Genomic DNA, 144,179 nt, shown 5'->3' on the forward strand with positions numbered 1-144,179 from the left:
GAGCAGGCCTCCAACTGTGTTGGTCTTTATCTCAACAAGACAAAAACTGAATACGTAAATTTATGCAAATCCAACAATAACCTTATCAAAACACTTAACAACACTCCTTTGAAACAGTCTGATGACTACCTGTACAAGTACTTGGGTTCATATATTAGGGGTGCACGATTATGAAATTATGACCGAAATCCGATCTCTGATTATTTGCAGGGTCAAGGTGAAGTCCATGTTTTAGCACGTATACACTCACAATGGGAAGCTGATGAGAGGAGGTATGTGGCAGTCGAGGTGGAAGACCTTGGGACAGCCGTCACAGCAGAGGAGCTCCCCTCCGTCCAGACACACGCCACAGAAATCCTCGCTCTCCGTCTCCCCTCGCACACCAGCAGCCTCAGCACAGGTCTTCTTAGCAGCACCTGCAGTCTCAACACCAGCCAAAACATCAGCCTCAGCACCAGCCTCCACGGCACGCAGTGTTGATTTCGTCGACTAAAACTATGACCTTTTTCTTTTTTCATCGACTACCTTTTTTCACTGACAAAAACGAAATGGAAACTAAATGAAAACTAAGCTATGATGACTAAAACTAAGACTAAATATATTGACAATTACAAATAAAAACTAGACTAAAATGTTAGGGAGGGACTAGTGGTCAAGAGACAGTAAAAGACAGGAGTAAATTTACACTTGCATGCACTTGCATGCTGACAATAGCCGATCTACAAGCTCCCAAAACGTCGTGCTGTGACACGTTGGGAGCTTGTATTATTTATTTTCAGCAACTGTAAAATCAGCCATTACAACGGCATCAAATATATTTTAGTCGACTAAATCAACTATAGATTTAGTCGACTACAATCGTATGATATTTAGTCGACTAAAACTAGACTAACACTAAAACATTTCAGATGACTAAAATATGACTAAAACTAGCTAGTTTTATTCAAAAGACTATGACTAAAACTAAAATCAAAATTTGCTGTGAAAAACAACAGCTGGCTCCACGTTAGTCTCACCATCTGTCTCAGCAGCACCGGCTGCAACACCAGCCTCAATGCCTCGATCCTCGCCAGCAGCCTCAACAACACTAGCATTAAGCTCAGTCTCGGCTCCAAATCCATCCTCGGTCTCAACCTCAGTCTCTTCTTCTTCAGCTCCGGCCTGCTGGCGCAGCGCAGCAACAACCCCCTGGTGTCGTGTGGGCGAGCAGCAGTCCATACGTTGGCCCTCGCTGTTCTCCTCGCATACAGGTTCCATTTCCCATGATTCACAACTGGATTCGGATTCATGGTCTAGGTCGAGGGCAAAGGCACATCTTCTCTGGCCCGGTGGTGTCAGCAGCAGAGAGAATTCTGGTCCCGGATCTATTTCAATCACCATATCCTGCTCTGGTTGTGGATCATCCAGCTGAAATGGCTCTGAAATGGCCTTCCATCCAGATGGGAGCAGAGAGTGAGGTGTATCTGGGGTAGGCTGACGGTCCTCGTCTTGTTCTGGGCTGTCGAGGTTGAGAGGCTCTGTCCAGGATGATGCTGTTGGTTCTGACCGGTCCAGATCTAAGCATGGAATGGTTGACCATGGAGATGTTTCTTCTCTGATCTCTGGACTGTCCTCCACGCTTTGCTTGTGTCCATTCTGTGAGAGGAAACGAGGCCATAAGGGACCACCATTCTTGATAACTAAGCTTTGGTGGACGGCTGGGTATGTATGTCGGGGTAAGAATGGTAGTCCCTTATAGGCTGTTGATGGTGACGTAACTACTAAGGTACGTTTCAAGGTTGGTATAAAGTCAATAATGGGTCTAAAGGATTTAGAACAGCAGTTGTAATAGACATTAGTTAGTAGCAGTACTTGCACTTGTCTGCAAGGCACAAGTTGGCACCTCGACAGAGTGCATTTCTAGTTATTTTTGAGTGGTGTAAACCACTCCTACAACTGGCTTTTTTTGTGCAGAAAAAATGAGCATGGTTGCTATGTTCACCCTGTTGTAATGACGTAATGAAATCACACCCGGGTGAACAGGGTGAACATAGCAACCATGCTAATTTTTTCTGCACAAACAAAGCCAGGTAATGAAATCACACCCGGGTGTGATTTCATTACGTCAGACATGATTTCATTACGTCAGACAGACCTTACACCACTCAGTTCACACGGGTGTGATTTTTCCTTTAGAAATGAACTATAAACTAAAGCGTGTGATACGAATAATAATAATCATAATCATACTAATCATTATATAATAACTAAAAGGTTAAAAACAACAAGGATTAATTTTGAGGAGCACTAGTCCCTCCTATGTCCAGCTTTGAGGGTTAGGGTTAACATTACAAACAGTAAATGCCATTGATAATGAATGGCCAGTTTTACGTCATTGTCCCAACACCATGCCATAGAAAATTACTTTACGTAAACACAAACATTGAAGACAAAAGTGAGGATGCAAAATGTGATTGGTCAGACAGTCGGAATGAGATGATGTATGATGATGTATGATGATAAGAGCACAGCTCACTTCACACGGGTGTGATTTTTATCTTCTAATATCCGCTAAATGAAAAGAGTCGTCATATATTAAAGGTTTGGAAGGTATATACATTCATACCTGGTGAGCATGATCCAAAGAGGAAGAACTGTCAACAGCTGTAGTCCAGAACTTGGATGTTTGTGGAGCATGCAGCCGTACCAAAGACACGATTGGTTGGAATGCTGCCATGGACAGAGACTGATCAGGTTCCACCTGGAGCTGCAGGCGTTCCAGACACACCACTGCCACACAGGAATTACCCAGAATCCTCTGGGCCACTGGATCAGTCCTACAGAAACAAATCACCAAGTTCAATAATGACTATTACATTTTTAATTTAAAGTACGGTCATGAATGATACTTTCCTCACATCGTTAGGCTGTGACTTATTCTCCTCTACTGATGTCCTCTGCTAAAATGGCATTTGAAAATTGCTGAAGAATGATTTAATTATTTAAACCCCATATTTCCATAATACAGCATTGTCATTCATATTTCAACACTATCATCACTCAATATGAAACTAAAATAATTGGAAAAACATGATTTTGAAATCTTTATCATTTTCATATACGTTGATTCAAAACATCATGATGATGCATGATTTTCATCTGAAGGAGCCAGCAGTTCACATGATGTTGTTACCTAATTCTCCTTAGTTGTGTTGCTATGTTTGTGTCAGCGACAGATGAGACAGGAGGATGCCTTTGCCTGTTTGTAAACAAAGAGCCCACCTGGGTTTCCCCATGGCATGCTGTTTCCATCCCACAGGACACAGCGGGGCTGCCATGCTGTTATATTGAAAGAGAAAGAAACATGCGGTAATTCCACCAAGACGTCTATAGTCATTACAAACAGTTTTACTGTCAATTTACATTTTCAGATACACTTGATAACACAACAAACAAAATATAGGTATCATTATTCGTTACTGTTATAATATATAACAGTATGACGTATATTTATATATATCTTTCTTGTATTACCTAGAATAGATCATTGCATGTCCTTTTCCTGTTTTAGTTGCTCCTTTTGTTTTTGTTATTACTATGTAGTTGATGCTCTCTTGTTGTGTTTTTTCTCTTTCTTGTTTTGTTTGCTCTTACTGTAAAGCACTCGTTGTCTGAAATGTGCTATATAAATAAAGATTGATTGATTGATTGATTGATTGTATTACTTGCTGTATTATGAAGCTGTGCTGCGCTGCAGTGGTTGCCAGGTCTGCAGATGTTGTGGGCTCTGGGTCAGTATCAAGGGACAGTGCAGTGGTTGCCAGGTCTGTGGTTGTTGGCTCTGGGCCAGTATCAAGGGACAGTGCCACCAGTGCTCGCAGTTTAGCCTCTCGTGGCAACAGTGTTGCCCGCCTTTGGGGAAAGTTAGTTGCCATGGCGCTCGCAACACAATCCTTCCATCTACCACCAGGGCTTCTCTGTGGGGATAGGGGAGAATATAAAGCAGTGGTTTTCAACCTTTTTCATTAAGGTCCATTATTTATTCAGCATTTGATCCACGGACCATCATTTGATGATATTTTAGCCTCTCAGACCCAAAACTGAAGAATATTTTTGTTATCGTTGACACAGAAGTCCATGCTGTTGGCAAACGTTGATCAAAATAACAGTTCTTCTACATTCTCTAATTGTGTAGACTTCTTGTAAATTAAGTAATGCAGATGTTTATAACAACAATAAGGTAAATCTTGAGAGAGTAAAATGAAACCAAATGGACCCATTTGGTTTAATGTTACACTCTCGAGAGTTAAAGATATATATTAAGGGTCCATTTGGTTACCAACTCTCCATCATTTAGCTCATGGGGACCACCTGGAACCCCCTCAAGGACCACTGGCAGTACCTGGACCACTGGTTGAAAACCACTGGTATAAAGAAAGAAAGTAATAAGAACACAAATTTATAGTGGTGAAGTCAAACAGCAGAAAGCTTTCCAAACAAGGAGTAAACCCCCCCCAAGAAGTGCTAAAATACAGCATTCAATGCTTTTAATTTTCCCCAATATCCAGCCATTACTGACTACGTGTTCTATTCTGACAAATAGGCCAACAGCATAACAATAACATTGTACTTGTTAAATATGTAATCGTGATTACACAACACAGTCACAACACAGTACCGGGGTTCAGACATAAAGCCACCTCCTACTAAAATATCCCTTACCTGACTATGAGTTGTAGTCAAAGGAGAAACTAGATGTTTGCTTTGTAAATACAAAAGAACATTTTGTCAGGGTAGGGTGTGAACTGAAGTGAGGCTAAAGCGGATGGGTTCTCTTGTGTGTTCAGCACTGAGGGGCACGTCAGAGATATGATTGGTGGAGAGAGGTGGTGATAATAATACGTATGTCAGTCAGTGTCTCCAGACATTTCGACTTGTTGTGCCTCTGCAAGATGGTGAAAGACAGAATATAGCATATACTTTCAACTGATGTACATGTTCAGATGCTGTCGCCCTTCACAATCCCTCAAAATCCCATATACTATTATTGTAATACATTTGAAGCTTATGTTGTGTATAGTTGAGGTAAAGCGTATGCTGTTTTGTCTCGACCACAAATTACCCCTAGCCTACAGATTGATCTCCCCACAGTCTTCTCTGTACCTATACACACACACACGCACGCACGCATGCACGCACGCGCACACACACACACACACACACACACACACACACACACACACACACACACACACACACACACACACACACACACACACAATCTGAGGGAAACATTTCTTGACATTCAGAAAACAATAATACATTTTAAATTACATATTCCAGAAATTTGGCATCAAAAACATTTCTTATTATGTCAACAATCTGCAAATTAACCGACTTCGTTCAGTTCGTTCCAGTCTACCCCGCCCTCCAGTAAGCGTCGCTGTAGACTTAACTCTCCACCTATCCCAAAAGAAAATCTCGCACAAAACCGTGAGACTTTGAGTTCCCTTTCCTCTTTCAACTCTCCTCCAAGATGGTAGGTGCTGTGATATACTGCAGTGCTTCACTATTTACTTTAATCTACGTCCATCCGCACTTTATTTATCTACGAAAATACTTGCCGAGTGTAGTTCCAAGTATATTCTCGACTTTCCTCTGGTCCTGGTATAATATTATCGACAAAACTAGCACAAACACGTTAGAAATGGGAGAAGACTCATAGCGTTTCACAGTTCGCTATATCAGGCTCTTCCATGCGACTTGACACCACTGACTGCCCACATGTCTTAAAAACACAAAAAGCACAAATGCAACGCGAGTGTAATGGCTGTTCTAGAACACCAATGAGCTTGTAAATGTGTCCCAGTCTGTCTGCCGAGGCAGGGGAGCTAAATTGGGTTAGCATGAGTCTGATACACCGGTGGTGTTAGCATTGAGCTAACGTTATGTATTTAGACTCAAACCCACCATTTCTAGAACTAACAAGCGTGTACCCGGTAGCTATAAAATGTAGTGACCATCACTGATATTGGGTTGACATTGGCCGAATAAAGCATATTTGGTTTAAGCAGGTGTCTGTCTGCTTAACAAGATAGACTAGCATGTCAGCTAACTGCTATACTCTGTGAGATGTTCATCTTATCGAATGTGTTGACAGCCCACCAAGAAGACCAAGACCAGGAAACTCCGTGGTCACGTCAGCCACGGACATGGTCGCGTTGGTGAGTTGGATAGTACTAACGCCTCATATAGACCTTAAACTGTCCCGTAACTCCCTTTTGCTGTGTATTGAACAGGCAGGTAGAACTGTCTGTCATGTCATAACATAACCTACCTCTCCATTTTACCTACCACAGGCAAGCACCGAAAGCATCCTGGAGGTCGTGGTAATGCTGGTGGCATGCATCACCACAGGATCAACTTCGATAAATAGTGAGTTGTATGAATTACTTTGTTTTATTTAGTAGTCTAGTCGAGAATTTGTTGACGCTTGAGTGGAGAGATGCCTCTTTATGTGGAGAATGCAATACATTGAAGTGCTGAACTACAACCAGTGGGAAGTTCTAAATTGTTTACATGCATTTTATAAATGGCTTGCATCCTACATATCGGGATGCACTTTGTTTTCAAAATGCTTTGTTACATTGACTTATATCAAGTTTATGCATTTGGGTGCTCGGATATTAAATGTATGGATACCCTCTCTTAACTCCTGACAACACCAGACATCTGTTGTCTTAGCCTAGTGGCTAATTGCATTCACTTTGAGTCTAAATTAATTCCTCAAAATTGTTCAAATCAAAACCAGCCATACTTCTATTCATTCTAAACATTGCTCCGGTTAGCCCCTACTTAGTGCATTGTCCCGACCAGTGACTGGTCGGAAAAGCTTACGAGCCCCACTCTAGGCATCTCTGAGTGGTTAAATGAAAGACCTGAGGTCGATTTCTAGTTTTCTGAAAACCTAGGTTTCTCTATCAGTGTGGTTCTCAAAATGTATTAGTAGGAGGTGGCTTATGTCTGAACCCCGGTACTGTGTTGTGTTCGTGTTGTTGACTCCCAAAATACAAAGATGTATTTGGCTGCCAGCCCCCATCTTGACATATGTTGTTCCAGGGACCCCCAGAAGCACAGATTTGAGTTAAAAACGTTTGTTGTGAAAGAATATATATATATATATATATATATAGGCCTAGATTTGCACACTTGTTTACGATATAGATATGCTATTTTTCAACAGCTAAAGTTTAAAATGACTAAAGTGGTTTGAAAGCTATAAAGTGACACATGTGTTCCAGGTCTTAATGTCTAAATTGAAATGAACCGGTTTAGAGACTCTAGAGTCTCATCTTGACACTCCTCATTGTCTTGGTGTGCTTGAGTTCTCTGAGAGTGAAGACTGTTCCTATTCACCGACTAGGTCCCTGGGAGGCCAGTCACCCACATGGGCAGTTACAGTCGGTGTCGATACAACCTAGTTGTTGTGATATTGTACATTTTAGCGTTAAACAGTGACACGCATGACAAACCACAGGGCTTAAAGTTCTCAATCCTGAGGATTTCTTAGGGGTCATTAATGAGATCAGTGCAGATTTGCAAAAAAAAAATTCAGTCTTGGGATTTTTTTTTATAGCTTTAAGCCATGCAAACCAGTTATACATTCAGAAAGCACAGAAGCAAAACACTTCCTATGAACTGCAGCCATGTCATTGAATAGTGGTATTAATTATTGTGGAGCCCATGCCACCGGCTCATGTTGTTGAATATTTTGCAGTAGTAGTTATTTGCCTAATCCTCCCTTCACCCTGTGTTAAATCTTCAGCCATCCTGGGTACTTTGGTAAGGTGGGTATGAGACACTACCATTTGAAGAAGAACACAAAGCATTGCCCCACCATCAACCTGGACAAGTTGTGGACTCTGGTGAGCGAGCAGACTAGGCTCAACTATGCTGACAAGCCGGAAGGCGCTGCGCCCATCATCGATGCCGTCCGCGCCGTAAGTATTAACCCTGTGTGTGGGATGTGAGGATGTCTGAAGAGTGATTTTGTTTGATATGCAGAATTGGACTGCAATAAAAGCTGAGTGCAGGCACTGCAGGGATGTAACTGCTTCTACGCCAGCGCTTGTGGCCAGACATGATACTTTACTGGTGGGACCATTTGGGGGGTAAAGACAAGTACCTGCAAGTGCCCACCTCTGTTGAGTCTAGAGTGAACTTACAATACCAAAATGTCTGCCTCTTCCGTCATCCAGCATGGCAGTGTTTAGGTGAAATTGGCATGCGTCACCATCTTCTGAACTTAACCTTAACACTTAGATGTTTGTTGGAGTACAGTGGAGGTGAGGAGTCAGAAGTTACTAGCATTGGAATTTGGCTTAAGGGTTTGAATGCACGTGGTACATCCTGCTTGCTGAACATGTACATTCCAGATGTAGACAAGGCATAAATTGGCAAGTACAAGGACTACATTTATAACAAAACTGCTTCACAGCTCCTAGTATGCCACAGATCAGTACTGAACTTTATCTGTTCATCTATACTTGGCAAGTCTGTATTTGGGATTTGTTTGTTTTTTGTCATACCACTTTAAAGGGATAGTTCAGATTTGTTTAACTTAAGCTGTATAAAATACTGTATTCATTCAATGAATGCTGTGTGGGAGTTCTGCTCTGGTTTTGGTGAAATTAATCCACAAAACTAACGTCATTTATATTGCTGACCTATTTCTAAAATATTAGTTCAACTTTTGTTCATTATTTACCCCTCTATCACACGGAACTATGATTATTTTTTTGTGTCCATATCACTACGCCCAAAAAATAGTTCCATGTGATAGAAAGTTGCGCTAATATTTTAGAAATGGGTCAACAATACAAATGATAGTTTTGTGAATTAATTTACTTTTACTGCATGGCCCCAGTGCTCCCCACAAAATGACCGGAACTACTTAATATTGACCAAAACCAGAGCAGAACTCCCACCACAGGACTCGGGCAATCAATTAATACAGTTGCAACCACTATATTTATGGCAAGTATTTCATACAGCTTAAAGGGGAAAACCACCCATTTTCAACATTTTACTATGTCATTAATACACCTTAGAGCTGTTGTGTGGAAATAATAAAAGTCCCCCTATTTTGTATTTCCTAGAACTGTAATTATGAAAAAATTCATTAACATGGTGAAACACATCTTGATGACATCATCAAGATGTGTTTCACCATGTTAATGATTTATTTCAGACCTCTAGTTCTAGGAAACACAGAATGGGGGAACTTTTTTATTATTTCCACACAACAGCTCTAAGGTATGTTAATGACATAGTAAAATGTTGAAAATGAGTGGAATGCCCCTAAGTAAAACAAAATCGGAACTATCCCTTTAAGACACATGTAGATTCTGTCAGAGGCGTCAGTGTGTGTAGGGGATACTGTAGTCAAGACTCCCGAATGGTGTTCGTAGTCTGTTGCTTAAACAGTAAGATGAAGCATTAACAATGTAACATGTAATGGTGAATGTAATCTTTTTCACAAAACCTTGGCACTAGTGTGTAGGGTTGAATGCAGAGTGCATTGGCTTTAAATTCCATCATCTACTGTTAACTCTTGGCATCTCTGAGTGGTTAATTGAAATGAACCAGTTTAGAGACTCTAGAGTCTCATCTTGACACTCCTCATTGTCTTGGTGTGCTTGAGTTCTCTGAGAGTGAAGACTGTTCCTATTCACCGACTAGGTCCCTGGGAGGCCAGTCACCCACATGGGCAGTTACAGTCAGTGTCGATACAACCTAGATGTTTTCTAATGCAGTAGTTTTCAACCTTTTTCATACCCGGGTCCCATTATTTATTGTCCACCATTCGATGAGATTTAGCCTTGTAGACCCAAAACTAAAGAATATTTTATTGTCGTTGGATTAGATTTAGTCCACAACTCCATGCTGTATTGATGTTGGTACCATAGGACAGATAAGGCAAACGTTTGATTATTTGATATGCTCCAATACTTCTTGAATTAAGTAGCCTAATGCAGGTATCTAACAACAATTTAGCTCTTGACAGCGTAAAATGAATGCACCCTGATGGGTCCATTTGGTTTCATTTTACGCTCAAGAGTTAAAGATCTAATAATTTTGTTGCCAACTCTTCCATCATTTAGCTGAGTTCTGACTAGGTGTTAATATGCGTACTACATCAAATGAACTAGACTAATTGTGTGTTTCGTTCGCCACAGGGTTACTACAAAATCCTGGGGAAAGGTAAGCTGCCCAAGCAGCCAGTGATCGTCAAGGCCAAGTTCTTCAGCAGAAAGGCAGAGGAGAAGATCAAGGCAGTCGGAGGAGCATGCGTGCTGATGGCATAGTGTTTTTTTCCAAGAATAAAGTTGTTTGTCTGACACATTGTTGGGTATTTGTGGGTCATTTGTATTTCTCCTGGAATGTGGAATTTATAATCTTATTTTCTGCAAGATGGTTGCATCATAAATTGAGCAAAAACAAACTGTTGTACAAAATAAAATGTAAAAGCCTAGTTCGGACTAGCTAATATCTGTCTACCTGTGATTTTAAATTGAATCTTTTGAATATAAATTGTTTTAGATACATGTGCAGGAATTGTGGTTGATCCCACTTGTACATGTTTACATTATACTTTTGTGGTACACATGTTCAGTAATGGTACCTCGGCTCATACTGTGCAAGGAAACCATTTAACATTTGTGTACTTACTATATATATATATATATATAAAGCCACCTCCCATCTGGGCTACAGCGTTGGACAATGCTGTAAATCAACATCTTCAAGGTTCATGTTGATGGTCAAAATTGTGCTTAAATCTTAAGTGGATCATATAGAGAACTAGAAAAAGTGCCCTTCTGGGCACAGGTCTCCACCAGGAGGATAGGACTGTGAGATGTTTGGCAAAATGTTTAGGATTAATATAAACATGTCTTTGAGGCATTTTGTTCCAAAAATGTGTTTTGCAAAAATCAACCTGTTGGTGGCGCTATAACAGGCCAATGTGTAAAGGGTGGGATATATTCCTCAGCCTAGTAAGAAAATGTGTGAAAGATTTCACGTAAATTGCATGCTGCGTTCATGATTTGAGGCTTTTGTTCAAAACGGGGCAATCTTGCAAACTGTGAAAGCTAATTATAGCCAATTAGGATGGAATATGAAATATCGGACAGATCCGACTTGAGCACATGACCATAGAGATAGTGTGTAACGATTTGTGAGATTTTTGGACAGAATCTGGAGGAGTAATATAAAAAAATGTGTTTTACAAAAGTCGGCCTCCTGGTGGCGCTATAAAAGGCAGATGCGGAAAATGCAGGTCAACGGTTTGTCCTTGGCCTCTAGGGAGTGTGCATGCAACGTTTCACACAGATCGGTGCAGTTTTAGGTAAAAAATGTGAAAAGCTGCCTCATGGTGGCGCTATAACAGGCCGTTCTGGAAAATGTGGGGCAGAGGTTCATCGTTGGCATCCAGGGAGTGTGTGTGCAAAGTTTGGCATCGACCGGGTTAACGGTGCCGGAGATTAGCTGGTAACAGACGGACGGGGACACACGGACACACGGACGGAGTGCAAAACATACTCTCTCCCCATGCCTTCGGCCTGGTGGAGACAAATATTACTTGTAGTACATTAAGGACTGATATATTTGTAATTTAAATATGGCCTTTGACTTTCGAGATAGGCCTATATGTATATCAAAAAGAAATTACCGGTATAGCAATAGCCAAACAAAATAATTTGTGTAGTGAGGCAAAACCATAGGGCAGTGGTTTTCAAACTTTTTCACATCAAGGCCCAGTAGTTTAGCAGGTGGGGTTGTGGGGTGGGAAATTTGGTATAGCATATAGTAAATGTCTATATACATGCATTAATGAATCCACTTACTGACCAGCTGTGGGTATTGAGCAATTGTTTTTATAGGTGTTTATGTGACATACTAGACATATACTGTATAAGGCAAAAATGTAAATTTCATTAGCAGTATTATGTTTTAAGTAGCACATGTCAAACTACTAGGTTTTCATGATTCTGAATCCATTCCAAGTATTAGTTTTGTACAAAAACACCCCTTGGGCTAAAAACGGCCATTTCAATCATCACAAATGTGATGAGGTCAGCACATTTTGGGGAATTTGGGCAAGTGGCATATAGCCGTTTTATTGGTCCATTTGGTTTCATTTTACGCTCAAGAGTTCAAGATCTATAAGGGTCCATTTGGTTAACAACTCTCCATTAGCTGGGGACCACCTGTAATCCCTTCAAGGACAAGTTAACTGGTGGTCCCCGGACCACCTAGGAAAGATGCTGGTGATTGGTGAATGAATGAATTACGGAGGGGCGGAGTGTCGGCTCCAGTCTCCAGGACTTCCTGTGAGAGCAAAACAAGTAGCATAATATGGAATGGTACTAGATAGCAAATAGAAATGCGCGCAAACGTAATCCGTTTGGCTCTGATTTGTGATTTCTCAATCTCATTCAAATTGCGACACTGTTAAATTCCACGTTCCTACTACGACTCATTAAATACTTGCTTCTTCGACACGGTGGGTGGACAAACTTTTCGAATAACTTGCTGCACACTGTTATTGACAGACATAAGATAGACTAGACATGGTTCACATGACGATGATAAATCATCATGCCAGTCATGTTTCAGGGCTAACGATAGACATGTATGATCGATGTCATGGTTACGCTAATCGACGTCTTTAATACAATCACCGAACCTATAGGTCAAAGCATTAAAGGCAAAGCGAGTATCTAGAAATGACCGTTGGTCAGGGCCGGGTGTAGTCTCCGAGATGACCATGACAGACCAACCCCTGGCCAACCAGGCCTTTTTGGAGTCTTCCCTTCGCCGCTCGGCTCAGCTGGGACGGCAGGTCCTGGAGAGAGCCTCCAGACGCCGGACAACAGGGGACGAGGACTGGTCCAGAGTCAGACCATCCGGACGATCCAGTGCCGCGAGTCAGTCCAAAACTCCCAGCACGGATGACGTTGCGAGAACCTCTTTACAGGTAGGGGTGTGTGGGGGGATTAAAATGGAAGAGATTTATATATTGCACTGGCCTAAAAAAAAGTGGCTTCTAAAACTGTTTTAATATTATGAGATTTGTGATCAGTTTATTAGGCCACCAGGTGGCGTCCATTGTTTGATCAAAGGCTACAATACATCCAGATATTAATTTAAACCAAAATTAAGGTACCAGTGAGTAGCAATATGCCTATTCACTGGGGACTATGCAAGGCAGAGGCGTCCACCCCCCTGAGTCCAAGTTAAGCGTTATTCATAGTCTGGATTTTCGGTGGTGAGGTCCACCGGAGACAAGGCTAGACTTGTGTGAGTGGTGTGTGTGTGTGTGTGTGTGTGTGTGTGTGTGTGATGGCACTAAAGTTGACCCCTAGCCTAGGCCTAGCCCCTCTCCTTTCTCTCTCTCATACAATTATATTTAATTTCCCTACAGAGAACCTATCTGGACAGTGCCTTCGAAACCATTGCTGAGTTCATGGTTCAGACTACTGATCAATGCAAGGTCAGTTTATTATAACTGTAGATTCAACAATGTGATGTTATAATATACCATATTATGTATACAACATTGTGCTGGTTTTGTATAGTAAAAATATCGACTTTGTTCAGAATCTTTATCAATCAGACTGCTGCTTTGATCCTACTGAAATGGAGAGAAGCCATGTGCGCAGGTTCCATTCACAACCGACCACCAGGACAGCTACACCTGCACTGCCAAAAAGGATACAGGTAAGACCAGTGGTGTAATGGTGATTTTTCCCGGTACCACGACATCTTGACGTCATGCGCACGCACTTGCACCTAGCCTAGCGTATATTGTTTATAGTATATGAGAGTTTTAGACACACAAACACAAAAGTAGACTTAAAATAATCAGACAAACTTCTTTACTGTGCTGCAGTAGCGAAACTAAAACGTTTGCTTTGGAATTGGACGAATCTCTTCTTTGATGGTGGAGGAGGCATTATTGTTGCGTGCAGAACACCACAGAAGCAGTAGCCTACTGGAAAATTGTCACACTTTTTTCTATTAGATTAGAACCTGGTAAAAAAATTTAGTTGTTGAAGTGCTTTATCACTGACAAGCCATTTAGACCTGAGGATGCATCTGCGTCATCTTATAGTTTTTAACCACTTTAACCATTATTTTAAAATGTAGCTGTTGAAAAATGGCAGATCTACAAGCTCATAGCTATGAGCTTGTAGATCTGCTATTTTTGGAAAAATGCAAATCTTATCTATCTATCTATCTATCTATCTATCTATCTATCTATCTATCTATCTATCTATCTATCTATCTATCTATCTATCTATCTATCTATCTATGTGTGTGTGTGTGTGTGTGTGTATATGTGTTTTTAACTCAAATCTTAGCTTCTGGGGCTCCCTAGCTGGAACATATTTTCAGATGAGGGTCAGTGGCCAATTACATACATGTTTAATTAGGATCCTTGACATGAAATAATTTGAGAACCACTGATGTACTGTGGAATATACTGATATACTTCTGAAAACTGTCAGGATCTGGAAGACATTTTGTAGAATCTGGTCTTGGGTATAATGGTAATGGGTTTAATATGTGCCGTGTCTTCAGGGCCAGGTATCTCCAAGAGAGGACTTCTGCATCGAGGTGTCCCCGGGGACGTACGCCATCACCGCTGGCATGCAGGACTCACTCCAACAGACCCAGATGGTCAGCATCAATGCCGGAGAGAGTATCAACCTCACCTTTAACCTCTGATATACATACCACTCCCTTTACCTTCCATAGACCTGAGGCCGCGACTGTGTCGTCTTAGCTTTTAACCATTATTTTAAACTTTAGCTGTTGAAAAATAGCAGATCTACAAGCTCATAGCACGGCACCGACCTTTTAACCTACAAGCTACGAGCTTGTAGATTTTTGAAAAATCGTGAAAATGTTTGCAAAATGCAAATCTTTGAATATATATTCTTTCACAATCACAGCAAACGTTTTTAACTCAAATATTTGCTTCTGGGGGTCCCTGGAACAACAGATGGGGGTCCGGCGGCCAAATACAGATAATGCTGGGGGTCCTTGACATAGTTCTGTCTATATTCTGTTTGATGGTTGCTGTTCTCTATGTAAAGCTGTCATTATATAGAACACTTATAATTACAGATGTGACTACATATTTTATTGTAGTTCATAGTTTGATCACCACTGATATAGAAACAGGTTTTTCAGAAAAATGTCGGGATTTAGAAGACTTGTAGAATCTCAATGGGTTAACAAAACGGATAGATAAGAACTGTAAGCTGTACAGTATGTGTGTAATGTGTATATAACATTGCTTCAGGGGCCTTTGAGCTTTGTTTATTGTTTGTATATTTTTTAAGCCCAATCTACAGTGCCATAATTTCTCTTGGTCATGCCGAAGCTCAGCTTGTGAGTGATGACGTGATGCTGTGTGACTCAGTTGCAGGGCCAGTAGAATTATTGTCTGCCGGTGAAGTGGCACAAAATCTTTATAAGAGCCAATCAAGATTCTATGGTATTGTGTTTCAAATAGCCACAGGACTTATGGATTCGGCCTTTGAACTGTGCTAACAGCAACAGTTTACATTTTATTGTCGTTTAAATGTTTATTTGCTGCACAATGAGAAGCCATATTTTTTACAAATGTCTATGTGAACATGCAGGAATTCTGCCATAGGACACCACAGAATTTATATGCACAAGACCACAAAATAAAGACTATTTAAGTAAATACTTGTTTGGAGGTACTGCTTCGATACAGTAATTTCAAGTGTTTGTGTTCTTGGATATCATTATGTTTCAAGTCTTAAATACTGCATGGTAGGGTTGTCCCAATCCGATCACGTGATCGGAAATCGGGGCCGATTATGTAATTTTCAAATGATCGGAATCACATCGGGAGCAAAAAAACGTGATCGGAACATCTCTGATATATTATCTGATATTATATCCATATCATCATATTAGACTGGATATTGTCTGTGATTTGGGATATTGTGCTATTGTGATATGGCATAAACGTGTTCTATAAAAAATAATACCGGATCGGGAGATACTCAAAATCAAATGATTGGAATCTGATCGGGAGCAAAAAACGTGATTCGGGACATCCCTACTTGGAAGTTATGTGGGAACGCCTACTGCGTAACAAAAAATACTTTCTGGCCTTGACAGACCATGCATCCAAACAAAAGTCCTGTCTGATTGCATTAAATGACGTTAAACAACGTTAAATAAACTCACTTTGCCACTCGATTTGCCACTCACTTTATGCAGGTGCATACCCTCTATAATAAAAATATCGGATCGGGAAATATCGGTATCAAATCAAATGATTGGAATCGGATCAGGAGTAAAAAAAAGTGATCGGGACATCCCTACTGCATGGTCTTCCTCTTCAGGTGTAAACAGCAGTGGGGGTGTTGTCAGAGAGAGACTGAAATCCCATAGGAGGTGGTCGACGTTTTTGATCCAAACCAAACATGTTGCTCATGCTTGATTGTCTTCCTCCTGAAGCAGGAAGTGATTGGAACAGTGAGCTGTGATTGGGCGAGGCGCTGAACTGCAGGACAGGGTAGCTGAATCTCACAGGCTGGTAGGTCCTTGGCCCTGTTTTGGCTGCAAAAACAAATTTAAGAAAATGTACAGGATTTGGATTTATTCCGAGAGGTTAAATAAAGGGCTAAACATTCAGATCTACTGTACACCGCATCCTGTATCCATTTGAATGTATAATGTAAATGTCTCATTGAGTCAAGCAGAGACTAGTTTAGATTATACAGTGGTGCTCAAAGCGGGGTCCGGGGACCACCAGGGGTCCTTGAGTGTGTTCCAGGGGGTCCCCAGCAAAATGGGAACCAAATGGACCCTTGTGGGACTGTTACATTTACATTGATTTTACAATATAAATCGGGGTCCCAGTCAGAGATAGAAATGCTGTTAAAATGAGCTTAATGCAGAGGTTCTCACCGTTTTTGGCTGTGGACCCCCGGAAATGCTTTGGCCATGTCTCGCGAACCCCGCCCGCCCCCTCCCCACCCCCAATAGAAATTGACCGCTGCAATAACCTTAATAATAGAGAAAATACATCATAAATAAATACTAAAACCAGATATAATCATAGGGAAAGTTTACTTTACATGTACTATGTAAACTCTTAATTCCCAATTTCCAGCCATTCAGCTGCAAAGAAAATAATCTGGGGCCCCCCTAAAATAATTTGGCGACCCCCTGAGGGGTCGCGACCCCTGGGTTGAGAACCCTTGGCTTAATGCATGTCAAACAGGGGGTCCTCGAAATGAAAACTGTTGAAAATGACTGCTAGAGCCGTACAATGGGGGGGTCTAATAAATATCCATTTGGGGGTCCTTGACATGAACATGTTTGAGAACGAATGGTTTAGAAAGACCGTGATTTATACAGTATACCTGGCTGGGTGTGCTGTGGCTCCTGAGTGTTGCGTCTCCAGTACCTCCAGGGAGGTCGCTCTTGTTCTTCATTCTAGTGTTGATTTTAACAGCAAATTTAGATTTTAGTCTCTTGAATAGTTTTCATTTAGTTTTAGTCACATTTTAGTCAACTGGAATGTTTTAGTGTTAATGTTGTTTTAGTTGACTAAATATCATAAGATTTTAGTCGACTAAATTTTCAATTATATTCTAGTCTTAGTTTTAGTCATCATAGCTTAGTTTTCATATAGTTTCCATTTAGTTTTTGTTGGTGAAAAGTAGTTGACGAACATTTTTTTGTCATAGTATTAATTGACGAAATCAACACTGCTTCATTCCTCACCTTACCAAAGGCAGGCCGCTCCAAACTGGCCTCACCCTCGGACAGAGCTGAAGAGGAAGAAGAAGATGCCACCTCAGGTTCACTACTCCTCACTGTGTTTCTGAGGCCCTCAGGAGGTTCAATAACGCTCGCTGTGTTTCTGAGGCCCTCCAACTGCAGATCCACCTGCCTCTCCAGCTCAGCTCTCTCAAACCCGTCCCGCCATGATGCGGGACTGCACTCGCAACAAGTGGTGGGCGGCGGGTATATTAAGGATGGCCATGGACGGAAGCTTAATGGACAGTACTGGACTGAAGGAGCTGCTGCTGACTGGCAGTGCTGTTCACAACAGAGTTGGGGAGAACATGAGGAGGAACTGGGAAGGCAGAACCAGTTACTATGGCATGGTCTGGGGGCTGCTGCTCTGGGGAGCTCCCTGACCATCCTCTCGTGGTGGGAGGCATGGATGAACACAGCCAGGTCGATGGGGACCTCGGTCACACTGCCGTCCCACATCAGCACCTGCAGACCTGCACCACATTCTGTTGTTGCTGTGGATGGAAGAAAGACACAGACCATAGTGTTGTATATATGGAAGAAAGACACAGACCATAGTGTTGTACATATGGAAGAAAGACACAGACCATAGTGTTGTACATATGGAAGAAAGACACAGACCATAGTGTTGTATACTGCTGGTGATTATTTTAGTTACGTCCACAGATGTCCACAGATAGACATGCCTATCTGTGGATGTAACTAAAATAATCACCAGCAGGGTGCAGGGAAAGGAAAAATAATTATATATATATATATATATATATATATATGTGTGTGTAACACCCAGGATTCAAACTCGGGTCTCCTGCATGAAAGTCCAACATCTTAACCACTAGAACAAAGGGATATCCCTAATGGACTAGGGGAGATATTAGACTTTTGAGGCCATCAGGCAGAGGCTCTGAGACTGCTACACATACACACACACACACACACACACACACACACACACACACACAAACTCTTCAGAAGTCAGTATTACATATATATATATATATATATATATATGCTTTAGCAGACAGTTTGAGGGTGCAATGGAGTTAAGAGGTTTTGTCTGAAGCGTTTTTTTACTACTTTTCATTGGTTCAATATTTTTTTAACCAACACATAGATGTGAAGGGTGTTCAATAGCACTGATTTATGCAAAAAAAAACTAAAAAGTTCTCCCGACAACGATATATGAATGTTTGTAGTTGTTCTCTGTCCACATAAACGTACTGTATTATGCGGGAGAGGAGGTATGCAAAGACGCCCATACTTGCATATAGATTTATGAACAAAAAGTTCGGAAATTCACATCAGAAACTACAAATTCCATACAAATGTGCTTCAGGATAACACAGCAAAATACCGTATATACAAAACATTCAAGTGTAAATTCACAAATTGATTAAAAAGTATGCTGTGCAAAAGTGCAAAATACAGAACGCAGCTACAGAGATCATACCTTTGAGATTGTCTCTGCGCTCCATGCCTGTCAGCACTCTCCCAGGTCCATATCTCTTTAGGGTCGGTTCCCACGGCGTCAGGACAGTGTCCCCGGGCCCTAGATGGTGTGAGTGAGCCTTGGTGTGGTTGATCATGTCCGGAGAACAGACAAGCTGTTGACGAAATGCCTCAGTGAAGCTAAAGCCGGCAGGAGCACTACCTGGGTGGTCGAACTCCACTACCCACACTCCTCTGCGACCCTGTTGTGGGATTCATTGGAAAAGGTCATTTGTTTTATTTAACCAGCACAAATTTATTTTGTGGGTATTTTATCACTGCTTCACTACTTTGAACTAAACTACACAAAAATATGAAACTTATGTAGAGTACTTCATATCTCTGCTGTCAGGAGAAAACCACCTAACTCCAAAATGTTCATTTTTCAGGAAATGAAAAATATACATTTTTCAGGAAATTAAGAAAACCTTATATTTTGAAAACAAGGCAATACTGCCCCATCAAAGTTGGTGTTGTGACTTTATATATTGTAAATTACTTGCATAAGAGGGGGCAGAGGAGGTGGAGTTAGCTGCTTTAGCAGACAGTTTGAGGGTACAATGGAGTTAAGTGGTTTTGTCCAAAGCACTTTTTACTACTTTCCATTGGTTCAATATTTTCGAAACAACACACAGACATAAAGGGTGTTTAATAGCACTGATTTATGCAAAAATGGAGTTAGGTGGTTTCCTCCCGGCAGCAACAAATATGCAGTATGTGCCCCCCCAAATATGCTAGGTGCTGACCTAGTATTGTGAAACCCTGTAGTACTGCGTCCAAATATAAATATGTGTATCTACTGTATAATAATAACATACTTTCTTAAATTATATGGCAAAGAGATTTAGGATGTGAAATAAGTGAAGAGAAATGGTTGAATATAATTTCCAAAGTTGGGTGGGCCATATTAGAAGAAGCAAATGTAATGTTTTTTTTACTACACCCCTGTGAAACTGTTGAGGATGGGCTTGGTTGAAGACAAAAGATGTTGGAAATGTAAGGGAGAAAATGGTACATTTTTACATGCTTTTTGGGAATGTCCTTTGGTTTTACCCTTTTGGAAAGAGGTACTGAGAAAACTTGGTGAATGGTTGGGACTGAAATACCAGAATCTCCAAGGTTCTGTCTCCTGGGTGATAACACACTTTTGCCACAGGGGGTCACCAAGGCACAACATGAATTGGTGACTGCAGGCTTTATCACGAGGAACTGGAAGAGTTTCTACACCAGAGCTCACAGACTGGACCCGACTTATGACTGAAACTGCATCTTATGTCAAAGGAAAGTTCCATTTAATATGGGACTACTTTTATTTTTATATAAAAGGATTGGTGTATTAGTGGTATAATACATTACAGATGATATACGGTAACCACTGACTGAATTGAGGGGTGTTGTCCATTTGTCCTAGTTTTTGACTGCTTGTTATGTTTTGTTCTTTGTCTTTTTATTTTTGTCCTCCTTTTATGTATGTCATGTGATGTTTGTTTTTGAAATTTTGAAAAATCTATTAAAAAAAACTTACAAACAAATAATAACATATACGGGCCATCAATTTATTGCGCCTTTTGGTAAAACTATATGGAGATAAATCACTGATAATATGTAACATAATACAATATACTGCCAGCTATATGGCTATAGCATCTACCGGTAATTAAATACATTTTAAGTCTACCACTAAATTACCTGTACTTCCTGTACAACAGTGCCCAGGTAGTACAGGCCATCGGCTTCCCTCCTGGCTAACACTCTGCAGCCTGGTAAGAACTCTGTAATGGCCAGGGTGCGACCGGACAGCACACAGCAAGTTGTTGGACAGAACGGATTGCCCAGACTGCACCTTCAGAACCACACAAAGTTCAAACTCAAGACATTATTTTCCCATAGAATTACATAAAATTGGACGAGAAAATGGGGAGATCTCGAAAGAACGGCTAAAAGCCGAGTGAAATGGAGGACATTTGTCAACGGCCTATGCAATAATGCACCCTAGAGCAGCAAAGGGTTAAGTCAATTAAGTCAAGTGTGGGTGGCGGTGGCTCAGGGGTAGAGTGGCCGGATGGTAACCACAAGGTTGCCAGTTTGAACCCGGGCTCCCCCAGAGTTAGTGTCAAAGAGCAAGTCCTTGAGCAAGACACTGAACCCCAAATTGCATGGTTTCCTCCGCCATTAGTGTGTGAATGTAATGCACAATCTATGTAAAGCGCCTTGGATAAAGGCACTATATAAATGTACCATTTAAGGGTTATTATTATGCTGAGCTTCACAGGACAGGACGGGACCACAATGTACGGATGATAACACATCCCGTATGTCACTTTCATGCAGAGTACGGGTGTTGACCCGTCAGTTGACATTGACAGCACCAGCCTGACACCATTATCAACTGTGTTAATGTTTCTAATCATAAAAAAACATAATAAAAGTGTGCAATGATCTCTTGAATTGTTTGGAGTGTTACCCAGGACACTGACCTGAGCACAGGGAGAGGCACGTGCTGGTGTGGGATGACAGGGGTGGACTGACTGCAGGGTTTTACTGTGGAGACATTTGGTACTGATGTAGGGTTCTCCCCAACGAACAGTGGAATCACCTGTCAGCCGACAAGACAATTTACACAATGAACAGTGGAATCACCTGTCAGCCGACAAGACAATTTACACAACGAACAGTGGAATCACCTGTCAGCCAACAGGACAACATTTACACACAGTGATTTTACACTTTTGTTTCTTCATTATTATGATTTATTTTCATCTTTTTTTAATTAATTGATTTACTTTATGCCATATTTTATTATAGAGGGTATGCCGTATGCGCATGCATAAAGTGAGTGGTAAAGTGAGTTTAACGTTGTTTAACGTCATTAATGCAATCAGATGGGACTTTTCTGTTTAGATGTATGGGCTGTCAAGGCCAGAAAGTATGTTTTGTTACGCAGTAGGTGTTCCCACATAACTTCCAAGTAGGGATGTCCCGATCACGTTTTTTGCTCCCGATCCGATTCCGATCATTTGCTTTTGAGTATGCCGATACCAATTTTTCCCGATCCGATATTTATATTTTTTATAGAACACGTTTATGCCATATCACAATAGTACAATATCCTAAATCACAGACAATATCCAGTCTAATATCATGATATAGATATAATATTGATACTAGGGATGTCCCGATCACATTTTTTGCTCCTGATCCGATTCCGATCATTTGAAAATGACGTGATCGGCCCCGATTTCCGATCGGGATGTGATCCGATTGGGACAACCCTACTTCCAAGCATGATGATGATGTCACGCAGGCGCATACCCTATATTTGTTTGAAGTCACTTTTATTTCCCCCCAGGTATAAAAAAAGGGATCAAAGGTCACCTCCAATGACCCATCTGTCCCTATTGGAAGCACATAACAGCTCCCTCCGGTGGTGTGAGTCAGACACTGTAGGAAGTCCCGTATTTTGGTATCTAGTGGTCCAACGTTTGAATCGGACAGGTAGAAGACGTTCAGCGGCCTCCCGGCTGTCATGGTGGGCAGAGCTTTTAGGACGGCCTCGGGGCGGTCCGGCAGGTCTCTGGTGACCAGATGGACGGAGTGACAGGCCGGGTCGCTGAGGGCCGTGCTCAGGACAGCCAGCAGGTCCCTGCCGGGGCTGCAGCTTAGGGAGTGGATCCAGGAGAGAGCTTCGTACACCGTGTCAGGAGCACAGGGGAGCATGTGGTGAGACCAGCAGTTCACCTAGACAAAGAGTTGCTGCGTGTGTGTTTTTTTTTAACAGTTAAAAACGAAAACAAATAAACATGGTTATTTTATTTGCCAAAGTGGCCAGTACAATGGAGGACAGTCTAACAACATCATTTTTTTGCGCAGACGAAAACGAAAGCCTGGTACCGAGGCTAGAAGATACTGGTCTCCCCAATCTTGTATGAGAAGGTGGTGATGTTAGTGAAAAAGATCACCTGCCACTTTCAACATTTTTTGTATTATTTTTTTATCCCACGATTTTGTGGTTAACCCATTTTTTCACCCAGTGTCAATTATCTAATGTGGGCTCTACACTCCCTCCCTTCTTTTCACCTGACAGGGGTTGGACGTAGCGTGTGGAAGGAACACGTTATTCCAACCAGTTCCTTTCCCTTCCATCAGGCTGGCCAGCTTTTTTTTCTTTTTCTTTTAAATTTGTCTTTCTTACACAAAATCAAGATCTAGTAACAAATAGCTAGCCTAATGGTTGGTGGAGCTTCTGAAGTCGATGTTTCCCTCACTGGCAATCCTCCAATATTTATTGCAGGTGTTATACTAGTCCCATATTACCTTGTATGAAAAGGTGATGATGTTGAAGAGAGAGTCCCTGAGCGAGGCTTTAGTGAGCAGGGTCTGTATCATCAGGCGTTTCACTGACCCCAGAACAGAGCTCATGGCCTCGGAGGTGTCCACCACAAAGGTAATGTTGTGGCACCGCTTTCCCAGGAACAGTGGGATCAGCCTGTGGACCCCTGGCCCAGCCCCCTGGACCCCTGGCGGTAGCTGGATGTCTGATTCCATGTTGCTCTATAAGCAGAGAGAGTGTAGCAGAAGTGGAAAAACCTAATGTCTTGTCAAAAGTATTGTCGCCCTAGCATTTATGGGTGATGTACCGCTTTTGGTCTCAGCAACCACCAAGCAACCAACCAAATGTCTAGCTGTTACTGTATATTTAAATGTAAATGTGATTTGTAATGTCGGGAAATTATAATTATACTTCTTAAATGAATCTGTGAACAAAGAACCATACAGTGTTTCTGTTCTGAAACAGCAAAGAAGCAGCTAAATGCATCTTTGTTCTCATGTTTATAAGAGAAGAGAATAACACTGATGACGGTCTTTTGATGGAATATTTTCTATTTAACATATGCATTGAGAGAGTTTGAGAGTTACAGCTCCATTTGGTTCCTAACAATCAAACATGTAGTTGGGGACCTGAACCCTCTCAAGGACCCCTGGGGGTCCCTGGACCCCACACTGAGAACTATAGTTCTAGGGACCCTGGTCTGAATAATGACCATAGTGTAAGGTAGTGTCATTTTCTCACAATGCATTAACACCATCTTGGAAAGGATTTTGTCAAAATGTTTTCCTGCATGCATGTCCACTGCATCTTCTAGCCAAGCAGGCTTAAAATTCACACGTTAAACAAAACTTTCATGTTATGAAATATATGGCATGAATACATTACCTGTAACGTTAGTTCTTAAATCCCCAGAGAGCCCTCTCTACCACAGTCAGCTACTTTAACTTCATTGTTAGGCTGTGGGTTGCTATGGCGACAGATCCACCAATGTATTATCATGGCCACTGTCTGGAGGGGGTTGGTTCAACTGCCTTTCAACGCTCACATTGTGCTCCAGCAAAAAGAGCACAAAATATTATACTACACTATAGTAAAAATGTTTCCTATTTTTCTTATACTGCTTAATGTAGGCTGAAGCACTTTGACCTACATGTTTTGAATGAAAGGTGGTATACGTTCAGTACATGTTGGTATTTTCTAAGTAAAGCAAAGGAAAGAATTACTTATTGAAGGTGTTCTCAATTAATTTCGGGATGGGGTGCATGAGTGCATGAGTCCGGAGTCGTGTTTTATCATAATCAGTCGGAATCGGACGTATCCCCCTCGGAACTCAGGTCTGTCAATCATTATGTGTAATATCCGAGTGGATCCGAGAAGACCCGTAGGTAGCCCCTCTCGGGACCCCCCGGTTTAGCTCTTGTCTTTCGCTACCCCGGAGGGTCCCTTAATTACCATCGGTCAAAATATATATGGTAATTAGAGAATGCAGACGGACTTGGCCTCGCATATGTCCTTGCTGCGCTGTTTGAGTGATGGTTATATGTCTCTAAAGAAGCATATATCGGCAATATAGTAATCTCAGCAAGGCAAATGGCTTCTTGGTTAGAGTGGGTGACAATGTTATCACACGTAAAGATGAAATTACCTACCTAGGTTCCATCCTGGAGGCTAATCTTTCCGGTGATAAAATGGCCACCAACGTAATCAAAAAAGTCAACCATAGAACAAGATTCCTCTACAGGATCTCCTCACTGGTCAACAAAAACACCTTGAAGACCTTAACAGGAGCCCTTGTACAGGGTTTCTTTGACTATGCATGCACCTCCTGGTACCACAGCACCTCAAAGGCCCTTAAAACCAGGCTCCAGACTTCCCAAAACAAACTGGTCAGGCTCCTACTTGATCTAGCCCCCCGAACCCACCTCACCCCTGCCCACTTCGACAGGCTGGAATGGCTTAGGGTCAACGACAGAGTACAGCATCTTGCAATGGGTCTGGTCCACAAGATTCGATACACCACCAAGATACCCATGTACCTGTCTAGATACTTCCTTAATGTTAACGAAGTCCACACCCACAACACCAGAGGGAGTGCAACGAACCATGTACAACCCAGATTCGGCACAAACAAGGGACTAAATTCTTTTCGCTCCTATGCCACCAAAATGTGGAACACCCTACCAACTGTCATTAAGACATGCGAATCCCTTGACTCCTTCAAAACCGCTCTCAAAGGGCACCTACGGATGGCTGCAATTCGAAACTGGCCCCCGTAAAATCTGAATCCCCCCCCACCGCCCCCCCCTTTTCCCCCTCACTGTATATATTTATTTTCCCTTTTTACCTCCTTTATGATGAATTCCTGTTCTGTCTATAGAAGTGTCTATTTGTACGTCTCTAAATGTTTTGATGATTTGAACATGGTGGACCCTATTGGAAACAAGTGTAATGCTTAATTGGGTCGTCCACTCACAGTTAACAGCCTTTGTATTGAGTTTGTGCTTGAAATGTACTGTAATTCTGCAAACTGTTAATAAATTCTTCAATCAATCAATCAAGGAGACAACGGAAACCTCAGCGAACGGCGCAGAAGCCGTTAAGTATTTTTTATCTTTGTTAGACCGTTTTGGCAGCTCTGAAATTCTCTCTTCCTCACTTCCCATGTCCCGCCTCCCGAACGGTGGCTGGCTAGCTGCACGTCCTAGTTACTGCCTCTGATTGGCCGACCGCATACATGCAGGATGTTTATAATGCTGTTGTGTCGTGGGAGGCGGGACATGGGAAGTGAGGAAGAGAGAATTTCAGAGCTGCCAAAACAGTCTAACAAAGATTAAAAATACTTAACGGCTTCTGCGCCGTTCGCTGAGGTTTCCGTTGTCTCCGTTGTCTCCTATTGCCGATATATGCTTCTTTAGAGACATATAACCATCACTCAAACAGCACAGCAGGGACATATGCGAGGCCAAGTCTGTCTGCATTCTCTAATTACCATATATATTTTGACCGATGGTAAGGGACCCTCCGGGGTAGCGAAAGACAAGAGCTAAACCGGGGGGTCCCGAGAGGGGCTAACCCGTAGGCTACTGTGTGTGTGAACTGTCTGTGCTTTTTTGTTAATTCATTCAGTGTGTGATTGTGTGCCAGTCTGACTGAGGCTATATACTCTTTTTCTCTGTCCGCTGCATGTGCGCTCATGCTCCGCATCGCTGCGGAGGAGAAAAACGGGGAAATAAGTTCTGTTTAAAGTGTGATCATTTAGGCTGACCTAGGTTCAGGTTAGTGTTGCAGCGACACGAACGGCTGTGTTACGTGTGATGATTATACTGGTTTAGGATCAGCAGCGCAGGCCCGGTTCTTCCTACAGGCCGACGAAGCGCCATGGGGGGGGGGGGGGGGGGGGGGGGGGGGGGCTGCTCTGTCCCAACTCTGTCTGCCAGTGTCCCCCCAGTGCCCCCCCAGTGCCTCCCCAGTACCTCCCCAGTGTCTCCCCAGTGTCTCCCCAGTGCCAGTGTCCCGCCAGTGCCTCCACAGAGACTCCCCAATGTCCCCACAGTGCCTCCCCAATGGACCCCCAGTGCCTCCACAGTGTCCCCACTGTCCCCCCAGTGCCTCCACAGTGTCTCCTCAATTTTTGGGACAGAGTAAAAAAAATAAAATAATAATAATTGCGGAACCATTTTTTTGGACCCGTGAAGAGCTCTACTCTGTATATGCTTGTGTGTGAAGAGGGCAAACTGCCTGACTGTGAAAAGTGGACTCAGTTTACCCTCTTCAGACACAGGCAGATATACAGTAGAGTGAGTAGACTGTGAAAAGTGGACTGGTTAAGTAGGCTAATCAATTGTTAGGTGTGGGGTTGGCATGGAAATCAATTGGCTGAGGCAGAGGCTGGAAATTGCACAGGTGAGGGGATTTAGGCAGAGCCTGAGCAGAGCCTTTTGTGGTGGTTCTGGAGAACCGTACGTGGGTCCGACCGACTCGAGCACTGCACTCCCAGCAGGGGTGTGGAACGCGTGTGTCGAATATGAAGTCGGTGGGGCAAACGGTTCTCGAGTTAAGTGCATTACAACCATACACGTACACACGCAGACACCAGACACGCATGCACGCACACAGAGACGTGACGCATTTATTGTAGGATGTGCACTGTGCAGGTTATGCCTTGCATTGTTTCCGCCACCATCGTTGTATGAATGTGTGTGTGAATGGAATGTAATGCACAATCTATATGTAAAGTGCATTGGATAAAGGTGCTATATAAATGCACCATTTATTATAGGCTACTTGATTATCTTTTTTTTTATCTTGTATGATGGCTGAAAGCAATTCAATAAATCAAATCCAACTCAAATTGACTTTTTTTAAATTACACGTAAAACCAACTGCCAAACTAAAAGCATTAATTTGTTTTTCAGCATCTTGCTGTTAGGGCTGGTCATACTTTAATAATATTTCTTAGATGAAAGAATGCAGTTTTGGTCACTGGCATTTAATCTCAAATCGTAAATAACAGACTTGTTACTTCTGGTTTGATCAAAGGCGTCAGGTTTAAGATTCCAATGTTATCGTCATTTGATTTTAGAAAGTTTCACCAACTTATTGATTGATGAGTTAATCAGGGAGCTTAAAGACAGATATTTTTTCACAGATATACAATTGTGTATCATCATCATTATATTTATGGAAGATTAGTGCTTGTTTTCAAATAGCAGTGGAATAAGGCGGCAGTTAAATAGCGTCAGATTATCATGTAATAATAACAGAAATGTAAGGTGCATGCATCACACCTGCAGTCACATGTAAACAGTGGTTTAAACCAGTGGTTCTCAAACTTTTTTCATGTCAAGGACCCCCACATTGACACTAATTAGCCCACGGACCCCCATTTGAAAAGATATGCCAGGGACCCCATAAGAGAAGATTATTACAGCTCGAGCAGTGATTCTCAACATGTTTAATTTCAAGGACCCCCAATTTGACATATAGTCTACGGGCCCCCATTTAATGGCATTTCTATCTCTGGGACCCCAATTTATATTGTAAAATCAATGTTAATTTAACTCTGACAGTGTACAACTACAATTAGGGTCCATTTGGTTCCATTTGTACACTCAGAGTTACAGACCCATAATAAGGGTCCATTTGGTTCCAAACTATCATTTAGCTGTGGACCCCCTGGAACTCCCTCAAGGTCCCTGGACCCCACTTTGCTAACCTTAATTATATGTTACATGGGTTTTAAAAGTTTCAAAGTCAGGCAGACAATTTGTGTTTTGTATTTTAACTACCAGCATGGTCATGGTAAAGCTATGTTTAGGGAAAATGTATGTTAAATGTGTTGATAGGCCAGGCCTATGTAAAAAATAAGAAGAAATAATTATTATTATTTAAATTATTATTTAAAAAAAATCGAATTAGACTTAACGTTTAATAAAAAATATATATCAAATTTATTTCTGTTGAAATGTACCTGCCGTGATATATCCATTATGCATTGGCAATAGATGCAGGCCTATATTCATTGGTAGACTAGCTACCTTGTAGCAGCATTAGCTAAAGTAGCCTACTTTTATTTTATCTTAATTTTATTGGCTCTTATTATTAGTCTTATTCTTGCATACATTTTAAAACGGTTTGTGGTGTGATGTGCTTCTTTTTTCTGATTAGGCTGAATACTTTGAAATAGTGTGATGTGCTTAGCTTCTTCTGTAAGGTTATAACTGCATGTGTGCTGCAGAGCAGCTCTCTTTGAGTCCCTCCATAGTTCACTTCACTGCATTGCCCACATACCCCTATTTTTTCCCACACGACCTTGTTTTCAACATGGATGCCGACAATTTAACAGACTGTGTTGTTTACATGTCAGAAATATAAAGGTAACCATGTCCCTAAAACTATTTGCAAACTAAAAGTGGCGATCTATTGTCTTGTTTAGTCATGATATGCAGATGCTAATCGTCCGTTATTAATTCTTCCATAGCGAAGCTGCACATTTGTAGTCAAAAAGCACATAACAATGCGAGACACAACGCGGAATGGCGTCTGGCAGGGGCCCGCGACACTGAATAAATAAATACATTGAAACATACGTTTGAAATTCTCTACAAGTGGGGGGGGAAAGTGATGGACGTAGGCTTTACCCAATAGGTACCCCGGGAATTTTAGGGCTGGCCCACTGGCTGTATATTAGCCAGTCAGATTCCGTTATTCCGAGTTATATAGGCCCACTGGCCCAGACAGTGAGATGCATTCAGCATTGATGATAGATCCCATAACACGAGAGACCACGGAACCGTCACCGTTGACGCGATACGATTGGCTAGTTGTATGAGCAGCCTTATGAGCAGAGCTGCCAGAGCAGCCTACTATTACACATTAGTTTATTTCAAATTCAGTATATGTGGTCACTGGTCAAAGTCAAAGAAGAATCAAATATTAGTACTATAGTGATAATACGATGAGACAATATTTGGGTGAAGTGAAATGCATTCTCTTTCGTGTTTAGTCCTATTTGGGCAGACCTGGTAAATAAAGTCAGTACTACTGACTTCTGAAGAGTTTGTGTGTGTGTGTGTGTGTGTGTGTGTGTGTGTGTGTGTGTGTGTGTGAGGATTGAGGACCTCCAGTCTCCAGAACCATTCTAATGAGATTAGCTCAAACTGACATTTCTCCATTTAACATGATTCAAACTCTAAATCAGTGGTTTTCAACCAGTGGTCCCTGAGGGGGTTCTCCCCAGCTAAATGATGGAGAGTTGGTAACCAAATGGGCCCTTATTAGACCTTTAACTCTTGAGAATGTAAAATGAAATGTGGTCATTTTACACTCTCAAGAGTTAAACTATTGTTAAACATCTGCATTACTTAATACTGTTAAGTTAATTTACAAGAAGAGAATGTAGAATAATTGTTATTTTGATTTTTTACATTTCTATTATCACTCTTATGGTACAAACATCAATACAGCATGGAAATGAAATGTGTAGGCCTACAGATTCTTTGGTTTTGGTTCTGAGAGGCTAAATCTCATCAAATGGTGGTCACCGTGGTCCGTACACACACACACACACACACACACACACACACACACACACACACACACACACACACACACACACACATACACACACACACACACACGGAGAGAGAGCAGCGACCGTACCTTCCAGCGATGGGACGCAGATGTCCCATACATGTTCCAGGGCTGGGGCACATGATCCCATCTCTGCAGCGTTTCCTGCACTGGTGCATGGTGGTCGAACAGGAGGGATTGTTGGAAAATTTTCCGAGGTTAGTGTATAAATTGGTTTTTACCCAGTGTGCATTATTCCTACAGCCATCTCTCTGACTGGGTTGGATGGATGTGTGTGTGCGTGTTTGGGGGATTCGAATGCAGAACGGGGGGAGAATGCTGTCCTGGATTTGTAATAAATAAAGCGGATCTTCATGCAGTCCAACATGCTTATGTTATCATTATTTTTCAGCTAATGGATTCCTCGTTCTTGTTGCGTTAGCCATAGCTAGCTGCGTTAGCGTAGCCGGTTGAATGGACGCTTCTGTCAAATAAACGTAGAACTTTATACGCTAGCAGTCGGACAGACGCTGCATATTTATTTATTCTGAATGTCAACGTGAACACGGGTTGTCACAGCGAGCTTTAGTAGCTTCAATAATTTTGCTTATAATAAAGTTGACATCGTTAGCACGACGTAGCATGCGTGCTAACGTCATGCTAACGAACCCGCTTTAAGTTAAACATGCTTTTTGCTCAGCTGAGCTAACTAGTGTGTAGCATGTTTTTGCTGTGAAGTCACTGACTAGTGACTTTACTGACTGGATAGACAAACAACCAACAGATTATTTTGTTAACATCAGGAGCACAGTTCCAACATTGTTACACAAATGTTGCAAAAGTTTCTAAATTCGTTACAAATGTTGCAAGTCATACTTATGGGTACAGTAGCCACTTAGCTCCCCCCAAGCACTTCTTGATGTCATTCGAGTGACTGTATGGCCATGATCGTACAGTAACATCCCCAATCTCACAAATTGTCACAATAAAAGTAAGATAGAAATGGATAGTCATTTATAAAGAGGATGTTACTGCGTAGTTCTATGAACGTCATAATAATACACAATGTCCATGCATGACGTGTTCTATACGTATACTGCTGCTATAACACGAGTATCAGCATTTTATAGCAAACAGCTTACAGTACACAAGCCTCATGAGAAAGGCAATAAACTACTGTACAACACCTATAGACTGCAAACGTGTGCTTCCTTATAAAAACTAACATTCATAAGTCATCACAATCAGTATAAATGGAAACGTGTTCTGTGTGAATGCACCTGTTTGAAAGAATTGGCAAGACGCCTTTAACAGTTTTAACTGCAAGTCATGCGACAATCATCATTTGCTCGCTCCTTCAGCATTGTCATCATCGGTAGTCATTGCAGGCACACAGTGTGTGTCAGTGGTTCCCAAACCTTTTCATGTCAAGGACTCCCAAATTGACACTAATTAGGACCCCATTTGAAAAAGATATTCCAGGGACCCACATAACAGAAGCAGTGATTAGCAACCATTTAATTTCAAGGACCGCCAGTGTTACATGCATTAATCTATGGACCCCCCATTTAATGGCATTTTTATATCTGGGACCCCGATTTATATTGTAAATTCAATGTTAATTTAACTCTTGAGTGTGTACAAACGGAACCAAATGGGCCCATTTGGTTCCATTTGTATACTCAGTTACAGAACCATAAGGGTCCATTTGGTTCCTAACTATCATTTAGCTGGGGACCCCTGGAACAAAAGGACAAATTAATTTGTATTGTTGAGTCTCATGTATCACACCTTCCTCTTGACAATACAACCTAGATTCTCTGTGGGGTTCAGGTCAGGCCATTTGGCTGGTCAGTTAAGCACAGTAATACCATGGTCAGTACACCAATTACTAGTAGTTTTGGCTCTGTGGGCAGGTGCCAAGTGCTACCTGAAAAGGAAGGCGTGAGACATGACAACTCAACAATACAAATGCATTTACAGCTGTTATCAAAGCAAACCTGGGCTTCCATAACACCTCAACAGTGCCACAGGCTGGCTGATCACCTCCATGCCATGCCCCATTGATGAAATAATGTGTTCAAAATTAGCCCAGACCAAGTATTGACTGCATACTGTACATTATTATACTTTTCAGATGGTCGACATTTCTCGTTTAATTTTTTTTAGTGGTCTCGTAAAATATTCTAATTTGTTGAGATTGGGTTTTTTGATTTTCATGAGCTGTACGCCATAATCATCAAGATTAAAACAAAAAAAGGTTTTAAATACTTCACTTTATGCACAATGAATTGAGAATAATATTGAAAGTTTCACTTTTTGAATTATATCATGGAAGAAAATGAAATTTTACACAATATTCAAATTCATTGAGATGGACCTGTACATGTGTTAATATCATCCCAGCAGCTAAAGCATGCTCTTGGCCCAGATCAGCCGGGACTCCCAGGGGATGGCAGAGTTTCAGGATGCGGATGGTCAGCAGGTCACCCTCTGCCTGGCAGAGGCTGTGACCGTTGGAGGTGAGCTCCTTAATATTATTATCATGGGTTCTTCTCATACCTCCCACTCTGAATAACTGACAGTGGTTTTCAACCCTTTTCATATCAAGGCCCATTATTTATTCAGCATTTGAGAAACGGACCACCATTTGACGAGATTTGGTCTCAATTTAGGCTCAATATTTTGCTTGTCGTTGGGTATGATTCCATGCTGTATTGATGTTGGTGGTGCCATAGTTAGTACCGTAATTATTTTACATTCTCAAGTTCTTGTAAATTAAGTAATGCAGATGAGATGCAGAACAATAATTTAACTCTTGAGAGCGTTAAATGAAACCTGACAGGTCCTTTTGATTTCATTTCATGCTCTCAGGAAAGTGTTAAAGATCTGCAAGGGTCCATTTGGTTAACACCTTTGCATCATTTAGCTGGGGACCACCTGGAACCCCCTCAAGGACACCAGTGGGGGGAGTGCACAGGCGATGGAGACCCACCAAGAGTTCCGTCGAGCCAGCGAATTTAACACTTGGTTTACTTCCGGGTTGTGAGCTGGCGAATGTAACGGCTCACCGAGCCTAGGGTGTTTATGCGAATAAGACAAGGTGGTATATGCCAAAAGTTGATTTTCTTACTCCTTTTGTGGCATACAGGATGAAACATTAAACGTGCTACAAAGTACAAATGGTGAACAATGTGAGCAGGCTTGAGCAGGACCGAAAGCAAAGAAAACAACAAAAGTATCCTAACACTGTACCCTATACTAAACCCCTCCCCAATATCTGACTGGTAAACAAAAGAAAACCCTAACTGACTGACTAATCTATTCTTATGCCTACCGTCAAACAAAAGTGCTTAACTAGCTGTGGGTGATAACAGTGAAAATACTAAATAGGAGGAATACTTACTATACTACCTGCTCGATTATTCACAGTTCAATGGAAAAGCACAAAATGACTTTATGTAGCAATTTGTAACAATATATACTCTCTTAGGAGGTTTCTTAGTAAATAGTAAATAGCTTAAAGGTTCAGAACTCTCTTTCCCTGCACGGAGGGCGCGCTGTCACTACTCTACTCTTAGAGCGACAATGACAGACTGACAGCGGCCCGGAACACAGTCTTCAGTGGGACTGCAGGGACGAGACAGAACAGGGCGCGCGCACAGACAAACGCGGACATATAGCAGACCCGCGCCCCTACATCCGTAACAGCGAATATAAGGGCTTCAGAATAAGACTTCGTAAATAATGTTTAAGTAATACATTTATTTAAAAAATGCATTTATGATATGTCTTTTTAAATGGCGTATACTAGAGTACTTATCTGTGCCGAAAAGGTTGTTACCGATTTAAATTGGCACTTTGCACATGTTCCTACCATACGTGTGGCGAACTAAAGCAAAAGAGGGCGCTGTTTCTCCTTTATTTGCCGATGGATTCTCAGATTGGCAATTATTATAGTGGTTTTATTATAGTGGTTTTCAACCAGTGGTTCGGGGACCACCAGTGGTCCTTGAGGGGGTTCCAGCCAGGTAGTCCCCAGCTAAATGATAGAGAGTTGGTAACCAAATGGACCCACTAATCATAATGTGATTAGTGGATGGTGGTAAAATGGTTTTGTTTCTTGCACCTATATTTAAAATATAGTTTGTATTTTTATATCATATTATTATGATTATAAATAATACAAATTGCCCCACAGCAAATGTAGGTGCACTTAATTTATTTGAATTGCATGTACTGTAGCCTAAAACCCTGATCATAACCTTGTAATATGATCACGATGACTATTTTGGCCCTAATTGTGTGGTGTTTGTTTTCCCTGCCTCCCAGATGGAGATCAGATGGAGGGCATGGACACAGTGAGCCTCCAGGCGGTCACCCTAGCTGACGGCTCCACGGCCTACATCCAGCATGACTCCAAATCAGCTTTTTCAGACGGTCAGATCATGGACGGCCAGGTGATCCAGCTGGAGGATGGGTCTGCTGCCTATGTCCAGCACGTGTCCATGCCTAAAGCAGGTATTACACCTGAAAACACCACGTGTCCATGCCTAAAGCAGGTATTACACCTGAAAACACCACGTGTCTATGCGTAAAGCAGGTATTACACCTGAAAACAACATGCGTATTACACCTGAAAACACCACATGTCCATGCCTAAAGCAGGTATTACACCTGAAAACAACATGCCTAAAGCAGGTATTACACTGAAAACAACACTGCCTATAAACAAGTATTAGACCTGAAAACAACACTGCCTATAAACAAGTATTAGACCTGAAAACAACACTGCCTATAAACAGGTATTAGACCTGAAAACAACACTGCCTATAAACAAGTATTAGACCTGAAAACAACACTGCCTATGAACAGGTATTAGACCTGAAAACAACACTGCCTATAAACAGGTATTAGACCTGAAAACAACAAACGCTCAGTGCCATAAAGCGCCAAAGTCCTGATGTCACTCGCTCATCCCCTGGTTCCAAGGGGTTCGTGGAAGTTTTCCTCTATGGAGAATAACATTGGGTCATCTTAAAATCGTCTCATATAAAGAATTGTGGTGCAAAAATAAACAAACTGTCTCGGCGATATTGTCGGCTTTTTCAGACGGTCAGATCATGGACGGCCAGATGATCCAGCTGGAGGATGGGTCTGCTGCCTATGTCCAGCACGTGTCCATGCCTACAGCAGGTATTACACCTGAAAACACCACGTGTCCATGCGTAAAGCAGGTATTACACCTGAAAACAACATGCCTAAAGCAGGTATTACACCTGAAAACAACATGCCTAAAGCAGGTATTACACCTGAAAACACCACGTGTCCATGCCTAAAGCAGGTATTACACCTGAAAACACCACGTGTCCATGCCTAAAGCAGGTATTACACCTGAAAACAACATGCCTAAAGCAGGTATTACACCTGAAAACACCACGTGTCCATGCCTAAAGCAGGTATTACACCTGAAAACAACATGCCTAAAGCAGGTATTACACCTGAAAACACCACGTGTCCATGCCTAAAGCAGGTATTACACCTGAAAACAACATGCCTAAAGCAGGTATTACACCTGAAAACATGCCATAAAGCGCCGAAGTCCTGACGTCACTTGCTCATCCCCTGGTTCCAAGGGGTTCGTGGAAGTTCCAAGGGGTTCGTGGAAGTTTTCCTCTATGGAGAATAACATTGGGTCATCTTAAAATCGTCTCATATAAAGAATTGTGGTGCAAAAATAAACAAACTGTCTCGGCGATATTGTCGGGGATATGTCTCTGTATCGTTTACTACAGTCAGTCACTCATATTTGATATTTTTCTAGCGAAGATTCAGCAGCAGTAACATTAGCGATTTTCTCCCAGTCAGTTGATTCTTCACATCCATATGAGTGAATCTGCCAGGATAATTTTCAAACACAGTTCTCATTTGAGGCGATCTAAAATCCCTCTATGCAGATTATAATACAAATAAAAAAGTGCACTTAAGTGCGTGGACTTAGCGCACTCTAGCGATATTGATGTCAGACTTTGGTGCTCTATTGCACCCCCAAGCTTCACTAGCCTGTGTTTTATTTTTGAGTGGTGCTAGCCACTCCTATGAACAGCAATGTGTGTCCCTGGCTGGCTGGCTGGCTGGGTCTCTATCTGTCTGTCCGTCCGAGCACGGAAATAGCGTAATAGCATTAACCAAGTGTCACTGTTGTGCAGCCGCACGCACGCACGCACGCACGCACGCACGCACGCACGCACGCACGCACGCACGCACGCACGCACGCACAGGCTAGGGAGGAGGGCTTGTACTGGCTCTGTAGGGACGAGTGTTGTCATCCTGGAGGATGGCATTAGGTCCCAGATCCTGAACATATGGGATCACCACTGGTTCCAGAATCTCATCCCGATATCTCACTGCATTGAGATTGCCTTCAATGATGACAAGTTCTGTATTGCCTATGAGAGCGATACCGCCCCATACCATACCAAGTTGTTGTGGCTGTGTATGAATCTTCCACATGCTACTGAGTTCCCTAACACTGAGTGTGAAATTAATGTGTAAAAATGGCCAATATGTGTTTTTTTCCCTTATTACTGTGGGAGAGTGCAATCAATTAATCCACCACGCAACTCAAAGCAAGGGTGAATACCAACCATTTGCTTTGGATGCGGACATTATTTTGGGGTGCTGCCCACACGTTTAGCATTCATTCCACAAATGCCTGGTCCTTACAAGCTTTACCTTGTTGTAAATGTGACTAAAATGATAAAAGAAAAATATATATACAAATGGTTTTAATGGGGAGAAATGATCGACCAAAGTTAAGTTTTCAAACTTTTTGTGGGTATAGTTTTGTCGATAGGTTAACAAAATGATGACATTCTGTAGGAGGAGACAGCTTACAGCTTGAAGATGGACAGACGGTCCAGTTGGAAGACGGAACCACGGCCTACATCCACGCGCCCAAAGGTACCGGCGGTTTACATCTCGACATCCCCACCGGGTTTCTCAATGCATTCTCTCTAAGACTTAAGCAACTCTTTGATCCTTGTCCTGGCCTCATGGCCTGTATTCAAGCTAGAGTCTTGTTTGATTAATCGTTATTTTCAATTTTATTCCATATCTGGTTCTACCTCATCTCTCCTCATCTCCATCCAGATACGTATGACCATAGTGGTCTTCAGGAGGTGCAGCTGGAAGACGGCAGCACGGCTTACATCCAGCATACTGTGCACATGCAGCAGCCCAACACCATCCTGGCCATCCAGGCCGACGGAACAATCGCCGACCTGCAGACTGAGGGCTCTGCCATCGACCCAGAGACCATCAGTGTCCTGGAGCAGTATACTACCAAGGTACTGGGCAGTGTTGTAGTGTCCTGGAGCAGTCAGATAAAAGTGGTTTGTGTAGACAGTAGGCTACTCCTTTTAACCTACCAGATTTATTTATGTATGTAGGCTTTAGTAGCCTAGCCCTAGCCGCTACTTTACAAAACAAGTTGGTAAAGTTGTAGCCATCCGTTATTGCGCACGCACGCACGCAACGTCCAGTCCCCGACAACACACACTGCAACAACGTTACCAACACATTATGTCCTAAAGTCCTAGCTATTACTCAAAGTATATATTTTTAACACCATATATATATTTCACTGTATAGTTTATTAACAGTTCTACTGCGTACTACGCGTTACCCGCATTATAATCAAATATTCTACGCTGCCGGGATTGTTTTATTACCTTTAGATCATACGCTGAAGTATCTGGGCTTTGATCGTCCAAAATCGCGGGGATGTCGTATTAAGCAGGGCATATCGTTTGATCAATCAATTTAACGCCCTCAAAGTGTTAATTGAACACATTGATGAAGTTCCCTGCTGTGGTTTGACACAGCCAGTGTGAACGCAAACAGAGCAAATAATACAAGAATGATACAACTTCTCCGCCCATTCACATCGAGTATACCGAAGTAGAGGTGTGAATGCAACTTTAATATTACATAATTTTCCATCTGGCACAAATTAGCCACCTATACACATTGACTGTGGTCCTTAACGTGCAAAACAACAACACGTGGACTACAGGCAGCTATTGTTAGTGAGAGAAAAACTAAAACTAAATAAAAAAGAAGGGAGGAATATAAGTTTGGCGTGGGACTGGGAGTGATTTAAGTCGTGCCGGCGACGGCTGGTTATACCTTATGAAAAGACGTTGCGATGTGAGAACGTGAATGAAGACCGAGCGGACTGCTTGTTGCCATGGATATAAACTAACTACGTAACGTCGGTGAATGACAGTGGTTAGTAACATTGTTCGTAAAAGTACATACTTGTGCTTCCCTGCACTGCGGTTGGCGGTTGGTGCGGTTAATTAATGATGCAATTAATGAGGTTGGATAACGGGCGATAATAACAGGTTTTCGGACAGAGACAAAAATCAGCAGTCAGATAAAAGTGGTTTGTGTAGACAGTAGGCTACTCCTTTTAACCTACCAGATTTATTTATGTATGTAGGCTTTAGTAGCCTAGCCCTAGCCGCTACTTTACAAAACAAGTTGGTAAAGTTGTAGCCATCCGTTATTGCGCCCGCACGCACGCAACGTCCAGTCCCCGACAATACACACTGCAACAATGTTACCAACACATTACGTCCTAAAGTCCTAGCTATTACTCAAAGTATATATTTTTTAACACCATATATATATTTCACTGTATAGTTTATTAACAGTTCTACTGCGTACTACGCGTTACCCGCATTATAATCAAATATTCTACGCTGCCGGGATTGTTTTATTACCTTTAGATCATATGCTGAAGTATCTGGGCTTTTGATCGTCGAAAATCGCGGGGATGTCGTATTAAGCAGAGCATATCGTTTGATCAATCAATTTAACGCCCTCAAAGTGTTAATTGAACACATTGATGAAGTTCCCTGCTGTGGTTTGACACAGCCAGTGTGAACGCAAACAGAGCAAATAATACAAGAATGATACAACTTCTCCGCCCATTCACATCGAGTATACCGAAGTAGAGGTGTGAATGCAACTTTAATATTACATAATTTTCCATCTGGCACAAATTAGCCACCTATACACATTGACTGTGGTCCTTAACGTGCAAAACAACAACACGGTGGACTACAGGCAGCTAATGTTAGTGAGAGAAAAACTAAAACTAAATAAAAAAGAAGGGAGGAATATAAGTTTGGCGTGGGACTGGGAGTTTTTTAAGTCGTGCCGGCGACGGCTGGTTATACCTTATGAAAAGACGTTGCGATGTGAGAACGTGAATGAAGACCGAGCGGACTGCTTGTTGCAATGGATATAAACTAACTACGTAACGTCGGTGAATGACAGTGGTTAGTAACATTGTTCTTAAAAGTACATACTGCGGTTGGTGCGGTTAATTAATGATGTAATTAATGAAGTTGGATAACGGGCGGATAATAAGACAAAAATCTCCATCTGCAGGTCTTACTACACACGCTCCCCAAGACCAGCAGTAGGGTTAGCAGCCCAACTTTGGGCATAGGCCTCGAACAACCCTGGTCTCCGGGTATACCAGTCCCCATGTGTGCCACCCCATGGGTGGCCACATCTCTTCACATTCTGCATCCATGACACTTTTCGGGGGGAGAATGGAGAGGGGCAGACCAAGAGTCTGCCCCTCTCCATTCTCCCCCCGAAAAGGGTGTATTATATATATACAGTACGAGCACTGGCGTTTCATTGTATTCCTTTGTAAAATGCCAAGGACTTCAGAGATGTAACACTGAGTTGCTTTTCCTTCTTCCCCAGGTGGAGAATGTAGAGAATGCTCTGGGATCCTACGGAAGAATAGACACAGACAGCGGCGTCCACATGAGGGTAGAGCATCCTTAAACTTATCACAACTACTGTATTAACTACAATTATTTGTCTCAATACTTATATTATCCCACCTTTTCTGTGTTATATAAACAGAAGAATATACCCCCCCCCCCCTGTTTATTCTCTTCAGTGTTAAATTAAGACTTAGGACTGTGTATACTATACAGCAGTGGTTCCCAAACCATTTCATTTCAGGGACCCCCAAATCGACACTCATTAGCCCGTGGACCCCCCTTAGAAACTATATGCCAAGGACCCCCAAAAGAGAAGATTTTCTACGGCTCTAACAGTGATTTTCAAACATTTTCATTTCAAGGACCCCCAGTTTGTCATGCATTAGGCTACGGACCCCCATTTAATGGCATTTCTATCTCTGAGACCCCAATTTATATTGTAAAATCAATGTTAATTTAACAAATGGAACAAAAACGGGTCCATTTGGTTCCATTTGTACACTCTGAGTTACAGACCCATAAAGGTCCATTTGGTTCCTAATTATCATTTAGCTGGGGACCCCTGGAACTCTCTCAAGGACCCCTAGGGGTCCCCAGACCACACTTTGGGAACCACTGCTATACAGTAACACATTCGATTCTAATTTAAATGTAACTTTCAATGTTGTCAATGTGCTGACCTGTTACTTTCAATGTTGTCACTGTGCTGACCTGTTACTTTCAATGTTGTCACTGTGCTGACCTGTTACTTTCAATGTTGTCACTGTGCTGACCTGTTACTTCTTTAGGCTCTCCTAGGCTGGCTCGGGATGTCTCATAGTGTTGTGTGTTGTCTTTAAAAGATCGTGGTCCAGGGTCAGGATGGGAGGCAAAGCAGGGTCTCACACGTAGGAGAGAAGTCATTCCGCTGTGAACACGAGGGCTGTGGGAAACTCTACACCACTGCCCATCATCTCAAGGTAACACACACACACACACACACACACACACACACACACACACACACACACACACACACACACACACACACACACACATTTTAAAACTACACCACTGCCCATCATCTCAAGGTAAGACCGTGGCCCTTTTTAGAGCTGCCTTTCTGCACGGCTACATGCACAAGCCCCCCTTCACCTCCCATCCGCTGGCTATGCTTGTACATACTGTATATAGACCGTTGTACGATGAAAATAGCAGATCTTCTCTCACACACGCACACACACACACACACACACACACACACACACACACACACACACACACACACACACACACACACACACACACACACACACACACACACACACACACTTTAATCATTTATTTATGTCCACATAAGAGATACAATACAAGGACGCACATTTTATGTTGTAGTCGACGCTGGAGTACAAACAAAACAATATATATATATATATATATATATATATATATATATATCATTCTTTTTTTTCCTTTTTTTTTAATTAGACCAAATGACTAATTTCACAATTTCTCTAGTAGCAGTACCGGTAGTCATAATGTGCAGGGTTGCTGTACCATCACTGAATAAACACAATGTACTAGTCGGGGGATATTAATAAAATATACATACATACATTTCTTACCAAGAATTAATAATAATAATAATCTTTATTGTCCCGAAGGATATTTGTCTTCACAATCTGTTCAACACCCACATCAAAAACAACACAGAGCACATAACACCAAGACAATACAAAAACAAAACATGAGGTCCCCACTATGTACAGAACCATCCTATCGGCGGGGCAGTTTGTTTAAAGCCGTGATGGCTGATTGGACAAAGCTCCTACTAAAACGGACCTTTTTCCATAGCAAGGTTCTGTATCTTTGTCCAGATGGCATGAGGTTAAAGAAGCGATACAGGGGATGATCAGTGTAATTTGATATCGAAAGTGCTAGCCGTGTGATGGCCTTATTGTTCATATCAGAAAGTGTGGGTGTAGGAAGTCCGATGATCTTGGAAGCAATACGGGTGATACTGAAAAGTTTGTTCCTGTTAGGCATGGACAGTATGGTGTAGAAACATGCAGAACAGTACAACAGAACAGGTTGAATAATGCTTTTGTACAATAATAGCAGAAGATGAGGAGCAACAGATAATGATCTTAATTTACGGATTACATGGAGTCTTTGCTGAAAGCGTGACTGGATAGATGTAATGTGTTGATCAAACCTAAGTCTATTGTCCAGTGTGAGTCCAAGATATGTGAAACTGTCAACCTGTTCTACTGTTTTACCATTAATGAGGAGTGGGTTAAGTCCAGTGTGGTTTGTTTCAATGACCAGTTCTTTTGTTTTGACCACATTCAACTCTAGATAGTTGTCAGTGCACCACTGTGTGAAATGAGAATTAGGTATTCTGATAGACCGTAATAGAGTTATTGTCATGGAGCAGTCCGAGAATGGCAGTGTCATCAGAGTATTTAAAGTCATCAGAGTATTTAAAGTATGTGATGTTAGTGGGTGAGGGGCTAATACAGTCATTTGTGTATAGAGTGTAGAGGAAGGGACTGAGGACACAGCCTTGAGGGGCCCCTGTGTTGGTGATAACAGTTGATGAGAATGATGTACCTACTTTAACTGTTTGTGGTCTATTGCTTAGGAAGTTGTGAGTCCAGACAGTGGATGAGAAGTGGGGGGATGTTGAGCTGATGCAGTTTCTTATTATTATTTTCTTCACCAATGTGTTTGTAAGGGTGTCTACTAACACATCCCACCGTGGTTTCTATTTAGCCACCATAGGGGACATTTTGACAGCTGATTAACAACCAATAGGAGGCAACATATTTTAAATTTCATTATGTTTAAAGTAACATGTGACGTGTCAAACTAGGGGGATTCATGATTCTGAACCCATTCCAAGCATTAGTTTTGCACGAAAAATACTCCTTGGGCTAAATTTGGCCATAATGTGCCCAAATGTGCGGACCTCATCACATTTGTGATGATTGCTATGGCTACACCAAGTAGGACAGTGGCCGCTTTTGAAAATGCGCGCGCATCCACTTCCATTCTAAGCCCTGCATTCAAAGCCCTGTATCTCACGACATTGAGGGGCAGTTTTTGGCCCAGACAAGCCTTTTCAACAGCCTGTAGCAGGCGCTGTGATACTCGCGGTCGGGTTTTTCCACCACCGACCAAGAGAACAACAACCGGTCAAGACACCACACACAGCAGTTTGTCACTGTAACATGCGATTACGGATATTTGGCTCTTCAAAGTAAGTGTTACGCGTGATAAAGCCCAGGCAGTATGCTATTAATTAATGGCGGCGGATTAAGAGTTAAATTGGTTTGTCCTCTTTTACGTTTCTGTTAAACTGTCTGCGTTGGTGTCTGTCCTCCCCCCCCCCCCCCCCCCCCCCCCCCCCCCCCCCACAGGTACATGAGCGCTCCCACACCGGAGACAAGCCCTATGTGTGTGAATACATTGGCTGTGGGAAGAAATTTGCAACAGGTACAGCGAATGGGGGGGTTTCTATGTTATTTCTTTCCTTTATATACTGGATGACAATAATATATTTTCTGATCATATTCTCAACTACATGATACTCGGCACACAACATGTCATCAGTTGGATGTACAGAAACGTTAATGCGGTCTTGCTTTTAAAACCGCTGTATGAATCTAGTGGCTCTCAAGTTGTGGCTCCTCGCTTCATCCGTTTTGTGTTTTCAGGGTACGGGTTGAAGAGTCACTCCCGCACGCACACTGGAGAGAAGCCGTATAGATGTCAGGAAATGAACTGCCGCAAGTCCTTTAAAACCTCTGGAGACCTTCAGAAGCACACTCGGACACACACAGGTAGAGCAACATGCACACATTGGGACAGTACAGCTCACAGTCACGGTCACATGCTGTATAATATAACACATAGAAACATACCGTATGAAATTACAGTGTAAAGGTCCTTTCAGACGGGCATTGATTAACGCAGACCATGTCGCCTGGATCAACGGCAGGTCTGCTCCAGGTTTGCTCATGAACGGCCCGCCAACACAAGCGTAAAAAAAGGCTCCACAGAGTCCAGGTCTAGTCAGTCGCGGGCGTGTGCACGAAACGAGCACGCGCACGACAATTTCACGGGACCGGACCCACGTAAATACGCTTGCGTTGTCGCCCCTCGACTCCACGCGTACAAAAAAACCTGCATGTCTCAATGAAAATGAATTCCTAGGCGCGTTAATCGCTCCTCATCTGAAATGACCTTAATGCATAGTGAATGAATGAATGGTTTACTTTATTTAGATCTTTTTTCAGTTAGACATTACAAAAATAATTTTTTTCTTTTTAACGTGATCGAAAAGGTATAGGCAGAAGCTTATGTTGTCGCATTCTTTGATGCTGGTAGATGGAGAGTGGACAAAACAGGAAATCGCAGGACTCAGGATCGGTGTTCAGGAATCCTCATCATTCTTTAGTCAGAGCTCTCAGTCGGTTGACAGTACAGCCGAATGGTAGCATGGTTTCTGCAGCACTTTCCCCCAGCACTCCCCTTCATCAATGAATCAACCCCCTCTTATTAACAGTCAGTAACAGATGGTTTATTCAACATCTCCTTTCATGGTTGCAGTTAAGAAAAGCAGAAGACAAACAAGCGTTCTAAGATGAAAGCAACACACTATTAGTAACACCTTTGTTGACAGTGGTCTAGTGAGCATGGGGACTTCAGCTGTCAGATTGACAGCTGTCGTTGGTGTTTGTTTGTGAAAGGAAGGCATAGGTACTAGTCTCCTTTCTGTTACTTCTAAATGGGATAGTTACACAAATACACGTTTGCCGACGTAGTGTTATAGTAAGCATGGAGATTCAGCTGTCAGATTGACAGCTGCCGGTCAGTTCGGATGAGCTCAATGGTGAGAATAGATTGAATCGAAGGATGAGAAACACACAATATGTATATACTGTGGCGATCTATTTGGCATTCTAATATTTCCATTACACTTATTAATGCCTATCCTTATAACATATTAACAACAAAGAAAATGTAAACCAACCTACAAAACAAATGTAATGTAAAAACAAAAACAAGAACAAACAAAAACACTAACAAAGAAAAACAAACAGAAAATGACAAACACAAAACAAGTGCATACTTGCGAAATTGTAACTAATTCAGTAGCAGTAACATTACCGTTTTCTCTCAGTCAGTTGATTCTTCATATCCATATGAGTGGAATGGCCTGGATGATTTGTTCGTTTTTCAAACAGTTCTTATATGAGGCGATATAAAATTCCCCTATGGGGATTACAATGCAAATAAAAAAGTACATGAACCAGTGGACTTTAAGTTGGCGCCCTCTACCGATATTGACGTCAGACTTCGGTGCTCTATAGCGCCTGTTTTAGACTCTTTTTTAATTGGATTAGGTTTATACTATGTTACAAAGTCTCGGACAAGCCATTTCACAGCTTCACCCCACGAACAGAAAATAGTGATACAGAAATGCATACAGACTCGGGTTCCATTTTCAAACAAAACTAACTTAACATTCACATCACACTGGTTGATCCAAACTATATTTCCTCTCTCTGTTTGCAGGCGAGAAACCTTTTAAATGCCCTGTGGAAGGCTGTGGCCGGTCGTTCACCACCTCAAACATCCGGAAGGTTCACATCAGGACCCACACAGGAGAGAGACCCTACTACTGCTCTGAGCCCAGCTGTGGGCGATCCTTTGCAAGCGCCACAAACTACAAAAACCATATGAGGATTCACACTGGTAATATGCAAACCTTAGTAGAGACTTGTTCATTTTGTGTCAATAAAGGTGAACGGGTTACGTAATTAACTCATTATGATTACTAATGTTTACTAACTTTTACTAACTGCGAGACCACTGCACAGGAGATGGATTCATGTGTTGACTCTTTACGTTGACAACTGTTCCCCAACAGCACCTGTCTGAGCGTTTCATTGCATAGAATCTGGGCTTGAATTTCAAAAGGACACTTTGACTTGTGGAACTTGTGGATAAGTCTATATATATATAAATAATGGATAGGTCATACACACCCTTCGTTCTTGTTCACAACCGCCTACTTTGTTGACACAACCACCGCATATCGGACAAACGCATCACAGAGTTCCTCTGGCGTCTGGATCGATTCGATTTCTCTTTCGTGTTTGAGACAGAAGCACAGCCTTGCTATGAGTGGAAATGTCTCTGTCGTTTCTCCGTGAATGTGGTGTGTCCGCTGTGTATTGTTTAAACCCATTTAGACCTGAGGCTGATTTTTTTTTTAAAAAGCTTCTAAATCATGACCGTTTTCAGATGGTGCTCAACCTTTTTCATGTCAAGGACCTCCAGAATTATCTGTATTTGGCCGAGGACCCATCTGAAAATATGTTGTTCCAGGGACCCCCCAGAAGAAAAGTTTTGAGCTAAAATCGTTCGCTCTGAAAGAATATATATTCAAAGATTTGCGGTGCGCCACATTTTCACGATTTTTCTAAAATACCCGATCTACAAGCTCGTAGCGTGACACTCGGTGCCGCACTATGAGCTTGTAGATCTGCTATATTTCAATAGCTAGAGTATGACATAACGCTTAAAACACCAAAAGGGGTTCCTGTCCTGAATGGGTTAAGGTTGTGATTCCATCGCATCACGGAAAGGGAAACCACAGAGCTGGGTTGAAAACGCAGGGGTAGGGTCGGTCGGGTGACGGCACGGGCATAGGCGGCACTTCCTTCTGCGTGCTCCAGCATGCGTCACGGTCTATGACTTGCCCAACTGAACTGTGCACGAAGTGTGCGGTGTGCTCACAACTTGTTCACTTCTCAAATGTAATAATTAATACACTAGTTCTAATGCTTTTTGTCCATTCCCGTGTCTCCAGGAGAGAAACCCTATGTGTGTACGGTGCCTGGGTGTGAGAAGCGCTTCACTGAATACTCCAGCTTGTACAAACACCATGTGGTTCACACGCCGTGTAAGCCGTACAACTGCAACCACTGTGGAAAGACCTACAAGCAGATCTCCACGCTGGCCATGCACAAACGCACCGCCCACAACGACACAGAGCCCATCGAGGAGGAGCAGGAGGCGGCCTACTTCGAACCACCCACAGGTGCGTGTGCGTGCATGTGTGTGTGCGTGCGTGCGTACGTGCGTGCGTGGTGTGTGAGTGAGAGAAATTTAGTATGTTTTTAAGCATGTCCTTATCTCATTTTATGCCTAAAACAACTTTTATTAAAAGCCCCAGATCAGCTAGGACGACATTGAACGAGTTATATAGTTTATAATGCATCCAGCATCGCTAGTCTTATATTTAACCGATTCTTGGCGTCTCCGTCGCCCGGCAACGCTTTGCTTCCGCGTTGTGACACACTATCTTTAGAGACGATCTTTAGCTGCGTTTTTCTCTGAATTGAGGCTCAGACTGAGGTGATCATACAGAACATCCATGGAGCTCAATAAAAAACCATGATTGCGACTAAAATTCAGCTGCATGCAAAGAATACAGTCTCCAGAACATCCTAAATTTTTCTCTCAATTCCTATGCGTTGAACGAACCCAGACGCCATCGATGACCCTAACGTGACCTACGCAACGACGGTGGTGGAAGGCGAGGAAGACGGGTGTGAGCATATAGCCATGGAGAGCTCTGAGATGCTGGGAACGCATCACGTTGCCCTGGTAACGGCGGAGGATGGAACACAGCAGCAGGTAATGTCAAATAATAGCTGTCCTGTATCCTGAGTCTAATTCTATTGTTTGTGGTGTTAACTCATTTATCGCTGGCATCGCCTTTTGGCGCTCGGTGCCGAGATCGCTTTTTTTAATATAAATTGATTACGGTGACCATTTGTGTCCTGTGTGTGGTTATAACACTCCCGTTTCGGTGCTCAAATAATAGAAACGTTATATCTTATCTTACCTTTCGTAAATTATGATTTCAAAATAACAAAACGTTTTACACTTTCCGTATACTGCAAAAACGATCCTACTGACTTTTTCTGTTTTTAAACCTATAATAATGCAAAACAGGGACACAGCGCAGCTCCGACCGTGCATTCTGAGTCATAGGCTAAATCGCTTATTTTGAGCACTCCGTTTTATTATTTGTATCTGTCTTTCATAATGAACAAAGTCGTTGCACAGTGTTTTGTCTCAAAGGAGCTTCTGTAACAAGGCGAACGAGCCTAAAGCCCAAACCACACCAAAGGGTCGAGACGAGACGGTTTTAGTGTTCGTCCCCAGCGGTGAGAAAGCGCTGGTCCGGAATCCTCCTGTGTGTGTGTGTGTGTGTGTGTGTGTGTGTGTGTGTGTGTGTGTGTGTGTGTGTGTGTGTGTGTGTGTGTGTGTGTGTGTGTGTGTGTGTGTGTGTGTGTGTGTGTGTGTGTGTGTGTGTGTGTGTGTGTGTGTGTGTGTGTGTGTGTGTGTGTGTGTGTGTGTGTGTGTGTGTGTGTGTGTGTGTGTGTGTGTGTGTGTGTGTGTGTGTGTGCGCGTAGATGGTGATGAGTGCAATGCCCCACTTAGCTACATATGACATCGTCATTTTGCAGCTCCCAAAGGCACATTGGAATCCTAAAGGTTTTTTTCTAGTCTAGTACACTAAATCAGGTTATGTTTTATTTTATTTTTCATGCCATCATGTACTTTTATACACAGATGACTGTATAGCAAATGCACCCTACATTTTATAAACATGACCCTAGATTTTATACAGAGTGGGGTGGGGGGAAATATTGCACCCTGACACGTGTAAATTGCCTATACTGCTGTAAAACAAGCGAGTGGTAATTGTTCTGAACTGTTTGTCATCAGGTCAGTATCTCTGAAGCGGACCTGCAGGCCATGGGCGGTACGATCACCATGGTGACCCATGAGGGGACGACCATCACCATCCCTGCCCACGAGCTGACACACCATGGGCACGCTGTCACCATGGTGACCGCAGACGGCACAGAAGGACAGGTAACGTCCGAAAAATGTAAATGTATGATGAAATAAATATGTCCACAATTGTACAATGATGTTATCCAATAGAGCAGTGGTTTTCAACCTGTTTCATCTCATGGTCCATTATTTATTTGGCTTTTGAGCCATGCACGTACCACCATATAATGACATTTAGCCTCTCGAAACAACACTGAGAATATGTTGTCGTTGGATTAGATTCTGTTCCACAATTCCAAGCTGTATTGATGTTGGTACCATTAGGAGAGATAACAGGGAAATGATAAAAATAACAATTTTCTACATTCTCTAATTGTGTAGACTTCTTGTAAATTAACCAATGCGGATGTTTAACAATAATGCAACTCTTGAGAGTGTCAAATGCAACCTGTGTGTGCGTGTGCGTGTGTGCGTGTGCGTGCGTGCGTGCGTGCGCGCGCGTGCAGTATCTCTATAGCCATTAAACAAAACGGGTCTTTCAGATTTGTCATACGCAATCCTGAATCAATGGCTAAGAGTGGCTTCCAAAGTTTGCAGGAGTGCTCCGTTTTGAACAAAATGCCTCAAATCATGAACACAGCGTGCGATTACTCTTTCAGATTTAATCCAAATTTCACGCAGATCGGTACATATTATCTCTATGTTCAAGACAGATCGGTTCGATTTTTCCTATTCCATCCTGATTGGCTAAAATTGACATAAAAAATTGACATTTGCAGGATTGGTCAGTTGTGAACAAAATGCTGCAAATCATGAACACAGCGTGCGATTGCGGTGAAACTGCACGCACATTCCCACTAGGCTGAGGAAGAAATGCCACTTGACATTTTTAAATTCAGCCTCATGGTGGCGCTATGACAGGCTGAGTCGCGTCTTTACCTATAAGTGCACCGATTAGTCCTTCAGGTTTTATCCATAAATGATGCACATCGGTACACATCATCTTTATAGTACTTTACTTTACTGTAAGTTTCTGTGGCCAACGTGGGCAGAAATGCCTCTCGGCTACAACAACTGCAGACTAGACCTACATATATAACTCTATGGACTAGACCTACATATATAACTCTATGGACTAGACCGCGACAGAGGCCCGCCGTCTCAAGTGAACTTGAGCCACGTGAGACACCACCAAGCGAGCTAAAAGCACGCGAGTTTCCACCCGATAGGCACAGAATAGTAAATCATGTTCTGGCTACAGCGTTTTCCCCGACTGCCACTCGAAGTGGCTACTGGCCAATCACAGCGCGTCCTTGTACAACCCGGGCAGGAGTTGGAAGGACGCAGTGGAGACCTGTGCTCCAAGGAGCACTTTTTCTAGTCTCTCTCTATATATATTTTTAAACGTATGATATTCATGGCATGGGTGTGTCTCCCCCAGGTGGCTATCATGACACCATACCAGATATAAGTCTATGATGTTCACTGCATGGCTGATTGGCTGTGTGTGTGTGTGTGTGTGTGTGTGTGTGTGTGTGTGTGTGTGTGTGTGTGTGTGTGTGTGTGTGTGTGTGTGTGTGTGTGTGTGTGTGTGTGTGTGTGTGTGTGTGTGTGTGTGTGTGTGTGTGTGTGTGTGTGTGTGTGTGTGTGTGTGTGTGTGTGTGTGTGTGTGTGTGTGTGTGTGTGTGTGTGTGTGTGTGTGTGTGTGTGTGTGTGTGTGTGTGTGTGTGTGTGTGTGTGTGTCCGTGTCCCCTTGCAGGTGGCGATCATGACACCAGATATGACTGCCTACCAAACCGTGGAGGAGGGGGTCTACAGCCATGACCCCCAGGACCAAGAGTGTCATCCTGTCACGTTAGTGGCCACATCCAACGGCACTCACATCGCTGTACAGGTCGGTAGGCTAACGGCATACAAGTTGACATTCTGTGAACCGAACGTATTATATAGGCTCTGTTGCATTTTAAACCCATTTAGACCTGAGGAAGCACCTTATAGCTTTTAACCACTTTAACCATTATTTTAAACTTTAAAGCTGTTTTTTGAAAAATCGTGTGCCACACATCTTATAATATATATTCTTTCACAGTGATCGCTTTTAACTCAAATCTTTGCTTCTGTTCGTTCCTGGAACAACATATTTTCATATGAGGGTTTGCGGCCAAATACATATCATTAGGGGTCCTTCGTCCTTGACATGAAAACCTTTGAGAACCACTGACATAGAAACCTAAGGTTTTTCCAGAAAGGATTTAGAATACATCTGTAGAATCAGGTCCTCAGGTCTTCATGGGTTAAACACATGGGCATCAGCTTTTCATGTTAACCTACCACACCAAAATCATTCTTTGTAGATCTGCTATTTTATTTCGTATAACTTCATAATTTTATATTTTTGCCTATAATAACCCAAAAATAGGGACGCTAGGTTAAAAGCAGTTTAGAACACAATCAATACTTGTTCATATGATACTAACAGCAATTTCTGTTATGGCCAATTCAATGTGGACCTTTGCCCCCCTGATAATCCCCCCCTTGTAGACCCCACCCAAACTGATCTGTTTGTTTAAGCGCTCAGGTAATGATCATGGGGAAGGTGGGATTCAGTGGCGATCGTGGCTTTTAGCGGACCGTGCTAACGGTTGTCCAAGTCCCTCTTGTTGAGGTGTAGGGCGTCGTCTCATCAAGAAGTCTGAGAAGTGTACAAACACGGAATAATGGGTTTACAAGTCAGCCGTTTACACAGCGCCCACACAGAGCCAAGTGTATGGCTTGCTGTTTGACTCAACTGTTATGTAAACGTTTTTTCCTTTATGCATGAATACATAGTTCATGTTAACATCTTGACTAATTTGATTAAAATGAAATGAATTGTATATTGCTGGTCTTAAGCAGCCCTAAGGTGACTCCATCAACATGACCATGAATTTAACACAAAAGAATCAAATAGCTCACTGTTGTAATATTATCTATTGTTTTTAAACCTTGATAGACTAACAACACATCAAAGCAGGTCTTAAAATGAGCCAGTGTTCGGGATAATGACTTTGTAACAGAGGCAGTTCCCCCATCTGTCATGATCTGTCTGATTTACATTGTAAATAACTCCCTCCCTCTCTTTCACACCTCCTGTGTTAATGTGTAAAGCAGCCATTTCCATACCCGATGTGTCCCAAAACTACTAAAGAGAGCAAATAAGATTGAATCAACATACATCACATTACATGGTCGTTAACATCACAATAGTTGGTAGTTGGTACCTAACGATGATGATTTATTAGAAGGGTTTAGCTAATAGATGTCAGATTTGGGGGCATTGAAGCTCACCAACTAGCTGACAACGAGAGCAGTAGTGGAACAAACTTAATTTACTAGATGCAGCCAGATGCTAGAATGCAAGCCAGAGCCATAGCACACAGACAATATTCTTTTGATTCAATCACCATCAAGAATAATAGAGAATCATGAATATGCAGTTCAAACATGGCCTAGTCCAATGGACAGACTTCCTGCATGTCCTTGGGTTGATCTGTTTAACTTTATACCAATGAATGATTGGCCTGTGTATTAAATGGCTATACACTACACATACACATACACATACACATACACATTACACTACACTACACTACACTACACTACACATACACATCACACTACACATACACATTACACTACACATACACATTACACTACACTACACATTTTCTTCCCTTCTTGATTATTGTAACGGACTCTATACCACTCTAAGCAGCTCCTCATTATCCAAACTTCAACTTGTACAGAACACAGCAGCCAGAATTCTCACCAACACCAACCGTCGAGCACATATCACCCCGGTGTTAGCCACACTCCATTGGCTGCTAATCAAGGCTAGAATAGATTTTAAAATCCTTTTAACTACTTTTAAAGCCCTACGTGGACTGGCCCCACCCTACATTACTGATCTTCTTCAAGGTCAATGTGAGATCCCTGCGGTCCTCTGACAAAGGCCTCCTAAAAGTTCCTGGGACTAAGCGAAAGACAAAGGATGACCGTGCTTTTACAGTAGTTGCACCTACATTATGGAACGCCCTACCTTGCACTTTAAAAAACGCTGAGTCTGTCAATATTTTTAAGAGTTTGTTGAAAACGTTTTTATTTCGTAAACATTTTCCCGATTTTATTTGACCTTCTTGATTGTGTTCTTATTGCTTGTTGTTGTACACTGTCCTGTTGTAATTTTGATTGATTCTATTGTGTTAATTGTACAGCACGTTGTAACCTTGTTAAGAAAGGTGCTTTATAAATAAAAAAACACAGAAAGCCTTTTTAATCCAGAAATGGGGAATGATCATCATCATTACCAAAATGTCAATGTGTTGTCAAAATGTCAGCGCCGTGATATCTTTCAAAATAGAAGCTCGGGGCAGATATGGCAGCTTTTACTCTGAAAGCCGGGGGCTTCTGTTCCGTACAAAAACCGGGAGGGATGTTGAAGTCAGAAATGAAGACCGAAGTATATAAAACCATGGAGAGCTCCCTAGATTACGTGTGGCGAGCCTTTCTTTCATATAACTTTTATTTTTTATTGAAGACCAGACTGTTGATTTTTTTGCACTGTCAACTCATTGGAAGAACTGGAATGCTGCTGCTGTGATACATTTGAGCTTTAACTTTTAAAGTAACCACCCACTGACCCAGTTTTTTTTTAAATGCCGTACCCAATCAATACTTGCTTGTTCATATGATACTAACAGCAATTTCTGTTATGGCCAGGGCCCCCATGAGGAATTGGACCAGGGATCTCGGCTCCCATGAGGACTTGGACCTGAATATATATATATATATATATATATATATATATATATATATACATATATTCGCATATTCGCCTCGGTTCGTCCCGTTTGTACCGCATTGTACCGCATTTTTTTCGTTTGATATCAATGAAAAATCGCTAGGATTTTTTAGCAATCCGTCGGTTGGATTAGCTATGACGTTTACACACGTCGTACAGTCTGTGTTAATGAACTAATCATTGCTTATTTTTGTTTTTGCTTCTTGTAGCTCAGTGATCAGCCATCACTGGAGGAAGCAATTCGAATTGCATCTAGAATACAACAAGGAGAGTCACCAGGCCTGGACGAATGATAGTATGGACGTCACCAACCCCAGATGATGGACTTGCGTTCTCTAGGATCGAACCCCATCCCTGACATGGATTCAATGCATGTAGACCTGAGGACGAGTCTACAAAGGCCTTCTAAACTTCTAAAGTTTTCTGAAAAACCCTATATTCAGTCAGTGGTTCTCAAGGTTTTTCGTGTCAAGGAATCCCAAAAACTATATGTAATTAGCCGCCGACCCCCATCTGAAAATATGTTGTTCCAGGCCCCCCCCCCAGAGCTTGTAGATCTGCTATTTTTCAATAGCCAAAGTATAACATAATGCTTAAAACACCAAAAGGGGTTCCTGTCCTGACATGGATTAAATGCATTTCAGGGATGGGGCTTGGAATCGAGAGTGAAAATCACTGGTCTTCCTCCATTTTCCATGTCCCACACAAGAACGTTAGTTTTTATGTGTATATAGTTAGATTTTGATAACTGGAGTTCCATTATGCGATTTTGTCCCTCGTCCAAATCGACGTTGGAGAGGGGGAGGATACTGATTTCTAATGTTTATGGTGCACAGTGCACACCCAGCAATGTACAGCTAACGCTATTTCTAATAAAAATAAGAGATTGTGTTTAATAATTTCCTCCTGAGTTTGAATATCTCAATCATGTTCACTTATTTTTGAGCAGCCTAGTTTTGTGAGTTGGTATGAATTTGTTAACTTTAATCTACAAGCCGTAACTTTCATGCCATATGCAGGGATCCGTACCAAGAAACCATAAATGCTTGCCAAAATTTCTCATAACATTTTTATGTCAAGAAAAATCAAGAATCCTCTTTATTGTCACATCACAAGTTTACAGGTGAAAAACAGTGGGTTTGTAGAAAAAAGTCCCTTTGCACACCTACAGGTGCACGACTGGTGCGTCAGAGCAGGCAAACCAGTATGAATAATGAGAGAAAAGAGGACCTGCACACTGTCTTCACTTCGGCTACTGACAAATGCAACGTTTCGGTCTCACAACCTTCATCAGGTATCAGTGGGTGAAATTTGTTTTGCTCATATGCTCACTGCCTACTCGTCAATAGAAGAGCAGGGAAAGTACAACCACATTTGTGTTAGGCATATTAAGATAGCCTGCTAGTAATCGAAAATATAAAGATTGGTCAAATTAATATTTTATTCACTTAAACAAGTTATGGGTTCCAGCTTTAAGCAACTTGTAAAGTTGTCGTTCTAACATTTCTTATTTCTCCATGTAAAAAAACAAAACAAACAACAAATGATATAATTATTGAAGCAATGGGCAAGGCCAACAATTGATTCCATATAATCATGTGAGTTCTTGGCTATTACAAGATATTTACATGTACAAATACAACATGTATAATATTTCCCCTGTGATAAGGGAAAAAGACATTCAAATTTCAAAGCCACATTTCTAATTTAAAAAGAGACCACACTTATGTAATTAAATCGGCAAACAAACGTAAGTTGCCTTTAAAGCGTTTTTACAGGTATTTGGTGCTCAGCAGCATCTCTTAATTGTTTTGTCATGTATATAAAGGTCGTATTAACCAAAATGAATGGCCCCTTTACTCAATTGTAACTTCAAACTCAAGAGTAAGACCAGCTTTGCCTTTGATCATCATGCGTGCCGTCTAAACAATGGGCGCATTGTCCTAGGCTAGCTAATGTTAATTGTTTGACCCAAAGACTTGACTTCCCCCATCCATCCATCCAAACACAAGGGGATGAAACTGAAAGCAAAGTAGCAAACTAGCAAAGTAACATACCGGTACGTTCGTTCGCGCCAGACTGTTGCGTTCACACACACGCAGACGCAAAGATGCAGTCGACCATTTATTGTCAATTTTGGAGCAGATGCATGCATCATTGCGTCTTTGCATTTTCATGTCGCTGGCTTCCATTGACAATGAACGGTAGACTGCGTCTTTTACATCTGCCCGTGTGAACACCCATCCCCCCCAATGACGTAAAGCTCTCCGAAACGCCTATTCATTAAACCTCTGGGAACGCCCCCCGTTTCAAACTGTCGGTGCGCGCTGTGATTGGCCGAGGACGATCACGTTGTCCCAACGGTCGCGGGAAGTCATTGCCACGCGCGTGATAGCAGGAAGACAGACAGGACAGGACAGAAGTTAACTGAAACTCCAGTCTCCGCTTCATTCAAAAGCTTTTAGTAAACATTACAAAGGCTTTACAACTACAAAGACGTTGTTTCTAAACTGGAAAGCGACCGGCGAGGCTTTGATTGGCGTTGCGTTGCAGTTTAACTGTTAATATGTTAACGTTCTTTTCGTTGTTTTAAAGTTAATTCACGGGAAGGAACGGCTCGGACGGAGGAACATAAAGTGGTGCCATCTTTTTTTAACGTTGGATGCATGGGGCGTGTTTTGGTTAGCATGCTAAGCTAACATGCTAGTAGCAAAGTTTTGAGGATTTTCGACAGCGGTCACTTTTCTTCTTTATTTTTTTTTACCTTGAACACATCAAGGTAGTTTAAGGAGTCTAAGTTCTAACCGGTTGATTTGTGCCACAAACTACGGACGCTTCGATCTTCAATCAATCGTTAGTAGTTCGTGTCGAGGAGGCTCGTGGTGTTTGGTTTGCGAGAAGAAGCCAGGCAGGGCAGGGGGCTTTGAACCCCAAAACATGTCGACCACCTACAACAAGACCACAGGCTGCCTTCGGTCTCCCAACAAGCCGGGCCGACCGATGTTGATCCGCCAGAAGCTCCAGTTCACGTCGAGCAGCGACGGAGAGGACGAGGAGCTGTCCCTGGAGGACGTTAACAACATAAGCACGGGAGCAGAGTCCGGCTTCGCGGAGGAGCTGGACACCAGCCCGGTGCGGGGCCGCCTCCACCAGCATCACCGGGACACAGCCGCCGAAAAGCAGCGACTCGAGGCGGGCAGCAGCAGCCCGCTTGAGGATCACCACCGCACTGGGGGCGACGAGGAGGCCGAACTCTGGGACGAGGAGGACGGAGAGAGCTTCACAGACTCCCCGTCTCGGTGTTTTCAGTCCCGCGGCAGCGGCGTGACTTTTGCCAACTGTTGTTCGCCGTCGCCGAGGAAGAGCTCTGCTCGGCTGCTGTACGGAGACTGCTGCTCCCCTCCGGACGACCAGGACGACATGCAGGGCGAGCCGACCAGCTCCCCCACCATCCCGGATTGCCCCGACACTCCTCCGCACAAGACCTTCAGGAAGCTGCGGCTGTTCGACACGCCGCACACACCAAAGGTAGGTTGGTTGGTTTGTTTGTTTTGTACTTCTGTTATACAGTTAAAACCATAAAGATGTAGACTCTCGTAGATGTTCTTTTATAATCGATTCTGACTTTGAAAATGTCAGAATCTACGAGAGTCTTAATCTTTAGGCTATTATCCATCCAAAATCCATGAATAAAAACGTTAAAACACAACACGAAATTCCATTACTAGTAAGTGTATAACAGGATCTCTCTGTTGCTCCAAACAACATCATAAGTAACCGCAACTATTTGATGTTGATTTTTTTTGCACTGTCAACTCATTGGAAGAACTGGAATGCTGCTGTGTGATACATGTTTTTGAATTTAATTTGAGCTTTAACTTTTAAAGTAACCACCCACTGACCCAGTTTTTTTTAAATGCCGTACCAATACATGTGTACATTATGTAATGGTAGGGCATTTAAAAAAACCCTTTAACTTTTAAATTAACCACCCACTTACCCAGTTTTTTAAAAATGCCCTACCATTACATAATGTACACATGTGTACATGTAATGGTACACATGTGTACATTATGTAATGGTAGGGCATTTAAAAAAAAACCTATAACTTTTAAAGTAACCACCCACTTACCCAGTTTTTTTTAAATGCCCTACCATAATGTACACAGTAACACATGTGTACATTATGTAATGGGGTCAGTGAGTGGTTGCTTTAACAGTTAAAGTTCGAATGAAATTCAAATTTTGTTATATCACACAGCAGCAATTTACAAACGGCTGGCTGACATGAGCCCCACTACATTGTTGTGGCTCATGTCAGCCTGCCGTTTGTATTTGAACAAACTTTTAAAGTAACCACCCGCTCGGCGCTGACCCAGTTTTTTTTAAATGCAGTACCAGGTCCATTAATGTAGTCACTACGTTATGTAATGGTACGGCATTTAAAAAAAACTGTACATTAAAAAAAAAACGGGGTCAGTGGGTGGTTGCTTTAACAGTTAAAGTTCGAATGAAATTAACGGCCGGCTGACATGAGCCACTACATTGTAGTGGCCACTACATTGTAGTTATATAGTGTATGGTGCATTAATGCGCAGCTCAATTTAAGTCTAATTTTTCATGTGCAATGACCGTTTTTAGCCAAAACGTGGATTGTATTGTTAATGTAGCATGAAGCCGTGTGTCCGTGGATGATTTATTTTTGTTTTTACCTCGATTTTTCCAATCCACACTGGATTATTGTTACAGTACAGTGCTGAGTACAGTTAGTGCATCCAGGGACCCCCAGGAATGTCCACAGTTGCGTCCATTATCAATAATCTGCATTTTGGGACATAATGTAGTGGCCCTTGAACTTTTCAGAAACATTTTCAGTACATTTGAGTTTTTCTTCATTATCGTTTCTCAGTTCTAGATTTTTAGCCCCTGATTTTGTAACTTATTTTTCACCCGGTGCCAATTGTCTAAAAGCTGTAATATTGGCCGCTTCTTTCCCTCTGCCAACCTGGGGAGAACCCTGAACTGAGCTCATGGTAAATGGTGCATTTATATAGCGCCTTTATCCAAGCGCTTTACAGAGATGGTGCATTTCATTCACCCATTCACACACCGATGGCGGAGGAAACCATGCAAGGCACCGACCTGCACATCGGGAGCAATTAAGGGTTCCGAGTCTTGCTCAAAGACACTTCAAAACTAACTCTAGGGGAGCCCGCTTTCGAACTGGGAACCTTGCAGTTTCCATCCGTCACTCTACCCCTGCTGCCCCATTTCCTTCAGTGCATGAGGAGTGAGCAGGCTACTTCTTATCACCTGACAGGGGGGAGTTTCCCCGGTGGGACTTGCCGCATAGAAGGAACACCTTATTCCACTCATTATTGTTGACCAGTTGGCTTGAGCAAATATTGCTCAACCTAGCCTTCTATTTAACTATCAACAATTCTCTTTTAAGGAGGAGGGGAGGAAGACGCGTAGAAAAAGTTGTCTTGAACCCGCGACACGCTGTCAGGCTAGGATTACCAGCCTAGGTGACCGGACCGCTAGGCAGACCCGGGCCATGCTGTGTTATGATTAATACAGTGTTATCTGTCTGTCTTGCTCATTCTGTCATAACCCGATCCATCCTCTACCCTTGCAGAGCTTGCTGTCCAGGGCCAGGGGCAGTGTGGGGGGCTCCTCCAGCAGGAGAGTAGCCCTGTTCAGTACTAATGTGGAGACGGCCAAGAAGACAGCGGTGATGGAGAGTGGAGGAGGTGTGAGGAGAACCCAGGCGACCCCTCTGGTGAACATTAATCCCTTCACCCCAGACTCCATCCTCATCCAGTCCGCCACACGCACACAGCACAGGACCAGCAGGAAGAGGTCACACTGGAATGAGTATGTCAATCAAAACAATGAAAGGTTCATAACTTCATACTTGAGACTTGGTTTATTTGGAGTTTGTGCAATGCAGTTATAGATCTTTAACTCTTGAGAGCATAAAATGAAACTGAATGGACCCTCCTGGGTTAATTCAGTGTTAATTTTGTTGACTAAGACTCAAGAATAAGTTGACTAAGGTTTTTCAGAAGACTAAATGGGACTAAGACTACATTGTGTCTTATTCAAAAGACTAAGACTAAATCAAAGTATTGTGAAAAAATGCTGCCTCTTATCCCTAAACGACTTTGCCTTTTTTTTTGTATTTCGAAAAACATTTTAAATAGTTAAAATAGCCAATCTACAAGCTCACAACGTGTCCATGTAGATTTGCTATTTTAACTATTTTATATATATATATATAAAAAGTGGCAAAGTAGTTTAGGGATAAGAGGTTTAGCATGGACGGAAATGGAGCCCTAAATCTCATCAAATGGTGATCCGTGGCTCAGATGCCTAATAAATAATGGGCCTTGATATGAAAAGGGTTGAAAAGCACTGCAATAGAAGACGGCACATAGATCTACCAGAACTTGTATTTCATACTCTTTTCTCCAACACGTACACCTGTTTATAATGATGATGGACATTGATTGTAGCCCATTGTCATAGTAACCAGATTCGTTAAATCCGTTGACTAAGCATGACTAGGCGAAGGCTGGGGCTTTGGCATGAAGCCAAGATGGCATGGCTTCTATTGAATTCCATCATGTGTATGAACTAAGTTCTCTGCCATCGCCCTCTGGTGTGTAGAATGTGTAATAACACTGTTGTCTGTCTCTTCACAGCTCATGTGGGGAAGACATGGAGTTAAGCGATGGTGAGGGAGAGGAGGAAATTCTCCGACCATCTAAGGTAATGAATAATTTTTTGAGTGTAATAATACACTACACATACATACAATAATACATTTTGATAGGTCACAAGTACCACAAGATGCCACAATGATGTCACTCTAGTTAACCCATTCAGGATGGGAACCCCTTTTTTGTTTTAAGCATCATGTTATACTTTAGCTATTGAAAAATAGAAGATCTACATTGTAGATTCTACAAGCTTGTAGATCTGCTATTTTGGAAAAATCTTGAAAATGTGGCGCAAATCTTTGAATATATATTCTTTCAGAGCGAAAGTTTTTAAGTCAAATCTTTGCTTTGGGGGGGTTCCTGGAACATATTTTCAGATGGGGGTCGGTGGCCAATTACATATCATTTTTGGGGTCCTTGACATGAAATAGTTTAAAAACCACTAATATAGAAACATAGGTTTTTCAGAAAACTGTTAAATGTCAATACAAAGCTTTTTAACTTATTTGTCCATGTGCGTCTTTCTTTCACCAGAGAATCACCATGATGGAGAGTCACATGATGTCCCGGTATGCCTCTGAGTTCCATGAGCTAGAGAAGATTGGCTCTGGAGAGTTTGGCGCTGTGTTCAAATGTGTGAAGAGACTGGATGGCTGCATCTATGCCATCAAGAAATCAAAGAAGCCCCTGGCAGGATCTGTAGATGAGTAAGTCACCAAACTCTCTGGTTCATTCTGATCAACCTTAAATGTTATTTCTCTACAACCTGTTTTCATGTTGGGTAGTTGGGAATAAACATGATTAGCAAATGCCTAGAAGTGATTGCATACCTGTAATCACATCAAGAAATTGCAACAGAATCAAGAAATCCTTTTGACACAGGTCACATCTTCATGTTCTGAAGAAAACAACTGTAAAGATAATATAGCACAATCAAGCCAAGAGTACTATAGCCAAACTACCCTGTCCTGATATTGCTCAATACAAGGTTGAAATGATTATGAAAGATTCCCTCAAACTTTACATTTTGTCCAGTGTCAATATAGCCAATTAAACTTCCTGTCTTCCTTCCTTCCCTCGCTGCCTCCTCCAGGCAGAACGCCTTGCGGGAGGTGTATGCTCATGCCGTGCTGGGCGTGCACCACCATGTGGTGCGTTACCACTCTGCGTGGGCGGAGGACGACCACATGCTGATCCAAAACGAGTACTGTAACGGCGGCACGTTGTCGGACGTCATCAAAGAGAACTACCGGCAACTCCGCTACCTGTCGGAGCCCGAGCTCAAAGACCTGCTACTGCAGGTCACCAGAGGACTCAAACACATCCACTCCACCTCGCTCGTACACATGGACATCAAACCGAGTGAGTCGCTGATTTTAGTTTTTGATTTACTTTTAGTCACATGGAATGTTTTAGTGTTTGTGTCTAGTTTTAGTCGACTAAACATCATAAGACTAAAATGTGTTTTATCAGACCTTGATGCAGGTCCGTAATGGCTGATTTTACACTTGCTGAACATGGCAGATCTACAAGCTCACAATGTGACGCGTTGTGAGCTTGTAAATCGTCTATTTTCAGCATGCAACCAAGTGCAAAATGACTTGTCTTTTACTTATACTGGATCTCTTGTCCACTAGTCCCTTCCTAACATTTTAGCCTGGGTTTTATTTGTTGATGAAATTGTCAATATATTTAGTCTTAAAAATGTGTTCTCTTTTCTCAGGTAACATCTTCATCTCCCGGAGGTCTGTAGCCAATACAGATACATGCGATGAAGAAGAAGAGGATCTAACGGCCAGTGTGGTCTTCAAAATAGGTAAGAGTTACTTTGGATGTGATGAATGGAATTACTACCTGGAAAAAAGACATGGGTAGGAAATGGTTTGATCTTTTTCTTGATGTTTTTGAGTGGTGCAGCCACTCCAGTGCACAGCAACCCAGGCTGGCTGGCTGGATGGATGGCTGGGTCTGTCCGTCTGAGCACGGAAATAGCGTTATAGTGTTTGTTCACCACCAAGTGTCACTGTTGTGCAGCCTATGTCTTTTCACAGAATAATTTGTTTTGCAATACAATTATAATCTGAATCAATATTTTGGCTCTGTAATTATTAAAACTAGTTTGAGGTCTGAGGCAATTACAGATGCAGCACAGCAAATCTCTGCAGCATTGGAAATATATGTATTTTTCCTACTAGCCAGTGGTGGAGTGTCTCTGTCATTTTTTCACCGTAACTACATTTACATTTGCCTATTAATAGCCTACTGGGATCCTGTTCCTTGGGACTAATTCTAGTGTTGCAATGATTGTAATTGATGACTGAGTGCATGAGCTTAAATGCATATTATGTCACTTTTCTCTCCAGGTGACCTGGGCCATGTAACTAGAGTGAACAACCCACAGGTAGAGGAAGGAGACAGCAGGTACCTGGCTAATGAAGTTTTACAAGAGGTGAGTTTAATTTCATCTGGAAACTTTGTTGTTGTCACCTTTTATTCCGGAGTTGCTAGTTTGTCCTATCTTGTCACATTTCTTCTTCAAAATAGAAAAACATGTATTACAATAGATGCTAGTTTTTGTCTATGAATATATCAGTTGGTTGATTTGAGCACAAATGTTAAGAATATTTGTAGATGGCATGTTCAGGCAGATGCTAGGTTTGATGTTTCCCTGGTATCTTAGTTTCTTAGTTTCTTAGTTGGTCTTTTGCCTCTTGTAGTAATCGATTTGTGCACTTTTTCCTCGTCATGATGCTACTTCCTGGCTATAATAAATTCAAATTTACTTCTGATCTCTCTCTCTCAGGACTACCGTAATCTGATGAAGGCAGATATTTTCGCTCTGGCTCTGACTGTGGTCAGTGCCTCAGGGGCCGAGCCCCTCCCCACTAACGGCGACAAGTGGCATGAGATCCGCCAGGGCAAACTTCCCCCCATCCCTCAAGTGCTGTCTCCAGAGTTCCTCAGTCTCCTCAAGGTAAGAGGACTTTGACAGAGACTTGCCAAAAACCTTTATCGGTCAATACATCACATTAGCACCTGGCTGCTGTGCATTCCTTAGGCGCCTTAAACAGTATGTTTTAGAATGTAAACATACTGTAACTATTGTATTTCTTCTTGGCTATTCAGTATACATGAAATGCCATATATCATAATGTATTTCTTGGTCTGAAATTAACGCATTTGATACAATGATGCAGTTTTTAGTGTTTTACAAATCTACTGATTCCTTTGGTTCTGTCCCATCTGGTTTAGTAGCTTTTCTAATCTGTGTGTGTGTGTGTCTCTCTCCAGCTGATGATCCACCCTGACCCTGCTAGGCGACCTTCGACCTCTGACCTCATTAAACACCCGGTGCTTCTAACGGCAGCCAGGAAGAGGGCAGACCAGCTCAGAGTAGAGCTCAATGCAGAGAAATTCAAAAACGCCCTTCTCCTCAAGTAAGTAGTATGCAGAATAAAGGACGGTGATGACAATAATAACCAGTGTTGATTAAGACAAATGTTTGTCGACTACCTTTGTTCACTGACAAACTAAATGAAAACTAAGCTATGATGACTAAGACTAAATATATTGACAATTTCATCAAATCAAAACTAGCCTAAAATGTTAGGGAGAGACTAGTGGACAAGAAATCCAGTAAAGTCATTTTACTCCTGGTTGCATCTACAAGCTCACAACTTGAGCTTGTAGATCAGCTATTTCAGTAAGTGTAAAATCAGCCATTACGACGGCATCAAGGCCCAACTGTAGATTTAGTCGACTAAAACATTCCAAGTGACTAAAATGTGACTAAAACTAAATGAACTATTCAAAAGACACTGATAATAACAATAAAAAAAGAAAGAACTAAACAATGAACACAGGCAAATATAAACTAGATGGCTATGAACAATATGCCACGTCAATAAGGAATGACTTGAATTAATTAATGAAAGTTTTCTGATTGCTTGCTCCAAGGTGACAGATATTATGTCCAAAACAAGACCTGTTCAGCAAATACATTATTTCTGTATAGTCAAAGTTGTGGTGTTTGATTAGTGTATGACCTTTTATTTAGATCAGTTAGCAGTGGTTCTGCTTCATTAGATCACAGTGGAGAGCGACAGAGAGGAATTAAGTGTACACATTCTGTGCGTTATAGCCTATTATAAGTTATAACAAGCCACGGTCACTGCCGATATTGTTTAATTACCTTTGGAGCATAAGCCAAAGTATTTGCCCATGGTTTGTTGCCGAGCTGAAAAAGAATCCACCGTCGTGATGCGGGAGAACAACAAACCGTAATGGCGGATGGATCACAGTGTAAACGCCCGTTCACCTGCATTGAACTCACTTTCCCAGAAGCAAGCCAGTGGATAGGTCGATTTTCGGTTAAGTCATCATAACGCATCGGCCACGTCACCATGTCTGCGAAAATTAAAAAGCGGCAAATCAAACATATAAAAAAATAGCGGGTATAGCGCGTTACGGTGTAACACACTATACGCTATAGTATATTCTATACGCTGTATTCCATTGTAACAGTGTTATGCAGGGAAAGACAATGGAATAAAACGTGTATAGCGGGTTACGCAGGGAAGCTGTTAACATCTTTTTCTGAGCCATCAGGAAATATTTACTGACTTTTCTCGTTTTCTTACTCAGGGAGTTGAAGAAGGCCCAGATGGCCAAGGCAGCTGCTGAAGAGAAGGTTCTGACCACAGACCGCGTTCTGACCCGTTCCACCGCGCTCCAGTCCAACCCCAGAAACTCCAGAGAGTCCAGACTCATTGGCAAGAAGATGAACCGATCAGTCAGCCTTACCATCTACTGACACTCAAGGTTAAAGATGTACCGATCAGTCAGCCTTACCATCTACTGACACTCGAGGTTAAAGATGAACCGATCAGTCAGCCTTACCATCTACTGACACTCAAGGTTAAAGATGTGGGCTGGCACCTATTTGCCTTAATCATAGACTCTGAATTCCGACCGTTTTCATTTGGAATTTGTCTTGGGTTTGTGAAAAAAACAAAACGTGGTGGCACACTGCACACTCGTCAAAAAAGGTTTCGGTCAGTTCCGTGGTTGGACTGTTAACCCATGGAGTGGAAATTGACACCAGAAACCAGGCGACGTTAACTGGCTGTAGCTGTAAAGTTTGTCTTCTCTACCAGGCACTTGTATCGGGACTTGTCACAGGTCCACTGTTGCTCAGAGCAGTTCTAAAGCATCCGGTTGAAGGAGGGGATGGAAAAGAACGTCAACTGACTACAGAGGCTTTGAAATCCAAGCAGCGGGATGGTTGGCAACAACACTTGCTGTCCTGTCCAATCTGTGAAGCTCAGTCAACAATTACAGTTTTTTTGTATACCATTGTCAACGCGGACTCATTCGCAGAGGTTATCATAGCGTATGCTTATTAAGAGGACCTTTCTTCTTGAAATGGCAAGAAAATGCATTCCTTTTAAAGGTAGCTACTATACCTTTTTTGATGTACTTTTTCCCCATTCCACAAAGCTACAAACATGTCGGACTCTTCACTTTCTGTCTCTGCATGTCCTTCTACAAAACTCAGACTTGGCTGCTGGTGTCTGGTGAATGTAGTCACCCCCTTTAGCTGCGCTATGACGCACCTTACTGCCTGTCGAATGAACGCTTGATGCCCAGGAGAAGGTTGGGAGTGTCTGAGAACTATTTGCTGTTTTAAAAGAGCACTTTGGAGGCAATGAGTGGAACTTTTGCCATGTAAAAAAATATATATGTTTTACCTGCTGCTATTCATGTTTTTCTTTTTGTTTGTCAGTTTGGTTGGGGCAGTTAAGAGATCAATGGCTCTTATTTCGAATAGCAGAAGTCTCGTTTTGTCATCTCCTTGTTGTTCATCTCCTAATTTTTTGTTTTCATCCTGTCTGATCTGCTAGGATCATTACAGCGTTGTGTAAAAAGAAAGAATGTCTGAGAACCGTATCTAATGAGCTATCCTTTGTCTGTACGGGTAGAAGAAAATGAAACGGTACCGGTGTTAATTTGAGCTGCCAACCCTGCCTTGTAGCATTAGAACAATCATTGTTGTGTTCAGTGGACTCACTTGTTCTCATTTTTCCACTTGTTTTTCTGTTCTGTCATTTTCTATAAGTTTTGTTTTCACGATTACTGTTTGTGTTAAAGGTGCTATAAGTGAAATGTTTTTGTTAAAACAGTTTTGTTGAAAAGCTAAATCTCTATATTGTAGTATAGCAATCATTGCTAGAATACAATGTTTGTTCGGTAACTGGGTCTCCTCATGTCTTCACTGTCTCCAGCTCTTTTATTTCAGTTGGCCGTGAGTCACCACAATCTAATAAAGTGGATGAAATTTACCTAAGAAATGGAGACCCCCTGGGGAGAAAAAAACACTAGCAATGATTGCTATATGAATCTAGAGTTTATTTGAACAAAAATTACACCACCTTAACTTTTTTTTGTTGCCCACCACACCCCTAACTTCTTGTTATAACCTGTACATATGTTTTAATAAATCTCGTCCAATGTGAACTAATTGCATTAATAGTTTTTGAGTCGTATGCCAAAGGGAAGTTACCTCCTGAGATCATCATTCACAATTAGCATACAAAAGTAGGCCTATATGAATTATTGGACAACTGGAAGTGGAACTAGTTCCTATTTTAGGACAGCATCCTAGCATCCCATTTTCTCAATGCAATCTGTCAACACACCCACACAAGCCAGACAGTTCAGACACATTGCAAAACTACATCGGACCATAAAATACAACATTTTATACTTTGTTACAGTGTTGGTGCTTGACACTATGCGTGAACAACTACACCAAATCCATAACTATTGATAACCACAACAACAGTTAAGCATAAATACAAAATAATTGGCACTAATCCTGTCTATTCCTACAGTTCCGTTCACAGAGCCACCTGCTGCTATGGATTACTGTGGAGCTGTTGTAGCGCTCAGGTTTAAGTCTGTCACATAATCGCCTAAATTGCAATAATAATCGAGGTTTAAGTCTGTCACATAATCGCCCAAATTGCAATAATAATCTCATAATCGCCCAAATTGCAATAATAATCGCATAATCGATTTCATGTAGAAAAAAAAGCTTGTAGATAGCAGACTGTGCGGCTGCTAACATTTGCTTCCTTATTGTGTGCATCCATCCATACTTCAAGTCACATATTTGTAGCTTGGTGCATTAGTTTTCAACCAGTGGTCCTTGAGGGGGTTCCAGGTGGTCCCCTGCAGCTAAATCATGGAGAGTATAGGTAACCAAATGGACCCTTATAGATTTAACTCTTGAGAGCGTAAAATGAAACCAAATGGACCTGCACAGGTCCATTTGGTTTCATTTAACACTCAAGAGTTCAATATTGTTAAACAATAAACATAGATGCATTACTTAAATTACAAGAAGTCTACACAAATTAGACAATGCTGAAGAATTGTTATTTTGATCAACATCTGCTGTATTATCTCCTTCAAACATCAATAGGCTACAGCGTGGAATTGTGGACATTAAAATCTTATCCAACGGCAGCAAAATATTATTTAGTTTTGTGTCTGAGAGGCTAAATGTCATGGTGGTGGTCCGTGGCTCAAATCATGCTGCATAATAAAGAATGGACCTTGACATGAAAAGGGTTGAAAACCACTGGCTTGGTGTTTTGATGTGTTTTTCCCCATGCACGCTGAGTGGAGCTACAGCACTTTGTCTTGAATCATCATCATGCCAGACACGCGCGTCATGTGACACTGCTGCTATTGTAATGTCTAACACACACACACACACAAACACACGCACACACAGGCGAGTAGTTCACATCACATTTAGTTACACCACGGGGGAGAGAGAGAGATAGCTGCTATTTATTACTATGGCTCTGCGCGACGAACTTCTGAAGTCAATATGGCACGCATTTACTGCCCTCGACGTGGACAAAAGTGGGAAAGTGTCCAAATCACAGTTGAAGGTACGTGTTTTGTTTTTGTTTTTTTAATACAAATTTGTATATCCTCATTCGTTGGAGCTGCGGTGACTCCGGTGAGCAAGCAGGAAATTCTTCCTACATGTTCTCCATACCACTGGTTAAACCTGAAACCACAAACTTTATAGCTTCTAATCTAGACACATTTCCTCCTGCATCCTGATTCCTGAATGTCGCTCAACACTTATTTCAGATGAAGTGGTATGAAACGGCTGTTGTTATAGGCTACTACTCTATGTTATGTTTTGTTTTATTTTAACTTTTCTTAATATCACCTTTTTATTGTATTTATAGTTGCGTTGTAGCCTATTTATAGGCTACTGTTAAAAATCACACCCGTGTGAATAAGTGAGGGGCGCTCTTATCATCTCATTCTGTCCAATCACAATTTGCGTCCTCACTGTTGTCTCCAATGTTTTACGCAATGTTTGTGTTTACACAAACACTCAAAGCTGGCCATTGTCAATGGCATTCAATCATTCAATGTTTGTTTACACAAACACTCAAAGCTGGCCATTCATACACACACCCTCTAGCTGCTAGAAAGCTGCTAGCTGCTATGAAAATAACATTTATTAATTTAAGTCTAAGGCATTTGAGAGAATAAGCACGGTACCGGGAAACCTTCTATAAAGTGCTATGGGAGGATTGAGAAGGCCAATCTAAAGAGTTGTATTTTTTTTGTTTAAAGATGTTGATGGAGTTGGCCTCTGATTTCCTGAGGAATTGTATTCCATAGTTTTGGTGCATAAGGCGAATGCGGCCTCTCCTATTTTCTTTAGTGGTTTATTTTTCCTTTTTGTGTCAAGTAAACCTGCTGTGGAGGATCTTAGTGTTCTGGATGGATGGTGTATGGTAATAGAAAGTCTGTTATGTATGCAGGGCCTTGGTTATGTAGTGCTATAGACTATGAGTAGTGTTTTGAAATCTATTCTCTGGGAGACCAGTGGAGGGTGTCACATGGTATTTGCGGGTCTGTAGCGTACTATTCAAACTATCTTGACTGTGAATGTGTTGTTGTTTTTTTAGTAGCTACTACGGGGAGTGGAATTATTGTCTCCACCAGGCCGAAGGCATGGGGAGAGAGTATGTTTTGCACTCCGTCCGTGTGTGTGTGTGTGTGTGTGTGTCCGTCCTTCCGTCCGTCTGTTACCAGCTAATCTCCGGCACCGTTTTTTGATATTACTCCTCCAGATTCAAATCGTTACACAGTATCTCTATGGTCATGTGCTCAAGTCGGATCTGTCCGATATTTCATATTCCATCCTAATTGACTATAATTGGCTTTCACAGTTTGCAAGATTGCCCCGTTTTGAACAAAAGCCTCAAATCATGAACACAGCATGCAATTTACGTGAAATCTTTCACACATTTTCTTACTAGGCTGAGGAATATATCCCACCCTTTTCACATTGGCCTGTTATAGCGCCACCAACAGGTTGATTTTTGCAAAACACATTTTTGGAACAAAATGCCTCAAATCATCAAATTGCCATCAAAGGCGTATGAAGAAATGGCACCCTTTTCACATTGGCCTATTATAGCGCCACCAGGAGGCCACAACCTGACCTGGCCTGGTGGAGACCTATGCCCAGAGGGGCACTTTTTCTAGTTAACTTTGATTTACCCAGATGTTTATCCAAAACAGCCATGTTTTAATTGTAAGGAAATTAGTCTTGCAATTTCTGTCCGAGAACCAGCATGTATAGCCAAGTAGCCTACATATGCTGCTTTTTGGTGACATGGATCTTTCACAAAAATGTCTGACCTCCAGTGGTTTGTGTGTAAAAGGAAATTAAAAAATATATAAATATATTCTGTGTAGTTCAGGGCAGGCTGAACAAGGTCATGCCTTACTTCCTCTTTCTTACCTAACTTTAGACTATCCAAACAGCGTATCTATTCTGCAGTGCTGCTGACTTTACAATACTTGAACAGCACAAGGAATGCAAATAACAGCCCATTCTAGTAGGCTATTGTCTCGTGAGACCAAGGAGACACACCACATGAAGAAGAATGACTTGTGTTGGTACCAGGCATTTGTCATTAAAGCCACCCTTCTTGAGTAGAACTTGATTAACAGCCCAAAATTCCCCAAATGGCTGAAAGTTGAATATCTTGTTTATGTGATGACCCAGTAATAGAAGTTCAAACTAAGTTATCATTGCTGAGAGGGAGACCGTGTAGGTGAGACAGATAAAAACCTGAGAGGGAGACAGTGAAGGAGAGACAGACAGTAGGAAAGCTGAGAGGGAGACATACAGTGCAGGAGAGACAGACAGTAGGAAAGCTGAGAGGGAGACAGTGTAGGAGAGACAGACAGTAGGAAAGCTGAGAGGGAGACAGTGTAGGAGAGACAGACAGTAGGAAAGCTGAGAAGGAGACAGTGTAGGAGAGACAGACAAATCAAATCAAACTTTATTTATAAAGCACATTTAAAAATGACCAACCAAAGTGCTGTACAAGTCAAAACAAATTTTTTTATAGCATCAACAATACAATCAAATTAAATCAAAACGCTGAGCGGGAGACAGTGTAGGAGAGACAGACAGTAGGAAAGCTGAGAGGGAGACAGACAGTAGGAAGGCTGAAAGGGAGACAGTGTAGGAGAGACAGACAGTAGGAAAGCTGAGAGGGAGACAGACAGTAGGAAGGCTGAGACGGAGACCACATAGTGGGAAATATTAAAGCTGAGAGTGATAGCACAAGGTTGGCAGAACTTGGCACAGGATGAAAAGTGGTGGCTTTATCGAAGGAGGCCAGCATGGGTGCATGTGGTCGAAAAGACACGGGCATAAATGACAGTGTGGACACAAATGCTTTAAGTTATTCTTTTTGTGCATTTATTTCATGGGTATGTGTATAGTGGATAGAGACAGGAAACATGCAGAGAGAGTAGGGGAGTGACACCGACCCATGGTCAGGCATTAGAGCTCATGTGGTATTTTCATTTCATGAAATACAAAGCGATGATGCTTTTGTGTGGCTCAACCAGCCAGTATTCTATCCTGCCAAGTTGCACACCCACCTACAGTAACAAACCCAGCAAGCACGGTCAGGACCTGGACGAAAGACTTGTCAGATCTGTCCCAGAATATCACCTGATTTCAACCAACATACTGTAAGTTCTGCCCACTAAGGCGGTCGTCCCTGAATGAATCAGAGAGAGTCCGATCGAGGACAGATCAACTTAAGTCATATCATAACTAGTTCAGATCTGGCCCAGAATAAGCTATATTATTTAAACTGGTGGAGAAGTCCTGGAAATGACGTAAAGATCATCCCCATATGGGCTGTGATCTGGCATAGTTCTGAATGTCACATCATCATAACGTCATTTGGCTTGCCTGGAATTAATTGTGACATACTGGGTCTTAATGTAGCTCAAGGCCTGTCTTGCATCATGTCTCCCTCCTACACCCCAGTGGTGTGTCTGCTAATCATTTCATCCATTGCATGCCGCACAGGGAATAATTATGGTATTATGGTATATATACGGTCTGAAAAAAACCTAGACTACAGACCCAATGATGTCTCATTCCTGTCTCTATTCTAGGAAGAAGAAACACTCGTTCATTCATTTGAAAAAGACACCTACTCTTAAGAAATATTTACACTCTCAGACCTTTTGTTTAGATGGTAACTTAGGATTGTTCCTCCTTTTCTGTCAATGTAGTCATGACATGATCCACCACATCATGTAACTTTAAAGTGTTTGCAACAGTGAAAATGTCTGAGAAATTATTAAAACAATTTAGCACCCTTTCGAATAGGAAGTGCTTCATGAGTTAGTAATATCATTACCGTTATTTAAAGGCATGCTTTGCATTGATGCAAATAGCCTGCAACCTTAAACTCACTAAATTGAGAAAGGACGCAATCATGTCACCCGGCCTCTGGGGGTCCTGGGATGCAATACTGTACTCGTACTGTACTCTAACGTCGTTGAAGTAGGACTCATAAAATGTCCCTGTGGGACCCATCTAAAAGACCCGGGACCCATCACATTATTGAAAGCCTATTTTACATCACTGCTTCCGCTTCTCATTACAGGTGCTGTCCCACAACCTGTGTACGGTGATGAAGATTCCCCACGACCCCGTGGCACTGGAGGAACATTTTAAGGACGACGACGAGGGTCCTGTATCCAACCAAGGCTACATGCCCTACCTCAACAAGTTCATCCTGGACAAGGTCAGCTAAACGGCCGTCACACTTAATGCTAATGGGGTATTCTTCTTCCCATTACAGGGTTTCTTTTTAGCCGGCAGGTGAGCGAGATATCATGAAGACAAGAGTATATCATGGATAGAGGAGTATTGTGTTTTTGAATGTTGGATTAAACGTAACCATACCGTACGTAATTGGCTGTACAAAATTGAAAACGACAGCCCAAAAATGTTTGAGTCCTCCTTCCTGTAGCAGTGTCCCTGTTGAAATATCCCTGAGCAAAATGATTAGTGGGTGTCGACATGAAGACACTAATGTGTCAGGCATGCCCAAATATGGAGTGTTGTGATGTCAGAACAGGCCAGCTGCATATAGGGAGCCTATATGGAGCCTGGGCAGGGGCCCTAGTCCGACCGACTCGACACCGGGCTCAGCACTCCCTGTGGGGGTGTGGAACACGTGTGTTGAATTTGAAGACGAACGGTTCGAGTTACGTGGATTACAGCCGTACACACACACGTACAGAGACTTGTGCATTTATAGATAGATGAGCCTACATAGATTTTAGACAGTGTAGACACAGTGGCGTGACAGCGTTGCAGAGCTCCAGATACTGATGCTGAATAGGAGGGAGTCAGTATAGGCCCTATACTGACTGCCTCCCATTCAGCATCAGTACTATAGGGCATCGATTGAGGAGTTGGTGCCAGCTAGACCGGTCACCCTCTCCCATCATGACAACCACACAAGACAGCTGAGCTCACTGATGATTGTAAAGACCTGTTCATTTTCTTATTTCTTATATATCTTTGTGTGTGTGTGTGTTTGTGTGGCATTGCCAGACACTACGCAGTGGAAGAAACCACTTAACAGTTTTATTTTTATTTTTTAAGGGGCGCTAGCCCCTTCTATAAACAGCTTTTGTCCCCACACGTCTCAAGATTTGCCATTGACAATGAACGGAGAAATGACGTCAGCATTCCGCTTTTTATGACGTAAATTAAACATCAAAACATTAAACGCCATTGACAGGGAAAATGTACGTCATATGTAAACGAGCAAATCAGCTAACCAATCACAGGCAACAGGCATTCTGATTGGCCAGAATTAACCAATCACAGGCAACAGGCATTCTGATTGGCCAGTATGGGATGATGCATGATGATGTATGATGATAAGAGCTGATTCCACTAAATATAAATGAAATGACACGATGACAATACGGGTGTGATTTGTTGATTTAAAAAATCACACCTGTGTGAAGTGAGGGGCACTCTTATCATCTATTGCTTCATTGTTAATGGGAATTCAATTTTGTGCAGGACCGAAATAGCCAATTTGCATGTCTACATATGACTTAAATTCTCCATTCATTATCAATGGGAATTTATTTTAATCTTTGTGTAGGACAAAAATACTGATTTGCTCAGACACATATGACGTAAATTCTCCATTCATTGTCAATAGCATTTAATGTTTGTTAGGACAAAAATCTACACTGTAGCTGAATATAGGAGGGGCTGGCGCCCCTCAAAATATATTGAACCAATGGAAAGTATTAAAAAGTGCTCCATTGGATCCTCAAACTATCTGCCAAACCAGCTAACTCCACTTGTTTACATTTTGAAGGTGGTTTCTTCCCGACAGCAGTCACAGCAGAGATATGTTAGTTGTTGCTCGTTGTGTGAATGTGGATGAGCAGGGTTTTTAACCACTTAAATCCCATGCGTTGTTAAGCGGAATCCCTCAGGGCTCCATACACGTTATACTATACATTGTCTGGTTTGTCAGTCAATTGCAAGCACCTTACTTGAACCCATTTAGACCTGAGTGCGTCTTAAACAGGGTTAAAACAGGTTTCTGCTTAAGCACAACGTTGAATATACGATAGAATTCCACAGCAAGTGCGTTAGTTAATTCTTCCCTCTGACGCATGTGTGTGGCACGAAAGTACTTTGCGTCTTCGAGGGCTCTCATCGCCACGAGTGACATCACTTTATTCAAGAGGTTTCGCTTTGAGAAACCGTATTATATGGGCAAAGGATGACGGCAAACTGCCCGCTGTACGGTGTAGGGACAAAGGGGTGACAGTCAGGGCATTCAACAACTCACAGTCTAGGAAACTCCACCCTGTTACTGTGTGTGTGTGTGTGTGTGTGTGTGTGTGTGTGTGTGTGTGTGTGTGTGTGTGTGTGTGTGTGTGTGTGTGTGTGTGTGTGTGTGTGTGTGTGTGTGTGTGTGTGTGTGTGTGTGTGTGTGTGTGTGTGTGTGTGTGTGTGTGTGTGTGTGTGTGTGTGTGTGTGTGTGCTCTTATGTGCTGTTTAGAGAGGTTGTGGCTGGGAAGTCTGGGTGGGTGCGTGCGTGCGCGCGTGCGTGTGTCGAGTGTGACCATCAGTGACTCATTCCACTTGACAGTATCTTCAACTCAACTTATACAACTACTGAGCATTCATCCAAACACTAGTTCCTCTGGGAGATGTAATAGATCCTGAGCCGTCATCTCAGTTTGACGTTAGGCTAATGGCAATGTCATCGACTCCAATTTTCATTAACAAAGAATGGTGTCCATTGAGGATCATGATTGGACAGAATAAATCTGTGGTTCTCAACTGTAGTTCTTTATTTTTTTTAAAGATATTATTTTTGGCGTTTTTTGCCTTTATTGATAGGGTACAGTAACTAGACAGGAAAGGGGGAGAGAGATGGGGAGTGACACGTGGCAAAGGCCGTTGGACTCTGGAGTCGAACCCGCGGCATGCCGTCCGGCTGGCTTGGCAGCCTAGGTGCCCAGACGGTTGAGCTACCGTCTAAGCATTAAAGTATTAAAGTATGAGGTATAAAGTACAGCAGCCTTGTGTTCATAAAACAGAAAGATTGTGTATTGGGTAAGACTGACGTTATGTATCTTTCAGGACCTTTCACTGCTTTGTCTCAACCATTACTATATGGCTCTGGTCTCAGCCACCGTGGTAGATATTTTGACATTCCGTTTTCTTTTTTTGGAATGTTGCCACTATTGTTGGAGCAGCCATAATCTAAACAGGTTCATCCCGATGTTCTGGGCATCTTTGTAATGTTAGTGTTAGTAAAAAGCAGGTAAAAGAGTAACGTTTGAGGCAGACTAACATCAGTCACTTTTCCATTCACTGTAGTAGAAGGAGGTGCGGGGAAACCGCAGATATGTCGTCTCCGCCTACAGGAAATACGTTGCCTGTGACCATGAGACCCGTTTCTGAATCGGTCTATAGGCTTCGGCCTGAAAGCGCATTGCGTGTTCGAGTCCCGTTCATGACGACCTTTGCTGCATGTCTCTCCCCTTCTCTCTCTCCCTCTTTCCTGTCCATCTTCACTTGATATTATCAATAAAGGCAGAAAAGCGAAAAATAAATCTTAAAAAACAAGAAATGATCACATAGTGATATTTGTCAGGTGAAAGAAGCGCTGGTTTGTTTATTTAGTAACGAACGCTCCTCTCAACCGGCCGGTCTCAATCATAACATTACGTTACATACCATTGGGTGCATAGATATTATAAGAAATAGATGCCTCATTTGCCGCTGCAGTTCATTGGAGCGACGTGTATCCCAATGAAGGCGGAAGTGCAGTGCTGAAGGCTTTTTTTTTTTAACAAATCTTTATAACAGTCATGACAATATACATTACAATACAAAACAAAACAAACAAACACAAACAACAAAGTTATTAACAATACAACATCAGAGCCAGGGGGGATTAGATTACTAACAGAAAACATTAAAGAGTGAACACAAAGCAACAGTTCTCCGCAGCTTTCTTGTTTAGAAGTGCTGAAGGCGACTGCGTCGCTGCCCAAGTGACGTCACTCATGTGACTCCTCCATGTCTCTCGCTGTCACTCAAGGAATGTCGGAAAGGGCGTCTACGTATATATGTCTATGATTGGGTGTCTCTAAAGATTCATGTTACCTGCTTCCTGTTACCTGTTTCCTGGTCACGTGACCTGAGTAACCAATACATGACAGCAGCGTGTGTGGCAGCCAATCAGGACTAGGTCCTCAGTATGACTAGGTCTTCTACATTTCATGAGCTTTCACTAGTCAGGTTTCACCTGACAAAAAAACCCATTGAGAAATTCTGGAACATAAAGTGCCAAGATTACTGTATGTTATTTTTGGGGCTCAGTGTGTTAGTCAGGTACGTGCACACACACTGACACACATAGACATCAAAGGGGGCTTCAGCCCCTACCCTTTTACTGCCCTCTCCACTGTCCATGAATGTAGCATTTACTATGGTGAAAGAGATGCAAATGCCCCCCGGCCATCCCATGCCATACCTGAAGGGAGCATTCAGGAGAATTGCCTTTTTCCAAACTCTCCTGAAGTTGCACACAGCATTTTGCATTGGACGTATTTGTCGTCTGTGTCGAAATCCATGTCACGTGCGGTATATGCCACATCTTCAGTAGCTAAAGAGTGTGCGGTCGCGCCCTAAAAATAGCTGATCTACAAGCTCTCAACTCGCTCTCATCTTGTGAGCTTGTAGATCGGCTATGTTTTACAGCAATGTTTTGCCAAAAGTGCCCTTTTAGGGAATTTCAGCCCCTGCCTCCCTGACATCCTCTGCACGTCCCTGCCTTGTGTTAGTCGTCTGCATTGCTGTTTTATCTGCAAGTGGTTTTAGTTTGATGTTCAAGTATTACGGTGATGGCCGTGTGGTCTGGCTCAACATAGCATAGCGATAAATAAGTGATCCATGAATGGCATATACCTCATGCGTGGAGAGACTAGAGACCATGGAATAATTTTGGAGCCTTTGTGGTTAGCTGGAGCAGAGCATTCCATCAAGCCAACTGAACTGACCTCTCATTAGCCCACCGCAAGCATGCTGAACTGACCTCTCATTAGCCCACCGCAAGCATGCTGAACTGACCTCTCATTAGCCCACCGCAAGCATGCTGAACTGACAACAATTAGAGAGCGTCGCAGTCCCGCCCCCGACGAGCGGCCCGAACCTTTAAAGACCTTTAAAGCCTCCGACAAAGAAAACTCTCGTCATGACAAATCATGACTATAAACACAATGTTTTGGGCTGATCAAATAATTAGAAAGAAGAAATAAGGGGCAGGGTACAACACTTTTTTTCCCCCTTCTTTCTAATTATCATTCATTATGAATATGAATGGCAGATGGAACTACTGTTGTGATCATATTATCGTCCAGGCCACATCCTTGAATGTAAGCATTGTTGATTTTGACAGAAAGTTTAGTCCTAGTCTTTTGAATACACCAGGGGTTCTCAACCAGTGGTCCTTGAGTGGGTTCCAGGGTGTAAAATGAATACACCAGGGGTTCTCAACCAGTGGTCCTTGAGTGGGTTCCAGGGTGTAAAATGAATACACCAGGGGTTCTCAACCAGTGGTCCTTGAGTGGGTTCCAGGGTGTAAAATGAATACACCAGGGGTTCTCAACCAGTGGTCCTTGAGTGGGTTCCAGGGTGTAAAATGAATACACCAGGGGTTCTCAACCAGTGGTCCTTGAGTGGGTTCCAGGGTGTAAAATGAATACACCAGGGGTTCTCAACCAGTGGTCCTTGAGTGGGTTCCAGGGTGTAAAACACCAGGGGTTCTCAACCAGTGGTCCTTGAGTGGGTTCCAGGGTGTAAAATGAAACCCAAGGGACCCTCACGGGTCCATTTGGTTTTCATTTTACGCTCTCAAGTTATTGTTACACATCTGCATTCCTTAATAGAGGATATGCACATGACATCATCGTACCTGGAAGTTATGCGGGGACTTTCTGGCCTTGACAGCCCATTCATCCAAACAGAAAAGTCCTGTCTGATTGCATTAAACAATGTTAAACTCACCAACATTGCAGCTGTACGAAAAGCTTGAATTATCCTCTTTCTATCTGCAAAGTTTTTGTTTCATAAAAATCCACCATAGAAACGTTATGAGCTACTTTCTGTCAAGAAATGCCCTGCATTTGATTATTTTTCAGAGTTCTGGAGTGCTTGTTTCAAATAACACAACATTTTGCTGCCTCCTGCATTATGTGACATTTAGAAACAGGTTGAGTGAAACGGGTTGAGAGCAGGACGGTTGAGTGATTTCCAACGAGCGCTTCCAAACTCCAACACTCCATGCTGCTCAATGTTTTGCCACTCAGGGGCTGCCTTCACGAGGACGTCGCGGGCTGTTCCCCGCCTAAGTTTTGTGAACGATATAAAACTAACATAATTAACATAACCGCAATGTAGACGCAGTAAGTTACTGCGTCTACATTGCGGTTATGTTAATTATGTACGACGTCCACTCGAGACCGGTAAACTGCTTCGTTTTCAAGATAAAGATGCAGTACACATGGCTGGCCTGCAGATGGCCACAAAAAAAAAAAAAAGCTTATTCTAAAGGCTATATGAAAGCGTTGGTATTTCACACAGGTGTTGCCAAATAACTAATTATCTTGATCAGATGCGCATATGCGTCATATCAATTTAATGAGCAGAGCAGTGCTGCTTCTCTCTCTGAGTCTGCACACACTGACTGACCAGCTAAAGTGTATGCCTACTAAACCATAATATATGACAAACCTTGGATTAATTCTTCTGAAAACAGCAGCAAGCACAAAGTAAGTGTGAGAGAGAGAGAGAGAGAGAGAGAGAGTGTGAGAGAGAGAGAGAGAGAGCGAGAGAGAGCGCGCCCCTTCTATTTTTTAACACGCAGCATCTCTCTCTCTCTCTCTCTGTGACTGTGACTGCGACGCGGTCAATAATATATAGCATAAATAATAGGCCAAATATAACACTTTCCCTCTATCTGTGATCAGCTCCTCACACACAACTTCTCTCTCGTGCATGCCTGCTCAATCTCAACAACGGTTTGCATGCGTGCGGGCTGCAGATCGGCTATTTTTGGAGAAGAGATTTATAGACATTATGTGCAAATATAAAATAGCTGTGATACTTATATGTAAGTGGTTATGGTGAAATAAACCATTAACACTGGTTAGTTTGGAGGGGCGAGGGGACTATGACATCACCGTTTCAGCAAATTAGGCGGCATTCGCTGTACACACGGAGACGTGAAAGTCGCGTCTCCAAACTTTCCCACTCTGGAAGGTAGTTTCAAAATTAGCCGTTAAAGTCCCCCAAAACGCCGTCTCCGTGTGACAAAAAGGGTAGATCGGCTAATTACTTGCCCCAGAAACACCGAATACGTCCTCGTCTGTACAGGCTCTTAGTCTAGATGAGGGGGGCGTGTCCTGATGGGAAAATCATGCATGTGCATACTCTCTATTTGCAATAAGTCTACACAGAATGTAGAAGAATTGTCATTTCTGTATTGATGGTACCAACATAATACGACACTGAATCGTGGACATTAAAATCTTATCCAACAACATCAAAATATTCTTTAGTGTTTGGGTCATCAAATGGTGGTCCGTGGCTCACATGCTGAATACATTATGGGCCTTGATATGAAAAGGATTGAAAACTACTGCGCTACACGATGACAAAAACACAACTCTACTGTATAATGTCTCACCTGATTGATACAACAGTACAGACAGCATGTATTGTGTTATTTAACACCTAACACCCCTCAATGACCACTGGTGGTCCCTGGACGACTGGTGAAAACCACTGAACTAACAGATACTGGTAAGATAAGACAATTAGATGTGGTCTTATTGTCTCTTTAGTCTTTCATGTCTCTGTTTCATATTGTTTTCACAGCTGATGCTTTAGTTGTGCTATTTGTTAATACTTTTTTTTAACACAATTATATCCTGGGCAATACTGATGTCTAGTGTACATAAGATTTTAGTTTGAATGCATTCTAAATGCAATTTGTGTCTTAAGTGCCACTAAAAAGGGAAACGTCTGTCTGTCTGTCTGTCTGTCTGTCTGTCTGTCTGTCTGTCTGTCTGTCTGTCTGTCTGTCTGTCCATAACTACATGTACCACAGAAAACACATTTGGCATTACCTAAACCATATCGGGTTACGTTCCTGTTTTAGTCATCTGCCAAATCGACCCCGCTTCTCTCAACTAGCATCAGATTCATCACCTCTGCTTTTTCACCAACATTCCAACAAAACCTGCAATTCCTGGGCGACCTGTGATTCCTGAAGTTGTTGTTTATCTCTAACTCTCTAAGTCCACAGCCCGGCCTGTTGTAGTGTTAGTGTTAGACAGGGTTGTGTCTATTCAGTGAATTCTAATCAATGTGCTGCTGGAGCAGAGAGAGAGAGAGAGAGAGAGAGAGAGAGAGAGAGAGGCAGCTCCAAGCACTGCCGCAGCAACTCCCACAAGGCCCTCATTGTTGAGGTGGGCATTGGGACTGAGAGTGGGCGAGTGACATTGACGGAAGGGTGGGGGAGAGAGGGTAAACGGGCCACTCTGAGCAGAGAGAGACATATTATACGTCCCATGGATTACAATCACCCGAGAGTTTGAAAACATGACTAATGACAAAAAAAACCTCCCATATCTGTTGGGTGAAGTACAACAATGTGCAAACACGGCAGCAAGATGTGTGAGCTGCTGTGACAGGACTCAGGAGAAGGATATCAAATGGAATACAAGCACCTTAAGGAATACAAATCATTGTGTGTACGCTGTTTAGTATAACTATCTCTGACAAAAAATGCACAATCTTTGTTGCGAACGAAGTGAGCACTAACTATAGAAGCTGGCCAAAACTGTTTGTCTGTGTGTCTGTGTGTCTGTGTGTCTGTGTGTGTGTGTGTGTCACGCTGTAACACTACCCGCCCGCCACCAGAGGGCAACTGAAATTGGAACGATACAGAGAAGAAATTGGAACGATTCAAATTGGAACGATACAGAGAACCAATGGAACTGAAATTGCAACAGAGAAGAAATTGGAATGATACCGAGAAGATTGGGAGCAAACCAATACGAATTGGAAGTGTGTGTGTGTGTGTGTGTGTGTGTGTGTGTGTGTGTGTGTGTGTGTGTGTGTGTGTGTGTGTGTGTGTGTGTGTGTGTGTGTGTGTGTGTGTGTGTGTGACTGCCACAACAGCTTCGTTCGCTTCCCGCGTTTATGCGTCTTACTTGTATAGTTTCACAAGATAGTATTACCCAAAGTGTCAATGTAACACAGCTCTGTTTACACCTTTATTTTATTCCTATTTATATTATATATATTTATTTGTACATACATTGTTCTATCTTGATTGTTTTGTTCCAGTTTTGCTTTGGCAATGTAAACGTATGTTTTCTCATGCCAATAAACCTCCCTTTGAATTGAATTGAGGGGGAGAGGTAAGGATGAGGGACGCTTTGAGCTGACTACTTGAGTCCGGAAGAGAACGAGAAGCAGTAGAGAGAGAGAGAGAGAGAGAGAGAGAGAGAGAAATAAATGTGAAAGGCACGCATGATTCAACTGTGTGATTAAAAAGTAGCTGCTCGTCAATAATTCACCCTACTGTAATAACAAACTCTTGCACTTTTGCTCTTGCCCTACTATATCAGTATTTATACTACAGCTGCGGTAGTATTGTTGATGATAGTGTGGTAGACCGGTTGAGCCTCTGCTGTCGCTGACTCATTCAAAACCACACGTCTTGAAATGGTTACGCAGCTGATCCAGCCTGCAGGGATCAGACACTGTCTCAATCACGTAGCAATTTTTATCTCACACCAGAGAGAGTCAGTGTGAGAATATAAACACGATAGTGGTTCTTTCTCATGGTTGTGTATTTGCATCTACTGTTGTACATTAATGTGGATCAACAATTACATACTGGCACACAGCAGGTGCTCAAACAGAGCGTGCAGGAGTACAGGACATAATATAAACAATATTGTCCAAGTGTTGAGCAAGACACAGATGTACAAATTTCAAGTGGCTGGGGAAAAGCATCGCAGGCAAACACCTTAAAATGCAAATGTAACATCTGTGATCATTTAGAACTTCCCTTTATCATAGTTTTATCACATGGCAAGCTATTTATGGGCTCGGTGAAACCGCACCAAGACCAGTATAGTTCTCTTAAGGAGAAAACTTTGGCACCTAACTAGTGTAGGTGCCTACAACTAGTCCTACACACTTTCACTCAATTCAAACTTTGACATGTTCAGCTTACTGTGGAATCGCTTGAGTATTTGTAATGTTTTGTAGTTTCCGAATTCATACATTTTGTTTTTATTGTCGTCATGAAATTGTCCTAGTCTCGGTTTTGACTAAGTCTAAAGTGTGTACATTTTGGTTCTCTTCCTTGTCTTTCATAGTCAGAGTAGAGCACTGATTTAGTTTGTGGAAGGACTGTTAAGATTCACCAATGTATTCATCTGTATACACAGAGGGATTATGAGAGCCTTCCTAAGGACATGTTAGCTCATTCCCACCATGCACACAGGTGTGCATGTACAGGAGAGACTCCAAGAAGCTGCCAGGACTGGACCCTTGACTTATAAAACCGGGTAATGTCCCGATTTGGTTCACACATATTGCCAGGTATACATGTGTGAACAACCAGCACCGGACAATGTCCGACCCGATTCCCCGTACATTTTCCACTGTTCATATCATATGTGAAAGTGGCTTTAGACACATTGTTTGGGGATACGTTGTCATTGGTGCCACAGGCATGAGATGTGCTGCATAATCCACAAGCATGCACAGTCTGCTTGCCAGGAATCTCCATGGTGATGCTTGTTGACCAGCCAAAGGAAAGCACCCCCCCCCCCCCCTCCCCCTCCCTCCACAGCACTCATTGTACGTTGTTGTGAAGAGCTTTCCTTTCTTTCTGCACTGGAATCTGTGCTCCTCAGGAACACAGTGGAAAATGTTCATCTCAATCATGTACACTTGTATCAAGTCTTGTTTTTCTACAACTATTCTGTCAGTATAGTGTTGGGAATTGGTTTGCTTTGTCATTGTTGTTGTCGTTCTAATATTTGTTCCCTGTTTTTTTTTGTTTTTTTTTTGTGATTTTTATAAAAAAATAAAAAATGTCAAAAATAACATTGGGCACCCTGGGTCACTATTTAGAAAATGTTGAAAGGGCACACAAAGTGTTAAGGTCCGCCGTAACTCCAATAATGCTCCTGGTGTGTTATATTTGTTAATAATGTATAGTTTGTTTAAACATTAGGACCTTTTATTAGAAACTATGTAATTTGTCCATTGGTCTTGCCCAGTTGACAGCGTTTATATGTAGTATAACAAACTCTTCCAGACTTAGTCAGGGAGCCACCCATACTTGAAGCCATTTAGACCTGAGACCAGATTCTACAAAATGTCTAAATCATCTATCTAAATCAGGGTTGCCCAAAAGGTAGATCACGATCTACCAGTAGATCACAAAGGTAGATCACATGACATGCCCCTAAAGAATATTTAATTTAAATATAAAAACATTTTTTGGCATCTGCCACTTGAATTAAGTTGACTTGATTGATTGACTGACATAAAAAAGGGCCTGTCAGCTCAAACCCATAATGCAAAAACTCTAGGCCTACCTATTCCATTTATCCCCTTTCCCATTCCAAGTGCATTTGTCTTAAATGTAATGCCATGCAGCGCCGCTATTCCAAAGCCATTTTCAGCAATGGTATTATAATGTTTTCATTGGGTAGATCTTGTTGAAAGTAGCTCTCAAGTCAAAAAGTGTGGGCACCCCTGATCTAAATCAAGACTTGTTTTCTGAAAACCCTATGTTTCTATATCAGTGGTACTCAAACTATTTCATGTCAAGGACTCATGTAATCGTGTGTGTGTGTGTGTGTGTGTGTGTGTGTGTGTGTGTGTGTGTGTGTGTGTGTGTGTGTGTGTGTGTGTGTGTGTGTGTGTGTGTGTGTGTGTGTGTGTGTGTGTGTGTGTGTGTGTGTGTGTGTGTGTGTGTGTGTGTGTGTGTGTGTGTGTGTGTGTGTGTGTGTGTGTGTGTGTCCGTCCCACCACAGGCCAAGGACAACTTTGACCGGCCGGACTTTAACAGGATGTGCTGGACGCTGTGTGCCAGGAAGAATCTGGACCGCAGCAAGCTGATCATTTCTGACGACGACGGCTTCAAGATCTGGTGCATCTTCAATTTCCTGTCTGAGGACAAGTACCCGCTCACCATTGTCGCTGAGGAGGTGAGTTGTTTGCTCTATAGATCTGCACAGGGACTTCTGACAGAATTTCACTTAAAGGGAAACTTCACCCTTTTTGCAAAGAGATATGTTAATGACGATGTAGAACACTTTTCTGGGGGTCTTTCTGTGTGTAATATGTGGTTTTAGATTTTAGCAGTGACCCCAGTGTCTCTGACGTCATGGACACTGGGCTCACTTACTTCCTGGACTACATCAAGGACTATCTAAAGAGGACGAGAAGCGAAGACCGTACGGGCGACTCCATGTTGCTCCATGGAAGGAAAGAAACATGCGCAGTTGAGACCAGGAAGTTGTACATGCCCAAATTTGGGCATCGTCCTCTTTAGGTAGTCCTTGGACTACATGTTGTCTCAGTAACACAGCCCTCCCCCTATCCACAAGGAGGAGCAGTTCCCCAAAGCATTATGGGAATTGTAGTCCAGGAAGGAAGTACTGCTAAAATCTAAAATATCTAAAACCACATATTACACACATAAAAACCCCCAGGAAAGTGTTCTACATCTTCTAAACGTCATTAACATATATTTTTTTGCAAAAAGGGTGAAGTGTCCCTTAAGTGTCCTGTATTAATTTTAGGAAGGTGAAGGCTCAGTATAAACAGTATGGGCCAGATTCAGGAAGCCATTTACACGCATATTTTGCTCGTACGGACATTTACGACCATTCCCATGTTACGTGTGGAATTCATCATTTGAACTTGCCCGTGACTTTGGTCATACAGTCTGCTCATTTCCACGTCAGCTCGGAGGGTCACGTACCAGTGATCAAGGCATGCGTACATATGTATTTAGAATGCCCGAGTCTGTGTAAGAGGGGCGGCTGCCGGTCAAAAAACAGGCGGTGGATCACGCCTGGCTAGGAATACAATAGCAACTTCCACAGGTAAATTGGTCAAATTCACCAAGGACAGTACGTAAACAGTCATCCTCTATAAGAATGTGTGTAACCGCATGGGGTGAGGCACCATAAAGAGCTTTGTGCTCTTGTCGTATATGTAACTATGACATATTCTTCTATGGTTGTACTTGATGTACTTTAAGTACTCTAAGATAAGCACATCCGCTCAGTATATAAATATAACATTGAGCTCTATTGATGCATTAACTGGCTCCAGTGCTTCAAAAGGGAACTCCCAATGTGTTGCTCAAGAGCAGAAAAAGGAAGTTAGAGGCTTCCTGTTCTATTACTATAGCGTTGCAGGATTTATTGTTGGGCATAACAGACATTGGAGGCAGTCGATGGAGGCTCATTTATAAAACATGTAACTTTATTTGAAGTCATGACAGTTTTCTTACAATCATGATTCTATATCAGTGGTTCTCAAACTATTTCATGTCAAGGACCACCGAGGCCGTGGACCCCCCATCTGAAAACCGAGTGCCGCGCTATGAGCTTGTAGATCTGCTATTTTTCAACAGCTAAAGTTTAAATTAATGGTTAAGTGGTTAAAAGCTATAAGGTGACACAGATGCGTCCTCAGGTCTAAATGGGTTAAAATAGACTTGTATGCTGTTTTTATGACATTGTCATCTTACTGGTTAGTGGTTAATTGGTTATGCATTATGAACGTTAACTAGCGGAAGGGAACGGGAGACCTTTCTTAATCTCATGAGGGATACTTGAGTTTCAACTTCACCCAGCTGATGGCTGCTGCTCAGACGGTTATTATGATAAACGAGATCTCAGAGGGAAGAGACAGACGACTTCCCCGATGCAAATTGGGGTATCGTAGCAGTAACGGCAGTGAAACGTTTGTCGGATCAATGACTAGTCTGAACTAAGTACTGAACCCGAGTCAAGGATCAAACCAAGATAGAAAATCACACCCGTGTGAAGTGAGGGGCGCTCTTTATCATCTTGACATAACATGTCGATTTGCTCAGACACTATGGGCTCCATTTTCGTCGCCGCCGTTACCCGCGACGCGGCCCGCAAGTATAGGAGCTTGCTCTGTCCCTAAATGGTATTTTGGTCCAGCGTCACCCGCTATCTATTATGCCGACACCGGTATTTGCGCCTAGAGGTGTGGTCATAGGCGTGTTGGCACGCTTTCCCCTAAATTGCAATTTTGGTCACACACATTTGGGAAGGCACATAGAGGAGTTTAAAAGCACCCGTAAGCCGTATGCCAAATTAGTTTGGTATAGAGCGGTGTGCACCGCACGCCTGCAATGGAGATGTCCGGAGTCAGGCTGCTTCATCTGATCATCTCTCCTTATTCTCCTATGCATCTCTTTGTGATTTTCCTATAATCAGCAGAATTGAGTGTCTATCACTTCCTTATGTCCATTGTGTTTAGTATGTCTAGTCAAAGAAGTTATTTGACTTAAGTTGTGCCAGCCATTGTGTGCGATTCCATTTGTATGTTCAGTTTCATCACCCCATAGCGCAGAAAATGGGGTTTAATTGCAGCACAAGTGAGACTTCAAGGCAAGCAACGCATCACTCTTCCATGGGAGACCGTGCTTAAGCAATAGCACTGGGCATAACGGGCAACGGATAAGGGATCTCTTAAAGGCAATGGCATGTGGCACAGTGATTGGTTTAATTATTGTAACGCCCAAACCATACCTATGCATAATGTAACGGGCAACGGAGGTGTTTTAGGGATTTAGACCATAGAGTATATAAAAGGATAGAGACTGAACTGGCGCGAAGCTCCACCCCCCAGCTATTCATGTCAGTGGAAGTTGCTCAGTGGCGTTTTGAAGCACCCGGAAAACTGCCGGAAGTACCGTCTCAAAACGTCTACTTCCGCATTTGACCACCAAATTTTGGTGGTCAAATGCGGAAGTGCAACCGAGCGCTCAATGTTAAAGCCCACCTGCACGGGGTTTCCCGGTCATGAATCCACGGGTCCGCCTGTAGTCCCTCCTCCTACCACTAGGGCCCAGAGCTTCAACGTTGAATAGCCTCACTGGCCCCTTGATTTAGACAGGTACCCAAAATACCAACTTTAGTGGGGGAACACCCCTTCCCCACTGCTAAATCCCCAAATAGTGTATTTAGAATGCTCGAACAAAAATGGAGCCCTATGGGCTCTATTTTCGTCCATGCTAAACCCCTTATCCCTAAACTTCTTTGCCTTTTTTTTTTACTATTTTGAAAACACATTTTTGAATATTTCAACCAGCCGATCTACATCAAGACGTTGTGAGCTTGTATTTTAACTATTCAAAAATGTTTTTCAAATTAGTAAAACAAGGCAATTAGAAGTTTAGGGATAACGGGTTCACACAAATAGAGACATATGACGTAATATTGTCCATTCATTGTCAATGCGAATTTGATCTTTGTGTAGGACAAAAATAGACACTAAGCCGATTTGCTCAGACACATATGAGTGTCTGAGCAAAAACCAAAATCTGGCTCGGCTCCTGGACTACTTATGGTCTCCTGACTTTTCCCTGTCATTGTGTTTTGTCTCCATCTCATAATAACCTCACACACACAGATTGAATACTTCTTGCATAAGCTGACGGAGGCGATGGGTGGAAGCTGGGTGGAGGAGCGCTTTGAGAACTACATGCTGGAGCTGGACACCAAGCAGCTGACCGTCTGGGAACTGCTCGGCCAGTTGGGCTCGGGACAGTTCAGCAAGGGCATCGACCGCCAGACGCTCTCCATGGGCATCAACGAGGTGTACCAGGAGCTCATACTGGACGTGTTGAAGCAGGTTAGACTCCATTTAGACTCCATATTTGGCCATGCCCGACAAAGAACTCCATATGCATTTCCAACTTGCATCGTGCCTGATAAAGAACTCCATATATGGTCATAAAAGGGACACAGACATAACTGTGGTGGGGCATGCATTTCCAAGTAGGCCAGTGCCCAATGGGCACCGCTCTAGTATGACGTACTGTAAATTCTCCATTCATTGCCAATGGGAATTTAATGTTTGTGTAAGACGAAAATCTACACTATAGCTGAATATAGGAGGGGCTAGCGCCCCTCAAAAAGGCGTCAAAAGGCGATCTAGGCAAGGTGGGACTTCCCACCAGAAGGCGTGAAAAGGCGTGAATGGCGGGCGGTAAATGAATTAACCACATCAAAGGGACGGACAGTGATGCTAACTGATGTTTCCATGTCTGCACTGCAGGGCTACATGATGAAGAAAGGTCATAAGAGGAAGAACTGGACGGAGCGCTGGTTCGTTCTGAAGACCTCGTCCATCTCCTACTACGGCAGCGAGGACCTGGCCGATTATAAAGGAGACATCCGGTTGAGCGGGTACTGTTGCGTCGAGGTAAGGAGAGTCAAGACCGTATCACTTAGGTTGGAGCTGTCTGTTACTTAGCCTACATTTGAACACATGGATTCAAGTTCTCAGTCGCCACGACTGATTTCAGTCATTTGGATTCCACAGAAGCCATGCATGTCTTCTACTGTGGAAGGCATGTTGCACAGCGGAAATAGCCGATCTACAAGCTCTTGATGCATTGAGAGCTTGATTCAAGCTCTCGATGCATTGAGAGCTTGATTCAAGCTCTCAATCAAACTTGATTGAGAGCTTGTAGATTGGCTATAGCCTATTTTTCGGTTATTATTTTACAATTGGAGAATTTGAAGTAGCAATATGTTCAGAAGCGTCTTCCATAAAATCCCATAGTCTCAGATATTTCACTTACAAGATGTCTATATAATTAGACGTTTGCCTGATATCTCTCCTAATGGTAACAACATCAATACACCATGGAATTGTGGACAAAATCTTATCCAATGACAACAAAATATTAAAACGCTCAATAAATAATGGGCCTTGAAATGAAAAGGTTGAAAACCAATGGTTTTGGCACTAGTGTAGCTGGGGGCGGGGCTCCTTTCACACTGTAAAGGTCCCTGCACACTGCTGCGCCTGTTTTCCAAAAAACGCGTCCAGTCTGCAAGGATCTTTACAAACATTTTCAGTCGTGAGATTTAATTTGGCTTTAATCTATGTGAACAACAGAAACACAAGCCAAATTCCTAACAAAAAGCCTCCATCTCCCGTATCTGTCTCTGGCCATATATTTTTATAAACAGTTCAGTCAATTCTGCTGCTTTTCACAACTGATACAACTTGTTTCTTCTCTCGCAGTCATTACCAGATAAAGAGGGAAAGAAATGCCCGTTCTTCATCAAGTGTTCGGACAAAAGCTTTGAGATCAGCGTCTCGGACAAGAAGAGGAAACAAGAGTGGATACAGGGTAAATCTCTTTGTGTTTTCATCAGTGTTTCAGGTATAGTCCGCTCCCCTTTTGTAGTATTGTCTTTATTTGGGCAGACGGATTAGGAAGCTATGTGGGAAACAGTGAGGGCGAGGCACACAAGGAAACCATCCATCCAAGGCCAGCATACGTGTGAGTCAAGAGCCTCTATAGTATGAATCACTCAACCATCCACAGGCACGCTTATTCTTACTCTCAAAATAATCCCAAGGATTATTTATTCCTTTTGGTGCTTGTATGAATCATCACTGTTGTAGGTCCCAATAAGGTGACACATAGCTGTTTCATCTGCTGATCTGACTAATTCAGTTCCTCCTGCTTGCAGGTTATTTTTGAGTTGAGGTGAGGTACATTAAACCCAAGCAATGAATACATTCCTAACTGTCAAGATCATAACTGTATTGGCTAAATCGGTTAGTCTGATTAACTCTGTGTTAAATTTTGTTGGACAATCTACAATGCTGGCGTGTAAAAATGGCTGATCTACAAGTCGTTTGTTGTGAACAAACAAAAGGACTTTCAAACTAGGAAGGGTATGGCCTGGTCAGCCTGCAATGACATGCATAAGATGATAAGATCTGGTCATCCCAGTTTAGTAAGATAAAAGTAAAAATATTTAGGATGACCGTTGAGCCGATTCTACTCTATGTTGTTATGTCTATTGTTGTGAACTTGTAGATCTGCTATTTTCACAATATTTATTTTCTTTCTTTAATAATTGTTCATTAATCGTAATCGAGGCAGGCAAACGTTTTAAATAATTGTGATATTGATTTGAAGTCATATCCAACCCCATACTCTTCCAGGAGGAGCCCCCCATATCATTTCTTAACTAGATGGGTGCCTGGCTGTAGAGCAGTTGGAGATCCATGTCCCATCCGGCTATGCAATACCCGTTGTACCCGTGTCAGAGTATCTGTCTGTGTCCCTTTTATGCCCATATATGGAGATTTCTGTATCTGTGCCTCTGGCAACATTCCAAATCCAAGCTGGGTTGTGCTTATAACCACGCTTCTTGGCAAGCATAGTTTTGGGTAAGGTTTTGGGTAAAGTTTCGGTCTAATGACAGTCGGACCGAAAGTATGTCGGATCTAAAGCCTGTACCACTACGATGTGCTCTCCTCCAGCCATACAGACGTCCGTGAGCCTGCTGAGGCTGGGCAGGCCGGCGCCACACCGCGAGGCGCGACAGAAGCGGCGCGAGCAGCGCCTGAAGCTGCAGACTGAGCAGGAGGAGCTGGAGCTCAGGATGAGGGAGCTGCTGACGGCCAACGAGACCAAGCAGAACGAGCTGGAGGCCATGAGGAAGGTAGGAGACGTCCCTGCAGTGGTCATTTTGTTGAGAAAGACTAAAGGTACTTTCAAACGGGCAGCGATTCACCCGCATAGTATTTTATTTTCAATGAGACATGCGTTTTTTATTTCTGTACACGCGGAGAAGTCGAGGGGCGACGACACAAGCGTATTTGTGTGAGTCCCTGTGAAATGGTCGCGCGTGTGCTCGTTTCGTGCACACGCCCGCAACAGACCAGACCTGGATTCTGTTGAGCTATTTTTTTTTACGCTTGCGTTGTCGCGCCCCTCATGAGAAAAATCACTGCGTCCCACTGGACTACATATCATTTGTTGACACTCTTTGACATGGCACTAATGGAACCAGTGGATGAGACCGGGACTTACTACCTTGACATCACTGCAAGCCAGCGATATCGGTGGTGTAGCAAGGCTTGCCGCTCTCGATTCAAATTGTCGATTAAAGGCCCAAAAAGTTTGAGAACCACTGGTTTAGACAATCTATGGCTTATGGTCTAATTGAGAACCGGTCAATATGGGTCAGTTTACAGTACTGATTCTCAACCTGAGGGTATTTTAATGATGATATATAACATTAATATTAAAGTGTTAAATAAAGTGTGGTACCACTGAATAGGAACATTAGTTCCATTGATCCAAGCCGGAACACAAATAAACATGCTCTGATGCACACGGCCCACCCATCTGTCCACTTATCATGCACACATCATTTTAAGACCAACATGTGAATTATAGTCCGGTATTCGCTTAGGAAATGATAAAGGTCCGGATGATAATCTATATATTTTTACCAATTGCAAACCAAGTCAGAAAGCGTATTTCTATCACATGTTTCTGCTCTGCAGTAGTAGTTTTTTAGTTTTTAGTTTAGTTTAGTTTTTTCATTTGGATGGATTTGAATCTGTGCTGCCTTTAGGCTCCTTGAAGATGAAGGTCATATCAAATAATAGCCATGGGCAACAACTAGTTTTGTGTTTAGAGGATCTGCCCTGTAATCCAGGGCCATAGGTTTTATTCCCTTTACAATCATGTACCAAGTGTTTCTATCCCTATGCCATGGTAACACTAAACACTGACTGTTGTTTAGCTGAGAATATTATTTGTATTCATTTATTAGTTCATTTACATCAGGACTGAGTACAGCCCCTGACCAATTGTGGTGTTCTCATCTCAATGTTTTACAATAACATTGGTCCCAGACATGACTGCACAGCTACAGTATGGGACATCACAGCCTGTAGGGGCACAAACTTCCTAGAAGCTTATGATATTTAGTCGACTAAACACTAAAACATTCCAGGTGACTAAAATGTGACTAAAACTAAATGAAAACTATTCAAGAGACTGACTAAAACTAAAATCTAAATTTGCCGCTCCTCGTTCCAGGCGTCTGTTGTCATGTTGATTCCTGGTGAATGGTCATTCTTAACACACAGCCCTTCCCCAGTAGCTGGTGAATGCCTGACATTGGAAGATTTGAACAGTATTATTAGTGTGAATGTACGCTCACTGCTCAGCTAATAGAGTTTGTGGATTACAACGTATACCAAATATCTATATAAATGATTTTATGATAAAATGAGTTAAAAAATAGTCAAAGTATTTCTGTTTCACATCAGAGATCTAGCCTCCTTGACGTGGGTAGTTATGGTCTTAGTTAAGTGGTAGGTGTTGGGTCAGATCAATGCAAATTGATCCTCACCACATGACAGAGCCAGTGCATGCAATTTACAATTTTACAATTTAGGCATTTTTGGTTGCTTTCAATGCCAGCATCAGAGTTTTGTATTCTGTGCGGGCAGCGACCGGGAGCCAATGGAGGGAGCGGAGAAAGGGGGGAGACATGTGAGAATTTTGGCTGGTTGAAGACCAAGCGAGCTGCGGCATTTTGAATTAGTTGGAGAGGCTTAAGTGCACAAGCCGGTAGGCCAGTAAGGAGGGAGTTAGAATAGTCAAGTTTTGACAAGACTGTTGTCTGGATTAGGAGCTGGGCATGCATGCGTCTCTGTCTCAGAGTGCTGTACAGTACATACATGCATGGTGGAGATTCCAGCACTCTCCAGGACGGTGTTGCACTTTGTCTTGCCAGGTGATGCCCATAATGCGTCCAAGGCAGCGCATGTGAAAGGCATTGAGTTTACGCTCCTGACGAGCGACGCAACGTCCAGCCGGTCCAGGACTCACTGCCATACAGGAGGGTGCTCATGACACATGCTCTGTACACCTGGATATCTTAGTTTGCTGTGTCAGCTTGCTGTTTGTCCACACCCTGTTGGTCAGTCTGGACATGGTGGTAGCGGCCTTGCCAATGCGCTTGTTGAGCTCATGCCTGGTCAATACAGAGGGAGTCTGACCTAATTGATTATAGCCTACAGTGCGGTAGATTGCAGCACAGTATAATACTGTGTTATGCTGCACCACCACCAGTGTGTCATCAACACTGTCCCGTACCGTAGCCCAACATTCAGCAGCAGTCATTTGAACTGGCACACAGTTACGTGTCATAACACACTGTGCGGCTGACAATCATTGGCTTTATTAAGGCAACAATTTGCCTTTGTCTGAGATGACATTGGGCTGCCCTGAATGTGTACGGACTGGTCAACAATCTGCCATTGAGATGCAAGAAAATGCACAAATGCTGATGTGTGTACACAGCAGTCTCTGACTGACACACACACACACACACACACACACACACACACACACACACACACACACACACACACACACACACACACACACACACACTTTGACACACTTTCACACTGCCCCCATGTGGGGAGCTCCAGGGTCATCTCTCCAGAGAACTTAGGTTCACGTGTGCACACTGGGCCCTCTGTCCCCAGCTGGGTTCTCTCTGTCTACAGTACACTGATCTGCTATTAGCAGTGTGTGTCCTCAAACTAACATCCACTGAGCAGTCAGTCACAGCTGGGTGACAGCAGTCAGTATGGGTGTAAAGCACACTTAAGCATCAAGAAATGCCCTGGCCCAGGCGTCTCTTCCGGGGTTTTAAAGCGGCTGGTGGATGGAAAAATGTGAACAGAAAATGTGAACCAAAAAATAGTGCGCGGCTTCAACTTGTTGCGTCGGCAAAAAAACGGAAAGGCTGTGCCGACGCTGCAAGTTGAAGCCGGATGCTAGCTACATTCATTGTGTAGGACAAATATAGCCGATTTGCTCGTTCACATATGACGTAAATTCTCCATTTAATTTAATGTTTGTGTAAGACGAAAATCTACTAATAACTGAATATCGGAGGGGCTAGCACCCCTCAAAATTTTGAATGTAAAAGATGCCAATCTCTCTGCAAGATGTTGTTTGTAATGTATGGCTCATGTCTTCTCCTGTCGGCCAGGCCCTGGAGGAGGCGGCGAGCAGCGCAGCAGAGGAGGAACGAAGACGCCTTCAGACCCAAACAGAACTTCAGGACCGCTACAGAGTGGACCTGGAGAGAGAGCAACTGGTAAGTACCGCGAGAGAGAGAGAGAGAGAGAGAGAGAGAGAGAGAGAGAGAGAGAGAGAGAGAGAGAGAGAGAACAACTGGTAAGTACCACTACAGAGTGGACCTGGAGAGAGAGAGAGAGAGCACAACTGGTAAGTACCACTACAGAGTGGACCTGGGGGGGAGAGAGAGAGAGAGAGAGAGAGAGAGAGAGAGAGAGAGAGAGAGAGAGCACAACTGGTAAGTATCACTACAGAGTGGACCTGGAGAGAGAGCAACTGGTAAGTACCGCTATAAAGTGGACCTGGAGAGAGAGAGAGAGAGAGAGAGAGAGAGAGAGAGCACGAGAGCACAACTGGTAAGGATCACTACAGGAGAGAGAGAGAGAGAGAGAGAGAGAGAGAGAGAGAGAGAGAGAGAGAGAGAACACAACTGGTAAGGATCACTACAGAATCGACCTACAGAGAGAGAGAGAGCAACAGCGCTGATTAATTGACACTCATTAGCCCGTGGACACCCATTAGAAAATATATCCCAAGGACCCCCCATAAGAGAAGATTCTTTACAGCTCTAGCAGTGATTTTCAACCATTTTCATTTCAAGGACCCTTAGGTTTGACCTGAATTAGGCTACGGCCCCCCATTTCCATCTCTGGGTCCCCAATTTATATTGTAAAATCAATGTTAATTTTTTTTACAAATGGATCCAGATTTCTGTTCCATTTGTACACTCTCTGAGTTACAAACCCATAAGGGTCCATTTGGTTCCTAATATATCATTTAGCTGGGGACCCCCTGGAACTCCCTCAAGGACCCCTAGGAGTCCCCGGACCCTACTTTTGGAACCACTGCTTTAAGGAATAAATGAAAGTAATCTTATGTTATCTTGCACTATCCCTCTATATCTGACCCTTTATTTTATTTTATGTTTTAATCTTGTATCTATATTATATAAGCACCAAGAGCCAAATGCTGAAGAACTTTTCAAGGCAATTAGTGACTTGTCAAAGTTGTCAGTTTAATTCCCTCTCTGAGGTAAGCAAGCCTCTTATCTGAGCTCACAAATCACTATTACTTCCTCTTTCTGGTCTTAACATGAATTGTGATTTTAAATCATTGTTCAGGACAGACAGACATGTGAAGTGAACTAATGTTAAGTCAAGCAACCCTTATTACCCTTAACAGAGTAACATACAGTAGGTGTAACAAGGGCTCGGCCATGGACAAAATAAATATTGAGACAATTATATCATTTATTTTAACAACATAGTGATTTGTTTTAATCCCAAAGGAAATTGCAATAGTTTTCATGATCCTTGGGGTCATCCAAATAGCATAGCCTATTAACAATTGATTATTATATACATTTTGGATCATGTTAAATTCAGGGGTAACTTTGGGGTACCATTGAAAACCTAATAATAAGGCAAACATTTCTCATGTGAATTATGCTTTAAGTAGCATGTGACATGTCAAACTATGATTCTTGATTCTGAACCCATTCCAAGCATTAGTTTTGACGAAAAACACTCCTTGGGCTAAAATCAGCCATAGCCACTTGCCCAAATGTGCCCAAATCTGATGAGGTCAGCACATTTTGGCACATTTTGGCAAGTGGCTAGGGCCTAATTTAGCCCAATCAGTGTTTTTCGTGCAAAACTAATGCTTGGAATGGATTCAGAATCATGAATAACCCCTAGACATGTCACATGGTACTTAAAGCATAATTCAAATTTGAAATTTGTGCCTTATATAGTTTCCAATGGTACCCCAACATTCAACCCCTGAATTGACCATGATCCAACATTTATATAATAATCAATTTTTAATATGTTATTTGGATGACCCTAAGGATCATATAAAACCTTGAACGATTACTATTGCAATTTATTTTGGGTCATGCACCTTTTTAGCTTAGATTGACTGGCCTATACTGCCTTATTATATTACTGACTCACTAAATGGTTCCAATTCAAACTTTATTCAAGACACTCACAGAGGGGTCCATAGGGCAGAACACATAAAACATAAAAGTAAACAAACTATGAATAAACAAAGCATCTGCCTTATCTCTGTACATACAGGCTAAAGCGCCAGTGGCTCCATAGCCTGGATGACAGCCCTTCCATCAGGGCCTGTGTATTAGTTGTTGTAATAATAATCGTCCTTGTTGTGTAGGTGCGTAAGGAGATGGAGGAGCAGGTTGCCCAGAAGTCCAGTGAGCTGGAGCAGTACCTGCTGCGCGTCAAAGAGCTGGAGGACATGTACCACCGGCTGGAAGACGCCCTGGAGGACGAGAGACGAGCCCGGCAGGACGAGGAGACTGTCCGCAGGCTGCAGGCACGGTCAGGAAGCTTTACTGTCCTACCAGGACCTCTAATACTCTCTAATACAAGCTGCAGGCCCGGTCAGGAAGCTTTACTGTCCTACCAGGACCTCTAATACTATCTAATACAAGCTGCAGGCCCGGTCAGGAAGCTTTACTGTCCTACCAGGACCTCTAGCACGGTCAGGAAGCTTTACTGTCCTACCAGGACCTCTACTCTCTAATACAAGCTGCAGGCCCGGTCAGGAAGCTTTACTGTCCTACTAGGACCTCTAATACTATATCTAATACAAGCTGCAGGCCCGGTCAGGAAGCTTTACTGTCCTACTAGGACCTCTAGCACGGTCAGGAAGGTTTACTGTCCTACCAGGACCTCGAATACTCTAAAACAAGCTGCAAGCACCATCAAGTGCATGTCCAGTAGTGTGTGTGTGTGTGTGTGTGTGTGTGTGTGTGTGTGTGTGTGTGTGTGTGTGTGTGTGTGTGTGTGTGTGTGTGTGTGTGTGTGTGTGTGTGTGTGTGTGTGTGTGTGTGTGTGTGTGTGTGTGTGTGTGTGTCAGTAGTGTGTGTGTGTGTGTGTGTGTGTGTGTGTGTGTGTGTGTGTGTGTGTGTGTGTCAGGTGCTTGTCCAGTAATGTGTGTGTGAGGTGTGTGTCCAGTGTGTGTGAGGACCATTCACATGGTGGTATTAAGCGCCCTCTAGTGGTTAACCCGTGTTTAGTGATAGTGTAATAGAGAAAAATCCCATTCACCCACAAGGGACTTTTTAATCTGTTATTTTTTCTTCACTGGACCATTCTCACATGTCCCAGGAAGGGGTGAACCAAAGGAGAAGTTCCCACTCCCAGCTCCATTTCTTCTTTTTCCTGAGATGCTAAATGTCATCAAATGGTGGTCCGTGGCTCAAAATGCCGAATGAATAATGGACCTTGATATGAAAAGGGTTGAACTGTATAGTGTAAAAAAGGGTCACTGTTGGTTGGGCGACGGGCGTACTGTACGTACTACTGGTACTGTACTTTATTTAGACGCCATGCAGTCAGACATGGAACTCCTGGTTCCCTTCATCCGTCACACTTCCTTCCTCCTTCCTTCCTCTTTGCTGACATTTGCTTTCCACATCACATTCTGAACGGACCAGTCAGACAGCAACACACTTTATTTCTGTTTGTCTGGTGGAAAGGACGACAGCTGAGTTGTTGGAGAGTGAACATTATTTGTATATGTTTGAGATGTTTTATGTTTGTACTGTAGTAAATGGTAAATGGTGCATTTATATAGCGCCTTCATCCAAGGCGCTTTACATAGACATTACATTCACACACCGATGACAGCGGAAACCATGCAAGGCACCAACCTGCACATCGGGAGCAATTAGGCGTTCAGAGTCTTGCGCAAGGACACTTCTATTCGACACTAACTCTGGGGGAGCCCGGGTTCAAACTGGTAACCTGGTCAGGAAAAGTATCTACAAGCACACAACGCGTTGTGAGCTTGTAGATCGGCTATTTTCAGCATGTGTAAAATCAGTCATTACGGCGGCATCAAGGCCCGCCAAAATACATCAACTGTAGATTTAGTCAACTAAAATATTATATTTAGTCGACTAAAACTAGACTAACACTAAAACATTCCAGGTGACTAAAATGTCACTAAAACTAAATGAAAACTATTGAAAAGACTACGACTACAACTAAAATCACAATTTGCTGTCAAAATCAACCCTGCTCCATCTTCTGGCTATCTTCTGATAGACACCAAAAATGGCCACTAGAGGCCACTCAGGGACTGGCGAGTGATACTATCAAGTTTGAGAGTTCAGCCAGGACAAACACATTTATTAACAGGTTTTAGTGTTATTTGTACATCATATCCAGTGTGTGGGACAATGCCTGTTGTTGGGGAACTTGGGATTCTATATATCCATATTCCGTACACTCCACTGTGATCCACGCATATGCATATTTTGTGTTCCATACACCAGTGGTTCCCAAAGTGGGGTCCGGGGACCCCCAAGGGTCCTTGAGGGAGTTCCAGGGAGTCCCCAGCTAAATGATAGTTAGGAACCAAATGGACCCTAATGGTTCTGTAACTCTGAGAGTGGAACCAAACGGACCCTAATGGGTCTGTTTGGTTCCATTTGTTAAATTAACAGTGATTTTACAATATAAATCGGGGTCCCGGATATAAAAATCCCATTAAATGGGGAACCGTAGCCTAGTTAATGCATGTCAAACTTGGGTTCATTGAAATTAAAATGGTTGAGAATCACTGCTAGAGCCGTAAAATTATTCTCTTATGGGGGTCCCTGGCATATCTTTTTCAAATGGGGGTCCGTGGGCTCATTAGTGTCAATTTGTGGGTCCTTGACATGAAAAAGAACCACTGCCATACACGGAACGGCATTGCATGGTTCCAATGACAATGTGTTTTTGAACCAGGTTACTAGAGGAGGAGGCAGCTAAGACGATGTGTTTTGAACCAGGTTACTAGAGGAGGAGGCAGCTAAGACGATGTGTTTTGAACCAGGTTACTAGAGGAGGAGGCAGCTAAGACGATGTGTTTTGAACCAGGTTACTAGAGGAGGAGGCAGCTAAGACGATGTGTTTTGAACCAGGTTACTAGAGGAGGAGGCAGCTAAGACGATGTGTTTTTGAACCAGGTTGCTAGAGGAGGAGGCAGTTAAGACGATGTGTTTTGAACCAGGTTACTAGAGGAGGAGGCAGCTAAGACGATGTGTTTTGAACCAGGTTGCTAGAGGAGGAGGCAGCTAAGACGATGTGTTTTGAACCAGGTTGCTAGAGGAGGAGGCAGCTAAGACGATGTGTTTTGAACCAGGTTACTAGAGGAGGAGGCAGCTAAGACGATGTGTTTTGAACCAGGTTACTAGAGGAGGAGGCAGCTAAGACGATGTGTTTTTGAACCAGGTTGCTAGAGGAGGAGGCAGTTAAGACGATGTGTTTTGAACCAGGTTACTAGAGGAGGAGGCAGCTAAGACGATGTGTTTTGAACCAGGTTACTAGAGGAGGAGGCAGCTAAGACGATGTGTTTTTGAACCAGGTTGCTAGAGGAGGAGGCAGTTAAGACTATGTGTTTTGAACCAGGTTACTAGAGGAGGAGGCAGCTAAGACGATGTGTTTTGAACCAGGTTACTAGAGGAGGAGGCAGCTAAGACGATGTGTTTTGAACCAGGTTACTAGAGGAGGAGGCAGCTAAGACGATGTGTTTTTCAACCAGGTTACTAGAGGAGGAGGCAGCTAAGACGATGTGTTTTTCAACCAGGTTTCTAGAGGAGGAGGAGGCAGCTAAGACGATGTGTTTTGAACCAGGTTACTAGAGGAGGAGGCAGCTAAGACGATGTGTTTTGAACCAGGTTACTAGAGGAGGAGGCAGCTAAGACGATGTGTTTTTGAACCAGGTTACTAGAGGAGGAGGCAGCTAAGACGATGTGTTTTGAACCAGGTTACTAGAGGAGGAGGCAGCTAAGACGATGTGTTTTTCAACCAGGTTATTAGAGGAGGAGGCAGCTAAGACGATGTGTTTTTGAACCAGGTTACTAGAGGAGGAGGCAGCTAAGACGATGTGTTTTGAACCAGGTTACTAGAGGAGGAGGCAGCTAAGATGATGTGTTTTTGAACCAGGTTACTAGAGGAGGAGGCAGCTAAGACGATGTGTTTTGAACCAGGTTATTAGAGGAGGAGGCAGCTAAGACGATGTGTTTTGAACCAGGTTACTAGAGGAGGAGGCAGCTAAGACGATGTGTTTTGAACCAGGTTACTAGAGGAGGAGGCAGCTAAGACGATGTGTTTTGAACCAGGTTACTAGAGGAGGAGGCAGCTAAGACGATGTGTTTTTGAACCAGGTTACTAGAGGAGGAGGCAGCTAAGCGAGTGGAGCTGGAACACATCCACCTCCGGCAGCAGAGGACCATCTCAGAGACAGAGGCCGAGAAACTGGAGTTGGAGAAGGAACGTCTGACCAAGGACACTGCCCTGCAGGCTGCCATGGCCCAACTGAAACACCTGGAGACCGAGAGGCACGGGGCCCTGGAGCAGTACCAGGTCACTATGTTATACTATGTTATTATGATGAGAGGCATGGGCCCCTGGGTCACAATCAGTGTTCATTCAGCAAGTTTTGATTTTAGTTTTAGTCACATTTTAATCACCTGGAATATGTCTTAGTGTTAGTCTAGTTTTAGTCGACTAAATATCACAAGATTTTAGTCGACTACATCTACAGTTGATTTAGTCAACTACCGGTAAAATGTATTTTGGCGGGCCTTGATGCCGTTGTAATGATTTTACACTTCAATCAGAATATTTTTTAGTCTTTTGAATAACCATTTAGTCTTAGTCCTATTTAGTCTTCTGAAAAACATTAGTCTTTTAGTCTTAGTCTAAACTAAAGGGCCTTTCAAACACGGAGCAGTCACGGTGCGACAAAGCAAGCGTATTTACATGAGTGCGGTCCCGTGAATTTGTTGCGCGCATGCTCGTTAGCTTTTTTTTACGCTTGCGTTGTCGCGCCCCTCTTGAGAAGACCTGTAGCAGACCTCTCCTTGATCCAGGCAACAACGTGTGCGTTCCTTGCTTCCCGTTTGAAAGGCCCTTTAGTCTTAGTCAACAAAATTAACACTGGTATTAGTCGACAAAATCAACACTGGTCACTCACAATGTTACTACATGTTATGATGATCTCCTGTCTCCTATGTCCAAGTGTTTATTTAGTCGACTAATACTATGTTTGTCGACTACCTTTTTTCACTGACAAAAACTAAATGGAAACTATATGAAAACTAAGCTACGATGACTAAAACTAAGACTAAATATATTGACAATTTCATGAACAAATGTTGTGTTGTGACGTGTGTGCGTGCGTTGTCCGTGAGGCAGACGGTAGTGAAGAAGCTGGAGGACGCTGCCAACAATACCAGAACATGGAAACACAAGGTGGCGCACCATGAGGGCCTGGTACGGCTCATTCAGCCAGGTAACTATAGTACATCCTCACACTATACAGCTGGTTTAACACGCAGTATCTCATTCAGCCAGGTAACTATAGTACATCCTCACACTATACAGCTGGTTTAACACGCAGTATCTCATTCAGCCAGGTAACTATAGTACATCCTCACACTATACAGCTGGTTTAACACGCAATATCTCATTCAGCCAGGTAACTATAGTACATCCTCACACTATACAGCTGGTTTAACACGCAGTATCTCATTCAGCCAGGTAACTATAGTACATCCTCACACTATACAGCTGCTTTAACACGCAGTATCTCATTCAGCCAGGTAACTATAGTACATCCTCACACAATACAGCTGCTTTAACACGCAGTATCTCTAAACCTGCTGCTCTTCGACACAATGCCTGGCGGAGCACGGGATTGAACTGGGAATTCCGCTCTACCTCTTGAAGTTCTGATGAATTCTCTCCCCTGGTTTTGTTTTGTCCTCTCCAGGTTCTAAGGGCCCTCAGCTGATCACTAACTGGGGCCCGGCTGCCTTCTCCAACGCTGAACTCAGTCTGAGGGAGAAGGAATGGCAGGACAAAAAGAACCTGCCAGCTCTGAAACTTAAACACGATGCTCTCGGCACTAACAATGGACAATGATCTCACTTTTCAAGGTTGGCACGCTCAAACTGTAAAAGTCTGGTTACGTTAAGTTATGGCCACGATTTTAACAAAGCTCCAGCATGGTAAACATAACTAAATTTACCCAATGGTTTTTTTAGGGGATATGTCTTAACATCAGAGAAGTTGGTTAAACTCATTCTGTCTGAATATATTATCCCATTCAGATCAAGAGAGTATTCAGATCATGTGCTGGTTAGTAAGTACATTACCTTGAGATTTAGAAAAGGACAGCACTCATCCAACAACAACAAAAACGTAATATACCCATAACACTTTCCTTATGTATTTCTGTTGACAACTGTAGTGCACTACATTTGAGCAGAATCCTACTTTTAACATTTAAATATTTGGATTTGATGGATAAGGGAATAGTCAAAGACCACAGCAAAACCGACATCTGAAGAGGGAAATAAATGATTTAGGTTAACAGTGCTGTATTTTTAGGGACTTGTGGAACAATATTAATATGGTGTTGTGTGCCAAGCAATGGAAAATCACTTTTTTCCTTAAATGTTCGTAAAAGAGTTTCTGTGGACATTTTGTAAATGTCCACTGCAAATTGGTTGGTATGTTTTCGTAACTAAAGTGCTCACAAAATGGGCATCGTTAGCTTCCGAAGAAGTCTTAATTTTAAGACTGTAGCTTATAATATTTTCCTACAATATATATATATATATATATATATATATATATATATATTGTGTATGGTGTTACATTGCAATAGATAGAGTAAGGTCACATTCACACCAGCATGCGATACTGCGATTAAAACGAATCCTGCTGGGGCACGGTGGCACAGTTGGTAGTGCTGTCGCCTCACAGCTAGAAGGTCCTGGGTTCGATTCCCGCTCGGGACGCTGTGGGTGCTGTTTCCTCCTCATCAGTGCCCATACCCGAGGCGGGGTTGGCGAAAGGTCCTTTCTGTGGGGAGTTTGCATGTTCTCCCCGTGTCCCCTAGGGTAGGTACCCTCACAAAAAGCAGTAATCCTGGTCTCTAAACTACCTCCCCCTGGCCAGCCGGGGCGCCTGATGGAGGGGAAAGGAACTGGTCGGAATAACGTGTTCCTTCCACGTGCTACGTCCAACAAGGGAAACTCCCCCTGTCAGGTGTAAAGGAGCAACTTGGACACTCAGACATGAAGGAAGCATGAGTTCAAGCTCTCCCCATCTCCCCCATATATGGGGACTAGGTTGGCGGAGGGTGTGTGACCCAGGATCACATTAGATAATTGACACAGGGGTGAAAAATGGGTTACAAAATCGTGGGATAAAAAAAATTATATAAAAAAAAAAATCCTGCTGCGTATAATCGTAAAGTGTGCTTCGTTTGGCAGGTTTGAACTCTGATGCGAATCAAACAATCGCATTGTAGTTCAGCAAAAAACGGGGGTTTCGATTCGATTCCAAGGCAGCGCACCTGACTTCAATTCACTGCAGGTGTGAATGCAATCGCATCAAATAAAGGAAATGAAGCAAACAATGTGGCGGATGAATGAGGAGTAAACACAGTTGGCATAATTTACGCAGCGCAAAGATGACCCGTTACCGTGGATAGACGTGGTCGAATGAGGAGACCGAAGCCCTCATCGAAATATGAGGACGAGTACATTAATCAATCGCTTAAGGAAACACATTAATACACGGCAGTGTACAGAATATTCTGCCTGTCTGTCTGTGCGTAAACATGGAGTGCTGTCACTGCTGTCACTGTGTGGGGAGGGAGTGGGAACTTTCTTCATCTCGATAAACATGTAAACGTCGGAGGTCGGATTCATTTTGCGCTGCAGTCTGGCTGTGCCTCCACGTGCGTGCGTGCGTGCGTGTGTGCGTGCATGCATGCATGTGCGCAAACGCACGCACGCACGCACGCACGCACGCACATACACACGCACATACACACACACACACAGAGTGAGAGAGAGAGAGACATCCAGTCCCCGACGACACTGCATCCATGTTACCGTCATTTTATTTCCTAACTATTACTCAAAGTATAATTTTAACACCATAAATTTCACTGTGTAGTTTATGAATTGAACACATTGATAAAGTTCCCTGCTGCAGATGACAGCGCAGTGGGAAGGCAAATGCAGCAAATTAAATATGCAAGAATGATGCAACTTCTCCGCCCAATCGCATCGAGTCTACCGAAGTAGTGGTGTGTAAATGCGACCTAACTCTCCAAGCTATTCTGCTGCCACCATCATTATGATAATGTTCACCCCTTTACTGTCCTCCGTTAATTTGTGTCTGACAAACCAGGCCTAAAAATGTGTGTTGCCAGAGATAGGGCATTAAGATCTGAGAACCCGATTCTATACTTAAAGGGGAAAACATTTACAACATTAAACTATGTCATTAATATACCTTAGAGTTGTTGTGTGGAAATAATAAAAAGGTTCCTCCCTTCTATTTAGCCTAGAACTGAAGGTCTACACGTGATGTCACTGAACACTGATGTGTTCAGTGACATCACGAAGATGTACTTTTTGGCTTGCAGAGTACACCTTTATGATGTCACTGATCACATGACCTCAAGTTCAAGACCTCCAATTATACAACTCTAAGGTATATTAATGACATAGTTTAATGTTGTAAATGAGTGGTATTCCCCTTTAATATCTTCTAAATCATGCAAGTTTTCTGAAAAACCTATGTTTCTATATCAGTGGTTCTCAAACTATTTCATGACAAGGACCCCAAATAATATATGTATTTGGCTGCCGACCCCCATCTGCAAATATGTTGTTCCAGGGACCACCCAGAAGCAAAGATTTGAGTTAAAAACGTTTGCTGTGACAGAATATACAATTCAAAGATTTGCACACATTTTCAAGATTTGTTTTTAAATCGGGTTAGTGAGCTTGTTATTTTTCAACGGCTAAAGTTTAAAATAATATTTAAAGTGGTTCAAAGCTATGAGGTGACACAGATGCGTCCTCAGGTCTAATTGAGCATTATAATGCAGTCTTACTGAAAGCAAGGAAGCTAACTGCAGAACATTTGTACTGTACCATTTAATTATGCTGTAATCATCATCAGTGCCTGTGATTGCCATTATTTGTGAACACTGTGGTGTCTATTTTGTGTGTTTTTTTTATAATGTGTATATATATTATATGTAGCTTGTGACTGAACAGTGTAATAAAAGAGTTCACAAATAGCTATTTCGATCTTGCCTTTTGAGGACCTGTTCTCTTACTTTTATGTACGATCTTGTTCTGCTATTTGTAGATTACGCAGATAAAAGTTTGGGACAATCATGGTTTGTGTCTTAATCCATTTAGACCAGAGGACGATTCTACAAATGCCCAAAAACCCCATGTTTCTATATGTCAGTCGTTGTAGCAACTCATAATGTAATAACTGCTCATAATGTAATAAGGGCTCATAATGTAATAATTGAAATGTCGTTCTCAAATATTTTCATGTCAAGGACCCCCAGATATATATGTAATTGGCCGCCGACCCCCATCTGAAAACATGTTGTTCCAGGGACCTTCCAGAAGCAAAGATATGAGTTAAAAACGTTCGCTGTGAAAGAATATATATTCAAAGGTTTGCGCCACATTTTCACGAATGTGAAAATGTGGCGCACTATGAGCTTGTAGATCTGCTATTTTTCTATAGCTAATGTATAACATAATGCTTAAAACACCAAAACGGCTTCCCGCCCAAAATGGGTTAAAGCAGGGGTCTTCAACAGTGGTCCGCAGACTTAATACAGGGGGTCCGTGCCACATCTTTGTGTGATAACCTTTTTTCTTTTTCTTTTATTAGTTTAGACTTTATGTTTACCTATTTCCGTGTTTTTTAAACTGCAATGATGAGTCTAGTCTGCCCAACTAAGAATTTCACCCACATTACTCGTAATGTGATATTATAATATCTTGATGTATTTTGATGCTGCTTTGTACACGAAGTCCACCAAATCTTAGAATTTTAGTGCTTTTAATTTGATAAAGAGTGTTGGGTCTATAATGCAAGTACTTTTGTTTATGATTCGTATGGTTATTGTTTTAAAGGAAGAATATTGAAGTAAGTAATACATTGAAAGGACCTGCACAACATAAAGTGGTGTAATCATTCTGCATTTCCCACACATGTCCTCCAGAGGGCGCAGTAATACACCTACATTTTGTTGATGCTTAGCCCAGAAATGTGTGCATCTCCATTCCTCCTCCTACTCAAATATTTTACTTAAGTAAAAGTATAAATACTGCAATGTAGATGTACTCCGTTACAAGTACAAATATTCAAAAATGTACTCAAAATGTACTCCCGTATTCAAAATGTACTAGTACAAAAGTATCGGCCTCAAAACATACTTAAAGTAGCCTACTAAGGCCTCACTCAGACCTTTACTGCATTGCTGTATGCTTGTTGGATGAATGTTGTGTAGTGTCATGGCCGCCCCAATGCATTTCCAATGGGAGTCACATGGTTTGACACAACATTTGTGTTGTATGAGGGGGAGGGGCGCAGTCGAAACACAGCCGAAACACAGCCGAAAGCCATACAACAGCTTGTAGTCCAAAATGTGGACTACAAACCATGTGACTTCCATTGGAAATGCATTGGGGCGGCCATGACACTACACAACATTCATCCAACAAGCATACAGCAATGCAGTAAAGGTCTGAGTGAGGCCTAAAGGCAAAAGTACTCTAAATGCAGAATGCCCCATTTCACAGGTTCAAAATGTGTACAAAATCCTTTGAAAATAGCCGAAAATAACTGAAAATTGTGAGCTTGTAGATCTATTTTCAAATGGTTGAAATGTATAGGGTTGAAGTGGCTAAAGGGGAATACCACTCATTTTCAACATTTTACCATGTCATTAATATACCTTATTGGAAACAATAAAAAGGTCCCCCCCATTCTGTGTTTCCTAGAAAAATCATTGACATCATCAAGATGTGATTCACCATGTTAATGATTTTTTTCAGACCTCCAGTTCTAGGAAACACAGAATAGGGTACTTGAGTAAATGTACTTAGTTACTTTACACCAGTGAATAAAACACAGTACTGATTGCATTTATTGCGGATCCCCTGTGGACTTTATTTCCATGACTTCAGTGTCCTTCAATGTTCCAAAATAACAACGATGCTCGTCTATTTATGTCTATAGCGACACCAGATAGGCTATGGATAAAATAATCAGTATTAATGTGTCGTTGCAATCATCTATGTCTCATTCACATTTTAGTCTTGAATTGAATTAACCCACTATCATATCTGGCCATTCCACTTGGCTATGTTCCTTAAAGATGGAGTGCCGTGATTTTTGTATTCTTTCCAGTTTTTCATGTGTTTATGAGGTGACAGTACTTCATTAGACTCCTTGGTGTGGTTCATCATCATCGTAACCTTTATTTGAGCTCGGAGTACAATGTAACCGGAATACAAAACACAAAATCAACAATCAACAATAGGCTACACATTAAAATACAGCAATATCAAATATATGAATTGGAAAACAGAAAGTATTCAAAACTAAAAGAACTAAAATAGATAGATGAGAATTAATTAAAACAGTTACATTGTTGAACAAAAGTGCTAGAAATCATTTCCCTGAATTGACCTATAGGGAAGGCAGTGATCAGATTTTTAGGGACTCCAATCAAATGGAGCACTGACAGAGAAAGCTGCTTTACCTAGCTCTGATTTAGCAAATGGAACCTTGAGGGTCAGGAAGTCACGCACTATGTGCAATGATGTCTTCCCTTTGTATTTAGGGTTTCTTCCTGGAGGCTGAAACCAATTGACAGTCAAACGTGGCTTCAGTTCAGGTGAATCACCACCCATCACCACCCAGACGCCGGCCAGCTTTATACTTATACTTTATTACTTTCATTACTGCAAGCAAGGAAATATCTCGTTTTGTTGTGTTTTGGGTCAATTTATTCATTTATGTAAGTAGCCATGTAATAAGCGTGATAATGTATGGCTGAGTGGTCATTGTTTATATATAAATCACATTCAGCTGATTTAATCAGCCTGTCGGTGATTTATCTATAAACAATGACCACTCAGCCATACATTATCCCTTACGTAAGTACTTTTATAATGTGCTTATAAGGCATTATAACACTTTATATGACAACTTAAACCGCTTATGACGTAGTATAAGTCGTCGTCATAATGCATTATAAGCACAGTGGAACAGTATGCATAGATTTATGAGTGTTCTGAAGCCTTAAGTGCATAATAATCCATTATAATCGTTATTATAATGCATTAGACCCGACCTCTAAGTAAAGTGTTAGTGTAGGGATAATAAAATATTGAATTAACATTGACAAGTTTGTATGCGCATAATGTTCTGTCCAATATCAAATCTATATTATGGAATGTTGAATTTTTGGTATATTTTCCATGGCTATGGGACGATAAAGTTAATCGTATCTTATTATATAATGGTGCCTGCCACAGCATTTGGCAGAGATCTTATTGGGATCACATCATACAATAAGTTAAATTAAAACAGCTGATGTTGCACATGGTGCATCGTGCTTAAGGCCTCGTGCAGGGGGTGTTAGTACTGGAAGGCCCAGTTTGAGGCGTCATTTCAGAAAAAAATAGGGGGTGGCAAAAATAAGTTATCACTTAAGCTTTTAGTCGGGAACACTCACGTCATTTTTGTCAACATTCCATTTTTGCCACAGACAAAATGAGTGGACAATAATATTACCAGAAACACATAAATAGATGAATGACCATAACGGGAACCAAATGGACCCGTTCCATTTGAACACTCAGAGTTAAGGGGGTCTTTGCAAATAAAACATTTGAGAACCACTTGTTCTAGTTGGACTCATAATGTGCCATAGTGTCATAATAAATAATTGTCATACATAATTATTCTGAAGAAAACCTGGAGACTTGACATTCAGTAAGTGGGTGTTATGATCAAAATAAGAACATTTTAATTGCGTGTAAAACAGAAAATCAAAAAGTTTGCCACGGACAAGACCAAGTCTTTGCCACGGACACATGTAGGCCTACGGACATCTGCCTAACAGCACCGCTACTGCTATTAAACCAAGCAGTGGCCGTCACGGCGCAGTGAGTGGACAGTCGAGGGCGCAAATATCAAGGAAATTCAAAGTTGTGCGTGTGCATGTCTAGCCTGGTTAATAAACCAGACCGAATCAGCCGTTGGCAAAACAAAATTGCCTACCAGCGGATTACGGTCTGGCGAGGCTCAGTAGCACGCCTCTTTCCTACAACCGAGAACAGGTCGGACCAATCGGGACACGGTATGCAATATGGGCGGGCTTTGGTACAGTGACGTTCAATGCTTGAGACTTTTGACTGACAGTAGCTCTGACCAATTGCGTCAAAGAGAAAATGTTTGAACCCGCCCCCCGGGAAATGAAATCCAAGTGGAGCCAGCCCAGACTAATATACCGCGACAGTGTTGTGTGATATTAGTCTGGCTTATTAGCCAGGCTAGTGCATGTCGACTGAACTGAAGTCAGTTGGAAAATCGAATTCCACATTCGACCAGGGGAGGCGCCGTGGAGGCGCTAAAGCTTTTTCAACTTCCTTGAAAAATATGGAAGCGGCTGACTAAACAAGCGATTTAAACGCTCGTTTCAAGCCGTATAACTTGGATTTTCTTGGCCGCTCCTAAATGAAAATTGGTTTAGCTAGTAATTATCGGATCTTCACGTTTTGGATAGGATGTTAAGAAAAGGGTAAGCAGCGTTAGTTGTGGAAACCATGCGACATTTCTGAAACTGGGTCTGCGTGACCTCATCTCGGAGCTACAGAATGAGCGTAGGGACTGAGGGAACGTATCGGGGCTAACGTGTTTTGTACCCTAGCTTTGCTATCAAGCTGAAAAAGCAAGCAAGACTCAATCACCTTGCTCTGTTAAACTGTCACAAAAATGGACATGTGTCATAGCCAACGACTTCATTACCCGCTCATCTGGAGAAGCACCTTCCTCATGGTACGTGAATAACCGAGGGTGGGAGCGACCGCCACAATTACGCTAAAATAGACATTCATTGATTCTTTACTTTACTGTGTGTTGATCATTCATTACTGTTGATATGGTGCTGAATTGTTGAAACAGATGCTGCTGAAACAAATGAGTGAATCATTTGTGGTGAAATCCTACCACTGTGTTTATTAGCAATAGCAAACTGTATGTAAATAAAGTACACAACTAAAAAAAGGACCCTTGACAGTTATAAGAAGTCTTTTCAGAGCATAGTTGTTGTGAATTTTCTCCATGCTATCTAAAGGGCAGGCTCTGATGCAGGGTTTCCACACCCGGCCGACAGAGAAAACGTCCGCGGCTCTCTGGTAAGTTTGGCAACAGCTATGGACAGTCCCCATTCTCTGCATCCCCAATGAGACACATGTGTTTGCCATCACCACTTAACTCACTAACCAATGAAATGACAGTTCGGGTGTGCCCTATATAAGCAGCAACTCACTCCAGCCGTCACTCAGTTTCCAGCCTTCACTCAGGCTATGCAGCTCTCACTAAATAAACAAGCTGTTAAAATACAAGCTGTTTGAAATACGGGAAGGCGTTGCGCGGTGCCCCGGCCTCGCATCTATTGTCAAGCCCTCAGTGTCATAAACAACATATGTCGAGTTATTGTTTATAATGTTTTATCGCCGTTTAATCGAATCCTCGCGCTTGTCCCGCCTCTAAAACACTGTATCCGTATCCGGTTCTGCTAGGCTATTTGATATACATCTGGGTGAAATGTTATTGACCACGAATGGAGTATGGAGTACTGGACAGTGGATTATCTTTATTGCGCGGTTATTTTGTTTTTCTCCCAGTGTAAGAGAGCACAATGCAACAAACAATTACTTGGATGTTTAAGAGAAAAGAAGAAGCTGCTGATAATGTGGTTAAACTAAAGACAACGTTTTGAGACACATGGGAGGAGGAGGAAGCTGCAGCCAGGTAATAATAACTGTGCCAAAATGCAGTTTTGTATGTGCATTTCGGGGGGTTTTGGGTAGCGTTGGTGGCCCTGGTCCAACCTCTCTTTAGTCCGACCCCAAACCCTAACCATAACCCCACGTTTTGGGGCTTTGATCCCCCCTCTCCCCACAGGGGACGGGGGTGGGGGGACTGTTTTTTTCCGGCGGCGGCGCTTTGTGGCGGCGCCTTGACCCCCTCTAGCGTTCAATGGCATTTGCTCGCCTGTCAATATTAGTTATTTTGAAGACCAAAAGCTGCCAACTATATATCTGCCAGACATAGTAGGGGCCTGGCTTCCCTCACTTTGAGTGGCACCAAACGCGGAAGGCACGGGTGTCTCTCTAACAAAATGACCAGTCTGCCTTTCTGACAGAAATACCATCTGATTAATGATGTATTAGCGATGTTACCTAACCCTGACCTAACCCTAACCTCACAGGGAAGCCATGGGTGAGTCTTAACCGGAGTCTTATGTCGGACTCCGTCGTGGTCTAAAACTTTACTTTATCAAAATGGGAGATATGACCGCAGAAGAGCGGGTTCAAATGGTTATGCCAAAAGTCACCTACTGTTTCCAGATCCTGGCCAAATACTAATCACATATAGTGTTTGTTTTACAACAGTGAGGAGTACCAGATGAGTGGGATTTCATTTCATTCATCAGGACAATCCAATTAGCCTCAGGTTAAAGCTGGCAGTAACAGAGTACTTTAATTTAATGAACTTTCAAATTGTGGTTTTCTATAGTTTCTACAGTTTCTGGCAGTCATTGTATTGTTCGGCAAAATCTGGCCGCCTGGCACTCCAAACAGATCAAAACAAATGCATATTCACGATCAAGGACCACACCACCACCAAATAAAGAAGTTTAACAAATAAGAATGCATGAAACGATTAACGAAACGAATAATGAACAGAAACAAAGATGACCCACGGCCATCCAGCTGCTCATGGGGTAATTTAAGCCGAGGTGGGGAGGCTTTGGGGGTCCGCCGTGGTTCCCGGGCACGACGAACCACCCTTTAGGGACCTGTAAAAAAGGGAGAGGTTAGGGAGTAGGATGAGAATTAGGGTGGGTGAGAGGTTAGGGAGTAGGATGAGAATTAGGGTGGGTGAGAGGTTAGGGAGTAGGATGAGAATTAGAGAGGGTGGGTGGGTGGGGGGATAACGAAAGCGAGAACAGAGGGAGAACCGTGGGATGGAACTTAACTTGGACGGGCTTTTATATTCGGGTGGAGGTGACCCGATAGGAGGTGGAGGTAGCTGGATTGGAGGTGTGGTCCTGCTCTTGAACTTCAGCTATGAGCTCCATTACATTCTTTTAAATACTATTCTATCGCTGGTCTGACTGCGTGTCGGTCTCTGCAATTCATCTGTGGTGGTTTGGAAACGTTGTTTTTGTATTTGTCGTTCAAAGCAAGTTCTGTGTGCGTCTGTCTGACAATTAACATATAAAGAATGAATGACGGTCAAAACAGAAAGATGTTTTTTTTTTCACTTTATGCACAACAGACCACCCAATTGTAAAGTCTCCACATCAAGATGGCCCTCCTCCTAGCCCCCCTAGCAGGTCCCCAACGAAGCTAATTCACTCCATCCTTTCTGTATCATGCTAGAGTTGTTCATTTAAAGGACCACTTCACCACTTTTCAACCTACCTTGTAACCTTCATTGGTCCATGTTCATGATAAAATGCCCCCCAAAAAATCTGTGTCTCATGGGAGGGCTGTGGGCAGTTCATAAACCCGTCCACCATGAGTGACATCATCGATGGGGAATCCAAGCTAATAGAAACTGCAGACTTTCTATTCCTGAAAAGTTGCAATGCGATAATGGAAGCCATCGTTCTCACAGTGCTAAGAATCTATTTAAAAAAAAAAAAATCTATGATGTCACTGGTGGACGGGTTTCTGAACTGCCCACAGCCCTATATGAAAAAAAAGTGGTATTTTATCATGAACATTAGTGAGGACCAATTATATCAGGGATGTCAAACTCAAATACACAGCGGGCCAAAATAAAGAAATTGGTCGAGGTCGAGGGCCGGACTGTGTTTCAACACACGGGCACCGCGGTCATGAGGACGTCCCAGGCAAACAGCAAAAAAGTAAATGCATTTAAAACTGAAAATGCATTATTATTAAGCTCAGTTTCCTGTTCTATGATCCTCACCAAGCACTGCTTTCATAGTATGTGATATGTGCCAATGCACTCGCAGTGCATTGTGGGACTTGTAGTATTATGGTGGTCCGTGCAATATACCAGAGGGCCAGTTCTAATACTAATTAAATATCATCCCGCGGGCCAAATATAATTCATTCACGGGCCTGATTTGGCCCCCGGGCCTTGAGTTTGACATATATGAATTATATGAAGATAGGTTGAAAAGTGGTGAAGTGGTTCTTTAAGAGGCAAACTAAAAAAAAAGTCCAACAGACAGACCAATCTTACTTACGCGCGCGCGCACACACACACACACACACACACACACACACACACACACACACACACACACACGCATTATAACGATAAGGTCCCAAATCTGCGGTCCAGATGCGCTCAGTACATACCACAGCTGTACTAACAGCACTTTATGCAACACGACGTTCTGTCATTAATGGCCAAAAAAAAAAAGTTCTGCGCCGGATGCGCTCTGTCAAGCCGCACGGCACCGCTATACAACCCCCCCACCCCATGCATTTGTCCTCCAGCCCCATACCTCCACCCCTGCTACCCCCTCCCCTCCCTGCCTCACGCCATATAACCCCCAGCAGCGTCTGCATCCCATCATCTGCCTTCTCTTTTTTTAAACATCCTCGCACTCATCAGCCCGAGGTTACGAGGCTTGTGGCACGCGCGCCGCATTCCTGCGAGGTGATGTGAAACAGAAATGCATTAAATTCCCGATCTGCAATCCATCGCAGGGGGGCGGCAGGGGGGCGGGGAGGCTGCATGATGGGAGGAGGAGGAGGAGGAGGAGGTGGTGGGGGTTTGTTAGGAAAGAGGAAGGGAGCGGAGGGATGTGGTGGTGTGGGGGGTCTTGATGTTATAGAGGCCAGTCGGGGTCTCACAGACGCGCGCACGCACACGCACGCACGCGCACGCACGCACGCACGCACGCACGCACGCACGCACGCACGCACGCACGCACGCACGCACGCACGCACGCACGCACACACACACACACACACACTTAAATCCTTTCCTCTTTCCGCTCTATATCCTCCGAGTATCGAGTGCTTCAGAGATACAAAAATGTTAGAATGCACCTTAACGAATCCAAAATATATGGGGTTCAAAAGTTGGAGGAATTTGGGGGTATTTATAGAAAAGGATGGTTGGGGCGATTGGGGGGGGGGGGGGGGGGGGGTTCGTGAGCCCTGAGGTCCACAGGGACCACAGTGGTTTGTAGAGCAGCACAAGGAGTGAGTGTGTGTGTGTGTGCGTGCAAATGTGTGCGTGCGAATGCGTGTGTGTGTAAAATAAAAAGTCTGCAAATCATTTACCTTCCTCTGCAGTATCGCACATGACAATTCATGGACCCCGTGGGGGCCGTAGTGGTGAATGACCCTCCATGAAGCATCTGGTATGGGGGGGGTAACCAAAAATAGCACACACACACACGCACTACTGCATCTTCACATTATATATCTCTATGGAAGATTGAGAGGTCTCGGGAGGATGATCCTTTCTGTAAGGGTCAACGACGCAAACAGATGTCCTCTTCCTTCGCCTCATAAAAATGAAAAACGCCGAGCGGCCGAGCTCCGAGAGGGACACCGAATTAAGAACGATATACGGGATAGTGTTTCGCAGGCCAGGGGTGATTGGCGTTAAGTGAGAGGCCCTCACCTGTCAGAGGAATGTCACCTTTGACCTCGGTTCACCTGCGTATCAACCTTCATTTGCATTAGTTTCCTGAACATCCAGTTTCCTGGAAAAGCAATGGCAACTGGTGGTGTTAACAGCATCATCCACATGTTTAAAGGATATTTTTCAGGCGCATGTGGTTTACTTTTACTATATGGTTTTCAATCCTTTTTCTAGGCCCATTATTTATTGGGCATTTGAGCCACGGGCGACCATTTGATGAGATTTAACATCTCAGACCCAAAACTTTGAATATTTTGTTGCCGTTGGATATTATTTTGTCCACATTTCCATGCTGTATCGATGTGGGTACGATAGGAGAGATAACAGGCAAACGTTGATCAAAATAACAATTATTCTACATTCTCAGACTTCTTGTAAATTATGTAATGCAGATGTTTAACAATAATAATAACTCTTAACGTAAAATGAAACCAACCCGTAATGGTCCATTTGGAAAACCACTGCTTTACTCGGAAGAAGAGAGTCGAGGGCGGGGGCTCACAGGTTTGAACCCAGAACCTGTGGTCAGTGCAACAAGTTGACTCACCCGACTGTCCCATGCAGACACTATCTTACAATCCTTCTGTAATGTGTAATTAATATCCTTGCGGGATATTATTTCACAACATCACATTACGAGTAGTGATAACGCATACCTAACAGGCTATTTATATCAGTCTGTGGCATACCATTCCAAGTGCATAATAACGCTGCATACGTCTAAATTAAATAAAATTAATCAGCACTATTGCTGTCCAGCCCACACTGTACCAACACTACAGTATTATGGAATTCCTTGAATACATTTCTATTTCCATTTATTAGCGAATGGTTTTATTCTCTAGACTAGAGTAAGGCACCTTTATGCAACATGGGATTTGCCACTATTATGACTGCAGGTTCCACTTTAAGGGATTCTGTGAGGTTCACGGGTGCAAGGAGAGGGAATTTAGGAATTGGGACAAAGGATCTGGCTCTAATCAGCTCCTCAGACTAAAGGGCTGACTCTGCATCCACAGGAAGGCCGAGCCCCAGGCCACGGTGGGGAAATCAAACCTAGCCTTTTTTTTTCTCCAATTGTTCATTACAGATATAAATACCTTCTGACAATGAGAGTTCAAGGTGAGCAGTGTGCCATTCTGGCCCCGATAGGCATTTAACCTTGTATCTTTTTTTTTTGTCCTATACTTTGTCGTACAAAAGTGTATAAAACCATAGTAAAAGTAGCCGATCTACAAGCTCACAACACATCAGATTGCGTTGTGATCTTGTAGATATAGGCTACTTTCACTATGTTCTTCCATTTCCTGAAAATAAACTGTTCTTTCCAGCCGAGGTCGTAGGTTATAAGTGGACATAAGAAAGCACACACGCACGCACGCACGCACGCACGCACGCACGCACGCACGCACGCACGCACGCACGCACACACACGCTAACCTCATGTGTGCACACATAACTAAATGCATGCACACTCACACGTGCCTAATAGGTATGCACACGTGGCATAGATCGACGCATTGGACTATCACACATATCACACATATTGTCTACACATACACACCCTCCACCTAAATGCAGACACATTTTTGCATGCGAAATCATAACACAAACACAGCCTTGCAGATCATGGGTTCGATCCCGGGCACCACCAACTCAGCGTATATATGAGGAGCACGACTTGAAGTCATGCACTGGGAGCTGATGGTAGGTGTTGCGCTCCACCTCAGCATTCCATCTCCCAGAGGTCTAGTACATTGAAACGGGGATAGACTCCATCTCCCAGAGGTCTAGTACATTGAAACGGGGATAGACTCCATCTCCCAGAGGTCTAGCACATTGAAACGGGGATAGACTCCATCTCCCAGAGGTCCAGTGCATTGAAACGGGGATAGACTCCATCTCTCAGAGGTCTAGCACATTGTAACAGGGATAGACTCCATCTCCCAGAGGTCTAGCACATTGTAACAGGGATAGACTCCATCTCCCAGAGGTCCAGTGCATTGTAACAGGGATAGACTCCATCTCCCATAGGTCCAGTGCATTGTAACAGGGATAGACTCCATCTCCCAGAGGTCCAGTGCATTGAAACGGGGATAGACTCCTTCTCCCAGAGGTCCAGTGCATTGAAACGGGGATATACTCCATCTCCCAGAGGTCCAGTGCATTGAAACGGGGATAGACTCCATCTCCCAGAGGTCTAGCACATTGAAACGGATAGACTCCATCTCCCAGAGGTCTAGCGCATTGAAACGGATAGACTCCATCTCCCAGAGGTCTAGTGCATTGAAACAGGGATAGACTCCATCTCCCAGAGGTCTAGCACATTGAAACGGATAGACTCCATCTCCCAGAGGTCTAGTGCATTGAAACGGGGATAGACTCCATCTCCCAGAGGTCTAGCACATTGAAACGGATAGACTCCATCTCCCAGAGGTCTAGTGCATTGAAACGGGGATAGACTCTCCCAGAGGTCTAGCACATTGAAACGGGGATAGACTCCATCTCCCAGAGGTCTATAGTGCATTGAAACGGGGATAGACTCCATCTCCCAGAGGTCTAGTGCATTGAAACAGGGATAGACTCCATCTCCCAGAGGTCTAGTGCATTGAAACGGGGATAGACTCCATCTCCCAGAGGTCTAGTGCATTGAAACGGGGATAGACTCCCGCACCCTGGCTGATACCGACAATAAGCATCTCTGTCTTAACTTAAATAGCCTCTTTGATCAGAATCAGAATCAACTTTCACATCGCAGCCAGGTTTACAGGTGTAATAAACAGAGGGGTGAAAGTCGTTTTGTGCAAACTCCACCGTTTTTGTTATTTCCATAAGAGAAAGGGGAGAAGAAGAAAGAAGGGGTGCACAAGGGGGAAGAGAGATACAAAAAAACAATAATAAATCATCTCCATATTTACACAAGGTATCGGACCGTGTCTAGCCGTAGCGAGGGAGCGTGCGGAGAGGTGGCAGGACGGGGACGGGGGACGGGGGGGACGGGGGGGCTTGATCTGAATCGGTGTGGAATGTTGTATACGTGACAAGACACGAGGAGGACTTCAAGAAGTCAGAGTGCTCCTCATCCTCCTCTCCCCCACGAACACTGAAAGAATGTGTGGCGAGGCGCAAATATAAAACACAAGTGTTTTGTCGGGGGGGGGGGGGAAAGAAAAAGAAAAAAAGCCTAAAGTTCCAACCCCCATGGACTGACTGACTGCACTAGTGCTGCTCTTCCCTGCCAGCGCATGAAGTTATACTCCTTTTCCCCTTGAAGAACATCTGACTTAATGTGATCAGGCCAAGTTTGGAGCTGGCCTCCTCCCAGCACATTGTTTACCCGCATCCTTCTTAATTGCGAGGAATATATGAACTCATGCTAAAAATACTCGGCCCTCAGCGTGAGTCAAGGAAGAGGCAGACGGAGAACTTGTGTTCTGTGTGACAGCGTAGCTTAGCGGGGTTTTCCGTCAGCGATATTGTTTTCCGCAGCCGGGTGAAAGGCCACGCCACTTGATGAGATGGCGATCGAGGGCCTAAGTAAGAATTACCTGTAGGCCTGCCGCCTATGCCAGTGTTTTTCAAACTTTTTCATGTCAAGGACCCCCAATGATACTCATTACCAAGCCATTAGTTTACTGCTCTAGCAGTGATTCTCAACCATGCATGTTCAAGGACCCTAGGTTTGATCGGTCCAATTGGTTCCATTTGTACACTCTCAGAGTTACAAACCCTCCTGCATGACTCATACAGGAGGAATCACATCTTATCTTAAGTACCAGCCCTTACCCTCCAGCTCCTGGCCCCTAGTACCCCCCACAGCCCCCAATGAGCCCCTGGCCCCTAGTACCCCCCAGCTCCTGGCCCCTAGTACCCCCCACAGCCCCCAATGAGCCCCTGGCCCCTAGTACCCCCCAGCTCCTGGCCCCTAGTACCCCCCACAGCCCCCAATGAGCCCCTGGCCCCTAGTACCCTCCAGCTCCTGGCCCCTAGTACCCCCCACAGCCCCCAATGAGCCCCTGGCCCCTAGTACCCCCCAGCTCCTGGCCCCTAGTACCCCCCACAGCCCCCAATGAGCCCCTGGCCCCTAGTACCCCCCAGCTCCTGGCCCCTAGTACCCCCCACAGCCCCCAATGAGCCCCTGGCCCCTAGTACCCCCCAGCTCCTGGCCCCTAGTACCCCCCACAGCCCCCAATGAGCCCCTGGCCCCTAGTACCCTCCAGCTCCTGGCCCCTAGTACCCCCCACAGCCCCCAATGAGCCCCTGGCCCCTAGTACCCCCCAGCTCCTGGCCCCTAGTACCCCCCACAGCCCCCAATGAGCCCCTGGCCCCTAGTACCCCCCAGCTCCTGGCCACTAGTACCCCCCACAGCCCCCAATGAGCCCCTGGCCCCTAGTACCCCCCACAGCCCCCAATGAGCCCCTGGCCCCTAGTACCCCCCAGCTCCTGGCCCCTAGTACCCCCCACAGCCCCCAATGAGCCCCTGGCCCCTAGTACCCCCCAGCTCCTGGCCCCTAGTACCCCCCACAGCCCCCAATGAGCCCCTGGCCCCTAGTACCCCCCAGCTCCTGGCCCCTAGTACCCCCCACAGCCCCCAATGAGCCCCTGGCCCCTATGCAAAGTCAAATCACCTTGATTTATCACATACAGCTCTTTGATTCAACACGATAGCGATATTCACGTTCATGTGCCAAAATGATCCCAGAGAGCTTGTAAAAATAGCAAAAGGTGGACACTTTTTCAGAGGGAAACAACAAAGAAGACGAAATAATCTAAGCCTTATTAATTGTATCTGTTGCAACTTTGTAGTGATAAAACCGTGTTTTTTTCCCTTCTCAACTATAAGAAGACTTAATGAGGACAATGTGACAGTTAATGCTTTGGCTCCAGCACAGGGGTCTGAGCCATTCTCATTCTAATGAAGTGTTTTACACAAGCTCTTTGCTCAGAGTGTGCCAGGGTCGCATTTCATGGGGTCTAAATCACTGGTCTCTGCAGGGAGGCCGTGGTGAGTGATGGCCAGTCACCAAAGGAGGGAATATTTTCTCGCCAGATTTGTTATTTTTTTTATGTGCCCCAAACCGCTATCCGAAAACGGCTGAAGAATGCAGACCACGTGGCATGCAAATCGTCTAGTGTGACCACAGACAACACGCAGCTGATGCTTGCAATTAGAGGGAGCTAACTATAGCAGCGTTAGATGTTTGAAATTAAAGCAGAAACACTGATAGCAAGCATGCTATTTCCTAAAAAATAAACAGTTTTTATGGTCCACTGGGGGGACATCCATCATGTAGGGAACGTGGAATAAAACCCCAAAATATCTTGGATATGTCATCAAAATTCGCGCCGCTCGTCGCCTTAGTATGAAAATTCAAAAGATAAACATTTTAAGATGGTGAAAAATATTTCATCATGTGCACTCATGGCTGGGGTATGTTCCTTCCTCCCCGCTGTTATGAAATGCAAAATTGTGAATGATATATAAAAAGTGTCTCCCTAGAGAGATTACCCCCATCTGCTGTGTCAGGGTGTCTTAACCCAAGAGATCATTTTAGTGCAATTAACCTTATGGCGGTTATCATGCCATGTGGTCGTGGTAAACCGGTTGGTTTATTTGTCAAAATGACTCATAATGTTGTTGTAGGAAGGAAACTGTGGAAAACATGACATACCAAATCAAATCATTTGAACCACTGTGTTCAAATGATTTGCTTTGGTATGTAACACAGCATTCATTGAGTATTTTTCCTATTTATTTTTGCAGTCGATCGATCATCATGTGTGGAACCGAAGGCTATGTCCCAACTGGCCTCAACCTACTGGGGTATTCATTTCGCATCGACCTTGAATCATGTCTTAACGATGCACAAAGCAGTAGCAATTACACCTCCTTTAAAGTTGCTGACCCTGCCGCCCACAACTCACTTTAGACCCTCACCCTCTGTAACAGAGTGAGCTCTGTTGTTACTTATGTTTGCACATATATAACCTTATTTATTGAATGACATTTGCACAGCATTGACACTAGTTTTAGCACTTTAATTGTGTGCAATATTAAGTGTACTGGGTGTAATGTTGAAGTGCTATGAATTGTGAGGTTTTCTTGTTGAGTCTGATTGAACATAGCACCTGTGTGTGTCAGTAGATTGGGCTGGACCATAGTCAGGATGTCAGAGGGGGGTTATGATTGTGATGTGCTTTTGCTGTTGATATTTATGTTGTAGTATAGTCAGGGATAGAATCCAATAGAGCACCGAAGTCTGACGTCAATATCGGTAGAGGGCGCAGGATTGGTCCGTTTTCAACAAAATGCCTCAAATCTTAATACCGTGCACTTTCCGTGCAATTATGCACACACATTCCCACTAGGCAGAGGAAGATATGCCACTTAAACATTTTCAAAATAGCCTCATGTTGGTGCTATATAGCCAATTCCTGTTTTTACCTAAAACTGCACCGATCTGTGTACAACTTTGTATGCGCACTCCCTAGAGGCAAAGGAAAAACCTTTGCCCTACATTTTTCACATCTGCCTGTTATAGCGCCACCATCACATCAGGCCGATTTTTGCAAAACACATTTCTTTATATTACTCGCACAGATTTTATCCATACATCACGCAATCGGTATACACTATCTCTATAGTCACGTGTTCAACACAGATCTGTTAGATTTTTCATATATTACTCCTACACATTTTGTCCAAACATCACAAATGCTATTATCCTGGTGGAGACCTGTGCCCCCAGGGCAGGGGCAATTTTTCTAGTTTGCATTGTAATCCCCATAGGGGGATTTTAGATCGCCTCATATAAGAACTGTGATTGAAAAATAAACAAATCATCCAGGTCGGTTTCACTCATATGGATATGAAGAATAAACTGAGAAAACGCTATTGTTACTGCTACTGAATTAGTTACATTTCCGTTGTAACCAACAGGCCAATGTGAAAAGGGTGGGATATATTTAATCATTTTTCTATTAGTGGAAACGAACAAGATAATCTCTCTGTTGGCGAGCGTGTCAGTGCTTTTAACAGTTCTTGCACAAGCATTTTAGACACTATAGCTCCAGTCAGATTTAAAACTTTGAAGCCAACCATGATGCCATGGTTAAATGAGGAACTAAGGTCCCAAAAGAAACAATGCAGAAAGGCAGAGCGGTTATGGAAAAGGGACAAAAATCCCATCTCCCTCACCTCCCTAAAGGAATTGAGGTTTTCATATCAAACAGCAATCAAGGTGGCGAGACACTCGTATTTCTCAGACCTAATTGCAAAAGAGGGTCATAATCCCCGAATCCTTTTTAAATCCATAAATTCCGTTATCGGTCCTCCCCTTAGTCAGCCAGACTCCCCAGAGAAATGCGAAGAATTTTTAAACTTCTTTGTAAACAGTGGAGATTCGACAGCATTTTAATACTGATTGTAGAGATAGTAATGTTGTTTCAAGCCACTTCAACTCTAACACAGTTCAGTGAAATCTCCCTGTCAACTTTAGAATCCTTCAAAATCCTCTTGAACCCACTTGGTTTTTAAAAGATTATTTTCAGACAGTCGGTCCACGCCTTTTAGCCATTGTGAATTGTTCACTGGCTCCTATTTTAAACATGCCACCGTTTACCCCCTTTTAAAGAAACCCTCTCTTGACCCCTCTATTATAAGCAATTTTAGACCTATCTCCAAGCTGCCATTTTTATCTAAAGTTTTAGAAAACGTGGTCTCCACACAACTTATTTCACACATGAAAAATAACAACCTGTTTGAAGAATTTCAATCCGGCTTCCGAGCCCAACACAGCACGGAGACTGCTTTAGTCAAAGTCACAAATGACTTATTGTTGGTGGCCGATAAAGGCTCTACTCTATTTTAATTCTTCTGGACCTTAGTTCTGCGTTCGACACGGTGGACCATGCGTCCTTATCAGCCGCCTGAAACATGATGTTGGAATCAGTGAAGTAGCTCTGGACTGGCTAAGCTCCTATTTATCGAATGGATCCTTCTCGGTGGCGCTTGGTGACTCCTCCTCCTCTTCTTCCCCTCTCTCATGCCTAGTTCCCCAAGGCTCAATACTAGGTTCCATCTTATTTATTATATATATGCTACCTCTGGGTCAAATCATGCGAAACCACAATATAAATTTCCATTGTTATGCGGATGACACGCAATTATACGTCCCCATAAAGCCTGGTCACTCTGACATCACCTGTATCGAGGCCTGCTTAAGTTACCTCAAAAATTGGATGTCCAGAAACTTCCTGCAACTAAATGAGTCCAAATCGGAATTAATTATATTTACCCCTAATTATATTTACCCCTAGAAAAAGTCATCCATGCTTTTATCTCTTCCAGATTAGATTACTGCAATGCACTTTATTCAGGTATCAGATACTGTGTAACAATTTGCAGGATTTTTGGACAAAATATGGAGTAATATCAAAACATGTGTTTTACAAAAGTCGACCTCCTGGTGGCGCTACAATAGGTTGTTCTGGAAAATTTGGGGCAGAGGTTCATCGTTGGCATCTAGGGAGTGTGTGTGCAAAGTTTGGCATCGACCGGGTTAACGGTGCCGGAGATTAGCTGTACACGGACGGACGGACGGACGGACGGACGGACGGACGGACGGACGGACGGACGGACACACCCACACACATACACACACACGGACGGACGCAGTGCAAAACATACTCTCTCCCCATGTCTTTGGCCTGGTGGAGACAATTAGCTGCAGCTGGGTATACAAGTCTGCAAGTTAGGGCAAGGTATATGAAATGGAGGTAAGGTCACCAACGTCATTTTCACTATCACGAAATTCCAGACGGCAGATTCGTCGCACCATGGTCCATGGGAGCCAAACTGCACCCGGAAGTTCGGCAGAATGCACTGGAGTCAATGAGAGCTCAGTGACCAGCTCATGAACAAACACTATTTCTGAATGACTGAGATCTTTTAAAGTAATCGCTGGCAAATAACAGAAGACATAACACATTATTGTCTGCTGTGTTGCTTTTCGATGTGTACACTGTGTAATTTTATAGAGGTATCTAAAGAGCAAAAAGTACGTTTCTGAACGTGCCAAGTATCGCGAGACTGTCCATCTTTCCTGTCTGGCAGCCAAATCTTGCGTTACCCCCGGAACAGAAACGATACCTGCTGCTGTTTAAATCCTCAAATAAAATGATGTACTGTGCACTCTGTGCACATCGAAAAGCAAGTGATTAAAAAACAAACTGTGATATGTCTTCTTTTATATGCCTGAACCGATTATATGTTCTCAATGGTTCATAAATAATGTTTGTTATGAGCTGGAAATTTGGCTCCCATGAAGTATGGGGAGGAAGGGTGGAAGCTGCACACCATATAATGCCAATATGCAGACTGACCATATGCAGACTGCATCCATCTTGCCAGCAAGGTGCTAACTAGATGCAACTTCCCATTGACAGGGCCATAGCCATTGGGCCGTTAGGGCTGCGGGCCAGGGGGTTTTGAGGCCCTGAAAAGGACCTTCATTGGCTGTTGATTGTGCTAAATTTAGGTCAAAAGGATGATAAAAATTAAAAACATTAAAAAACCACACATTTTGTGCGCACGCGCGCTATGGGCCCACCCAAAATACTGGCCCAGGGGCCCTGCTGTGTACTTAGAAGTGTACATTGTCCTCAGTGTATATATGTATAGGGCACGGGCTGCCCTGTGACATTTCCCCCCCTTCAGATGACGTGACGCCCCCTGTGGCGTCCTGGAAAGGAAGTCTTCTGTAACTTCTGACCCTTTCCTGCACCTGGGTGGAAGGCTGCCTTGAAGGAACCACATTTTCTGTCATTTGTGCACAAGTCTTTCCACCCACCCGGTTCGGCTCCTCCACTGGCACCGGTGCTGCTGCAGATCCTGCTGCTGCCGCTCTGTCGCTGCCACCAACAGGCCGTGTTGCAGGCACCCTCGGCTGCGCTCTGGTTGCCTCCAAGTCAACTGGAGCTGGGTGATCTGGTGGTTGATGTTCAACGCCTCCTCCTGGGAATTGGTTGTGCTCACCATGGGCTGGAGGTCGTCAATGTCAGCTCCCCCTTCCAGTGCTCTTCCTCAGAGAGCACTGCTTGCTGCTGCTGCTGGGTTGGCATCTGCTTTGAAGGCATTCTGGACTGGTCTTTTTTTGTTTTTCCGCTGCCACCACATGAAGTTGGCCGATTGGTCAAGGCTCCAAAAATGTTCAGAGTTGCAAAGTTTGGGTTTTGGGCAGAGTTTGATAACTCTACCCTGCAGTCTCCCTCTTATAGGGAGTGGATCCTACACCACATGGCATGCAATCAATTAACTCTACCCTGCAGTCTCCCTCTTATAGGGAGTGGATCCTACACCACATGGAATGCAATCAATTAACTCTACCCTGCAGTCTCCCTCTTATAGGGAGTGGATCCTACACCACATGGCATGCAATCAATTAACTCTACCCTGCAGTCTCCCTCTTATAGGGAGTGGATCCTACCACATGGCCCACCACATGCAGGCCCTGCAGTCTCCCTCTTATAGGGAGTGGATCCTATACCACATGGCATGCAATCAATTAACCCAGCTATACATTCTCATAGCCTATGACTAACCTCACCTTTAAAGGATGTTGTACAACATAATATAAGTTACATCTCACCCAACATTATATTCAAAAGTCTACTAAAATATTGCTCTTAAATACAGACCACACACCCCTCCTCCTCTACAATATATGGCACCCTCCAATTTAGGGTTCCATGCCCACACTGATGAGGAGGTGACCAATCAATTCATAAACAGAACACTTCAAACATTAAAATGCATTGGGAAATACCAGGATGTAACACTGTCCATGACCAACACTTCCACACAGTTATTTCCAAAGCCGGCTGGCAATCTTAGTCAAATGGAAGCTGCTGTGTACTTCGAAGTGTACATTGTCCTCAGTGTATATATCTATAGGGCACGGGCTTCCCCGTGACATAGGCTATAAGACAAAGATTGTTCCCACACTTTGGTATCATAAATTGTCAATGTTCAGTGATCAATTAGGCAATGTGCAGTTTCAGTATAGACTCTAGATTCATGAACAGGTCCATATACTAGGAGTGTGCACTGTCCTTGGTACTGGAGTGATGTTACTGCACTCACAAATGTTTTGCACAGCCTTGTTATCCAGAATTGTTGATTGAATAATATCACAGCTAAATCTGTTTAGATTTGATGTATTTGTCGAGTGACATGAATTAAGCCAGAATTTCATGTTTGTTAACAGGACTAGCTGTTGCCAGAAGAAAAGCAGCTGCGTCTGTTCTCTCTTTGGGGTACTTTGCCACGCTTTAACTAGGTTTTAAATCATGACAGTTTGCGAGCCTACAGTTTGTGTTAGACAGTAATGCAAAACATGACCCACTTTCCACACTGTAGTAGTATGTAGTATGGCCTACAATCTCGCCCTTCGTTTACATTGTATATACATTAAGTAATGTTGCTCACTTTACACTTTGTATAGGCCTATGCAATGAAATGTAGTATGGCTTACAATATGGCCTACATTGATTCTACACTGTATAATGTCAATACAATGTGGTGTTATGGGTAGAGTTAAATAAAATCACAACTGTGTGAAGTGAGGGGCGCTCTTATCACCATACATCATCTCATTCTGGCCAATCACAATTTGGGTCCTCACTTTTGTCAATTCATTGTCAATGGCTTGAAGCTGGACATAGGAGGTGCTAGCGCCCCTCAATAATAATAAACAAACACTGAGGACTTTATTGTGTATGGCGTAAATGTGCCCCACTTTCTGCAGTGTTAACAGATGGTCTGACTTAACCCTTTCATGACACATATTTGCAAAGACATTAAGTCTGTGTCCCTTACCCCAGAATAAGGCAGCTCGCCTTGCCCTGAACTGCAATACTAGATCTAGTACACTGTTAAATCATCAGAAGCTGTCATGGCTGTTGGTGGAGCAGAGATTATAGCTGCTAGTCTGGCTGCATTTTTTAGGAACATTTGTTCAAATAAAAAAACAAAATGCTTATATAAAAATATTCATTATACCAGTGATAGACACAGACATAATACCAGACATGTTGCAATGGGTCGATTTACAGTGCCTAAGCCAAGAACTGATGCAATGAAGAATACAGTCATGTACAGGGCAATGACTTTCTGGAACTCTCTACCAGTATGCATCACAGAAATTAAGGGTAAAAGGCACTTTAAGAAAAGAATTTCCTCTTTTGTCAACAAGTGCTCTCAGGACTCTTGCCGGAGCCCTAATTCAGCCCTCCTTTGACTATGCTTCCACCTCTTGGTTCTCCAACATCCGATTGTCACTTAAGACTTCAAACCTCACAAAATCAACTATTCAACTACTTCTCGGCCCATATTGTCCACCTCTTTTCAAACAATTTTGCTAGCATATAGGTGGCTCCGGGTAGAAGACAGAGTTAAGTAATTGACAATTGGCGGGGGATCACATTACTGTCGATACCTTCAAAGGTTTTCTGCAGGATCCTAATTGGCAGAATTGAATCCGCTGTTGATCGGACACTGAGGCCCCTTTTCCACCGGTTGGGAACCGGTTCAGTTCAGTACCAGTTTTTAGTCCATGAGCCAGACCTCTAGGATCAATATAAGTAAATTAATATATGATATAATGATAACCTTTCCACAGGAGTAGCTTTTTCATATTTATCACACATTTTGTGATAGGTGAATAGGTAAAGAATGAATTAATAGTTATCACCATGAAACTTCCCCAGTTGATTACTTACACGAACACAATGATTTATTGTATTACACATTTTCTGAAATCGTACATTTAAATATGCAAATTAGGCATTATGTAGGAAAATATGCAAAAAATAGAAAATATGAAAAAGCTACTACTGTGGAAGGGTTATGATATATAAATCCACTTATATTGACAATTTAACATAGGTATGGTTTTGCCCACTCAATTCATAATTAAAGTTCCTATTTTGGAGGTCTGGCTCATGGACTAAAAACTGGTTCTGAACTGAACCGGTTCCCAACCGGTGGAAAAGGGGTCTGAGAGAAGAACAGGCAGGATTCAGAAGAGAAAGGGGGTGCACAGACCAGATCTTTGCTTTGAGAAACATCATTGAGCAGTGCATAGAATGGAACGCCCCACTGCGTCACCTTCATCGACTTCCGTAAAGCATTTGACAGCCTGCACCGTGACACCCTGTGGAAGATCGCAAGATTATATGGAATTCCTCCTAAAATGGTCTCACTGATGGGATTGTTCTATCGTCACTTCGAGTGCAGTGTCCTTGTTGATGGAAAACCATCTGAATGGTTCACCGTGGAGTCTGGTGTGCGACAGGGGTGCATCATGTCCCTCCCCCATCCTCTTTTTGATGGCCATCAACTGGGTTATGAGGAAGACAACAGCAGACAGACCCAGGGGCATCCAGTGGACTTTGTTTTCCTAACTCGAAGATCTCGACTTCGCTGATGACCTTGCAGTGCTCTCCTCAAAATACACTCATCTGCAGGAGAAAACTGACAGACTTAACGTGTATGCTGAACAAACAGGGTTGAACATCAACACATCTAAAACACAAGTGATGTGCATTCATTCCACCCCAGGTGCACCAATCACTGTGAATGGGCACACTCTTAAAAGTGTAGAAGAGAAGTCTGATCAGCAAAGAGAATGAAGAAAAGGACACCAGAGTAAGGCTAGGGAAGGCTCACAGTGTTTTTGTTAGGCTCCAATCTATCTGGAAGTCCAGTAAGTCCAAGTAAGTCAGTGCTGTTGTATGGATCTGAATGTTGGCGAGTCACAACGCATGATATGAAGAAGATCGATGCCTTCCACAACCGATGCCTCAGGAAAATCTGCCGAATCTTCTGGCCTGAGAGGATATCTAACGAAGAGTTTCACCGGATGACCAAGTGCAACAGCGTAGTATCGGAGATCAAACACCGCAGATTACGATGGCTGGGGCATGTGTTCAGGATGGCCCAGGAGCGTGTACCAAAGGTCGCTCTAGGATGGACCCCTGTAGGGAAAAGGAAGAAAGGTCGGCCTAAAACAACCTGGCGCCGAACTGTGGCAGCTGAGCTGAAGGAGATGAACCTGACATGGCGAGGCACAACATGCAGCACAAGACAGGTCCCGATGGAGGAAGATCGTTAATGTCCCACCTGGGACGAAGAGGATTAAGTAAGTAAGTAAGCCACCCAAGTGTGGAATGCCTTGAACCCTTCCCTTAAAAAATGCAGATCACTGGCTTTCTGAAACAGGCCTGAAAATCCACCTTTCGGTGGGCCAAAGGGAGAGGAAATAATCACTTCTCCCTTAGACAGGTCATATAGTGCCTTTTATTTTGTGATGATATTGCATTTTGTAGTGACTTTTTCATGTCATGTTTATGAATTGAATAGGGCACGAATGGAAACAAGACCGCTGGCTTCCTTTGACAATGAATGGTAGACTGCATCCGTGTGAAGTTCTGTGAAGGCAACATTACAGTAGTTCTCCATGGGCTCTTGCTGTGGGAGACTGTTGTAAATCTTCCCAAATAGTGCTTGGTTCATCCTAGATCATGGGAATATCACAGAGGAATCCTAAACAGAGCCATGAACACAAACATAGTGTACTGTAGACGAAATTGCGCACACATGTTTAAAAGCATATAACTGTATCATCCTCCTCATGTTCTTCAGTATAAACTACAAACACACTGGTAGTGGAACGACATTGTTTAAATAGTTCCTTGTCATTGCTTCACCAGCCAAACAGTTAAACTGTAAACAGGATTACAATGACCGCCTCTTCTTCCCTTCGGGCTGATTGATATGCTCCACCTGGAAATGAAACAGCAAATTATATCCAAAGCCGTGTTTTTCCAGCAAAGAAACAACACACTCTGTGTTCCTGCGTATCAGTCTCAACAATCTGTCTGTCCACTATTTCCTCACTTCCACCTGCCAGTTAATTAGTTGAACCTCATGGTCTTCTAAATTAACATTATTAATTAAACTATACTGTATGTACAGGTACATATAGTACACACATACAGAGACTTGGTGCATTTATAGATAGATAGATGAGTGTACATTATGAAAGTAACACATTATTGGAGATTAGCAATCAGAGTCACAGCTGATTACTACTATGGTATTGGTACGTGTCATGGATCTTAACTGGAAGTCAAACGTGAAGCAGGTTTAACGGCACACTATTTGACCTCTAAAACCAGAACAACTGGAACGGTTCACTATTGCAACCGTGTGTGTGTGTGTGTGTGTGTGTGTGTGTGTGTGTGTGTGTGTGTGTGTGTGTGTGTGTGTGTGTGTGTGTGTGTGTGTGTGTGTGTGTGTGTGTGTGTGTGTGTGTGTGTGTGTGTGTGTGTGTGTGCGTGTGTGTGTGTGTGCGTGTGTGCGTGTGTGCGTGCGTGCGTGCGTGTGTGCGTGCGTGCGTGCGTGCGTGCGTGCGTGCGTGCGTGCTGCGTGCGTGAAAGGGTGCGTGCGTGCGTGCTGCGTGCGTGCGTGAAAGGGTGCGTGCGTGCCTGTGTCTGTCCATCTGTCTGTTCTCAGTTGTGAATCCATTGGCATCTATAGACCCAGCAAACTTTTACCGTCGTTTGCACAATATCGTATAGTAGGACCTACAGCCATGTGTAGTTGTACTTGTAAATTGATGATACTTAGTGAGGAGAGGACGATATATGGCAGAGTTACTGTATAAGGGCTGAACAGTTTTTCTCAGCGATTTTCTCAGTTGTGTGCAAGTTAATACAAGCTGAATGCAAAAAAAGAAGATAGTTGAGCGAACAAGAGGGTTCACTGTTGTATTTCAATAGAATGCTCTATGTCAGCACAACACAACACGCTATTCAGACGGTTTGGCCACATGAATGTAGACCACTGCACAAGTGCTTCCCAAAGATCAGGGTGCATGAATGGAAAAACAACGTTAAACGTTATCTCATTGTAAATGGATTTTACAGTATATGGATTGGATAATAATGGCCTCATGCGCCAATAAGTTCCTAACTTTTCCTCTTACATGTCTTCCTAAGTTAATTCCTAAGAGAAGTCCAGTCAGATTCATGAAACGTTCTTAAGTAGGCAGAATTGTTCGTAAGCATGTTCTTATGATGATGAATCCAAATCCTCGTAACTTGAAGGGGTGTGCCAGTTCATTCAAATTATCATAGGTAGACACCCCACATATCCTAATTAGCATCCTAATTACCATAGGGAACCGCCCCACCAATCCCATATAAGGCATTGGGAATTCACTTTCCTACCTGTGTTCACCCAGGTGGGTGTGGTTTTGCATGACTCCATGGCCTTGCCTGCAGTCACACCTGTGTGTGATTGCAGCACACAGAAATCACAGGACCTCACACAGAAATAAAGTTGAGTGAAGTCAAGAATACCTAAACTAAAGTCTAAATATGGTGGAACACCAGACTCCAAACATTACACATTAATAGTACTGTGGAGGTACTGAAGTGAACAGATTTTTTCATATTTTCATATTTTCAATATTTTCAATATTTTCAATATTTTCAATATTTTCAATATTTTCAATATTTTCAATATTCATGAATTTATTTTTATTATTTATCTCACAATAGTCTACTTTCACCACTAGGTGATGTGGTGGATATGGTGCATCTTTTTGGGGTGGGTTGTAAACACTAAACCAGTGGTTCACAAACATTTTCATGTCAAGGACCCCCAAATTGATATGCATTCTGCAGACCCCCATATGAAAATATTTTCTGCTAGGGAAATGTTTTGAACATTTATCAAAATGTTCCGAAAATAGCCGATCTACGAGCTCAAAATGGGCAGTAATGGGACGCGTTTGTGAGCTTGTAGATTGGCTATTTTCAAAGTATAAAATGGGATTAAAGTTAAAGTTTATGGGATAAAATGTTCCATATTTTGCTGTGGACTGCCTGGAACTTCCTCAAGGACCCCTTGAGGTCCTCAGACCAAACTTTGAGCATCATGTAGAGGGCGCTGTTTTTCCTTTGTTTTCAGATTGCACTTAAGAACAAAAAAAGCACCCTAAGAGTGCTCCACAGTGTGCGTAGATTCTGTTCTTACCTACGAACAAATCACAGCTAAGAAAACATTGAGGGATCCCAAAACCTTCTTAAAAACTTCCTAAGTGGGTCTAAGAACAAATTTCCTCTTAAGAACTTCTCAAGAACGGTTGGTGCATGAGGCCCAGTGAACTGACTGAGAGAAAACGCTATAACAGCTTGCACTAAACTTGCATCTTAGAGGGGATTTAGCTCTTTACTTCTCTGCCAATTTTATATCAGAATAGAGGTATTGAGTAATGAGTATTGACTCAACATTTAACTATTCATTCAGAACCACTGTCCAATGGACATAAAGCACTCGTTCTCAGGACAGTTTCCTGAATAATTTTCATCACTCAACTTGGAAAAGACTGAACTCTTAATTTATACCTGCAGCATATTTATCTCCTCAACTGTTTGGAATGACTCCACTACATAACTAATGGTAGACTGTGTAGGAATAACCTGCATGCACTCTGAAGTGGACAAGTTGTCGTGTTTGGATGTGCACCAGTTTGGAAACACGTGTTCATTCATTCAAGTAGTAAAATAACGTGCTGTTTCCATGGCACTAGAGCACTGTTTTGGAGCGATTAAACTGGCCAATGACTAACTTTGACGTTAGCTGAACTATCCAGTAACACGCGTCCTTAAGAATATTAGCATATTAGCATCATTTACACCCAAGCCAGTGATTATCCACTGCATTTTAAATCGTTTCAAAAGTAAAAGAAGAAAAAGAAAATCCAACTTACAAAATACCACAGTTAACTTTATGTATCTTGTCAAAATGATAAGGATGATGACTATCATACATTTAAAGTATTTTCTTAGAGCAGAATCAGATTTCTTTGCAATAGTATAAACAAAGTTGATTTGGTTCAGCAGTGTACAATTTGCTTCATGTGTTCTCAACATACAATTTTGGATCTATTATTATCTATTAGTATCTTTTTTCAGATGTATAAATGCGAGGTAACGGAGGGTTACACGGTAACCCAGGTTCTCTGAGTGGAGAGACTGGCTCTCCACTACAAATTATTCAATTTGTACGGGAACTGACCCCACGGGGCAGTGTACGTGGATATCTCTTTAAGACACATCTTCTATGGTGGCCCTGCCCAGATGCCAATCAGCGGGCTATTTAAGCCCCGTCTGGGCATGGCCACTTCGATTAACTCTTGATTGACACGAATTTCGGAGTGGCTCTTTCGTGGAGAGCCAGTCTCTCCACTGCTGTGTAGATCTCTGCCAGAGATGCACCATTCTACAGCAACCAGGGGGCTGTCATCCCATGGGCAGAGTGTGCCCGCCTTTCAGGCGACACTGGCACTCCTGCCTGCTTGTATTCCTGTTGGATCACCCCTGTGATCCGGTGGGACAGTCCAGCCTTCGACCGTGGTCTACCCGAGCACCCCTGCTAAAACACACGAAGCGCTGGTCCATCACTTTGTGGGCCTACGTGTGGCCCTGACAGACGACTCCAACGCTCTAGCGGGGCAGAGTGGGTGACCAGCTATGTCTGCACACTTTATCCGTCTGCATGTGAAGCGAGGACAGAGCTCAATCACCTGATTGAGATGTGCCCCTGAGAGAACCTTGGGGAGAAGGTTGGGTCGAGGTGTAAAACTACTCCATCACTCGGCCGAGCTTGTTATGGGTTGACAGAGCTCGCATCTCCCACATTTCTCCTTGCAGAGGTGACAGCCAACAATACTGCTGTCTTGAGTGACAGTATGTCAGGCTCACTGACTAAATGATTTTAAAGCGGGCTCCTCATAGAGCCTCCGGGGCTAACGGCTTGGCCCCCAAATGGGACTGGTGGGGCCCTAACCTGAGCTCCTCTGAGCCCCAGGGTGCCCTTCGGGAAATGTCCCCAGGTCACTGCAGTCTGCAGGGACATGCACTCCCGCTCAAGTCCGCCCGTCGGACAGTGGGCAAACAGACTGTTGAAGCCATGTCCTGATGCGGAGCCCCGCACAATCAGTGAGGATGGTGCTGGCTGCCACATGGATACCACACTGGTATAACCTGCTAGATGCGGACGGCATTGACACAGAGTCCGTCCCACAGATCTCAGATAGAGGGACATCTCGTCATCAGTGCATGGGCCACAAGGCCCTGCACGGATTGTGCCCACATCCCTGTTGGGGCTGGCCTGCCTGCCCACCTATATGCCTGCTAGATTGTTTCACAACCAAATGAGGGAGCCCAGTCTTGGAGATCATCTGCCTAAGACAGTTTGGCCCCTTAGAGGCCCTGACAGGGCCCAACAGTGACTGCAATCCTGCTTCACCACCCTGCTTAGGAGGGTGGGAAGGGTGCAACTCAACAGGCTGACTGGCTCGTACTCTGATCAGGCCGTATGGTAGACTGCAGGGATTGGTGCCAGCACCACCTAAACATTGCCATGTAGGAAGCGGCAGCATCCTTCATGCACTGATAGGGACATTCTTGTGGCTGACGCTGCTAACAACAAGAATGCTGTCCTGCGAGAAGCCACCCAAGTGTCCACACTTAACTGGCTCATGCCGCAAGGCAGACAGTACCACCTCCCGTGGGGGACTGCCGACCTAATGTGCGAGGGATTAACGGTGCGAGCACCCTTCAGTAACTGGGTGATCTTCGTGTTGCCCTTGTGTGGGACAGCGGTCCGCCGTGTCACCAGGTCACCGGCGTAGCCCATTACCCCTGGATAAGGAGGGAGCTCACTCCGTGGCTCTGATAACCGGTTTCCCCCACACACAATTACACCCAGGCGCTTAAACGGCCATGCCGTAATACACCCTTATGGTGGTTCTGCTCACCCCTGACAGTCTCGTCACACTCTGCTGTGTGAACAGAGAACGGAACTATACACGTTTACATACATGTAAACTGACACTGTCAGCAACACGCCCGCATAGTACCTGACCGTAAATGACAGATAATGCACTGGTCACATGTTCAGGGAAGCCGGGGGAACAAAGTGCACCGTGGTTGCCCTCAGCCCTAAGGGGCGGAGGCCCAAGCTGGCTCACTGTAATCGGGATGAGCCCTGAAGGTGGCCCGTCACTGGAGCGAGGGACAGAGTCCCAGCAGAGTCCCAGCTTTTCCCTCCAACACATGTCGAGAAACCTTGCGGACTGTGAGAACTGACTCCTGCAAGCCCTCCAGTTGGGGCACCGGCCTAGGTGCCCAACGTGCTGCCGGAGCCACATTGTTGTGGCACTTCACATCTTGAGCAACCGCACAACAGCCGGTCACCCAATTTAGGATGTGACGGCTCTCCCGATGCCAGGGTCCCAGGACTGTGTCAACGCAGGGGGCTAGGTATATGCTGAATGGGAGGACACAGAACTCAGGTTCTGTCGTGCGATAGCGCCAGTGCGTCGGATCTCGGGGTCTGAGAATAAGCATCCCCCATTCGAGCATGGCAGGCCAGTTGCCGGTCTGTCAAACCCTAGCCCTTCCTTGACCGGGGAGTGTTGTATGTAGCATACAACCCACCTAAGACATGGTGGAACCTACCCAGGAGTCCACCTGAATTGACAGCCACTGTCTCGAGAGACAGCAGGCGGGGGGCTGGGTTCCCTGAGCTGTCAGGACTGAGGAGTGGGCTCAGTGCGCTGAGCACGTCTAGCCATACCCCGCCGGTTGGCCTCCAACCGGAGGCCAGCCGGAGCTGCCAAACCTAACTGCCAGTTGCCTGCCACTGCCTGGGGAGCCTGAAGCCAGTTGCTGTAGCTCCTCCATAAGGTCAGGGCCCTTATGGTCACCGAAGCGCCATGTGTAAGCAGGTGCTGGCGGCATTGAAAAAATAGCCCTGTGTTGGCTAGCTGCGCCTAGACAGCCATGAGTTTGTGACTTCTCTGGATGAGAAGAGCTTTCTCTGTGGTTTCAAACCGGTAACCGGATTCTACCACGCAGAGTCACACCTAGGTGCGTAAACACAGGCAGCGATCAGCGACAGCAGATGGCCTCAGAGATCCGCCGACTGGGTCAGCTCTCTCTGGGTTCTACCCCGCTGGCCGCCGCAGTGGTATACAGCCGCGATGTTTAACCCGGAGTTTCTCCGACGAGGTCGGTTTCGCTCAGGGTCTCACAACGCTATGCAGCCAGGGGAACCAAGGCTCCACCAACGGGGTCGGTTTCACACTTGGGACCCTTTGGCCACGCCGAGCGCCGCCGCAAGGTTTCCCCCAACGTGGTCAGGTTTCACCAGGGACGGACGCACGGAGTGAGGCTTCCTCCGCGAGCGGGTTCGGCACTCAGCTTGTTTGCTGTTGTTTTTGTATGTATTTTATATGGACCCCAGGAAGATTAGCTGACGCCGGGGCGACAGCTAATCTTCCTCCATTCAATAAACAATAAACAATACGCCTGTATAGTGTGCTATAATGGCCGTCTGACCTCAAGGGATTTTGTTAGTCTCCCCTACAAATGAGACACAACAGCTACCCAGAGAGGGCGACTCAACGCTCACTCCCTAAACTGCACACTGTAGTGCATTAATAGGCTGCCGACACTCGTAAGTAGTCTCACAGAAACTTTCACAAATCCCTCTTTACAGACCTGTCCATACCCGGCAGGGCAGAAAAGAGGCGGAGCCATAGCCTGAGCTTAGCTCACCCAGCTCTAACCTGGAACATTTTAGTCTGTTAGGCTGAAGTGGAAATGACTGGCCTTTTGCCTCTAAAAACAGGCCCCCATGCCCCCCCCCCCCCCCCCCCAGCCTCAGCTGGAAGGATGAGACCATTCATATACAGGAGGCGGGGTCCTCATACCAGGGCCCCTGCGGGACACACTCTGGTCATGGCCATCCTCTGTGGGCACATGAGCTCCACATGTAGCCTGAGAAACCCCTCTGTTTCCATCTCCTCTTGTCTCTATATAGATATATTAATATATTCTATATATACCTATATTCTTTATTATATGTGTATTTATATACACCTATATATGTATATACTTATTGTATTGTATACATATTTTACCTGTTTGGACTGTGCTCAACAGGGAGTGGGCACATAGTAATTGCTTGAAAGTGAAGGGTCACAATCTACCCTATGCAGAATCTCACAATGCTGCATCAATGAATCAAGGCAACATGGTACCCTAAGACCCCATGACACGGGACTCTCATGTGCTCTCTCCTTGTTAGGACAGATGTCCCTACCAAATCAATGTCCACCGTTTGTTTTGTGTCCCCAGCAGAGTTATGGACCTCTCTTTTTTTCTGAAAGAGGTTGCACATAAACTGCTAGGCCGCACTGAGGCGCTCTAGCACAAAACGATCTGACATTAAGCACACTGGAGCCCTCCAAACTTTTGTATATAATTCAAGTCGGCCTACAAGTCCACATGCATAGTGTGTTGTTGTAGATCGCCATTTTCATACTTATAAGCATATAAGTATATATTAACCAGAACCAATTGTGACAGAGTAAGCGATTTGCGGCGCCTGACGCTGTGGGTCATCGGGAGTTTTTGTCTCCTGATCTTTGAGCCACATCGCCCTCTTGTGAACCATGAGGCACAGTGCAGTCTGGCAGCCGTCCCTGACGCGCCTCCTCCTACACTATGAAATTTGTTTGTTTACTCTCGTGAGCCTGTCTCACTCTCTGCCGTGTGGTCCGGTTTGACCGCGGCGGCAGCGAACAGCGACAGCAGATGGCCTCAGAGATCCGCCGACTGGGTCAGCTCCTCTGGGTTCTACCCCGCCGACCGCCGCAGCGGTATACAGCCGCGATGATTAACCCGGAGTTTCTTCCGACGGGGTCGGTTTCACTCCGGGTCTCACACCGCTATGCAGCCAGGGAATCAAGGCTCCACCAACGAGGTCGGTTTCACACTTGAGACCCTTTGGCCACACCGAGCGCCGTCACAAGGTTTCCCCCAACGAGGTCAGGTTTCACCAGGGAGCGAACGCCCGGACAAGACTGAGGCTTCCTCCGCCAGCGGGTTCGGCACTCAGCTTGTTTGCTGTTATTATTTTGTGGAGCTACGCGGCGCCCTGAGAGGAGTCGTCGAGACGACCGGCTCTCTTCTTACCTCCGGTAAGCGGACTGTGTGCCACGCAGCTGTATGTTGTTTATATATTTATATATTGTTTAAGTGTCAAAACTGCTGAAATACACGAAACGTCTGCTCTCGTGGAAATCAAAAAATCGAAGTGGCCATGCCCAGACGGGGCTTAAATAGCCCGCTGATTGGCATCTGGGCAGGGCCACCATAGAAGATGTGTCTTAAAGAGATATCCACGTACACTGCCCCGTGGGGTCAGTTCCCGTACAAATTGAATAATTTGTAGTGGAGAGCCAGTCTCGAACACGATAGAGAACATGAATTACTCACCACGAGCATTTTGCATCTCCACATTATAATTATTGCTGGTTATAATTAGATATATAACCGATTACATTCCATGCTGATTATAGCCTCCATGCAGTGTGGGTTTTGGCTGAAATGGCTAGATATGCACAAATATACACTATAGTCACACAAACCCATTTTAAATATGTAAATTATTATTATTAGAATCCCTCAGTGATTATGGCTTTCTTTTTTTCTTTTTTTTTAATGTTTTTTTTGTGGCTTTCGCCTTTTATTTTTATATTTTTTATGGAGGGACAGACAGTAGGCTGACAGGAAATGGGGAGAGAGATGGGGGGAAGACATGCAGTAAAGGCCGCCGGGATCGGGAGTCGAACCCGCGGCACACTGCCAGACTGGATTACCAGCCAAGGTGCCTGGACCATTGAGCCATGGCCCAGGCGTGATTATGGCTTTCTATCTGGCTTTTCGACTAAGAACTATGAGAAAAAAATGTTCGTCGACTACCTTTTTTCACTGGGGAAAACTAAATGGAGACTAAATGAAAACTAAGCTATATGATGACTAAAACTAAGAGTAATACATTGACAATTTCGTCAACAAACTATAGACTAAAATGTTAGGAAGGGACTAGTGGAAAAGAGGTCCAGTATAAGTCTATACATACTTGTTGTGAGCTTGTAGATCTGCTATTTTCAGCAAGTGTAAAATCAGCCATTATGACGGCATCAATACATTTTACGCCAAAATACATTTTAGTCAAATAAATCAACTGTAGATTTAGTCGACTAAAATGTTATGATATTTAGTCGACTAAAACTAGACACTAAAACATTCCAGGTGACTAAAATGTGACTAAAACTAAATGAAAACTATTCAAAAGACTATGACTAAAACACTGGTTCCAAACCTTTTCAGCTCAAGAGACCGAACAGAGAAATGATGTTTGACCCAAACTAGTGAAAATAGCAGATCTATAAGACCTCTAGATCTCAGATCTCTAGGACCCAAACTAGTGAAAATAGCAGATCTTTCGCAACGCATTGCGAGCTTGTGGATCTGTTATTACCTGTTACCTTTTTTTCCTTCTTTTTTTAATTCGATTTATTTTATTCATGAAATACTTTTGGAAAAATGTTGATAATTGTTTTTAATTGATTGAAGATGTGACTACTTTGATGTTTCCTACTCTCACCTATGGTCATGAAGTGTGGGTCATGACCGAACGACTAAGGTCGCGAATACAAGCGGCCGAAATGAGTTTCCTTCGACGGGTGGCTGGCATCTCCCTTAGAGATAGGGTGAGAAGTTCAGTCACACGAGAGAGAGTCAGAGTAGAGTCGCTGCTTCTTCGCCTGGAATTTAGGAGCCAGCTTAGGTGGTTCGGGGATCTGGTTAGGATGCCTCTCGGGCGTCTCCCTAGGGAGGTCCTTGACGCACGTCCCACTGGGATGAGACCCCGGGGCAGACCAAGGCGCAGTTGGAGGAAACACATCGACTCACTGGCCTTGGAACGTCTTGGGATCTCCCAGGAGGAAGTCACTAATATTGCTCTGGAGAGGGAAGTCTGGAACACTCTGGTGGAGCTATTCCCCCCGCGACCCGACTACGGATAAGCGGTTGAAGATGGATGGATGAATGGATGGATGAAGATGTGACTTTCTTTTTTTGTTTAAACTTTTCTTTTTGAAATCTTTTGAAATAAATATTTCTTTCATGTAGGCACATGTAGCACGAAAAAGGGCTTATTATTTCCTTGTGACCCAAACAGTGGTTTGCACATGGCAGGACCCCATGTGCATGGAAAAAGTATTAAAATGTTTTACTTAATATACTTAAAAGTATAAATACTGCAATACTCCGATTTCAAAATGTACTCAACTAAAAGTACAAAGGTATCGGCATAAAAATGTACTTAAATATACTAAAAGTAGGCCTACTCATATTGCAGAATGTCCCATAATTCACAAGTTCAAAATGTGTACAAAATCCTTTGAAAATAGCCTATCTACAAGCTCACAATGCGTCGCATTGTGAGCTTGTGCAAATGTTGCGAGCTTGCATTCTGTGCAAATGTTGTGAGCTTGTGCAAATGTTCGTCGACTACCTTTTTTACACTAACAAAAACAATGCATGACTAAAACTATGACTAAATATTGACGATTTCATTGACAAATAAAACCAGACTAAAATATTAGGGAGGGACTAGTGGAGAAGAAAGGGATGTCTGGAGTTAAAATGGTAAATGGTGCATTTATATGGCACCTTTATCCAAGGCACTTTACATAGATTGTGCATTAGATTCACCCATTCATACACCGATGGCGGCGGAAACCATGCAAGGCACCAACCAGCTCATCAGGAGTATAATTCAGGGTTCAGTGTATCTTGCTCAAGGACACTTCGACATTACCATCCGGCGACTCTACGCCTGAGCCACCACCGCCTGTGTTCTGTAGTTCTCTGGTGGAGCTGTTGCTGGTGGAGCTGTAGCTGGTGGAGCTGTAGCTGGTGGAGCTGTTGCTGGTGGAGCTGTAGCTGGTGGAGCTGTAGCTGGTGGAGCTGTTGCTCCCACGACCCGACTACGGATAAGCTGTTGAAGATGGATGGATGGATGGATGGATAAATAGTGGAGAAGAGATCCAGTAGAACTAAAAGAGAACTCATTTTATGTGCTCTGAAAATATCCGATCTACAAGCTCCCAACGTGTCGCGTTGTGAGCTTGTAGATCGTCTATTTTCAGCATGCAACCAAGTGTAAAATCTGCCATTACGACGGCATCAAGGCCCGCTAAATTTGCATTTTTGTTGCCAAAAATCGAATGATATTTTGTCGGCTAAAACTAGACTAAACATTTCAGATCAGATGGCTAAAATGTGATTAAAACCAAATGGAATTTTATTCAAAAAGTGACTGTGACTAAACAAAAAAAAAAAAATCAAAATTTGTTGCCAAAATCAACAGTGCATGCACAGGACCCCATGTGGAGGGGATGAGGTTTAGACATGGACTGTAGTCCCTCCCACATGCAGTGTGTGGCATTCAGGTGCCGTTCCCTCCCTCTGTGTATAAAACTCTCACATTGGCTGCAGTGTAAACTTCACATCACATCTCATGGTCAAACAAATAAAAATAACCTCCAGTGGCTTGAACAAGGCAACTTTAACAACAGCTACAGAACACACTTGGATGCACTGCACTATAACACATTGATAGCTAGTGTATAAGGTGAGTAATGATTTTTATTATTATTATTATTATTAGTAGTAGTAGTAGTAGTATCAGCCTAGTAGTAGCAGGGTTGATTTTGACAGCAAATTTAGATTTTAGTTTTCTTGAATGGTTTTCATTTTGCTTTAGTCACGTTTTTGTCACCTGTAATGTTTTAGTGTTAGTCTAGTTTTAGTCGACTAAATTTAAGATGTTAGTCGACTAAAACTTCAATTGATATAGTCGACTAAAATGTATTTCGGCGGCCTTGATTTCGGCGGCCTTTACACTTGCTGAAAATAGCCGATCTACAAGCTCACAACGTGTTGCGCTGTGACGCGTTGTGAGATCTGCTATTTTCATCATGCAACCAAGTGTATACTTATACTGGATCTCTTGTCCACTAGCCTAACATTTTAGTCTATTTTTTATTTGATGACGAAATTGTCAATATATTTAGTCTCAGTTTTAGTCATCATAGCTTAGTTTTCATTTAGTTTCCATTTAGTTTTCGTCAGTGAAAAAAGGTAGTCGACGAACATTTTTTGTCATAGTATTAGTCGACGAAATCAACACTACTGAGTATTGGACATCATAAAATTATCTGGTAGTTAGAGTACATTGGATTGGTGTTTATTTTTAATAAACCCACCACAGTTTACTTTATTAAGGAAATAACTAACCCTAATCATTTTCGTTATTAAAAACTTTATAGAAAAGTATTGGCAGCTATCTAGTCAGATCTCACATAATAATATACCCTGTTGCATATATCTATAGATAAGGCATACAGAATGTTCTGTGTGTGATTATTATGATTAGGTTTCTTTTCTTCTTCTTTTTTACAATTTCATTGTTTAGGTTTCTGTTCATAAAACAAAACCACATTTTGCCTTATTATTACGGGGGACAATAAAGGGTTGAACTTTGACCCGTATATATATTGTAATTGACAAAACGCATCCATGTGCTGAACTCCATGTGCCAGACAGCACCCTGTCTGCGCCTGCAGCCACTACTCTGTGTGACAGACAGACAGGCACCCTGCGTCTGCGCCTGCCCTGCAGCCACTATGAGGCTAGCGCTGCAGACGGTCGTCTGCTGGTGCGTTCTCATCACGGTGCTGCCACTGGCACTGGGAGGGAGAGGTGGTGCAACAACGGCGGACTTCAACTCCACGCTGAAAAAGAGGTGAGATGACTTCAGTATTGTTTTTGGCAGCACATTTCTATTTTTTAGTTTAGTCATTTGGACTAGTCTTTGGAATTAAACTTCATTTAGTGTTATAGTCATATTTGAGTCGCCTGGAATGTTTTAGTGTTAGTCCAGTTTTAGTCGACTAACTATCATAAGATTGACGCATTGTGAGCTTGTAGATCTGCTATTTTCAAATGGCTGAAATGTATATACTGTAGCCTGAAGTGGTCAATATGTTTTGTAATGATAATCAGAATCTACAAAGTAACTAGTAACTAAAGTTTTCAAATAAATGTAGTGAAGCAAAAGTACAATATTTGCCTCTGAGTCTGAGATGTAGTG

The 144,179-nt window shown here is 43.1% G+C and overlaps 7 protein-coding genes and 1 long non-coding RNA gene across 14 annotated transcripts in view; 6 read left to right on the top strand and 2 right to left on the bottom strand.

Moving 5' to 3' along the window:
• Positions 1-2,717: 2,717 nt before the first annotated feature.
• LOC306922870 lies at positions 2,718-3,857 on the bottom strand. Its single transcript, XR_013789974.1, has 3 exons — positions 3,705-3,857; positions 3,173-3,318; positions 2,718-2,816 (listed from the first exon to the last, which is right to left on the bottom strand). It is a non-coding gene; the product is annotated as an uncharacterized lncRNA (long non-coding RNA).
• A 1,581-nt stretch (positions 3,858-5,438) lies between these two features.
• rpl27a (ribosomal protein L27a) lies at positions 5,439-10,384 on the top strand. The gene is made up of 5 exons (XM_079500849.1): positions 5,439-5,518; positions 6,140-6,203; positions 6,339-6,414; positions 7,805-7,979; positions 10,218-10,384. The coding sequence occupies exons 1-5, from the start codon at positions 5,516-5,518 to the stop codon at positions 10,344-10,346; spliced, it is 447 nt and encodes a 148-aa protein (XP_079356975.1). The 5' UTR covers positions 5,439-5,515; the 3' UTR covers positions 10,347-10,384.
• Positions 10,385-12,260: 1,876 nt separating this feature from the next.
• Positions 12,261-15,755, top strand: akip1 (A kinase (PRKA) interacting protein 1). Of its 2 annotated transcripts, XM_079500628.1 has the most exons (5): positions 12,261-12,547; positions 12,737-13,021; positions 13,469-13,537; positions 13,645-13,764; positions 14,629-15,755. In XM_079500628.1, exons 2-5 carry the CDS (start codon positions 12,806-12,808, stop codon positions 14,773-14,775), a joined length of 552 nt encoding a protein of 183 aa, XP_079356754.1. In that variant the 5' UTR covers positions 12,261-12,547; positions 12,737-12,805; the 3' UTR covers positions 14,776-15,755. The 2 variants fall into 2 exon arrangements, with proteins under 2 accessions (XP_079356754.1, XP_079356753.1); XM_079500627.1 differs by having other exon boundaries at positions 12,261-13,021.
• A 677-nt stretch (positions 15,756-16,432) lies between these two features.
• On the bottom strand, positions 16,433-23,895 carry cUnh11orf16 (chromosome Un C11orf16 homolog; the record flags this gene model as incomplete). Its single annotated transcript, XM_079501233.1, has 8 exons — positions 16,433-16,653; positions 17,463-17,535; positions 17,827-18,356; positions 19,313-19,553; positions 21,040-21,193; positions 21,828-21,946; positions 22,726-23,088; positions 23,665-23,895. The coding sequence occupies 8 exons, from the start codon at positions 23,893-23,895 to the stop codon at positions 16,433-16,435; spliced, it is 1,932 nt and encodes a 643-aa protein (XP_079357359.1).
• Positions 23,896-30,854: 6,959 nt separating this feature from the next.
• znf143b (zinc finger protein 143b) lies at positions 30,855-55,172 on the top strand. 4 transcript variants are annotated; one of them, XM_079500827.1, is made up of 16 exons: positions 30,855-30,969; positions 33,161-33,273; positions 35,084-35,272; positions 35,864-35,947; positions 37,634-37,714; positions 37,904-38,100; positions 40,541-40,609; positions 41,409-41,525; positions 43,968-44,043; positions 44,265-44,390; positions 46,129-46,308; positions 47,429-47,659; positions 48,110-48,258; positions 49,360-49,509; positions 51,191-51,325; positions 54,481-55,172. In XM_079500827.1, exons 2-16 carry the CDS (start codon positions 33,168-33,170, stop codon positions 54,562-54,564), a joined length of 1,974 nt encoding a protein of 657 aa, XP_079356953.1. In that variant the 5' UTR covers positions 30,855-30,969; positions 33,161-33,167; the 3' UTR covers positions 54,565-55,172. The 4 variants fall into 4 exon arrangements, with proteins under 4 accessions (XP_079356953.1, XP_079356952.1, XP_079356954.1 ...); XM_079500826.1 differs by having other exon boundaries at positions 30,872-30,969; positions 33,158-33,273; XM_079500828.1 differs by lacking the exon at positions 35,864-35,947 and having other exon boundaries at positions 30,872-30,969; positions 33,158-33,273.
• Positions 55,173-56,590: 1,418 nt separating this feature from the next.
• On the top strand, positions 56,591-67,512 carry wee1 (WEE1 G2 checkpoint kinase). 2 transcript variants are annotated; one of them, XM_079500553.1, is made up of 10 exons: positions 56,591-57,799; positions 59,910-60,172; positions 60,979-61,045; positions 61,531-61,703; positions 62,090-62,358; positions 62,720-62,812; positions 63,360-63,445; positions 63,800-63,970; positions 64,288-64,433; positions 65,641-67,512. In XM_079500553.1, the coding sequence occupies exons 1-10, from the start codon at positions 57,209-57,211 to the stop codon at positions 65,807-65,809; spliced, it is 2,028 nt and encodes a 675-aa protein (XP_079356679.1). In that variant the 5' UTR covers positions 56,591-57,208; the 3' UTR covers positions 65,810-67,512. The 2 variants fall into 2 exon arrangements, with proteins under 2 accessions (XP_079356679.1, XP_079356680.1); XM_079500554.1 differs by having other exon boundaries at positions 59,910-60,148.
• A 1,324-nt stretch (positions 67,513-68,836) lies between these two features.
• Positions 68,837-103,850, top strand: swap70b (switching B cell complex subunit SWAP70b). Its single transcript, XM_079500833.1, has 12 exons — positions 68,837-68,960; positions 73,029-73,169; positions 85,057-85,230; positions 88,706-88,927; positions 89,354-89,500; positions 90,332-90,440; positions 91,589-91,770; positions 95,137-95,244; positions 97,401-97,567; positions 101,410-101,608; positions 102,443-102,539; positions 103,020-103,850. Exons 1-12 carry the CDS (start codon positions 68,865-68,867, stop codon positions 103,169-103,171), a joined length of 1,794 nt encoding a protein of 597 aa, XP_079356959.1. The 5' UTR covers positions 68,837-68,864; the 3' UTR covers positions 103,172-103,850.
• A 38,699-nt stretch (positions 103,851-142,549) lies between these two features.
• admb (adrenomedullin b) overlaps positions 142,550-144,179 on the top strand; it is a 7,858-nt gene continuing 6,228 nt past the window's right edge. For both annotated transcript variants that reach the window (XM_079501792.1, XM_079501793.1), the window contains exons 1-2: positions 142,550-142,658; positions 143,629-143,831. In XM_079501792.1, coding sequence (XP_079357918.1) covers positions 143,713-143,831 — 119 coding nt within the window. In that variant the 5' untranslated portion in view covers positions 142,550-142,658; positions 143,629-143,712. The remainder of the gene's footprint in view (positions 142,659-143,628; positions 143,832-144,179) is intronic.

Source organism: Electrona antarctica (assembly GCF_951216825.1).
Source record: "Electrona antarctica genome assembly, chromosome: 5".
NCBI classification, from domain to species: Eukaryota; Metazoa; Chordata; class Actinopteri; order Myctophiformes; family Myctophidae; genus Electrona; species Electrona antarctica.

Bases quoted from the DNA above. Each gene is read 5' to 3' on its own strand.
- swap70b (XM_079500833.1), top strand. From the start codon at position 68,865: ATGGCTCTGCGCGACGAACTTCTGAAGTCAATATGGCACGCATTTACT. The intron at 89,501-90,331 runs GTAAGGAGAGTC...CTTCTCTCGCAG, and splicing joins GCGGGTACTGTTGCGTCGAG to TCATTACCAGATAAAGAGGG. The intron at 101,609-102,442 runs GTCACTATGTTA...TCCGTGAGGCAG, and splicing joins GGGCCCTGGAGCAGTACCAG to ACGGTAGTGAAGAAGCTGGA.
- wee1 (XM_079500553.1), top strand. From the start codon at position 57,209: ATGTCGACCACCTACAACAAGACCACAGGCTGCCTTCGGTCTCCCAAC. The intron at 62,813-63,359 runs GTAAGAGTTACT...TTTTCTCTCCAG, and splicing joins CAGTGTGGTCTTCAAAATAG to GTGACCTGGGCCATGTAACT. The intron at 64,434-65,640 runs GTAAGTAGTATG...TTTCTTACTCAG, and splicing joins AAAAACGCCCTTCTCCTCAA to GGAGTTGAAGAAGGCCCAGA.
- znf143b (XM_079500827.1), top strand. From the start codon at position 33,168: ATGCTCTTGGCCCAGATCAGCCGGGACTCCCAGGGGATGGCAGAGTTT. The intron at 44,391-46,128 runs GTAGAGCAACAT...CTCTGTTTGCAG, and splicing joins GCACACTCGGACACACACAG to GCGAGAAACCTTTTAAATGC. The intron at 47,660-48,109 runs GTGCGTGTGCGT...GAACGAACCCAG, and splicing joins CTACTTCGAACCACCCACAG to ACGCCATCGATGACCCTAAC.
- akip1 (XM_079500627.1), top strand. From the start codon at position 12,806: ATGACCATGACAGACCAACCCCTGGCCAACCAGGCCTTTTTGGAGTCT. The intron at 13,022-13,468 runs GTAGGGGTGTGT...ATTTCCCTACAG, and splicing joins TTGCGAGAACCTCTTTACAG to AGAACCTATCTGGACAGTGC. The intron at 13,538-13,644 runs GTCAGTTTATTA...GACTTTGTTCAG, and splicing joins AGACTACTGATCAATGCAAG to AATCTTTATCAATCAGACTG.
- rpl27a (XM_079500849.1), top strand. The intron at 6,415-7,804 runs GTGAGTTGTATG...TTAAATCTTCAG, and splicing joins AGGATCAACTTCGATAAATA to CCATCCTGGGTACTTTGGTA. The intron at 7,980-10,217 runs GTAAGTATTAAC...CGTTCGCCACAG, and splicing joins TCATCGATGCCGTCCGCGCC to GGTTACTACAAAATCCTGGG.